The sequence below is a fragment of the Urocitellus parryii genome, chromosome 4, assembly GCF_045843805.1.
Source record: "Urocitellus parryii isolate mUroPar1 chromosome 4, mUroPar1.hap1, whole genome shotgun sequence".
Classification (NCBI taxonomy): domain Eukaryota; kingdom Metazoa; phylum Chordata; class Mammalia; order Rodentia; family Sciuridae; genus Urocitellus; species Urocitellus parryii.
The window spans coordinates 165,264,147-165,408,325 of record NC_135534.1 but is presented as its reverse complement, the minus strand read 5'-3'; the positions used below and the strand labels follow the sequence as shown (position 1 = coordinate 165,408,325).

General features: G+C 38.1%; 1 protein-coding gene across 9 annotated transcripts; it reads left to right on the top strand.

The window, feature by feature from the left end:
- The first annotated feature begins 61,474 nt into the window (after positions 1–61,474).
- On the top strand, positions 61,475–132,834 carry Elavl2 (ELAV like RNA binding protein 2). Of its 9 annotated transcripts, XM_077797882.1 has the most exons (9): positions 61,475–61,483; positions 67,486–67,726; positions 97,015–97,118; positions 121,874–122,027; positions 125,044–125,269; positions 127,252–127,264; positions 128,398–128,412; positions 130,521–130,531; positions 132,504–132,834. In XM_077797882.1, exons 2-9 carry the CDS (start codon positions 67,498–67,500, stop codon positions 132,832–132,834), a joined length of 1,083 nt encoding a protein of 360 aa, XP_077654008.1. In that variant the 5' UTR covers positions 61,475–61,483; positions 67,486–67,497. The 9 variants fall into 9 exon arrangements, with proteins under 9 accessions (XP_077654008.1, XP_077654009.1, XP_026254321.1 ...); XM_077797883.1 differs by lacking the exons at positions 127,252–127,264; positions 128,398–128,412; positions 130,521–130,531 and adding an exon at positions 131,862–131,900 and having other exon boundaries at positions 132,507–132,834; XM_026398514.2 differs by lacking the exons at positions 61,475–61,483; positions 127,252–127,264; positions 128,398–128,412; positions 130,521–130,531 and adding exons at positions 64,645–64,716; positions 131,862–131,900 and having other exon boundaries at positions 132,507–132,834.
- The last annotated feature ends 11,345 nt before the right edge of the window (positions 132,835–144,179 follow it).

The window sequence follows — 144,179 nt, the reverse complement described above, 5'->3', positions numbered from 1 at the left end:
CTTCTTCCAACAAATTTATCTTTAATTTTTTTCCATACCTGAAAGTCATTTAAATAGCTATAAAGCAACAGTTATGTGTATTCTAACATTAATTTAAGTTTTGGGGTTAAACAAAATAAAAATTGATTGATTTTTTAAAAAAAACTATATTAACTGTGTTGCCAGCTGAAGGTACCTTTTTATAAATGTTCCTAAGACCAAATAGAAATGCTGTGTAAAATGTAATGCATCCTCTCATACACATCACAAACAAGCACAAATGAACTTGCAATCAATCCACTTAAATGCAAAGAACAAGGTACAGTACTGGGTCACTAGTAAATCAAGATGACAACATCACTGGCTATCTGCTGGTAATTTTACATATTAAATTTGGGGATTAACATTTATTCAAATATTGCATAAAATATTTCAAACCTCATGTTTATAAAAGCAGTAGAGGATGGTGGATATAAAACATGCTATATGAATCAGGTGGTGTCAGGAAACATACTTGGATTTGAGGGGTTCCTTACTTACCCTATTATAATGACCTGGGTAAAGGGGAGAGAGAGTTGAAATATAACTGTTTTACTATAAGTAGCTAAGTAGACTCTTTTGAAGTTAACCACTTATGCTATTCTAAAAATCACCCTGAACCCCTCCTGAGACCCAGTCACTTCAACAAATAGGCCAGATTAACTTTGGTTTTGAAAATTCCTGTATCCTGTTGATTTGCTTTTCTTAAAATGGAAGGAAAACTTTGGTGTCCCTTTGGGATCCACTTGGACTGCCCCACTCTGATAAAGATAACATTCCCTTTTATGCCACATTGGTTAAAATCGTTTCTTCATCTCTATAATGCCAACCTTCAAACAATTTCAAACTTTATTTTTTGAAATTGTTTATTCATGGTAGTCATGATTAGGAATCCTGGCCATATGCCGTGTCCTTTTCTACTCCTTGTAGCTTTCCCTCCCCAAATAATTTTTAACTCTGTGGGCTCTTTCCTCTCACTGTTTTTACTCCCATATAAACAAACAATAAACAAACAAACAATATCCCCTTCCAGGCGCCCCCTCTCTGCTTGCTGAAAGCATTTTAATGACAGTTTACTTTAGCGGTCTATCAGCAGACTGCTGCCTCTGCCACCTGAATTTCAATTTCTTAATTTACAGCCCAGATAAAACAGAATGGAGCAGGATCTGGGCTGCTCTCTACATTGGGTTGGCCTTATCAAGCGTGAAGTTTGGCGCATTGCAAACCTATTCAAGTGATTATCTGTTGAGGACCTCTCGAGCCATCTCCATCTCTGCAGCAGGCTGATAAGACAGCTGTTTCTCTAGCCGCGGTGTCTCCCCGGGCCTCAGTCTTCTTCTGATACAAACTCCGCCTTTGTCACCGTGCCCCGGTGCTGTCACTTGCTCTGTGGGGCAAGGGTTTGATCTGAACACACGTGGGGGGCAAAGTGTTAGTGTGTGCGAGAACAGAGGAGGGAGGAAAGAGGATGGAGAGGGCAGAATGAGGGAGGGGGTGGGGAGGGGAAGAGTTAGAGACCTGAGGGATGTTGGGGGCAGGGCGGTGTGCCGGGCGCAGTTGATAGCTCTGATTGACTGGTTGCTCAGCCCGGCTTTATTATTTCAAATTAGACGTGCATCGCACACAAGTGGAAACATAAATCTTCAATATAAGAGCGAGCCTCGGAGCATCGGAAGCAGAAAAACCGTTTCTTTCCAGGTCCCGGTAAAGGGACCCGCGAAAAGACTGATTGCTACCAGCTGAGACAGATGATTTCCTTTAACTTTGGAAACTGCTATTTTTAATTACTTGTATTAATTTTGCATGAGATGTATTGGCTTCGAGAGGAAGCTTAGAGAGGGCTCTTAACACTTAACCAAAGAACCGGACACACAGCTTTGATTTGCCCTTTCCCACCTCCAGCTTTTCTTCACCCTCTCTGGGTTGCCTAGATGCCCCTTTGCATGCTAGCAGAGACGTGTGTTTTTCCTCCTAAAAGCTGATACTGAATAAAAGAGGTGAGGAAAATCCGAGGACATTCATAGGAGCTTTTACGTAAATGGTCATCTATCCGAGGCTGCAAATATATTTTCAGAGACGTCTGGGGCACGTGCAACAGATCTTAGTCTGAATATCTGCAGGCAAACCATCTAAAAGAGAAAGAGACTCATGCAAATTTTGCCAATAAAAAAAGTGTGTGTGTGTGTGTGTGTGTGTGTGTGTGTGTGTGTGTGTGTAGGGGAAGGAGTGACAAATTAGACCGGTCTGCAAGGTTTTGTGCCACACTACATTTATTTATTTATTTAACATAAGAGATAATTCACATGTCTTTAAGTGTAAACGGCAACGTCAGAATTTAGGAGGAAATCTCGTTTGAGTGTGCGTCTTTAGTCTTTTCCCTGGAATAGGACTTTAAAGACATAATGTAAAGAGAAAGTAAAGGATGTTTGATCCTGCTTGCTGCCGCCCTGGCACTGTCCCTTATGGAAATGTTTGCAATATAAAGGGTCATTTACAAAATAGTCTTAAACGCTACTCACCTTTGGATGAAAAGGACTTTGCCCCTTTGCCTGGCGGGTGAAAAGAATTCAGAGAATACTGGGGGAGGGGAACAAGTGTGATCCGGCAGGCGGTCTTGCATCCTTTCCCATTGGTAATTTCGAGGATATAAAACTCTGGAGGTTTATCAGACTTTTCGAAGACTACCTGGATTTGCATTTATTTTGTGTGAGCACTTTGATGAAAGCCATGCTCATCCAGGCAAGCGAAATGTATGTAAAAGAGGATGACAGTAGCAGGTGCCCTGTGAATTCCGGGCTCCAACTCTCCCGGCGGTGGTTGGTCATATGGCCCAGTCCTAACAAAGTCTCACAAAGTCCGTGTTTCTACAGAGTAGGAGGGTGTCTTCCTCAAAATGCAGAGAAGCCAAGAAATGCTGTTTTCGTGTCTCACAAGAAGGGACAGAAAACACTGTACCAGGCTTAGTGACCTTTTATGCAGGCAGGGTCTGCTGGTCTCTGTCCATGGTGCTAATTCCTGCCTTATTCTCTTACCGGGTTGCCAATTCACATTGGTGTCAATTTTCTCTACAACTTTTCCTGTTTTTTAAACTGTAGGAGGAAAGTTAACATACTACTTTCAGAAGAATAAATAAAAGTCTAATTATCAGGTTACATAACATGTATATTCCTTAGGCAGGCATTAAACATTACATTCCCAACATTAACAAAACAAAACACCCAATCTGCCCAACAAACTAACGCAAAATATTTTCATTCATCTAAGAAGGTGTACTGTTTAGAAATTTCACTCTGAGCCTAACATTGTAAGCTCATTTATTTAACTTCTTTTTTACTTAAAAAAAAAAACTCACATGTAGTTTATAGAACCCTTTTCTATAAAACATTAAAATCTCTCCCCCACCTTCAGAAGAACTAATGTGAGTGGGTTATTTATTTTAAACAATATTGTTCACAATAGCTTTAAATATCCCTGAGAGGGGCTGTTATTTTGCAAAGAAACTTCAGTAAAATATTCAATTGAATTCATCACTTTTCAGCTTTTGAGAACCCCCCCTTTTTTTTTTTTTTGCAACTTTATCCACATCAAACTTTTCCCTAAGCTTTCAGTGGCTCCCTCAATCTTTCTTCTTTCTGCTGCAATTCAAAATAATGCCTAGGACTTTGAAGATATGTCAGAGTTAACATGTCTTAATCAAAACAGATATCTTTTAAATGCTTTTCTAATGCAAGTTCAGATGCTGTGGATAATTCTTTGAAGGAAGGGTTGATTGCATTTTTGCTTAATCTAGAGTGAAATGTTTGCACATAGCCTTCCTTAGTTGTAAGAAGTACAATACATGTTAATATTTCAGACCATGACAAATGAATTTCAAAGTGAAATCTATATCCAGATATAATTTTTTAAAAAATGGTTGTATTTAACTTTTCTTTTTAAAAGTTAGAAAACTACATGTTGCTTATGGTTATATCTGTCCACTTAAAGATTTTCAAAATTTAAAACATCTGTTTTATTTAGGAAATAAATTAATATTTTAGGATATTTTCAGTTTCTTAAATAATTGAAATTAATTTCACCTGTAGAGAAAAGACATGTGGAAGGTGACAATATTTTGAAAATATTTCTCTGACTAAAATGAAAAAGAATATGTGTATACACACATACTGAATATACAGAATTTATTATTTTGTATTTGAATAAACAAATTTATAATTTTCCTTGTAGTATCTTTACATAACACACATGCTAGATTTTCATTACTTCATACCACTCATAGCTTTTGATCTCCCTATTCTTTTGGAAAACACAGCATTGTAATCTACCAGTCTTTCCAGTGGAGATTTCAACACACACATACACACACATTTACATACACGCATGTACTTACATCAAAAAGTAAAACAAAGCATTAGTTTCCACCTAGTTAGAAGGCATTTATATAATATAATGGTAGAGATTTTCTTTACAGTTCTAAGATTACATGAACACATGCAACTAACGTGGTAACAACTTAAAAGCATGGTAAAAAGGAAAAAAGACAATTCACTTCACAGATAAGTCTGATGAAATAAAATTGTATAAACTTTTACCTAAATTGTATTTATTTCAGAATTATTTCTTCGTACTGAGCTGGGGGTGCAGGGAGAGGTTGAAGGAAGATGACAACAAGCCCAGTCTTCTGTTATTCATACATCTATTATACATAGGTATGATCTGTTTTTTTCTAGACCCTTGACTCCATTTCTTCAAACTGCATTTCCCCTCTCCTTCTTCTTGCCCTGAGTTTTACCCAGGTTTAGAGAATTGTTTTAAATTAAAATTAAGACCCCAGGTGCTGTTGTTATATAAAAAGTGGGGATGGGGGTTAGGGAATCATAATTATAAATGCTAATTACAAAATAACTTATTCAGGCCTTCTTTCCCAACCCCCTGTGATTGTTATGCAAAGTAACAGAACTCAGACATTGTTATACACGTCTATACGGGAGATAAACAGATCCTCTGTTCTTTGCCATTAATCATTTATCAACACTCAAGGACACTCATAAGGAACACTGATTTACTTCTCACTTCCAAATCATTTTGCTCTCTTACCATCTTTCTTTTTCCCCTCCATGACACTCCACCTTCCTGCAATCTTTAATTCTTACCTGTGCTTTCTCTCTCTCCCCGGCATTCTCAAAGCAGTGACTAGTAGTAAATAAACAGGTAAAGGAATTTGTTCAGAAGGCATGTGCCTTTAGAGAAGATTTAGCACATTGTTTGTTTAAGAAATGTAAGTACTGTCTAGGAAGTTGGCACTACCTTTCAAGATTGAAAGTAGAAATTCTGGCTGGAAAGAACATAGGTCAAGTGAATATCCTCTCTACTTATACATCACTACAATCCCAAGAATCTCACTTGCACTTAGAAGAAAAAATAAATGTCATGAATAAAACACTGTATTCAAGTCTCCTGAATGTTAATAAAATATGGGGTTCTAATAAAGCAATCTTCATCTACAAAGCAGAAATATTGACAGCACTTGGTCTTCTGGTTAAACTTTCTAAATTTTCAGAGAAAGAGCCTTGGTAAAGGTTCAACTATCCTTACTGTCAGCAATACACGTGTGGTCCAAGAACTGTACTGCCAGCAAATGCAGAAGAGTGGCTTATTCTAATTTTATATACAACTGTTCTTTTTGAGAGTCATCATACACCCTCAAGTCAAGGATCTTATTTCTACTCAGTACCTGTTCTCCTGAACAGGATGTTTATTCTACCCTTTTCTATTCTGACATGAAGTGAAAGCTAATTCAAACTGTGCAGCTTTATTTGAAAGCATTTTTTTTTACTTCTTTCTTAGCCCTAAAGAATGTGTTTTTAAAAAGAGAGATCTGCAACATGCATATATTAAAATACAGAAATACATACAATTGCCTAATATCTCATACAGAATACTGGAACACAAATTGAAAAAGGCATGCGGGCAAGTAATGGATGTACATTCATCCTTTTCACTCAGATCAAAGAGGGTGAGCTCTCAATGACTCATACATACCGGACAGAGAGTTTAATGTTATAAAGAAATATGCCAAAGATGTAGCAGTGATGGCAAAGGAAATGAATCTTTCGGAAGCAGAAAGATTTAAGAGGAAAGGAGATCGTGCCTTATCGCAAACTCTGATAGTACAGTTCCAACCCTCCCACGTTGCTCTCTCCCCATCTCTTTTTGCTTCTTGCATTTCCCTTCGCCGCCAGTGTTAAGTGTGTACCTCCCCGCACAACTTACCTTGAAACGGGACTCCATTGAGCTCTCCAGAGTGACACAAGCTCGTAGCCAATCGTATCACGCAGCCTCTTCTGGGCGGACTCAATGGGGGCAACTGGACCAATCAGAAACCTGGAGCAATAAGCAAGTTGCGTTGTGGCACGACTCGGCGTATACTTCCGCGCGTGCTGCCCGGGATAGGAGCCTGGCAGAGCAGCTGCACACACGGCAGTGCGGAGGCAGAGAAGGGGTTGGTGATACGGTGCTATAAATCTGTGGTCCAGTCCACCTCCCTTTTAAGACGTCCTCCCCCCTTATTTCTCTTCTCACTTAGAGATGCAGCAGCTTACTCCTGTAGCGACCTACTAAAAAGCAACAAGGAGAAAGACATCGTCTTTTTGAAAAAAAACGTTCTTTCGTCTCTTTTCTTTGTTCCTTGGTTTGTTTTTCTTGCCCCTTTTTGTTTAGTTGAACGGCAATAGGAGGATAGTCTCTCCGTCTTTTTAAACTCTTTTTTAAGTTCCCCCTCCCCTTCATATTTTTTTTCACCATTTCTTTTAGCATTGGACTTTGGGGTCGAAAGCATTTCTTTTTATTTGCTTCTTTTAAGCCGAGCACAGTTTAGGTTTCGTGCTGTCTTAAGAGAACTATCCAGCAGCTTCTTGCTCATCCTTATTGGGAGAACTGCACCGTTACTTTAAAAACACACATACACAAAAACCTTAAGGGAGAAAGGTAAGTTTCGGTTTGGTTTCTTTAATCATTAGTTGCAGCGATGTGCTGGCAAACCCAGAGAACCTGTAAGTGAGCGGAATACAGAATATGAAGTTAATTGCACATGTTTGCCTCATTTCAAAGCGATTGCTCTGCTTTTTAATTCTGGAGAGCTAGACTAAAAGACAGTGGACGCATGCTTAACATACTGAATGTTCCAGGATGTTAATGGCAGAAACTTAAGTGGTAAATGTGGCCAGGGTAGAGTAGGGTACAATGGGAGGCTAGATGTTGAGTGAGCTTCGGGATGGAGGTTGGAAGTTCGTTTCGTGGGAAGAGAGGGATAACTTAGGGGAGATGCATGCCTCTACTTTCTCAAAGGAACCGGAGGACCAAAGAAGCTTTAGTATCATTAAAGGGAATCAGAAGCCCGGACTTACAGATTAGACTAGAGAAAAAAAAAAAAAAAACTGGCTTAATTGCATTAACCAGATAGCATGTGCTGGGGAGATGGGATTGCCAGATGGAATTTAGATGCTGCACAGGCAGCGAGTTGTAGTTGACTGAAAAAAGTACATGCCGCCTGAGGGCTGGTGCTGGGCTGGGGCTGGGGTGGTGAGAAGCTGTCAAAACTCATCTTTGCTAGGTATGCGGGATCTAATTCACAGACGCCAATTACCGTAATTCAAATTTAAAAGAAGATAGTCAATTTGGGGCGGAATCTTTAAGCCTGTACCGGATATGAGATTCCCTTTGTTCAGAAAAGCGTAAATAAGATCCTTGGAGCTGTGTCTGTGAAGTGGCGGCTGCCTGGGAACCTCGCTGTGCTGGTCGCTGGGAAGTGGTTTCCAAGCCCTGTCCTTGGTCCTACGCGGCTGAGTTCGCCTTCGGGGAAAGGGGGAACCCCTTCGCAGCCGCTAGGCTTTGCAGCCACCCCAGGAGCCAACTCGGCTGCGTAGCCCTCACCCCCTCCTTACCGCTCCCCTTCTTCGAATAGCTATTGTTAAACTGACGCTGGGAGAAAGATGGTTGGGAATGAGAAGCTGGGCATACAGGCATACGGTTCATTTTAACTTTTGTGATCTCTCAGGGTTTAGGAGAAACCAGCTGGCTTTCTACTGCGAAAAAGCGAATTCCGGGTAGACATGGGAAAGGTGAAGGATGTTTATGGGGCGGGGAGGGCGGGGGTGGTGGTGGATGGAACGAGGTGCTGGCTTTGCCTAAGAGAAGTTTAAATTATTGGCACGAAGGGGTGTGGGTGAGTGTGTGAGTGAGAGTGCCTTTGAGGCAAAGGATGGGAAAATGTACAAAGCCGGCTGAGGTTAGTTTCTCCTGCTCTCCACCCCACCCACCCTCTAGTTTGGAAAAGCCAACCCACTGCCAGCCTCCCCTAGACTGGACTCTGTCAAAGGATGGTGGGGGCGAGCCATGACAAGGTGGCAGTGCCCACCCTGGGCGCTCCGCGGCAGACAGGACCTCGTGTGGCCATTGTTGCTTAATTTATGCCCAGCACGTTGATACGTACCCACCTATTTCACGTCTGTAAAGAATTAATAGGAAAGCTCTACAACTGGCAAATCGGGGGTTGGATAAGTTCCCCGTTTTCCATTTTCAAGTACCAGTTAGCAAAACTGATGTGGAGACCGGGTATTTTCTCTTGTAATTAAGCTGCAGGTCTGGCTTTACTGTGGTGAGGGTGAGAGAAATAGTCAACCATTTAGTATTTACTCTTGACACTGCCGGACGGGGATGGATGTCTCTGTACTTCCTCCCCGAAATGCATGGCTTCTTTCCCCGCCCCCATCCATGCATGAACATTCAGGTTGTTAAGATTCTACACCTTCAGTGCTTCTCCACACCCCTATTTATTATACCTCTCCCCAGGAAGGTGGGGATGAGAGATGAATATGTTTTATTTCATAGGCCTACAGTATTGACTGCAGCCTATTAAATGTAGGCTTAAAATGAAATGGGGGAGGGAGTAGTACAGAGTAGAAAGTAGTAGCCGAAGAAATTGTTTTCCCAATTGAAAATCAATTCTTAAAGGTCAGAAAAAGGGTGTTTGTGTTTTGGGAAACGGAAGTGTAGGAAATCTGCCTGGGCCCATAAGACTTCTTTGTAAAATGGCTTCTTTAATGGGACATTTGAGAGATCTGTCAGAATTTGAGCAAAAAATTCCGCAAAAAAAGGTCAAGTGTTTTAAAGTCATCTTTTATGGGATCCATTTTTTAAAGAAAAACTATTGCTCTTAGTTTTTTCTGTTGTTCCTTGAGTCTGTCTTAACAGCGGGCCCTTAATGGCTTCTCCTTCCCTCTTCCAACCTAGTGCTTGGGCATCCCGCTTTATAAAGCTAACCTCTTCTGGAGTTCGACACGAAAATCAAGACTAGACAGAAGTGGTTTGGGATACTTGGGAAATTGTTGAGAGAGATGTCTCCCCTAACTTGAAGAAGATAGCTTCGGGAAGTAGGGTGTAGAACATTCTAAGAGTTTTGAGTTTGGACTGGCAAATTAGGTAGGCCCATTTTCGCCTAACGTTTGAAAACTGGCATCTTGTCAATCCTGCCTGCCCAGGAGGGGAATATTATAATTAACTGTTTAGAGGGAGGTCAAAGAAGCGCAGGCGCTTTAAGTAGTTTTCCCAGGAACCTATACAAAGTCAATTAAGGTCACTTAATTGTAGATCTGTTTTGGGGTGACACAGAAATGCTGATATAGAACCGATTAGCTATTTCCGGTGTTCCTAGTCTGGCTTCCCAAAATTGAGGGACGGCCTGTCTCTGTTTCGCCCAGGGTCGAGTCCCTATTTTACTATGCCTGATTTGACTTCGCTTAAGAGGGTAAATTTGCCTTCCCCACTCCCGCCCTGGGTTAGAGAAATCCTCCTCCCTCCCTTCCCGCCCCGCCCGTCGCGTGGGGGCGGGGAGCGCTGGGCGCCCTTAGCGGACCTTGCTGCATCAAACCCGCATCATGCCCTTGAAGCTGTAACCTCGGTCACGTTCTTGCAGCTACTCAGTCGCCCACTGCTCAGTTCCTTTCTCTTACCTCTTGCAATTTCAGGTAGGTATGACAGGTTATATATTAAACGTAGTTTTTTTTTTTTTAACTTAGGGGGAAGGGTTAAAAAAGCCTTTGCTATAAAAAAAAATCCCAGTACGACAGGTGCTCTAATAATTAAGCGGCCGAGCAGGTGTAAAAACGTGCTCTAGCCGCGTGGCTGGGGGGTCGGTTTTGACTCTGTTACAGGTATGGGTTGACAGGCACAGGTTTTTCTGGGGAAAAAAGGATTGTGCTGGGCGAGGGGGCGGGTCTAGGGAAGGCAACGTTGGGACGCCCCCTCGGTGAAGAGTTGGCCGTTTCGGGGCTCTAGTGGGGGGCACTGGAAGGATGTGGCTAAAGACAGACGCACAGTCGAGTGCAGGATTTCCTACTTGGCATTTGAAGCAGAGTATAGCACCCCTCACAGGTACTCGGGGGCTTATTTAAATGTCAGATTCCATCAAGAGAGGTAGGGAGGGGCAGCAGAGACTAGGCCTTAGTTTCCCGTCGAGGGACAAAATCTTTTGGTTAAGTGGGGGGAAAAAGAACCCTTTTAACTCTACTTGCAAAATGTGTGTGTATACGTAGATATGGTACACAGTACACATATATACCAAAGTAACCCTGGCGCGAGCTGCTTTGACTCTGCGTTAGCGCTCAGAGCCTCGGGGTTTGTAAACTTGCACCTGGAATTGGCCGCTTCTGGGCTCGGGACTCTCTCCGCACGGTCTAGTGAAACCTTGTCGAGGAGCCTGGTGGGAATCGGAAGCCCGGAGGGACCGAGCTGAGCGGCTCAGTCCGGCGTCTCCCCGCAGGCACCGACCGGCGGGGTGGCCCGGCGGGGCACGCGCCGGCAGCGGCCGCAGCGCGGCGGACTCGCCGCGGGCCCCGCCTCCTGGCGCTCTTCCAGGCAAGCCCCTCCTCCCCGCTCCGCTACAAACGGCGGGACAGCGGCGCCGGGGCGTCACTGAGGCAGCAGCCTGCCGGGTGAGGAGGGTGGTCGGTGGCTCCGCGCGGGTGGGGCGGGGTTCCGCCAGGTTCCAGTCCGCCTTCCCGCCGCTGCCGCTGCCTCTTCGCGGAACCCGCCCGGAGCGACTCCTCCGCGGCTTGTGCTGTCGCCCGGCCGCACAAGCCCTAGTAGCTGCAGCGCTGAGTCGTAGCAGGCAAGTGCAGGGGGCGTGGGGGCAGGGACGGCGGCTGGGCTTTGCCCTAGGTGCTTTTTGGATGCGGAGGTTAAAGGCTGTGCACGCCACCGCGGCTCCTTACTGGGTACGGCCTCGGCTCGGAAACGCTGGTGGGTGCGGCGGAGGTTGTGTCCACGAAGTTCCTAGAGCTCGGCCTCTTGCAGCGGGAGTGGAGGGCACAGAGCGCCTCGGGAGGTGGCACCGCCCCTACAGTGGGCAACGACTGGTTGGGGGCGGCGGAAGCCAAGCAGGGCCAGTGGCGCCAGAAAACGTGCAGGGCGTGGACGTGCCGGGGTACGGCCGCGTGTAGTGCGAGAAGGAAACTGCGCCGAGACGCAGGTGAGTCTATTGGAGGGAAAGTGGGGGAGGGGGGCTTTCTAGAAAAAGGGCAGGATTCCTGTAGAGGACTGGCGACCCCGCCTCGTGGGAGGATGTGGGCACTGCGTGCTTCTGCCGAACACACCGAGGTGTTTAGCGTCTGGTGTGTGCCCACTTAGTACGGCGCCTCCTCGCGCGCGGACCTTGGAGCTCCGGAGACATCTGGAGACTTGCAGCGGCCACGCGGTGTGCCGAACGTGGCGTGAGGCCGTGGGTGCTCGGGGCAGGAGCATGATTTTTCCCTAGTGCGCCTTAGGAGGAGGTCGGGCGTAGGCACGGGAGGTTGCGTCTCAGGTCTGCGCGGTCCGTGCGCTGCGCGGGAAGCACGGACGCTGTGCCCGGCCAGCAGGCTCAGGGATTCAGCTCATTAGAAGTGGTTGCGTTAGTTGTTCTCCCAGTTCAGCCAGGGGGACTCCACCAGTTGTGGCTCCGGTGCACTACATGTGTTTCTGTGATGGTGAGATTGGAGGAGGCAGGAAGACCAAAAACAAACAAAAAAACACCTCGGTTTACCCGCAGGTGCTTCTCCAGCTGCAGTGACAATGACCATCAAACACTTTCCACGGAAAAGCCTACTTGTTATCCTTGAGGGCCAGAGGTCAACACCATGCCTCTAGGTGAGAGCTCCCCACCTGGAGTTGTAGCCTTCCAAATGATAATTTAAAATAGGGTAAATATTTAAATACCATCTTTATGGTAAAATATTTCATCTGCTGTCTTCTCTCTACGTTTTCTGAAAATGTGGGAAAAGGAGGAATTGCTACCAGTTACCTATCCTCCTTTTTACCTCACCAAAGAAGTGCTTAGCAATGCCAAGATGTAATGCCAAGGACAAAAGAGCTTTTTAACACTTATTTTTTTTTCTGCGATTCTACCCTTAATCATTTTGTCTTCATAAAAATGTAGCTCAGCCTCAAAACTTAGGGTAAATAAAGTCCACTTAAAATCACTTGAATGCTAGTTGGGGGTAATTTTCCTAATCCCCTTAAGTAAAATCTGTTTCAAATACTGTTTAGTTGCCCTTGAAGGCCATTTCCTCAAGAATTGTTTTCCAGAGTCCTTTGAGTTTGGCTCTTATGCAAGGTCGTGCTTCACGTGGAAGCTGACCTGGAGTTTCCATTTTGGTGAACTGGTGGAAAAACTCTTCTGGATCTATTTTTTCTTCTGGCCCTCTGGGTATACAAATGGTGACTATCTTGCTGGATGGACCTAAATGTTACTGCATTAATTTGGGCTGTTCTTTATTAGGAAGGTTTGTAGGTATGTTAATTGAACACTGCTCAGGTTGGGGGGGTATGCTTAGAGAAGTTCTCTTGGAAATGGGGGTGGAGGGAGGAAAAAGGAGGAAGAAGAAAACATCTGGGAAACACAGGCCTGTGATGGGTAGAAAAAAAATTAGATTATGAGGAAACCATTATATCCAATTTTCTGTTTCCTCTCTTCTTTTCCTTCTTGTTTGTGATTAAACAGGGCTTCTTGTTAACCTAGTTGGGTAACTTTGTGCTGCCACCTTTTGGGGAGTAAACATTCTTTTCCTCTTCAAAGACAGAACCTTAGGCATTTAAGACCCTGTTTCCTCTCTGACCTCTAGGTATTTCCTCCACTGTGTGATGTATGCTGTCAGGAATCCTCAAGTCAGCTGTTGGGGCAAGAATATGCACAACTCTAAGGTTCAGAGAATTTTAGTTTGAGGATATGCTGCTTCTGTGGAACAAGAACCCTGTGCTGATCATTATTGTCTGCCAGCCTACCTGTTAGTCACTAAGGAACCATAGTTTCCCTTTCAAGACCCAAGACACCTTGTAGTTTCCTTTTGGTTTTGGTATGTTGGTTGGTCATGTTTAACACCGCTGCTTTCATAGAGAAAGAAGATCCTGTCTCTTTTTCTGTGGTTTTAGTTAAGACCCAGCTCCTAGTAATTTTAGGAAGAATAATACTACCCCATTTCTTGAATAATACTACCCCAGCCAGAAAAGCAGATGTTTCTGGCTGAATCCTTGTAATCACCTTCAGCTATTCTAGCCTTTGGAATTTTACTTGTTAACATGAATATGATTTGTAAACAATGCTTTCTCAGATGCAAGTCTCAAGTTCTCTTCAGTGACATGACAGAACCATCCAGAAAACCCAGACTAATAAGCTAGGATCAATCTTTTTTCTTATCTGGAATAATTTTTTTTAAACCTGTGATGCTTTTCAGGCATTAGCATGGCACAAGAGCATGGCAAATTATTCTTAACTCTTTTCCCCCAAAGAACTGGATACTCTGAAAGGTACCATTCACCTCTTTGATCTCTTGTCTGCATGATAGGTCATTGCTTTTGTTCTCATTTTAAGTACTATTAAATCTACCACATCATCACATTCTTTCTACCACCTTTTTCACTTATAATATTTGCATGAAAGTGAGAGAGGGAAGTGATGTAGCCTAGTTAGCCTGGTCAGGTTATTTTTTTCACAGCATTGTAGGGATTGTGTAGGTGGGATGATACTGGGCCTGGGTGGTGTGCCACCCTGTGGAAAACCTGCCCATAGCAGTCCATCCCAGCTCTTTCTGTTTCAGATATTCTGCTGGAAAGGCTAGATACCATGGTAAGCGACTACATTTCGTCTTTTAAAAAATTTTAGTTAGCATGGGTATTTGGTTAGAGACGGGGCTTCTTTATGGGCTTGTGACCTATGTAGTTGTACATTCCCCCATCTTGCAATACTTTAGAATTTTTGAATAAGAGACCCTTTCTTTTTTTTTTTTTCTTCAGTGATGGAGATTGTACTCAGGAGCACTTTACCAGTGAGCAACATCTCCAGCCCTTATTAATTTTGAGACGGGATCTCTCGCTTCTTTGTCCTGGCTGGCCTTGTATTTTCAATTTTCATATCCTCATTCCTCAACTTCTCAAGTAGCTGGCATTACAGACACATACTATTGTACCTGGCCTGGGACCCTGCATTTTTTTTTGCATTGGGATCCTCAGATTATGTAGTTTATCCTGGCTTGCTGCTTTTCCAGTTGTATTTTGTTTTGGTGATATGTTGTAGAACTGTTAGCAGGCTTTGTGCAGTGGAGATGCCACACCCAGCTTGTATGGAAGACATAAAATGCATGGAATGTTTTGGTGGGTTTCATTTTACTCATGTGTAAGTCTTCACTGGTTCTGGTTACTCCCAGAATCCATATTTTGTAATTTATTGCCAAATCTGCCATTTTATGTGTTTCTAATTTGGGAAGAGCATTTATTGTGGATTTGTTTCGAGATCCTAGCTGGTTTACAGTACTAGTTGCTTATTCTTTTTGGATTTCAGGTAATATAAATTTGCTAAGCAGAAGCAGAGGGCACGAAATTGAAAGACAATATTTGCTCTAAGGCTTTTTCAAATTAAAATGCATGTCTTATTATGGTTTAAATGGTAACTTTTGGACTCTGAACTAAAAGTAGAAACTGATATAGTAAAATCTTAGGTTTTATGAAGTATTGGGGAAAATTTTCACAAAAAATTTAACAGATTTGGCTGATTGGCAACATAACTTTCATTTTAGTAAGGTCGCTAGGTGAATCTTATTTCAAGGGAAATAAGAAATTATCTCAAGTCTTGTATCATGCAAACCAAAAGGTGGCTCTTGCTTGAGTAACACTGTGCTGGATGCTTTCTTATATGTGTCTTCTCCTCAATACCAATGCTAAACTTCTGGAGATAGGTCGTTATAAATATATCTGTTTTTGGAAAGGGTGTTATTTTCTCAGAGCTCTGGCTTAGACTGCATCACTTTCACTGGTGCTCTAAACTGCATGTTTCTCTTTTGAATGTTGCTGAATAGTTCTATGACATGCATAGGTCTTCATTGTAAAATATCCTCATGCAGAGAAGAATAGGGGCTTTGGGAAGGAGAAGAATAGGTAAAACAACCAAGAAAGTGGCACGGGATTAAAACCAAACCAGTTTGTAGATTGCTTTATTAACAGCAAGTCAACCATGGTGTTGTCTTCTTTTGTTTTTTAGTCTTTCCTATTATCCAATTATACTACTGATTTCTATCAATTTCTGACTGAAAATAACAGACAAGATTTGCGGGTAAAACCCTCTTTCGCACTTTTAAAGAGTCTTTATTTCACAAAAAGACTCAATAGACTTGTTTATGAAAAAACAATAAACACTTTTAAAAAACGTTGATGGTTTTGCTTTATCACCAGGTACATTTTAGATTTCTAGGTTGAGGTACTTATGTATTTTTCTTTCATTGAACTTAATACTGCTAGATTAATACTTTAAGGCTTTTTTCTTTGACTTAAGAGTTTGTATCAGAAAAAGGAAATTTGAATTCTAAATGACTAGTTTTCTTTTTCTCCAGGTTTTTGTTTTTTTTTGTGTGTGGGCAGTTCATTATTTCAGCAACTTTAAGGAGGACATTAGTGAAATATCACAGAAGTCTGTATTTTCACAAACATCAAACAGGTAAACTGTTCACGCAGGGTGGGATTCTATTTCATTCACTCATTGTTAGTAGTATCAAATTCACTTAAAGCTTGGGTAGACAATTTGACTGATTTTTACCTCCTAAGGACAATGGGGTGGGGAGTGTTTGGAATCTTTAGTTTTCCTGAATCCCCTTATTGTAGAGTCATTGTAAAATTGAAACTTGTTAATATTGAGGAATCTAAGTGTAGCTCTTCTCTCACTAGAGAGATGCACATGCACAGAAATTTTTATTCAGTTTACAGTTTTGTCCTCTGAAGATTTGTTAAAATGGGGTTCTGTTTGGAAAACAAGGCTTTAGAAATAGGAGTTGTCTTTCACTAACCAGTAGGATGAAGCCATTAGGTTCTTGTTTGCCCTTGAGTTAGTGATGGGGGCCTTTAAGCTTTCTCGTAGGGATGATTCCAAGTTTGCCTTCTTCTCGTAGTTTGTTTTAGAATCTATCCTATTTTTGTAAACAAATATTACATGTGTAAGGTCTTCTTGTGAGCACAGCGCTGCCAGTTTATCTGCTGAGTTGTCTTGCCTCAGTAGGTTTTGTCACATAGGTTGAAATTCTTAATTTAGCAGCACCAGGTAGGAAATACTAGATTGGAAGTCTGAAATAACCTGCATGTGGTTTTGACTCAATTACCTATGCCCTTGGTTTCTTAACCAGTGTGTGTATGTAAGTAAACCCTCCCCCGATCTCAAGAATTGGGTAAATAGTATATTGAAGCACAGCATTTTTGGGCAATATTTACTGTCTGAAATGGTGGTAGTAGGTGGACCCTATAGATTAGTTTCTGGCTTTCAGTGTACTGTGATTATAAGGAACTACTTTTAGTGATTCTTTGTGTTCTGGATGGAACCTAGAGCCTCTTGATCATCTATGAAGCTTGTCTATACCACGGAGCTAAACCCCCCAGCTCAATAATAAACCATCATGTTTTTATTTCTGCCGTGGAGGAAAAGAAAAATGCCAAAGGGCAGGAGGTTTTGAGAGTTATGACTTGGAGATTTCAGTTTGGAAATGGATATATTTTGGATGGAAGTTGGAGAGTTTAAAATGCATTTTCCTTGAAAATATAAATAATGCTGAAAGATGATGTGAGATTATAAGAACACAATCGGCTAACATTCCAGGAATATAGATTTATTAATGTTTTGCATATTTTTCAGTAATTAAAATTTTAAACTTAAGCATTTAGTAAAATTATCAGTCTATATTTTCTTGATTTCAATTGTTTGAATTTTATTTAATCCCTTTCCAAGGATCTATTCCTATATATCACAAAATGGAGTTTACACAAATACATATTTTCCTCTGCTTGTTTCAATTCCTTTTCACCACCCCAGGTGAAAAGTCATTGATGGATGTCTTGCCAAATAAGTTATTGGAAATTTCTCACTTGTTCAGTTCTTAAAGGATGTTTAACACTTTTTTATTCTTTATGCATCATTTGTGTATATCAGAAGTAAAAGAGATATTTCTCAAAGCAAATAAATCACAGCATATTTGAAAATAAATGCAGTGAATTGAGTTTAGTGGGGGAAATATTCCTGGAACTGATCATACTTTTTTTTTTTTGCCTGTGAGCTGCTTTTCAAAATAGAAAAAGGTGATGTTTTTCTGTTTTAGTGATTTATCTTTACTGAAGGTATCTCTGCTGAAATGGGTGGGGGTCACCCATCTTTATTGCAGAATTGTCCAGAACAGGTAAAATATACAATGTTATAGAGTCAACACGTTTTTAATAACCTATTCTCAGGTAAGGCCTATTTTTGAGTTTTCAACCATTTCTCTACTTCCCAAGTGCTCCTGATTGCTGGCTTATTTTGTTTAAACCCTTGGGGTCCTTTCTGGCCTTTGGCTATGAATGACTCATGGACTTTTCCCAAATACCAGGTCAGCAGTGTTTTTGACTTTCATCCTTCCCTACCATTGTCTGTGCAAGAAAGTTGAACTATCCGGAGCTTTCCTCTCTGCTGTATGAGCCCTCTGTACTAGCCTCTGTCCCTCGTTTATGCTTCTGGGTCTTGTCCTAGTTCTAGTCTTGGTAATTTTGGGTCAGGTGCAAGCCTACTCATTTGTCCCTTTAATTTCTTCTGCTTGCACTTTTACATGGTCTCTGATTTGCATTTTACATTGTACTCACTGGAAATATCTTCTGGGTCCAAGTGAATCTCTGCTGTTAGACAAGCGGGTATCAATGGACAAATTGTGCTGCAAGTCCCAAATGGTGATTCACGGGCAGCATATGGCCTATTGCTATTTAAAATTTGGGTTGAGCTGTGTTTTCAGAAATAGTGATTTTTTTTTTTTTAAGGGTTGTGAAATATAAAGATCCAGAGGCACATATCTTGTCTCTGGAAAAGTTGTAGGGACCAAGCAATACTGAATCCACATTCATCAAGTGACCGCTTAAGATGAAGCATGATTTGTTTCACTTCAAAATAAGTCACTAGATGTTTGTTTGTTACTACAGTTCCTGAAGCCATGGAAATTAATACTATACTCGCATACAAAGAAAAAGCAGATAGTTCTGAAGATTTTGTCTTTTGATTTCTTTGGTTTTGCAGATAATGTTTGAGTTATGTTAGATTGATCATTATAATTTTAGATTTTTGTAGTCTCCTTTACTTTAATTAGGGAAATCTTGTCTTGCACTGCTTCTCCCTTAACTTCTGATTGTAAGTCATTTTCTCCTCCTAGTACAAGATGCATTTCCATCTGCCTATCTTACCTTTTTTCTCTTTTCTCTAGATCTGGGATTCTAGATCTGTCCCTATTGGGATTGGGGATTTCTCCTTGTCAGTTCCTGGCTTCTGTTTGTTCAAATGCTTTGGGTCAGCAGCAGATTCTTGTTGTGAAAGCTGATAGGATGTTATGAGCTGTTTATAAGAGGCTTGTGGTCCACCTGCTAACTACTCCTTGATGGTGTCAGCTTAGAAAGGAAATTCTCTCTTCAGATATCTTTAAAAAAAAAAAAAAAAACTAATAGGACAGGCTACTAGGTGTGAGGTTTATGTGAGTTGTTTCTCTTTGCCCCTCATTCTTTTCCTCTTGAGCCTTTTCTCCTGTCTATAGAAACAGTTGGGCAGCTTTAGCAAAGTCTTCTCCCATGTCAGTTGAGCAGGCTGATGCGCCAGCAGAAGTAGAAGGAGGTTCCACATGTCATGTTTGGACCAATGCTGTAATTTTATTTTACAATAAGAAAGGTGGATATTATTAATCTGCTCCTCAGTGTAATAGCATGATTTGAATAGCAGAGAGCAACTTTGGTGTGTGTTAATGTCTGGTGAGATGAATACATATGAATGCTAAGTAGGTGGAAAATGTCAATGTAGAGCCTTCCTTTTGGTGACTTTAAGCACGTATATTTCTAGTTAACTTTTTGTTCAGCCTGGCAAACAGATACAAAGATCTGTTTTATCAACCCAGTATTAATGTGGCTTCTCCGGATGAACAATGCCCATAAAGCTCTGCTCTCCTGGCAGCCACTTGAGCTAGGCCAGCTATAATGATAAATTAGAATGTGTCCCTGTATTGAACATCTTAGCAAAACTCTTCAGAATAATAAGCGCTAAATGCTGACAGTTTTAAAAATTGGTGCTGTCTACAGCCCAGCTTATTTAAACACACACACACACACACACACACACAGTGTGATTAAAAGTATATTCTTACTTTAAAAAACTAATTTTGAATTTTAACTATTTTTTTAAAAAAGGTACATTTTTTTTGAAGGCACTTGAAAATTCTTGACACTAAACACATTCCATGATTACATGATTCTTTTAGAGCAATAAGTTCTTATTTTTAATGCTCTCTTATAGCATATTGTTTAGGGGGTCACCAAGGTTTCTTAGTTATTGGATGTGAATTGAAAATTAGTGAAACAAAAACTATCCGGCATGTTTTATGTCCCTGAAGATTGGGAATCAATCTAATGGAGCTTTTATTGCACATTCAATCAAAATGACTGATAGGGGTAGGTTGGTCGTTAACCTGGAGTCTAGACCTTTTCTAAATTCATGTGTGTGTATGTTTTAGTTTTGTTAAAGAATTAAAAAAAAAACACTTCATGTTTTGTATTGGCATTATGTTTAGAAGCCAGGAAGTTTGTGTTGTACTTACTGTTTCTTCACCTGTGACTAGTACAAGATACTGGGGGAGCTTTAGAGAAGTTTATAGGGCATTCTTGTCTTCATACAGTATTCCTTGGTCTGTCTGCTTAAGGATAGGAGGCAGAAAATACTAGTGTAAAAAAAATCTCCTCCCACACACCTAGGAGTTTTAACAGTAGAAAGTGAGTGCTTGAAAAATTGAGGGAAGGGCCATGTCTTTGTATTCTGGACATCAGGAAACAGGTCGGGTTGTTAACATACTGCTTTGGGGAGTTCTTTTGCTTTTGTGTCCCTTTTCCTCACCTTCTTCCATGTCATTTTTTTGCTTTTGATTCTCTTGTGGTGTGAGTAACTATTTTCTAGTTTGTCAAGAGCCCAGTCATAGGTGGAAATATTTATGCAAAACCTGCCAAGTTTTAAGTTGTAGCTCAAGAGAGACGCTGCTTTGACTGTCTTCATTCTGCTATTGTCCTAGAAGAAGTGATCCATGGCATATATGTGAAACTCAGCCTTATTCTTGGTTTGTGTCTCAGCAACATTATGTGCCAGCAGCCTTCTCTGAGAATAAATATTTATTTTGTAAAACACGTAGGAAACAGACAATAATTATGTTTCTTTGGCTCCTTTGCTCTTAGGAGTGCAGTTCCAGGAGTGAGAGGCAAGTTACAGGTCAGAAGCTGGAATGTGTTCAGAAGATAGATCTGTACCTTCTCCTGAGTTTTCTTCAAGCATTGAGCCGTGTCCTCCAGGAGCAAGTATTTTCAAGGGTGTCAGACTTTAGCTTTTTTATTTCAGTTCTCAGTGTCCTCTGATCTTCTTGTTGCCTTTTTTGCATTAGTAGCATTTACAGGGGTATATTTACTTCTGAAGGTGATTGAATAGCTTTACTTGCTGGAGTGGTTGTTCCCTCCATTGCGTCTGGCTTGTTGGGGAATAACAGGTATTCTTGTTTCTTGGTCCGTCCTCATGTACATTCCCCTGAGTTTGGTTGATCTTTAAACATTGTCTTGTGGACAGTAGAGTGGGTGTTTGACTTTTGTAATGAGTAGCAGTTTAGTCTAGATGGGAAAGGGAAAAGATCAGTTTTAATTTTCCTTTTATACAACTTCTATAGTAACTTACAAATTACAGCCTCTTAAGAATTCAGAGTAAGAAGTAGTATTATGTTGGTCAGTCAACTTGGCATTGTTGGGATGGGATGGCAGCTTCCTGTTTTTAGTTGCCAAACATTTGACTGTTAGGAAAAGAGAAGAATGCATGGAATCAGCAAATGGGGGTGATGAGCTACTACCCAGAATGTTGGAACCAAAAGATGGAGCCTTTCCTCTAGTTCAGTGACAACACGGTGACATGAGCCTTACTATAGCTCCTGGGATAAGCAATTTTAGAAGTGAGAATGAGGCTCAGAGGTCAGGTGGTTTAAGTAGGGAAGTATAACTCAGTTCTGTACCCCCCTTTTTTGGGGGGGGTGTTCTCTTTCTGGCAGTTCTGCTGGCTGTGATTTTAAGATGGCTGAGACCAGAGATGCAAGTGCAGGAGGCAGCTCAGCGTTAATGTTTAGAGAATATCTTGCTTCTGTTGTGGCTGCTTTGTGATAAATAAAATGGGTGAAGCAAGAAGCACCTGTATCTTGTCTTTAGGCTTAATTGTCTGGTTCCTTCAAGATGGGGTTGTTGTATCAGGTTTTCATTTTATTGTTATTTATTAAAGCTTCACTCTGGTCCCAGTAGCAGTTCAGGAGAATTGCCCACGACTTGTTTCCTCAAGGCCAGATTCCTACCCTGGGATTATTTTAGGTCTGTGACTAGGTGACTTCTGGAAGTGATTCCATCACAGGCTTGTGTCTTCCTGATGCCAGCTGGCAGGAATACTTTTTGGAACCATATGAAGTACGGATTGGTTATTTTCTGTAAGTGAGGGAGTGAAGACACTGTCTACAGACTTATTTTAAGATGCTGTTAAAAATCAAGAAAAAAAGATTGAAATACTGTTTATTCTATTCCTGGTGAAAGTGACATTCAGCTAACCCTGGCTCGATGTAGTAGATAATCTGTAAGGGCTATTCTTTTTAAATTGTTTGTTTTGGGATGTGTTCCAAGTCTGGTGGGCTTTTAGAAATACTACTTTTTTTGTTGTTGTTCTGAAGGGACAAAAAAAAAAAATCTCAGATTGGTATTCAATAGAATATATCATGTCCAAACTTGAATCAATAAACTATCTGCCAAGTAGAAACTGATTTTGAATCATCTTTTCTCCCATAAATTTCTAGATTCAACTTTCTGACGGCAAAGTTTTTGCAACTTTACTGTCAGAAAAAATGGTTGGTGCCAGGAACAGTGGCATACCCTTGTAATCCCAGCAATTTGGGAAGCTGAGATAGGAGGATTGCAGGTTTGAGGCCAGTCTCAGTAACTTAGTGAGTCCTATTTAAAAAACAAAAACAAAAACAAAAAAAAAAAACGAGACCCTGTCTCAAAAAATAAAAGGGGTTGGGGCATGTGTCTCAGTGGTAAAGAGCCCTCCCAGGGTTTAATTCCAGTATCAGGGTGCATGCGTGCATGTGAGGTGTGTGAATTGGTTGGTGGTAAATGGGAAAGAATACAGAGTGAAGATAATCTCTTTCTTCTAACCTAGAAAGACACATCTGCCTTGTTCATTACTTCTTACAAGCCTACTACGTAGTACAAATTCAGCCAATATTTAATCCATATGAACTTATTCAAGTTTGGAAAACAGGTGTAGAAAAAAATACTGTACTTGAGAGTTATTTGCCTCTAGGTAAATCATGAGTGATAGGTGATCTTATTAGAATTTTAATCATTACGAGGAAATTTTTAGCAAAAGTAAAAAAAAAAAAAAGCTGCTTTAACTAATACTTTATTTCTTCGTGCCTTCGATGTATAATTGTTATATTATTTTTTCATCTCCTAAATGTTCATGGTGTAGGGAGGCTAGTAGCACACCTTTCAATTTGTGATGTCTTAGCCGAATATTGTCATATTCTTTGTCTTATTTTTTTCTATGTATATTTTACTCCTTCTAGAATCTAAATATTATTCTTTTGTTATACAAATCTCTTGTAAATCAAAGAAAATAAGGCTATTTAATTTGTCTTTACATATTTCAAGTAGGTGCCTCTGCTATACAATTGACCCAAGGGCTATGCACAGAGGCATAATGGAGCATTACAATCAAGAGGGAGCCTGCCAGGGATGCTCCACACTGTTTAGCTGTAATTTAGGACATTACTAGATGAAGCAGGGGTAAAGATTGTTGTTAATTTAAAGGTAAGTTAGTGTTTTACATCATTCCATTTTGTAGAACAAAACTTTCTCTTAAGCTTTGATCTAATGATTATGTACCACTTTCCTTTAATTTTTCAGTGTTTTTAAAATGTTTACCCTATACTAGTCAATGATTTTATTGAACACAAAGTTCTATATAGAAGTTTTCCAGTTCCCTAACAGATTCAGAAACATGAGGGCTAGGGTTGTAGCTTAGTGGTAGAATGCTTGCATGGCACATGTGAGGCGCTGGGTTTGATCCTTAGCACCATATAAAAATAAATAATTAAAGATATTGTGTCCAACTACAACTAAAAAAAAATATTAGAAATGAAATTCAGAAACATGAAGAAATCCAAGGACTTCTTAAGACTTAAGTGTCCTGTTTTACTTGACATTTTCCTTATGGAGTTTACCGTAAGGAAGTTTTCATTATGGCTGATTTATTGGTCAGTTCTCTGTCACCATAACAAAATACCAGAAACAATTATATATAAACAGAAAAAAGTTTATTTTGGAGGATTTGGAAGTTCTAGTCCATGATCCAGTAGCCCCAGTAGCCCCATGTGAGGCAGTACATTATGATGAAAGTGCTTGGTAGAGCAAAGTACTCATCACCATGACCAAAAAACAGAGGAAGAGACCAGGAACCCATAATTCCCCTTCAAGGTTGTACCCTTGTGACTAAGGTCCTCCTAATGGGCCCCAGTTCCTATAGGTTCCAACACCTCCCAATAGTGTCACTCTGGAAATAAGCCTTTAACACATGGACCTTTGGAGGGGACACTCATCAAAATCATAGCAGTTAGCAATTCTTTCTGTTCCCTATTCTTCATGATTATTTCCTGAATGTTATTGTTTCAAAAAAAAATGACGCAAATTTGGTGAATATTTGAAAATATTCAAATTATTTTTGGCAAAATCTAGTATATTTATTGGTAAATATTTAATCGTGAGATGTCTATCTTCTGGAGGGGTTAAAATTTTATGATATTTGTTTCCAACCTCTTGACCTTAATGATATTTTGGGTTCTTTTTGTCATCCACTCACCATTTTGCTTATTGATCTAATTGTTTTTGCCCTGTAGTAGTTTGAAACAATTATTTTGCCAGCTTATGTGTGAAAATTCTTTGTTTCTTTGTGTAAAATTTACTTTGATCAGTAAATATCTGTGTTCACACTACATGCCACAGGTGGTCATCTTGAGGGGTATAGTAGTGAACATAATATAGTTAGTCCCTGCTGACATGGATGTTAGAATTCACTGGGAAACATACATGTTAAGTTTTGCAGGTTATTATTTATAACTGGGATTTATGCTGTGAAGGAGGAGTCTGTGGGGTTCTAACCCAGTGTGGAAGGTGGTTAATTAAGGTCATTTGTTGACGTTGTTGTATATCTTGCAGCTATCTTACCCAAAGATAGACATTTAGTTTTTAATTTTATAGGTATTAGAATATTAGCATAGATAGGAATCCTTAAAATTAAATTCTCCTTGATAAATTTGTGAAGTCTGAGTCCTGGAGCTGATTCTTCCTACCTAGTTTGTGTCTATTGTAGAAGTGGAGGTTTTTTTTTTTTTAAACATTTAAAGAGATTATAATGTTCTTTTAAGGACAAAACACTTAGGTAGTTTTATTCTAAAAGCTGTACAGAGAAAGCCAAGTTCCACTAGAGTGATCTGTGTTGCCTCCATTCTATATTCTCTTCATTCGGGGCTTTGAAAATGGGTTTTTAATTTTAAAATTAAGATTTTTCAGTATTTTTTATATTTTTCCAGTGTCTTGATTGAGATAGTAAGAGCTTTTTTCTTGGTTTAAAGAACTTCATCCATGCATCCAAAGTTGTATTTTGCCATTAGTTGAAATATTGGGTTAGTTTATGAATAATGTTTTATATAATCCCTCTTTTTGCTAGGTCATGGCAACCCACCTCATTTCTTTACTGTGTTCCTTCCAGTTTTCATTTAAATTTAAACCTAGAAGGGCATACCATATTGATTGGGAATTTTTAAAGACATCTGTTGGTGTGGAAGAGGCTTCGGCAGTTTTCTTTGTGGAAACCTTGGAAGACGTTAAGAGCGTTGAAAAATACTTTGTTCTCTTTTTCTTTTTTTTCAGTGCTGAGGATTGAACCCAGGGCCTCGCTCATGCTGAGCACACACTAAGCACATGCTCTACCACAAGCCCTACTTTTTTTCTTAAAATGGCTTGAATGGCTTTTGTACACTCCTTGAATCCTAAGGGTTACATAAGTTTGTAAGAGATTGGTAGAGTCTGGGAATTTGAGCAATCAGAATGACGAGGAAGGAGAAAAAAGGTTAAGGAAATGAGAAGGAAATAAATTCTTCATCTGGCTAGTTTCTTCATCCACACAGATCATCAGAACTAAACTGTACATTGAAGGTATGATATGCTATTTTAAAATGATATCTTTCTAACCTAATTAGATCATTATGCTTACTTGAATATATCATAGTTCCCTTGGAGTGGTTGCAGTCTGTGGCTAAAACAGTTTTGTTTTTAATTTTACATGATCTTTTGGGAAGTAACCTAATGTTTGAATCCCTTTGAGTTTGTTGTCTATAATTATTTAACATGGGTATAACATTTTTTTCTAGTATATAACTTTGAGATACTAGGCCCTTTCTCTTAGGTAGAGAGAAAGCACTGAAAATACACACAGTAACCTCCTCTCTTGATGGGCTTAGGAGAAAACTAAAATATGATTTATTCCAGGATCAGAGATTTTTTTTTTTTTTTGTGTGTGTGTGTGTGTGTGTGTGTTTTGCTGGGCATTGAACCCATGGCCTTGTGCATGTGAGGCAAGCACTTTACCAACTGAGCTATATCCCCAGCCCTAGGATCAGAGAATTCTAATGTTACTTCTGGCATGGATAGAAGCGATGAAGTTAGGGAGCTGGTGAGAGAAGAAAGTGCTAGGGGTCAAGCTTGCCAGTTGCCTTGGTTGTCTGCACTCTCCTTAATGATTTTAAAATTGGTTGTCTTTTTAGGGCACTTCTCATGTGTTGTTTGTAATTACACTGCAAATTCCTTGATGTCAGTGTTTTCTGTCTTATACCCTTGTTTCTCGAACACAGTAGGTCTTTTCTTGACTATAGGACATTCTATTTCTTTAGAGATTAAAATTATAAAATTATGTACATGGGGGTAAATATTGCTCGTACCTTTTAAACTGGCATTTAGCCTTGGTATTCTGGTCATGATGAAGTAGGCATTAAAGCATATTTGAATAATTGTAGTTAATAAAAATTCTTAATATTTAAACTATAATGAGCATTTATATGTTTTAATGGACATCATGTAATAGTAATTAAGTTCTGAATACTAGATTTGTTAATATTGAGATGACTTATCTTAGCATTGTTGTTTCTCTCCATCCATCTCTCGGAATAATTAAGACTTTACTCTATCCATTTATGGTCTTCTAGCTGGTGAGTTTGGGCAATTTACTTGTTCCGCACAGGAAAAGATTTGGTGTGATGCTTGATCAGTTTGACTAGGCTGAAACTATGCCTTTTACATGTATTTATGACCTGTTTATACAGTTTCAAAGCCATGCTATATTTAAAAAAAAAAATCAACTGCTTCAGGGTTGGACTGAAGTGACTGTTTGCCAGGAATAATGCAGCAAGCTCTAGGGATGACCGCTGGGCCAGTCACTTAATAGCCATGTGAAACTTCCTTGGGCTGTGAGAAGAATGGCTGCTTTCTGCTCAGCACCGAGTCTGTCTGGAAGCAGATGGGGCAGTCGGTGTCTCTGGCACATGCTGTCATCCTTTAGAATGGTTCACCTTAAGAAGGGTTACTGGGCCAGGCTGTCTTGTGTATACCTCAGCACACGTGTGTGTGTGCACACATACGTAATCCAGGGTGCAGCAGCATCTCCATCTGGTACGTTGTAGTCCTGCCTTGACATAGAACTGTTTGTTCTGAAGCAACTCATTTTAAAGCAGCAATATGTTAAATGGGCAGCTCATTATTGAGTGCCTCTGGTATGTTGGCAGTTTATCAGCAACAGGGTTGTGATCCTGTCACTTCTTGTTAATGAAGGCTTTTATTTAGCTTAGCAAATCATATTTCCTGTTAACATCCACCCTCTCAAATGGTAAACTTGAAAGGGATGTTTGTGACTTTTTATTAATTAGTAGCCATCAGGGCACTTTGGCCCTTGCTTCTTAGAACCATTTAGCTATATTTCTTCTACCCAGATGTGGTTTCTCTTAAACTAGGAAAATCCCCAAGTGACACTACAATCCTTTTTTGTTAATCATTTTTGAATTTTTTTTTTATCTTCCCTATTAGGTGGTCATTTCCTGCAGTCTCATTTTCAAATCGCTAGCAGGAGTTTTATCAGAGTACTTACTTTCCCAGTGCAGCAATTTGACTTTCACAGCACTTGTTTTTTTTTTTTTTTTTTTTTTATGGCTGGGTAGCCCAAGAGGATAAGCATTCCATATGCAAGTTTAAAGTATACTTTCTTTTGTTTTCTTTTCTTTCTTTGTTATGGGTTCTTATTATTGTTGCCCAGTCTGACCTTTAACTTGATCCTCCTGCCTTAGCCTCCCAACCTGGGATTACTGCCATGTGCCACTGTGCCTGACTGAATTTTTTTATGTGGCAAATTCAAGGACATTAGAGAATGTTAGAACTGAAAGAACCCTTACCCATAGTGTTGACCAAACACTTTAATTTTACACATTCAGAACTGATTCTAAAGGTGTTGTTAGTGCCTAATGTTTTTGGATTTCGTGACGGCATTTGGCCATTCTAGACCTATGGCTGGTTCCTGATATGCCTTTTCCTGCTGTCTTTCCTTTATACTACTGCTTTGTTTGTTTTTCTTTTTTCTTTTTTTCCCCAAATGCAGGTGATGCTTTGGTAGCATTGTAAATTTATAAATTAAAAAGTCTTTTTTTTTTTTTGCAGCAACTAGCATGATTAAGAACACCAAGAATTGACTATGAACCAGCAATTTCTTTTTAAAAAAATTTTAATTTTTTTTTTTTAGTTGTAGACAGACACAGTACCTTTATTTTTATTTATTTTATGTGGTTCCAGGGATCGAACCCAGTGCCTCACACATGCTAGGCAAGTGCTCGACCACTGAGCCATAACCCCGCCCTCCCCACCTGAAATGGCAATTTCTATCTTTAAATTTTAATTTTGCTTTCTTGTGTAAGATCTATTGTAAGCATTTTTGAAATAGCCAAACCCTGAATGTTCATCAGTACAGGATTGGTTGAATTGATACTATATAGATGACTATATTACAATAATATAATAAGAATTCTCTATGTTGACATCAAAATGTAGAAAGCAAGAGACAAAGCATTGAGAAAGATCTCTGTGTTGAAGTGTTTCCTTTTCCTCACCTGTGCTTGTATTTGCATTGGCCTATTAAAATTGTTTATGAAAGTTGAGTGTGGTGGCACACGTCTATAATCACGGTGGCTCTGGAGGTTGAGGCAGGAGGATCCAAAAGTTCCAAGGCAGCCCCAGCAACTTCGGGAGGCTCCAAGCAATTTAGCAAGGCTCTGTCTCAAAATAAAAAGGGCTCAAGATGTGGCTCAGTAGTTAAGTGCCCCCAGGTTTAATCAATCCCTAATACAAAAAAAAAAAAAGTGTTAACCTCTCAAGTATAGGCTTCTAACTTTTATACTGTTCTGCAGCTAGGATCTTTTTGCATCAGACATATAATTTTTAGTTTGTAAAAATACCATTAACAGAATTACTAATTACTTCAAAAGACAATCCTGCTTGTATTTTTAGAGAATTTTAGTAGATTTTTGCTTTCTCCTACCTCTGAACTGTTTGTGTTCCACACCTGTATCAAGCCAAGATTGTTCCAGGGAATTCGGAAGCAATAGATGTGAGTGCTGCTTTTCCATTGTTTAAGTCTACTGGGCATCTGTGGGCAGGACTCAGGATGAGGTGGTGTGGGGTACATCCTTGGTGAGGGCTGCTTCAGCAGTTGGGAAAAGTTGATGAAGCCAGGTGGATGTGAGCAGTACTTCTGGAGGTTTTATGTAAGTTGAGGGAAGATGTTTTTCTAGGGTAAGGGATTAAGCAGGATGTATTCCTACTTTTGACTGTTAGAGCATTAGATGGGTTTCTAGAGGGCCTTGAAACTCTAGCAGGAACATTTCTGTTTCACGTTTGAGAGAACTGCACTTGCAACAGTGGAGAAAAGTTGAAGTAAAGGACAAGAGCTGCTGTGGTGAAGAGCATCCCTGAGGAAGGAAGAGCAGGGCTTCTGGGAGGAGAAGGAAGATGCTCTAGTGCCTGACTGGGGTTCACCAAATGAAAATGAAAACCTACTTGGTAGCCTTTGCATTATTTTGTACTGGGGATTGAACCACACCATGACCCCCCACTCCCACCCCCCTCCTTTTTTTTGGATACCGGGTCTTGCTAAGTTGTTTAGGGCTTTGCTAAGTAGCCGAGGCTGTCCTAGAACTTGAAGTCCTCCTTCCTCAGCCTCCTGAGCCACTGGTATTACAGGCATGCCCCACTGCACCCAGCAGCTTTTGTGTTCTTTAGTAGAGACCCTTAACATACCCAAGCATTTTGTAAACCAAAGTAAATGTACGACATGAAAAAATTTGTGGTGATGCTTTATAAAGTCTTTTCTGAAAGTCAGAATGTAAAATTATATCTACCATGGTTTTAGATGAATTTTAGATCAAAGGAAGTTGAAGTCATTAACATTTTTTTCTTGTAAATCAGGGTAATACTGGGCAAAGAAGTAGTTTACATAGTTCCAGGATTGGAGGAACATTCCTTTGAAGGTAAGGAGAGCAGTAGGAAGCTCTTCTAAGGTTTATCTCTATGTGCTAAAGGAATTCACCACAAAAGAGAACTCATTTAGCAATGAGTTCAGCCAGCAATTTGCAAACCTTTGGTCCTAGAATCCCTTTATACACTTAAAGGGTTTCTAGGGGCCTCAGTAATTTAGGTTATGCTTATTAATACTTACCTTGTTAGAAATTAAGATAACAAAGTCTACAAACATTTATTTAGTTAAAAAATAATAAACCTACCACATATTAATAAAAATATTTTCAAAATGAGGAATATATTTTATTCTAAAAAAGTGTTAAGATTGGCATAGTTTTTTCATTGTTCATCCCTGTAATGTGACTACAAGTCAACTGTAGTCTCTTGTTGTAACAGACTGAATGAAGGAACAGAGATCAAGTGACCTTTAGGAAGCTCTGTTTTGATTGCAGGGATCTGTGAAGAAGGTCTCTGGGGCCCTTGGGCTTCTAGACCACACTTTGAGAGCCCCTGGAGAACAGTGGCTTCTTGAAAGAAAGAAGGCTTGGCCCATCTGAGCCTTGAAACAGTCTGCATTGTTGGGAAGAGGGAGCAGACAGCTTACCAGAGAAACATAAAGTTGAGAATGAATACATGAAATCAAAATGATCGACGGGGAGCTTGTCCTTGGATTTGAGGACCTAAATGCCATGAAGGGCTCTGTCATGAGCAACTTTCACCTTGGTCCAAGTCTTGATCTTGCTTTCGTTACCTAAAATTCATACTGTGGGCTAGCTTTTGGAAGGTCTTGTACCACTAATATTCTATGATTTATTCATGTATATATATATTTTTAATAGTGCTCTCAACACTTTTCTATAATTATGTACATGCCCACACATTCGCATACACATACTTGGAGTGCTTTGGAAGGTCACATGAGCTAAAAATGCACCTTGGAGTAGTTCACCTAAGCATTTTCTTTATCCTATATTGGTTTCATTGTCCTAGTTTGTTTCTTAAATAGAAATTAACTAAATGGTACTGTGGGTGTATATGGAATCTTAACTTCTTTTGTCAGTTGTTGAACGTGCCTGCACTTCTTTTTAAACCTTCCTTTGTGTTCAGTTTCCCTCCCAATTAGTCAAGAGATTAGGTTGGTAAGGAGCTGATAAACCATGATTATCAGACAGGGCTCCACTTCTCCACTCCTGGTTGTTGGGAGAAGAAAATGCCACTGTAGTCACTTTCCCCTTTAAAAGTGCAGAATGGGAGTGTGGTGGTGAGGGGTGCTTGTTAATTGTTAAATGTGAAATCATACACAGAAAAACATTCTGATAGAATCATTTTTTTTCCAAAGTCAAATTTGCTGATTTAGACATTTTTAAGCAGTTTGATGTAAGAAGCTCCCAAACATTGTTGGTAAACTAGATCAAGAAATGTCATAACAGTGGCATCTAGCACTCCTAATAATATTTATTTCCATTTAAAATTAAAATCTTAAGTATGGCTCCTCTAGAGGGTAGCCTGACTGGTGGAGGTAAGGATTGTTGTTTCTGGAATATGTGGTTACAGGAACTTAAATGCTCTGAGAACTGTGTAGCCCTTGAAGGCAAAGACATTCTTAATGTTCTCGTAGTTCCTTTTAGATAGAGCTTAGTATTTATTGAACAAATGGCAGTAAAACTCTTCCTTTCAAATATAAAATTCAAGATAAGAAACTTTAATTACTTTTATTTTGGAAATCCCTTATAGCTGTAAAAATTAAATCTTGAACCTGATAAAATTTCTGCCTTGTTTAAAGAAATAAGGCAGCAGTGAGCTTTTAATTTTTTAAAATACTAAATTTGTAGTGCTGTTTTTGTATTTCTTCTGGGTTTTTGTATTTCATATTTCAGGTGTTCAAAAGCAAAGAGCTGTTTTGAGAAATAAAGTCTGGAAGGCTGTTGTATCTGCTGGGTAGCTCCAAACTGAGATAGCAGCAAAGAGGGAAGGGAGGGAGGGTTGTGCTATGTACTTCACAATGTTTAGGGTGTATTTGAATTCTCTATTGGGTCCATCTCTGTTGGGTTACTGTGATGTGTTCTTCATCTGAAAAGCCCAAAGTGAGGTACTCTTGCTTCATAAGAGGAAGAAGATGCTACCGCCAGTTTCCCCATGGCTGGTGCTTAATAAATGAGAATGGATTCCTATGAGGAGATTTTAACAACATTCATGCTCCTTGAAGGTACCCAGGTTGAATGAAGATAGATTTAAATTAGTCTTTGGGAAAAAAAAATTTCCCTAAACTAAACTTAAAGTTTAGTTTTTAACTTTTTCTGTAACTTATTTTCAATAAGTCGAGTTTTTCATTTTGTAGAATATATTTGCAGAAGAGGAGTCCATATTCTGTGTTCACCGAAACCTATTAATCTGAAAGTTTTCCATTCTCACACTGCTTAAGTCGAAACGAGTTAGTAAAAGGTGGCCATATGACCCATGTCCTTTGAAAGTTTTTTTTTTAACTTTCACTTTATTTATTTATTATTATTATTATTTTAAGAAAGTGAATGGGGTTGTAGTCCACTTTTAAGATATCTTTGAATGAGAGGGAAGGGGGCTGGGGGGAACAAATTCCAAAGGTCTCAGTCTCTTGGCATTGAAGCATGGAGGCATGTGCTTATGCCAGTAGAGTTGCCCTGTAATGTGAAGGGGTAAGCTTAGGCCCTGCTGTGCCTACAGCTTGGTTACAGTGCCTGCCAGTGTTAGAGAAGCTGGGAGGAAGGTATTTTAAAAATTTTTTTTTTAGTTGTAGATGGACACATACCTTTATGTATTTATATGTGGCTGAAGATTGAACCCAGTGCCTCACACTTGCAAGGCAAGTGCTCTACCACTGAGCAACAACCCCAGCTCCACAGGCACACTCTTGATGGTTGGACATCTGGACTAAAGACTTCTGTCCTTACTCCTGTTGCTTAGCCTCTCCAAGCCCAAGGGTCTGACCTACCAGCTGAGATCAGGCTAGCTACCATGAAAGTTGATGGTGACAGTTTAGAGGGGAGCTCTCCAAAGAAGTAGCTACTTTTCCTTATTCCTGAATTGGAATTCTTCAAAGAGTACAGATAATTTGCATAAATGAGAATATTATAGGAGAAACGATTGGATGTTAAGGGCTTTGTTTCTGTAATATTTAGAATTCTTCAAACCTTGCGTAATTCAAGATCAGGTCTGTTGCCTGCACCCATGGAGTCCTTAGACAACTAAGTTTTCAAAGCACTTACTTGGTTTAGGTTTGCTGGAAAATCTCTCACTCTTGGGAGAGGAAAAAAAGAATGGGGAAACGAAAAAGGGCTTAGATTTCTCTCTTCAGTGATAAGTAGAGTCTTTTCAGGATTTTCTACTTAATAGGTTTTTTTTTTTTTTTTTTTTTTTGCCTAACTGTGTCTGTCTTTTGGTGTGTTAGGTCTGTAAAGAATCTTAGTCTAGCAGAAGGGACTTGGGTGTGGTAAGGCAATTAGAGGCTCTCAATAGAAGATACACTAATTAGTGATCTGCATCTCTTTCAAACGGAGGGTGTTGGCTTCTGGGAGTAGCTGGAGTTACTATTAAGGATCAGTGACTAAGAATTAATCTTATTTAGCTGCAAATGGGGATAGATATTGTAATTAGATGTAAGAGACACAGTGATCTGACTTGAAAATGTAGACCATCAAAGTCATTCTGCTTTTCTTACCCTTGTGGTGTGGTGGAGTTTGCCAGCAGACTCTTGTTTTGTGTAGGAGGACACTTGGATTCTACTCCTGTTTGACCCTGAGTGTCTTAGGAGAGCACTTCACTTTTTAGGGTCTCTCTTCTCTCTCTCAAATGTAGGATGGGAAAGGAGAAAACACAGGGTTGCTTTTCTCCTTTAAAGATTTGACTTGCTTATGTTAGAGCCAGGACAAGAGTTGGTGCTGCTACTCATTACTTTATTTTCTTGTTTATAAGTCATGAAGGATTCCTGTCACTGTGGTGGGTAGTTGGAGTTAAAGGTGGAAAGTTTAAAAAAATCCACCGTGAGTTGACATTAGGCTTTGTTAGGCTCTACACTCTCAAGATTATATCTGTCATACTTGGGTAATAATTAGCACTTTAAGAATGCCATTATGATAAGGGATTTAATAGTTCTTCCGTTATTTATATGACCTCCGCCTGGGAGAAAATTTTGTGTACCAATCAAGAGGAAGGTGATCAACTTTGGGATTTAAGAATTGAATTGCAAAACCTTGATTAAATGATACCTATTAGGTTGTAATTATATCTATAAAAATGGATAATAGCAGATTCGATGGCTGGGTTTCCTAAAGCAGTCTTAAGATAATGAATTTTAATTCCATGTGTGTCTGGGAACCATTTTAAACCACTAAGAGGGGGAAGGTGAACAAGGTATATCGAAAGAAAGTGTTCATCTAGGTATTTAGCTTTTAGAGTATGTTTTTGGTAGGATAGGAACAGAAAAATTTTACTGCTTCCTTATCTCCCTTCCCACTCATATGCCCCTTCAGGGGCATATGAATCCTGAATCAACATTGCTTCATTTTATATGAAGTTTCACAGTAAGTTTTCAGATGTCAAAGGATGTGGTACATAGAAGTGGTTATGTCATCATCATTGGAAGGCTTTTTCTTTGTGCCACTGTCCTAAACAGTCTGCATGCATTTACTTACCTGAGTTCTCATAGATCTCTGAGATGTGGGTGGTAAATAGTTCTCCCATTTATAGGTAAGTCAACTGTAGCAAGTTATTACCTCAAAGGCATGGTAAATGACAGCTAGAATAAGAACTCGCCAGTCTGGCTCCAGAGTGCACGATCTTGACGACTATTCTAGAATTCTCTGTGCCTACATATTAAACTTAAATTGTGGATCAATTTGAGTACAATTTTGCTTTTGCAGCCTTTTTAGCATTGACTTTCTGAACTGTCACCTCAGATAAAAATTACCTTGTAAGATTTAAATTCATGTTAGAACCTTGTAAGAAATAAAGGACAGTTCTAGCTCTGACACCCCTGCCCGAAAAATTCAGTGGCTCCCTATTGCCTGTAGTAAAGATTTCAAGCATTCTAGCCACTCACAGTTCCCTGTTATTTTCCAAATGCGCTTTTTACTTCATAAACAACTGCAGTCAATTTTTTTCCTTTTAACATGGCCAGTGAAGTTTTACTCCATACCTTTTGTTCAGAAATTTCCTTGTAGCAACCCCAAATCCTACATGACACTGTTTTCATCTCATGTCAGCCTCTAGCTTTTATTCTATCATTTTTAATCCCCACCCAGCATCCTAAATCTCAGATGTTAATTGCTAATATCTGTTATCAAGGATCATTGTACAGGTTACATGTGATTTACTTTATTACACAAAAGACCATTGGCACAATTTCTCACTTAGTTTGTGTTTATATTTACATGGCTGCTATAATCTGTTAGGGACTTGTGTGTGTTTATTTCAGGGTTGCTTATGTTTTAAGATTCAAGTTAGAGTTTTAGAAAATAGTTCTTTTTCTGTAGTGCTTTCTCTGCTGTAATTTTTGGAAAACACTTGTGGTTTGTTTCTTGAACAGAATGGAGGTTCACTTTTGGACTAAAATACAAAAGTAGATTTTATTCTGGATTTTGGTGTGTGTTTTTTTTTGTCTCAAATCTTAAATTCTTTAAGTTCTATTGTTAGCACCTTAGGACTCAGCTGGGCACATGGTAGCTGTTGATCAGATCAGGACACTGAAACATGACGGTCTGGTTAATTCATTCTATGTTCACTTAGCTAAGTTGACTACCATGGCATGCTTTTGAATCAGTGAGCTTTGTAGTCCACTGTCCCTAGCCTCATTCTTTATGGTTAGCTATCTCAGATACATCAATAATATTGGACCTCAGAAAAATGGGGTTAAAGTGAGTACAAAAGCAAGCCCAAACTGATTCCCTTTCTTGAATTTCATGGTGATATTGAGCCAGTCAGTATAGTAACCTTTATCAAGGGTCATGTTAGGAACAGTTGTTCTCAGAATACCTTTTGTTTATTTGGAATGTTCATCTTTGTTTTGAGCCTTAGTTACAGAACTATTAAATATTTTCTTGTGCAGAGAACCACATCTGTAAGTATATATTCGAGAATGTCAGGGCTTCATTTAAAGATGTTAAACCCTGGATCACTTACGGAAAGTCATCGCCCAGTGAGGCAAATCACACGTCTTTGGGCCGTAATGACTAAGCAGCAGAATTATAATCTGGCAACTTTGTGGCATTACTGTTAGAGTGTAAAGCTGCTTTTGCCTTTTGGCAGTATTTTGTTTTCATCAAGATGATCTCAGCTTTCATTAAGTTTTCATCTAATTGAAAAGATTGATTTTTGAGTAGGTGAGAGTCCTTTTATGTAATGTCTCAAAGGACAGAGTTTGGGTCAGATCACTCTTCAAATGGATGGTAATTGTGAGGAAGAGGCTTTTAAAATGGAGATAGCAGGTTACCCAGAGCTTATTGGAACTAAGAGCTTTCATGCGTAAGAAGCTTCCACGTTTGTAAATAACTGGAGCCATAATCACCCAGTGAAAGCCGGAAGACCTGGGCTTGACCAGCGCTCGCTGTAACATCGATCACCATTCTGAGAGTAGCATTTTATAGTAGGACCTAGAAGGTTAGTTACTTGACTTTTGACTTTTAGTTTAACCCTTCCTTGGATTAATGAAATATTTTACTCTTTGAATTTTTGTGTCTTGTGAAATGAAATGACACACTTGCTTTGTATGATATTCCAAAATATGGTGATGGGAAATATTGAGATCCTGAAAGTCATTCAGAAGCATCCGTTTCTGCATTTCCCCAGTTTATGAGGAGGAGGTGGTGCCACAGAGCAGGCTGTGAAGAGGAATCACAATTAAAAAATGATGTCTTAGCTCAGGCTGGGTGCAGTGGCTCACGCCTATAATCCCAGCAGCTCAGGAGGCTGAGTCAGGAGGATTGCAAGTTGAAAGCCAGCCTCAGCAATTTAGTGAGGCACTAAGCAACATAAAAGATACAAAATAGGGCTGGGTATGTGGCTCAGTGGTTGAGTGCCCCGAAGCAAATAATCTGATCAAATAAATTATCCATTTTATCTTGGTGAGCCTCTGACTTTTATGTATGAAGTAGGGGTTTAATTGGTTTTTCAAAATAGTTGGCTTTGAAACTACTGCTTAGAAATGTTTTCTTTTGACATCTAAAGAGCAATAATTTTATTTTACTTATCCAGTTTATTTTGATAATTATTGATAAGGTGCATATATAGGTGTTTTATTCTGTGTCTAAGACAAAATTAATATGAAAATTCAGTTAGAGATGTTGATTCTTTTAGATTTTTGTTTATTTTTTTCTAGGAGCTGCATATATTTATATAGCTCTGGATCTCTGCATATCATTGAAATGATACAGGGTGAAAAGATTAATACATACCTTGGCATACTTTCTCTGTGTAACATTGGTCAGTAAAATTTCCCAGACTTTAGGGGAGAACAGTTGGTTGGTATTCTGGCTCTGAAAAGATTAGGTTGCATTTAACCACATGCATTTTCATATGATTTCCTTGAACACTATTGTGTTCAAGCTCTGATTATACAAGCTCTGCGTAATTTTAAATAATTATTCTTGTTTGACTGATGTAGTTAATTGTTGTGAAAATGTTTGGTACTTTGTAGTTCTCATTCTAAAATTTTTTTAAAAGGAAGGGTATCTGATTCAACCTTGAATTTAAGATAGAATTATCTATCCAGTATGTATTAGAGTATATCTTTCTTACCGCTTTAATAAATTGTTGTCCTAAGATGCTTTTGAGAGCTCTGGCAGGACAGCTTGCCTTTTCTCCTGCAAGAGGCCTGCTGTGCATGTGCTTAACAGTCAATCTGTCATAGAAGTGGGTGGTTCTTTTCTCTTGATGGGAAGCTGATGGCCTATCCCTCTTGGGCACTTGGTGTTCCAGGAAACAGCCACTGAAGTCCCTTAATGTTGTGCTCTCAGCTTGCGCCTGATTCCCAGCCCTGATTGTAGATCTGCCTAGTATCATCTCTACCTAGCATGCCTAGGTAGAAGGGTAATCTTGTGAAGCAGTATGAGTGCCCCTGGTCTAGTGGGTGACCTTGGAGCGTCTCTGGGTGCTGCTGTGCACTTTGATTTGGATCAGAGCAATGGAAGAGCCAAGGCTCTCTTAGTATAAACCTGAGTTGAGTCTCAAAGAACTGCCACATACAGGTGTAAGCCATTGGGGGATCTTATAGGTGTCTCTGTGTGTATGCTAAATTATCAGGAAAGAGTCCTTAGTGTACTGATTTTAAGGAGCTAAGCAAAGTTTTTTGTAGTGGTGGTTGTGAGTGCAAATTGGAGCTAGTGGGGAGAAGATGCCGAGGGGAGAAAATAGCAGTTATGAAAGTATGGAAATGGAAAGTCCATTGTGTGGGACAGAGGCTATTTGGGGGACATACAAGATCAAGAGCTTTGTATCCAGTTTGTTGGAAATCTTAGCATATTACCATGTTTTGCCACCCATGTGGTGAAAATCAATAAGGATCCAGGGAAGGTTATGAAGCTCATTTATATTTTCATAAAAAGAGGGTTGAAAAGGCTTATTATGCTATTCTGCAAAGGAAAGGGATAGTTGGAAATTGGGAAGATCTGAGAGATTACATAAGTTGGAAGTTTTGATGTTAGGGTTTTGGTGATGGTTTTGGGGAAAAAAAGGGACAGTTGAGAGCAGAACTTGTAACCTTGGAGATCAAATCTGTGGGTATCTCTCAGGGCCTCTAGACCATATCAAGTACTTAGGATAAATACAGGAGATGGTGAGAAACCAAAAACCTGAATTCCATGTGTGTCATGTCTCCCTCGTTTCCTATTTATATGGAATCAAAATTGATCTGCGTGAAAGTTAAACATTCCTGGCTCTAAGATATAAAAAGTAGTTTCTGTTTTCAAGCGTATTTTCAAAGTCCAGCCAAAGCCTCATGGGTGTCCTCTCTATTCTCTACCACAAGTAGAGTTATGGACATGTTATGAAATTTGTAATTTTCTAAGTCTTAGAATATTGCTTATATTATTTCCTTTTGCTCAGATCTTGTAGAAGCAAGCACCTGGCAGGATAATTGATGGGACCAAAAGTCTATTTGAATGAAAATAGTTGTGTGTCAGAGCAACATTTTGGAAAGAATTCCCTCAATTCCCTTGTGATTGGGTGATGCTTTTCATTAATTTTTTTCTCCCAGCCACCATTTAGAAAGAGGAAGTAAGCAGAGGGTACTTTCTAAACTGTTGCAATGAGAATAAAAGCAAGGGAGTAAGAAAATGCAAGAGATATTCACAAGAATGTTATGGGTCATTTTGACCTGTGCATGATTTTTTGCGTGAGAAGGCAGGAGAAAAGCAGTAGGGCAGATAAATTGGAAAATTGTAAAGATCTCTGAATGCAGGCCTTATGCGTACCATTGGTAGTTTTTAAGCAGGAATAACATAAGATGTTCTGGGGAAGTTGAAGCTAGCAAATACATGAAGACCTGAATGAAAAAGGGTGGTAGGGGACTGGGGATATAGCTCAATTGGTAGAGTGCTAGCTTGCCTTGCATGCATAAGGCCCTGGGCTCAATCTCCAGCAACCCCCCCCCCCAAAAAAAAAAAAGGTGGGATGGAAAGCAGTGTATGTGGTGATAAAGGCTTGGCTTGGTGTCATGTGAATTGTAGGTTGAGAACTGGTTGTTAGTAGTTGTGAAGGAAGAATGAACAGTTGTGGATAGGTGACAACAGGGATTCAAAAGTGAAAGGGCTATTGTTCAGTGGGTATATTCTTAAGGTTCACCATCCTGGGAGTCTTCAAAGATTGGGTGGCAGCAGTAGGAAGAAAAAGATGACTGAAATAAAGAATTGGCTTGGGGGTTTTATTAGTCAACCTGAGCTGCCATAATACTATGCCATAGCCTGGTTGGCTTAGACAATAAAAATTGACTTTCTCTCAGCATTTCTGAAGGTTGGAAGTCCAAGAACAAGTTGCTGGCAGCTTTGGTTTCTTGTGAGACCTTTCTTCCTGGCTTGCCAGAAGGCTACCTTCTCTTTGTGTCCTCCTGTGGCCTTTCCTCTGTGTGGTGAAAGAGAAATCACTAGTCTCTTATGTATGGACACCAGTCCAATTGGATGAGGCACCCTTCTTAATGACTTCATTTAATCTTAATTATATCCTTAAATTCCATCTTCAAATAGTCATATTGAGGATTAGGGTTTCAACATTTTGGGATATATAATTCAGTCCTTAACACTAGGACACTTAATTTCTGTAGAGATGAACAGAAATGAGTGTCTATTCCTGAATTTCTGATCAAGAGTTTTTATTTTTCAGTATAGAATGGAAATGCTTTCTGATCTTTACCGTTGGTCAGGGCTTCTAGCTCCCACCCTAGCAGTGAGGTGTTTCCTCTTTGAGGTTTGTTTCCTTTCCTGTTTACAACAGTTCCTGACCAACTCGGCCATGTAGAATGGATGGTTTATATACAATTGATTTCTTTTCTAACCTCTTCAATTTTATAGTCTGACCTCTTGTTACAAACTGCTTTTAAAAGCCCCATGCTTATGCTTTAAAAGCCACTTAAACCAAACTTATATTTAAAAGACACGATGCGTTTGCCACATGTCATGAGGGTCTTGGGAATGTTTCCATGGGATGTCTGCAACTCTGAGACCCTGTTCCCCCCTTTACTCAGGAGCATGAAGAGGTTAGAGGTTCACGATGGGACCTTTGATAATTTGGGTTGGAAATGCTGAGAGATGTGAAGTTTAGGGTGTTTGTTGTCTTCTTTGTATACTTTCTCAGAGCATGTATTTACAAATCCCAGCTTCTTAATGGGGTTGTGGTTTTCAAACTAAAGGGAAAATTAGCAGAGGAACCATTATATGTAAAACATAAAGCCAGAGCTCCAGGACGAATGGCCAAAATTTAGTTGTATTAGCTAGTCAGTTTATAGTTACCGGCCCTGACCTAGTTAGTATTGCTTTCCTGTCTCTTCAGGATAACCATCAGAGATCCAAACCTTGAACTTTCTGCTTATGAGGGACTGCAGTGGGATTTTATGCTTTCTTTGGGCTGAGGTTTGTAGGTGTTTGTGAGATGAGATGAAGGGTGTTATTCCAGTTTCTTAACTCTGGTTTTTAGTGTGACCTCATTTTATTTGAAAGTGAATTCCCATAGCAGCTGATATGCCTGTAATTAATCCTAAGTAGAAATCCATTTCAAAGCCAAAAATGTATTTTTGCTTTACCTGTGCAGGCACCAAATGGGAATAGGGGCGTGTGGGTCTCTGAGAATGTGGATTCAGATGGTGTGGTAGAAATAGCCGCTGTCCTTTCATCCAGGCAGGTGTTTCAGTACATTTTTGTGCCCTCTCTCTCTTTTACCCTTTCAGTCACAAAAGTTTATTTCAAGAATCCCTCTCTGATCTCTCACTGGTATTCATTATACCTGTTAGATCTATTTTGTTTCCAGTACAAGTGAGCAGCAGTAGGACCTATCGTTTCTTTTAGAGTGGTTCTCTAACCAAAGAATGATTTAGAAAATTTCGAGTTTGCTGAAAGGTTTTTAAAAATTCTTCCCAGCAGCTGCCATTTTGTGTGTGTCTTAATGGATTATCCAAGCATTATATCTGTTTCCCTTTGAAAACTTTGGTTTCAGACATTAGAAATTAATGTAATTACTTCACTGTAGGAACATAGTTCCCTGGACCTCTGAGCATTCTAAAGAGTCTATATGCTGAAGAGAGGGCTAAAAGAACATAGAGGACTCTCTTAAAAACAACTTCAAACGTTCAAATATCTTTCTCACTTGTAAGTGATATTTAGTAAAGGCTTGGAAGATAAGAAGTTAACACTATACTCTAGTTCCCTCTTTCCCCCCTTTAAGAATATTTATGTCCTTTTCTTGGGCAGGGGAAGATACAGTAGTTATCCACTCAGGTTTCCATCATAATGACTAGAAATAATAGATTGGAGAATATAACAAATTATTAAGGAAGCAATTTTTTGCCATTTAGATTGTGGATCTCAAAATCAGTTAGCTAAAGAATTACCTACTGAGTGTGTAGAGTCATCTTAAGACATAATAAGGCACATGAGAATGCAAATTAGATAGTTTATTCACTTGCAAAATTTCCTATCATTTGGTAATATGTCCAAGTTTTAAGTTGTATAGGTAATTTTGAGTAATAATTGAAAATTTATCCAAATCATTATCCTAAATTTAAGTGTTTCCTATATAATTCTTGGTTCCAAGGATTATATACAACCATTTAATGTATATTTGTCCATCTTATGTAAATGTAACATCATTTGATATATAAACTGCCTGGTCATACGTGAAATGATGATTTTGGTTTGGGTAGGTACATTGTGCCTGACATTTAGGAGACATTTCCATTGCTCATGGCTCTATCTAGCACCTGGACACTGGCTAGACTGATGAAGAGGGCAACTGAGTGTAGAAACCGGACAGGCAGGCCAAGCTTCTGTTCTTCATTTACTGGGTCTTTCAAGGCCATCTAAAAATCTAATTGTAAGAAGAAAAACTTGGGGAACTCTTTTTGTATACTCTTAAAATACAGAAGCTCTTGGTCTGGTTTCTGTTACTTGGGTTATCTCATTTATTTCTTCCAGTACCTGAGGAAGAAGATTTGATGATTTCCTCCACTTCCTAAACAAGAAAATTGAAGCTTAGAATGGTGAATGCTAGAAAGGGTCACCCCTGAGCTCATGGGTGTGCTTACTGGGCTGCATCTGAGTACTCAGCAAGCCCTCCTTGATTCTTCCCCTTCTTTTATTTTGTGTTCCTATTGGTATTAGATTAGACAAGTGTTACTTTTTCCTTCTCTTCCTAAAATTCACATTCTGTTTGTTACATCAGTTAAAAATGTCATTTCATGCTCTTACCTGTAGTCTGAAATATGGATTTCCTAGCTTGTACTTTGTGCTCTCAGCAAATGATTCTAGCTTACCTTTTCTGCCCTTTTAATTACTGCTCTGAGTAAAGCCACTGGTCAGATTTTCCTTGAACTTGCTCTCACCCTGTTGTGCCTGGGCACTTCCACTGATGTATTTTGAAGTCTCGTTTCGCCTAAAAGCTGGATGCCTTCCCAAGACTGATTGTTTGACTCATTGTTCATCATGACCCAGCAGATAGTCCACTTGTCTTTACAGTGGCTCCCCACTTTGGCTGCACATTATAACCAAGTAAAGTACCAGTGACTGGGCCCTTAGGAGAGATTCTTATTTAATTGTTTCAGGGTGAAGCAGTGCATTGGTTATTTTAACTTCTTTACTGATGAGATGTGAAGAGCTGTGCTTTGGAATCTGATAGACCTGAATTGGCAACTTCGTGGTTCTGGAAAAGTTTATTTTTTATCAGTGCACTTCTTCATTTGAAAACAACCCATTTTGCTAGGTTCTTAGGATCAAATGTGGTTAGTGTATCTTAAAGGAGCTTAGCGCACTACCTGGCACAGCCTTAATTAATTTAATAGTCTTAACGTCAAAGAACCCATATGCCTTCTGACGGTTGCTGTTTGTTTATTGCCCCATGTATGAATTCATGTTTTTCCCATTAAATTTATTTATAGGCCCAAGATCCTCAGTGATGAATTCCATTCTGTGCTTAAGTAAAAGCACACCTTTTAAAACTCTATTAGACATGAAAAGAAGCTTCCAAAGAGAACTAGAGAAACAGCATCAAAACTTCTTAGAATAGAAAAGTAAACTGGGTCATGTGGGTGTCAATTTGAGATTTCAGTTGCTTATATTTTTAAAAGATTTCTCGTTTCTCTGTCCCCCTATCCATAGTAAAGTCTCTATTGCTGAAACCACTGCATGTTTCCTGATAATACACCTTGTGAACACTTAAGGTCTTATATTTTTGTCTTAATAGGCTTCTAGTCCTATCTTTACCTTGCAGTTTAGTTTTTCTCTCCACAGTTCTTATAGCTTCAGGGTGACTTTCTCAGTGATAAATGTTACCTCCAGTGGTGAAGGGTAGATCAACACCACTTAAAAACAATAACTCTTTTCATTTTTAAAAGGTGGATTTTTATTGAACTGATTTATTTTAGAGTTAAAAACACAACTCTGTGTTGTTTCACTTCTTAGCCTTCTGATATATCAGTAGTCACCATTCAGTTGTTGCCATCTCTCTAGCTTAGGGTCCACATATATTTTTAAATCATTCATGCCTTATACATATTATTATGAAATATTCATTTAGCTGAGTGTTTTGCCTGAAATAGTCTAAGCTATCTAGTTTTCTCTATCAATTAGTTCTTCACTGCTTACATCATTTTGAATGAGGTATCAAGATTTAATTTTCTTATAGTTCCCCTTGACTTTGTTATATAGTATAATTTTGTTCTTAAAGGCATTTTCCTTTTCTGTGTTACTTTTTTAAGAATAGCGTACATGACGTGGGCTTTCATGGCAATTCTGAAAGGTGACTTTTCTTCAATAACAGAGATAAATGCTCAGTACAGACACAAATGTTTCTGATGTCCTTGGAAAGTTTTAAAAATCTCAAGTTCAACTAGCTTGAGACAGTGTCCAAAACAGCAAAGATCAGCCAGGCTGTTTTTCCAGTAGATCAGTCAGGATTCTGGAAGACCTCATCTCTTCAAGGGTGACCTTATTTGGTACTGTCAAGGACACAAAAGTCTGAAATTCTTACCTAGGTCACTGACTCTTCATCAGAGAATATAAATGAAGTGAAACGGGTGAGATAAGCTTCCTTGGGGTGGGCCCAGAATCTCCTTTCCTATAAGATGAATTTCATGAACTGCTGGACTATTCCCTTCCACCCTATTGCCCTTTCCAGTTTTGGCCTGGTATTCTGCTTAGGCCAGAGCTAGTCACAAACTTCAAAAATACCTGTGTACAGCTGGACCCAGAACTTGAGCAGCTGCTACTTGGCAGGTCTAGATTTCTGCCTTACAACTCATTAGTACCTGGAGTAGGAGTTTGGGTTAATGGAGCACAAGGCAGTGAGGGTTGAGTCATAGTAACTCTATTCTGAACCCCCCCACCCTGGGCCCTTAAAAAATACAGTGTGAGCCTTGGAAAATAAATGATTAAAACCTAATGTTTCATTTTGACAATATTTGGGATTTAAAGGGAGCTGCAATAACTCAAAGACCATAAGTCCCCCTCCTCTTTTTTTGGTGTCCTAAGACAGAATTTATAGAAATTTTCAGTTTATAATATACTTTGGTCTATTCATGGACCCTCTTGTTTGTGGTTGAGTTCTCTGAATATCTGTGTCTTCCTGTTTATCTTCTTTGATAAGCACCATTTTTGTTTTCTTATATGATGACTATTGCTGCTATGAACTCCCTGTATCTCCCCAACACTTTGTAACAGTTCTTGGTGTTCTTGTTTCCTGAGCAGTACTGTAAGTGTGTGTGGCCAGTGGTGGTGTGGGGGGCTGCTGGCTTGACCAACTCTGTTTTGCCAGGGAAGGGTATTTAAAATAGACACTGTTATCATGATCATTTCCTAGGTGCTTTTTAGACATCCACAAGTAGGATATAGATAATTTCTGAAAAGAAATTGAATTTTACATTTTACTTTATAAAAAAAAATTGCATTTCTCATTTTGCCATGAACTGAACCCCTTCCCCCCAGCTTGGCACTTGGTCTGCGTATTTCACCTGCAGATATTAAGTGTTCCTTGTACATTACCAATTTACTGAGCTCTGACTTTTCAGATTAAATCTCTGATTAACAAGCTTATTGGCCATATGATATAATGGGAGTTAAGGGTGGTCCCCACCTCTGCCTCCACTTAGTTGAGTGATATTCAGCTAGTCTTAGGCTTTATTTCATTCATTCATATGAAAAAAGAAGTGATTGGTCACAAGGTTTTCAAAGTCTTTCTAGCATCTTGAGTCTCTGTAATTGTAACTGTCTGTCTATGGAGGCTTGTACCATGTGTAGCTAAATCCCTAGAAAGAGATTCCTCTGGGCACAGGTTATATCTTCTCCTTGTTGTGTGGCACAGTCCTCTACCCTCCAAAGACCAAATACATCTAAATATGTTTCATTAAGTGTTGGCTTAAATGACATCTTTTTGAGAGGGGTCTTTTCTTCTGATCACTCTTTTGTTCACATAGCACCCTGTTCTTTATGGCATGGAGTGCAATCTAAACATCACTTTTGTCCTTTGCCTTGTTCAAAACCTGTCTTTCCTACTGAATTCGCTGCATGCCTGTCTTGTTGATGCTGTGGACCCTGTTTGAACATGACAATAGATAGCTTAGTGCATATGTCCTTTCTGTTTTGAGCCTTTCTGATTTTTTCCCCCCACTGTCATCCAGATATAATCCCTGCTTCTCACATTACCAGATTGTGTCCTGTGTTGTGGTTCTGCATGTGTTCTGTTCTTTGCTAGACAGTAAGTGGGAACTCCTTATCTGAGTCATCTTGAGTAGCCAGCAGCATGCCCTGCGTATTACAGAATTTGCATATTAGAATGAATGCAGATGTCTTTGTCCTTCTAATGTGTTGGTATTCCAGGTATATCTATTTTTCTGACCTTTTCATTGTGACTAAAGCCTAATTAGAAAGCTCCATCTCCAAGATGCTTGATGCCTTTATTCAGTAACCTCCTTGTTTTCAGGTTGATGCGTGAGCACTTTGTAGTGATCCACAATTGTCCAGGTTTGTCATGCTCTCTGAAGTTATTTGTGTTTCTCAGTTTAACAACTTTGGTTTTGCTTACACTTTCTCCATTTAAGTGGTTCCCAGATAGTGAACAGAGATCTTGCTGTCTTCCATTTTTGGCACTTTGAGCTGTTCCTTTTATGTTTACAAGCTAGTTTCTCTTTGGCTATTTCTGTTTTGGGGACTGAAGTATTAAAATGAGGTAAGGATAATTCTGGCCAATTAATCCTCTGGAAGTGGGACAACTACCATTTCAGAGTAGAGGTTGACTACCTTTTACAGCAATTGAAAAAAATTCTGTATTTCTTGCCCTTTGAAGATGTGAGTTTGTTGGATGCTTAGAAGATGAAGTAGGCTTTCCCTCTCTAGCCAGATATTTACCTATTTAGGATCTTGGTATCGGGGAACTTGGCTGAACTCTCAAATGGGAGAGCTTAAGAGGGCCCAGTGAACTGCAGAGATGCAAAAGTAGGAGGAAGGAAAGGACCTGATAGCACATGCACAGGACTGTCAAAGCAATCGTTCTTCCTTTCTGCTCGTCTCCCTGACCCCCTTGGCCTTCCCCTGCCATGGGATCTCCATCTTCACTTTTGCGTTCTCATTGTGCCCAAGTCTATTTAGCAAACTGTAGTGGTTAGGCAGGCTTTTAATTGAACTTAATCTCTAAATTTAGGTAAAATTGCCTCATCAGAATGTACCAGGAAGTATATGACATAGTGATTTGCTTGTTGCAGAATGGTACATACTAATTATTTACATGATAAGTTATAGTTCATAGTTTGTTTTAAATGCCTTAATCTCATATATATTTTTGACATACCAAACATTTAATATAAATCACAGCTTGCTGTCAGCTTGGTGACCATGCTGAGACCCTGTATTGAATACTCTGCTAGGTTCTGAGCAGATGCCCCCTTGGGCTCTGGCTATGATTTTCATAGGTTATTTATAGTGTATGATTCTTGAATTGGCATCTGGACATCACTGTCAGTTGCTCAGTAATATGTGTTTGACTTGACTCTTGGCTTGAACATTTTCATGTTAAAGAACTTTTCAAATACCCAGTGCTTTGTGGTTTGATGACGTAAATAATTTGGTACTGGAACATAATATGTAAAATATGACAGAATTCCTGTTACTTGCACGTCAATTTAAGGTAAAAAAATATCTTCTGAGTAAATGAAGAAAGTACATTCTGATCTGTATGCAGGTGTGTGTGTGTCTTACTGTTACCTTGATTTTTCTTAAGAAATCAAGGTGATTATGGCACCTTAACCTTACCATAAGCCAGAAATGTGTTAAAAGGGAGAACATGAGAGCAAAGAATAAGTCTCAATAGGTTAGTGTTTTTAAGAACGCTAACCTTCTTACTTTGTATGGTATCTGACAGTTATTATTAAGTTGTTTTTTAGTCTGTTATTTAACTTACTTTAAAATCTATTTAGTAGGCAGAGTTAAAAAATGTACTTTATAATCTATGGGAAAGTATTAAGGTTAAAAGTTTGTCAAGAGGTCACTTGACAAATTATTAAGAAATATATTAGGACTGGTAGCCATTTTCTTTGGACTTCATGTTGCCTTTACTTCTCTCTGGTCTGTTTCTATATTATTGTAGTTGTTAATTTGGGACCTGGAAGGATTCCTCCCTTCAGTGCACTCCCAATTCTGACTTTGGTTAAGGTGAAAACTTAAAATTCCCACATGCTGTGTAGCATTTATTTACTTGAAATTAACCTCTCTGAAGAACTAAAGTTTTTACCATCTTTTGCATGTTTGTTTATTTCTGGTAGTGGAGGTTGAACCCAGGGCCTTGTGAATGCTAAGCATGTGCTCTACCATTGAGCCATACCCCCAGTCTGAAGCCTTCCTTTCAAGATTTACAGATGCAATTAATTCTGATGTTTAAGTATTGGAAATAGTGGTTATATTTGGGAGCTGTTGTGTGTACATCTGATAATTTTGATTTTAGACTTATTCAGTGCATTTATTTCTGTAACCTTGGCACTTCATGAAGAATATAAGGATAACCTTGGTGTGTGGGCCAACATAGTTATGCATGTGAGCTAAGAGTTTATAATTCTAGAGTTGAATTCTTACAAGGTCATGGTCATGACCAAAAATATGAAAGTTTACAAAGACCCATAAGGACTGATACTTTATCAGATTGGAGGTATTTGGTATGTGAAAGCCAAATTCCACATTATTAGCTTGGAAATTTACCTTAAGTTTTGATGACAATCAGGTGTCAAGGGAGAACCATAAACACTTATTAATGTCTTTACAGTAAAACTTGAGAACCTCCAGTCCTGTTTAGTAAGTTCCGTATTGTGGGACTGTTGTTTTGAATCCAGATTCAAATGTAAAATGATCGTTGTGCCAAATGTCCTCTTCTCAGCTCATGTTTAAAGTATGGCCCCGAAAGAAGAGAGAGCAAGTTCATCTCAGTTTTTTTGCAGAATGGGTGATGTGTTCTTGCACATTTAGGAGAGAGACTTTAACTCATAAGAGAGATTGGACTGGAAGTTCAGGTTTTTTTTTTTTTTTGTTATTGTTGTTTTGTTTGTTTGTTTCAAAGGAAAAATACCATGGGTTCTAGGGGGAAATGGTCAGTAGCATTAAGGTAATACTCTGCAACCTTAAAGACTTGCAGTTGATAGAGAATAATTTAATGTGCCCTATAAAAACTTCAATTTTGGAGTTCCCCCAGCTTTTTATTTTTAGCTGTGGCTTTTTAGTTAATGAGAAGAGGTGAAAAGTATAGTTTTCTCCTGGCCTTTGCCTGAAATTACTGAAACTTTCAATGCTGTGAAAGTTCAAGAATTCTTGGAGAACATCAGTATGCATTGCATCCTGCTGTCCCTTCTTTGTTCAAACCTCAATTTCTAGAAAATTTCTTATTTCTAGAGAATAAGAAAGGATGGCGAGTTAATTGTAATTGCTTTGATTTTACCAAATGGACATAGAGACAGTCTTGTAGTAGTTGTACTTTGAAATAGGAAATAAAACAGCTCTGGAGCCAAGGGATGCATTAGATTATGCATTTAAGCAAACCAGGAGCCCTCCCTTGAATATTCACATTCCATTAATCCCCCAAATCATCCATTCACCCTGCTACATAGGAAGCAGCCAATCTTTAGGCAGGGCTTTGCTCTGTGTGTCTCTTTTTATTTTTTTTTGCCACCAGAGGATTTCTGTGCACCCTGGTATTGCCTTCATTCCACCTTTGGCCTGTTTCAGTCTTTAAGTTGTTTTTTGCAGGGATCTATTTGGGTAAACTGAAGGAAGGCAGCAGAAAAAGTGTTAAGTATGGCTTTTTTACAGTTATGTTGGATCTCTGCTTTTCCTCTGCCCTACCTCCAACATGAAATTTATGGCATATCATGAAGTGGATTATGGGTGTTCAACTTGCAAGTCTGTTTAATGTTAGTTTCAGGGCTTCTGGTGTAATACAAGGTTATTTTCACCTTTTGTGTACCTTAACTTCCCCACACCCTATTTTGGGGATTAAACATTTGATGTTTTTCCATAGTCCCCAGAAGAGGATGTATTTGATTTTTTTGTGTACAAGCTGGCTTTCAACTCCAAGTCCAAGGAACCATAAATGTGCCACATGGTTCTTAATTTAGAGTGCTTGGAGTGTATGTGGTAGTCATAGTAGGGTGTTCAGTAATACAGACTTGGTGCTTTGTCACCTCATTTGTTAAGCTCATCACTGGGACATTTTTATAGAAGATGAGGTTGACCATCAAAGATCGTCAGACCAGAATATGTCAGATAGTTAGATAGTTCAATTAATTCACTCCCACCCTGCCCACCTCTGTTGCATCTCAGTGTTGTGCTTTCAGTGAAGTTTCCAAGTATTTTATATGAGGGTTGCCCCTGCCACCTCCAGTTCTCTGACCTCTGCACTTCTCTGCCACCATGGTAGAAAAACTATCATTCTGAGCATGAATAGCCACTAGGCTATGATACTCTTTTACTTGGGACTCAGCCCTAGACCTAGAGGGGACTGGGGTGTTCAAGGCAATTTGAGGAAAACTAGAGAAAATGTTCCCCATTTATAATGAATGGGTAACGGGATGGGCAGTAGCTGTGTGGAAGTGTGGACTCTGTGGCCAATTATTTCACTCCACCCCCTTCCCCTTTTCCACCACCTCTTCTTTATTTTTTTAAAAACAAGCCAGAGTTTTTTTTTTAATAAAAAAAAATGGTAAAATTTAAATGTTGAACATGACTAATTAAAATAAAGACAGTGGATAGACCAAATAGCATACGTGCAGACTGTATCCACCCTCCTGCTTCCTCTCCTAATTCTGGCCTTCAGGTCTTGGAGCATTACAGGACTGCTTGTTTTCACTGCTTCTATCTCTCCCTTGGCCTCCTCCCAGGAGGCATGTTCATGATCATAGGTAGTGTTTTAGTCAGCTTTTTCAGTGCTGTGACTAAAGGACCCAACCAGTATAATCATAAGGGGGGAAAGTTTATTTGGGGACTCAGAGGTCTTAGTCCATAGAAGGTTGGCTGGATTCCTTGGGGCTCAAGGTGAGGCTGAACATCATGGCGGGAGACTGTGGCAGAGGTAAGGCAGCTTACATCAGGAAGCAGAGAGAGACTCTACTGGCTAGATACAAATATATACCCAAAGCCACGCCCCAATTCCTTTCTGCACCAGCACACCCTACCACTTCAGTTAATCCCATTAGGGATTAATTCACTGATTAGGCTAAGGCTATAACTCAGCCATTTCTCCTCTAAACCACACTTGAGCTTTCCAGAGACACCACATCTAAACCATAATAAGTGGTTACTGATGACTATTTTTTGAGTACCTTTCCTTTTTTTTCTCCATTCAGTTATTTTTCTGTAACCTCTTTCCAACTTTGTGCATGAACCATTTAAACAGATTTTATTGTGTTTTATTCATTTTTGGTTTTACTGACTAACCATCAGCTCTGCCATTGATTTAATGCATAATATATTATTTAAAACTTTTAACTCTTCCCCCCTCCCAGACTCTTCTTCCTTCTGGTCAGGGGCATTGTTGATTCTTAGTTATCATGCCATTTGTTACATGGTGCACGTTATATCATGAAGAATGCCAGAAGTGGCCACCTGGCTGTTTTTGGCAATGTTTATGATGATCTATTTAGTGTGCAGCCAGCCTTGATGGGAGGGTTCATGTGTTTGCATTTTGGTCAGTTTTTGATGTAGAAGGTCAAGTATCTTTAGTATTAGCAAGTCAAGATTTGGACCATGTTCAATTAGAGCAATTAGAGAGATGCTGCCACATCTGGCCAGCAGTGCGCAGTGGTTGCTCTTTTTCGATCCTGTGGCGGTAACTTTCGGAGTGTTCAGTGCAGTGGAACATCTTTCCTGTCTAGTTTACTACTCTTTCTTATACCTCACCAATTTCCTTCCTCTTATCCTTACTCTTCTTGAAATGGAAAATGAGAAATGGTGTCCTCATTCCTCAGCTGAATTCCAAGGCCTGCAGTCCCCATGTCTTTGGTGTGAATCTTGGGTGTGAGCTTGACAAAAGATGGCTTTAAAAAAGCATGCGTGGGTAGGGCAGAGGGTATATAAAAATGACATTTCTAAGCCATTCTCCTTCCCTTATAGTGACGCTCAACCGGAGCTTGGCAATCAAAATCAAGTCTCTTTCTTTCTTTTTTTTTTTCCCTGCCTTGGTACTCAAGAGCTCCCTACCACTGAGCTACTTCCCCAATCCTTTTCCTTTTTATGTTGAGATGGGGTCTTGCTAAGTTGTTGAGTCTGGTCTCAAACTTGTGATCCTTTTGCCTTAGCCTCCCAAATTACTGGGGTTACAGGCATGTAATTTTCCACTGTACTTGAATAGTCAAGGACCTATTTAAATTACATCTAAGAATGTACTTGAGTAGATCTCCATGTCCTTTATAGAAAAATAGTGAAAATTTTGGGGTTTGGGGTCATAGGTCCCTTCAGAAGAGTTTTCTTTGTTTTTAAAATATTTTTAAATTATTGATGGACTTTTATTTATTTGTATGTGGTGCTGAGAATCAAATCCAGTGCTCCACGCATGCTAGGCAAGTGCGCTACCACTGAGCCATTACCCCAGCCCCCCCCTTTTTTCCCTTAATAATCATTTTATCCAAATTTTGTGAGATTAAAGTAGTGATGATTGTGAAAATTTTTCTTTTTTAGCTGCTCTGAAAGCAATTGCAGTATAATTGCTCTAGACCAGCAGACTGCCTGGTATGTAGTAGGTACTTTCCTAAAGTCTTGCCAATGAAGGATTTACTGCCAAGCAGTTTACATGTGAAATCTCCTGTACTGAGAATCCTTTTACAGAAACTTGCTCTTTATATGGGATAAAATTGTAGCAGGAAATGGTTACTCAGAAACTCTAAACCAGAAAAACTTGAGCCAGTGTATCTTTGTAATTTCAAACTTTCATGGTGAAGCTGAAGTCTAGTTTGATGTGAAATACATTGTGAATACTGTGCACAATCTCCTGTTAGTCTCTTGCATTTTATTTTATTTTTTCCCCTGGCATTTTGAACATTGGGAAGCAAAATGCTTCATTTATGTTTTGCTCACATATATGTCCAAATTCAGATGCTTAAGTTAGAGGTGGTAGTTTCCATAGCAGCAGTGACTTTGCCCTTTTTATCTTTTTCTTAGATAGTGAAATATTTAGCATAGGTCAGCCTGAGAGATTATTATTCCTGTCTGTGAGTTCTGAAAGGCTTCCTTGTATGCCTTTGACTTCTTGTGGTGCAGGTCTGTTCAGGAGAAGCCCTGTGAAGGGTGGAATGTAAGTGTGTTCACCTTTTTTTTTTTGGTCAGTGTCCAGCACAGTGCCAGGTGTCTTAACTCAGGGAAATTACTTTGTGGTCTTGGAGGCTTCTTCTGTACTCCTTCCTCTTCCTGATGATATTTTACACATCAGAACTTCGCTGGGCCAGAGAGAAGGGTTAACTTCAAATGTGGTCTTGATTTCATATATCCTTGATGAGATTTGCCTATTTTAAACTATGATGTGATGACAGTGGAACACACCTGTCTTCCCCTTTCTCCCTTTGTTACGAAGGCTTGCACTGTTGTAACAAAGGCTTGCTGCTAGGATTTTTGTTGTTAATGCTGATTCAACTTAAAGCATGAGCTTACACTATAAACTTGAGTATTATAATTGTAAATGGGTACGTGTGTGTTAGTAGCAGAGCATGAAGGTCTTCTGCCTTACAAATAACCTGAGATGACTTGGATTCCTCACGTGCATAAGGCTGCAGTAGAAAGTGTCCCCACTTGGCAAGAAATGCAAAAAACCACATGGATTAATAAGTGTGAAAGTTTTTATTTGCCACCTTGAATTACACTTCACAGCCATTCATCCTCTTTCTCTTTCTAACTCTTAGCATTTATTGTGACAGAGGTTATAGGCTTACATGGTAGATATGGGCTCACAGGAGCATAGAGGAATTATCTGGTCCAGCTCAGCAGTTCACAGCAGGCACTGTGTTCCCTCTTCCTATGCTGAGGCTGTTTCTATTAGTCAGGAGAAGAAAGGTGGTGAAGCTATTGTAGATAGAGAAAAGAGGTTGAGCAACAGTGGGAAGCAGCCTGGTAGTGGAAGGAACTACTAGGACTGTGTTTGAGCTTATTGTGTGTCCAGGAGCCGTGAGCATGCTGATGGAGAGGTGAGTGGGAACCAGGTCAAGTTGGATGCCTCACTAGGGAGCTGAGATATTGCTTTTAGACAACTTGAGTCAGTCCTACAATGAGAGATGGTTGTAGGATGCTCACCATTTTGGGGTGGATCTGTACCATGGAATAGAAGATAGATGGGAGGTGGGGGAAGCCTGGAAACGGAGCCTTTTGATAGTCTCAGCCCTGTTTTCAAATCGCAGTTTCTCTGCTCAATACCTGTGTATTGAAATCCTCATTTGTAAATTGAGGATAATATGTATAGCTCATAGTGCACAAGAGGATTAAATGAGATTTTGTTTGTAAAATATCTAGTTCAGGCCTGGCACCGAACAAGGAATCGATAAATGCTAGTTTCTTTTCCTTCTCCACTTTTTCCTGTACTCTTTCAATTGTAGGATTCATTGAATTCTGCTATAAAAGGCAGTCACATCACCTGACCTCTTTTCTGTGGCAAAAGATACCCAAGTCCTATGGACAGTTCAGGAGTATGTCTTGTTTTTCTTTTTAAATTAAACTTCTTTAAAATCACAGAGCAGACATTAACAAGTAATGTTGAAATTTAGGTTGCTTATAAAATCAGGAGAAAGATGGTAGGGGGCTGTTGTATGGTTGTATGAATATATTTGAATCATTTCCCTGAGTTGTGAATTGTATACACTTTGGTACCATGTGATGGATCTCATAATGTGCACACTGTCAATCTAGAGTCTGCAGTACAGTCATAGATGAGACTTCTATAGTGCCTTTCTCTTTGACTTATATTCAGATTTCTCATTTACAAGGCAAAGATTGCTTGAATCATCCTTGGAGTCTTATTGGCAAAAAGAGCAGGGAGGGCAGTGATTTGCAGTCTTAAATATTAAAATTCCAAGAGGTTGAGCATGAGAAATTGGGGAGGATGGAAGGTGTGTGCACTTTTTGGAGGAAGGACTTGTACTTTTAAAATAACATAAAATGGGCTGAGGATGTAGCTTGATTGGTAAGCGCCCCTGGACTCACCCCCCCCCCCAAAAAAAATTAAGGTAAAAATAAGGTAAATTAAAACAGAAAGGCTATAACTCAGATGTGAAACACTCAAAATATTGGCACCCAATATATTTAAATATAGTCTTTGGAGGTCGGGGGTTAAAAATTGCAGCAATTTACGCAAAAATTTTTATCTTTCTTAGCCACCATTTGAGACTATGAGCTAAATGTAGTTTAACATAGCATCTGCTTTGGAGGCCCAGGACAGGATCTGACAATCACAGTAGGGAAAGCCTGCAAACCATACTTTCTGTCCGCACTGTTCCCTTTTCATGTTAAGACTTTCCCAGCAGAACTGTGCAGCTTGGTTGCCTATTTCAGGGAGACCAGGCCTTACTTGAAAGACAGATGAGATTTTCTCCGGTAGCATTTAAAAGTGGCATCTTCCTTGATCCAGCAATAATGATAATAGCCCCTAATATTCATTTAGATCTTCAGAGTTTGTAAAGTGCTTTGACATTGTGTCTGTCAAAATATGTGTACATAATAAAAGCTTTTAAAGAGAACATACCTGTTTACCCCCTCCTCCCCTTTCCAGAGTGGGAATAATTCAAAGGCTAAGTGCTTTTGTAGTTTGTTTCTTAATTTTCTGATGTTAAAATGTAGCCTGTGATTTCATCTGTATCCTTCTCCTTCAGCCTATGGGAAATGGCTACCACATCTCAACAACTGTCGGAAATACATATGTACACACTCTGGTTATATTACACATATATTATGCTCAAAGAATTGCCGCATTATTCATCTCTAAGGTGGAGAAACTTGCCCCTGCAAACTAGGAGAGATCCTTAAGCATTCATTTTAAATGTGCTTTACTTTAAAAGGGCTTTTGAGATAGCGTGAAGCTGGAAGTCTGATGAAAGTAGGAGTGGAGGCACTTAGCTGGGTGAGCTGGTCAGGAGTCGTCTAGAGCAGCAACATCTTGTCTCCTTCCTTGTTAGATAACTGAGATCTAGGATTGGCAGTGTCGACCTGTGTGGGATGTAAGTGGATAGGATCTGAGGCTGAGAAGGGCCTTACCTTTTGTATAGTGTATAGCATTGACTTTTGTTCCTTTTTTTTTTAAAAAGCATCAAATCTTCTGTTCATTCTTAGGCAACAGATTAACTACAAATTTCCTTGTGATACTGTCAGCAGTCTTAACTTTTTGGAGTCACTAGGAGTAAAAATAACACTAATTGAACACAATTGTTGTCTTTTTTTTTTTTTTTGAAATGTAGTAAATAACCAGGAGCTTAATTACCATAGAAAGTCAGATGCACCAAGAGTTTTTTCCTAGCTGATATGTAGTCTTTAAGGAAAGTTGTCTTTTGAAGAACAGCTGGACCAAAGGAAGTAAATAACATTCTTGGTAAGAATTTTTAAGATGCCCTAAATTTCCTTACCAAGTAATTTATAGTCGGTCTAAATCAGAAGTGTACATCTCTTGGGAGTCTCATCACTGAACATATCAACTGAACAGAATGTTTTATAGGCAAATACCAGTAAGTGAGGTGATCTACATTTCAGAGAGGGAAATGCTGCCAGTGAGTACTGGTCAAGAATCCTAATGGACAGGGGAAGAGTACATTTCTCTGCTTTCTATAGTGACTCAATTATTCGAAGGTCTTATATGCCCTGGGATACCACATCTTAATTCTCAGTTTCCCCAAAGTCCTACAGAAATAAATTTTAGTCTTCCAGCATTACTTAGGAAATATGTATACCTTGTTTTGTTGATACTTGAGATGCCATTATTTTGGTATAATCTTCTTGAACACTTAACTGGAGCATTTGGCTTCCTTTGTAAGTCCTGCTAAATGACAGCGAAGAGTAAAATGTTAGTCTCAGTGGACAGATGGAGGATTGTGGCTCTTTATAACCGTTGAGAGTTAAAAAATGTTATTGTGTCCATTAGCCTTCCTTGACTTTCATATTTCCTTTAGAGTAGGCATTCTTCCTGTGCTGGAGCTCAAATATGACAGTATTTTACTGTCTCTGTCCTACAGAAGAGCTATGTTTTAACCTCCCTAATGAAAATACTCAACTACTGGGATTAATTTGAGGATTTCCAATCAGCCTTTCACAACTGGTACTATCCTGAGGGTGTTCCCCAAAGCTGTGACTTTCCTAGAAGAATGTGAAGTTAATCCAATTTCTATGTTGATTACTATGTTAAATGTCTTAATTTAGCAGTTGAAATCTATCTGCCTGTACTAAACAAAAACTCTGCTACAAAAGCTGTGGGTGTAGTTGATTTTATTCTTATTGTACTCATATCCTTTTTAGGTTCTATAGCCAAATAATGGTATGGAAATTAATTAGGCCCACCGAGGTTGGAATGAAAGAATGAGGTTGTAATGATTCATCACCAGAAGGTAACAGTTTAGCTTGTTCCAGCCTATAACCAAGATGGAGTTAACCTGTGATTTAACCATTATAAATGACCTGATGGAAAAATACAGATTTAAAAGTTTATTTCCATTTAAAAAATTGTAATTTATTCTCATTAGTTTTTGTCTACTTTGTTTTTAAACTTTGGGAGCAGGGAGGAAGCTTTGAAATATTTTTTGATTTTTAATTTCAAATGTTTAAAGGGGTTCTTTTGAATTTGAGAGTTGTTCAGTAGTTGCGTCTTTGAAGTTACTGATTTTTTTGATTTTATATTTGCTATTAAATGAATCGGTTGCTGAATTCTTATAAATAATTATATATATATATATGGCTGGGATTGTGGCTTAGCTGTAAAGCGCTCGCCTAGCATGTGCAGGACCCAGGTTCGATTCTCAGCACCACATAAAAATAAAGGCATTGTGTTGTGTTCATGTACAAAAAAGATATTCTCTCTCTCAAAAAAAATTATATATACAGTGAATAACTCATATTTATAAACTCATATTTTTATTGTTGGGTTTTTTAAAGGACATTCCCCCCCATTTCAGATATCTATAGAAGTTCTTTGTTTATTCATGTGCTCTTATCTCTAGCACACAATAAAACATTTGGTGGTTTATTTGAATATGTGAGCACTTGGAGTCTAAACTAATTTCTTGATGATGGATTTTAACAGTTTACTGCTATCCAAAATCTTCTGAGCATATCTAGAATCTGACAACTTCTCTTCTGACATCACCATGGCCAGTGTCACTGTCATCCTACCCCTGGATTAGTTCAGTTGTTCCTCAGCTAGTCTGCTTCCAAACTTGCTGAGTGCTCCTGCACACCCACACACAGTTTATTTTCATAGAAGCCACATGCTACTCTTTTGCTTAAAACCTTCCATGGTTTCCTTTCTTATAGTGGCCTTCTAGGCCTTATGTGATCTGGCCTCATTACCTCTTTGATGCATCTCCTTCTACTCTCCCTTGCTATTCTTCTACACTGAACAGCTTTGCCATTGTTGGTCTCCTACCTAGAATTATCCTCTTCTAATAGTCCCATGGGGGCTGTTTTTGTTTCCTATTATAACTGTAACAAAGTAGTGTAAACTTAACAGTACACAACTTTTTTATGTTCTAATCCTGAAGGTCATGAATCCACTGAAGTGGGTCCTTGGGGGCTAAGATGAATGTACTGGTATATCTGAGCTCTTTCTGGAGGCTTTGGAGGAAAATGCTTCCTTGCCTTTTCCCGCTGGTAGAAGTTGCCCATATTCTTTGACTGGTGACCCCTTTCAAAGCCAATGAAGGCCTGTTAAATTCTTCCCATGTTGCATCACTCTGATGCTGACTTTCCTGCTTCCTCCTTTAACTTATGAGGACCCTTGTAATCACATCAGACCCACCTGAATAATCCAGGATAATCTCTCTTTTCAAGATCAGTTTATTTAGCAGCCAAAATTTCATCTGCAACCATGATTTCCCCCACTATGTATGATAACATATTCAAAGACATTGGGGAGTAGGAAGTGGACATGGAGGGCAGGAAGGGGGACAGTATTCTACCTACCACAGCAGCCAGCTCACATGTTTTTCAAACCTTGACTGCAACCTTTCCTTCAACCTGAAGCTACCCAAGCCCTGTCTAAACATTCTCAGGTCCTCTCACTCCATATTTTCATTGCAGATAAAGATACCAGGGTGTTACTTCATTGCTGTAACTCAAGCACCTCGTACTGAATTTAGCCCATGGTAGTTGTATATGTATATTTGTCAAATGGATGAACAGGGTTTGAAGCTTAAGCAGATCTTTACTTCCCATTGCCCATCATAGGTGCCTGTTAATGGACTTAGAGTAGTAGGGAAGTGCTTGGGACCCTAAACTGAAGTTTCAGAAAGACTGGTGTTGGAGTCATTGTACTTTGTTTATAGGAACAATAAAGGGCCAAGAGATGATGTTGGCTGCCAAAGAACATTCTTGTGACTCCTCCTGGTAGCTCTTGAACCGATGTTAGCCTTAAGGACAAAAATCTGAGTTTGAGATTGTTGGAATCCATAGAGCTGGTGAGTGTGGAGCAGGCCTGTAATTACAGTGTGCCTGTAATCATAAGATTGAGAGCCATGACTTGAATCCGATGTGTTTCTAAATGCCTTTGTGCCTGTAATCCCAGAGGCTTGCCAGGCTGAGGCAGAAGGATCACAAGTTTAGAGTTGGCCTCAGCAACTTAGCGAGGCCCTAAGTAACTTAGTGAGACCTCTCAAAATAAAAAAGGGCTGGAGATGTGGCTCAGTGGTTAAGTGCTCCTGGGTTTAATCTTTGGTACTTGAAAAAAAAAAAATGGTGTGGATGGGGTGGAGAGTTGACAAGGATTCTAGGATTGAGGAACTACCTTGAAGCTTAAAGTCACAAATTATTTTAGGAACATAAAGCAAAAAGATTTAAAGAAAACAAACTTAATGGGTCTGTCTTGTAACTGACATGTTAGCCCTGTGACTTCAATGCTTGGTTAACTGTTCTCTTAATTCAGTAAAGCCAGCAATGTATCTTGAACATGCCGTTTTAGTGACTTGAATGGGAAAGATAAAGTGTTTGTTCACAATGGTGTCCCCCAGATTAAGGACCCAAAGGGCTACTTATCCAGTGCTCACCTGTGAGCTTCTGTGATAATTTCTCTGCTTGCTTTGTGTGCATTACTTTCTTGCCTCAGGTTCCCTAAAGGAAGATGCTTCTTGGCCAAGGCTGTGGGTTTTCTTGCTTTTGCTTTTTGCTGGGCTTAGTTCTTAAATCTGAGAGACAAATGTCTTCAGCTCACCTTGTAACTTGGCCTTTAGAGAGAGAGACTTGATGTGATCAGAGGGAAGGCACTGGAATGCCCTGACCTGGTGCTGTGCTACCTTAGGTATGGAGAACCTTCTGGCTGCAAGTTAGTGTGGAGACCAAGGTCACTAGCCACACAGTACCTTTCAACTCTGGGAGATGCTTGTCCTTGCCTCTAGCCATGATTCTTTACAGAGATTGTTTTCATTTGTGTTTGCCTAAGCTTTTCTAGTCAACATAAGATTGAGAGCCATGACTTGAACCCTGTGTTCTAAATGTATTTGTGTCAAAAACCCTTCCTTTTTTTTTCTCCTCTGAATTTACCTTTTCTTCTTTCCTGTTCCTAAAATCGTATCAAAATCTCACATAACACATCTCTGTAACTGTGTCAGTCAGAAGCTTGGAACATCTTTATGTCATGATTTTGGATTTGTCCTGGCTTCCATGTTTTTGAGTTGGCAAGTTGGTGAGACAGGTTCTTGAAATAAAACCATACAACTGATTGCTTGAAAAATCAATGGTTTCCTTTGTTGTACTATGTAATAGAAATCTGGACTTAAATGGCTGAGGTTGGCTGGTGGGATGCGCCAAAAATTGAAAGTATGCTTTCATAATTATCTCTGGTATGAAATATTTGAAGTAGGGTAGAAAACCAAGTTACCAGATTTGCATGCAATTAAGGATATGGTTTGTCCTTAAGTTTTTTTGAAGAAACTATTTTTATCCTTTGCCTGCACAGACCCTTGACATGGGGATAGGATGGATTGGGGTGCGGATCTTGCAGGCAAGCAGAACAGCATGAGCAAAGGCAGAGAGTGAAGCACTGGACTTTTGGAGGGAGAAGGAAGAGCTCATGATTTTTAGGTTCCTGAATAAGCAGGCTGGAAGATTAGTTGTAGAGGCTCATTGGTGTTTATACCACTTCCATTGAGTAACTTACAGGTAAATGATAGGTAATAGGGAGCCATTGATAGTTTAAGAAAATCCTCCTAGGAACAGGCTGATTTTTGCATTGGGGTGAGGAAGGACCTTTCTAGAGGTTCTAATCTGGTGGTCCAGAGGAGGGTGAGAACCTGATTAGAAAGGTAACCATAGCAATGGAGTGGGGATCAACTGCATAGATTTAGCAGATGCTATGTAGTGGCCATCTCTCCAGTCTTGCTGAGCCTTTAATTACAGAACTCTGGTTACTATATCAAGTGGTTGTGGAAACTTGTTCTTCTCAGAAACTATACCAAGTGAATTTAATGAGAATTCTGAGAATATATTTAAGATGTTTTTGGTTAGCAGTCTTGTCTTTCTTGGTGGTTGTCTGTTGAAGGTTTGAAAATAGTGAAGAAGCTGATTGTCTTAGCTTTCAGATTTTTTTTCCCTAAAACTAGGAATGACTGGGAGATAGAGACTTCTCAAGAACATCTTTTATGTGATCAGGAACTATTGGATCACTTCAACTTCTCTAATTCTTAGTATTGCCAGATAGGAGAACTAAAGTAATAGCATTAGTCCCACAATTCCACTTTTGCAAGAAACTGTAGATATTGAGGTACACAGTGGACCATTTAAATAAATAAATAAATAAAGAAACAAAGACAGAAAGAAAGAAAGAAAGAAAAAGAAAAGAAAAGAAAGAAAAATCAACATAAAAAGCCTCTATGGCCTTTTGGAAGTAAACTTGGTGACTGTGGATAAAAAATAGACTGCCTTCCTCTCTCCCTGCAAATTAAAATCCATGCTCTCACCAAACTAATACCTCATTATTATCTCTTGGAGCCCACGAAGATGTAGAATATTCTAAATTGAGCTGTGCTAAAGTGTCTTTTCATAAATTACTATATGGAGAATGACAGGAGGAAAACCAGTATGAATTGGCACAATTGATCTCTAAATTAAGAGGCAAATATATATTGAAACATTATTTTTTAAGTCTTAAAACTAATGGCTCTGTTTCAGTAGAATATGGCCTTTTTTCCTTCCAAAGAGTTTCAGAGCCAATGGAATCTATAAATAGTGCACAGCCCAGTTGTCTGTGGTAGATTGAGTAGAGCAGAATCGCCTGTCCTTAAGTGAAGGGGAAGTAGCTTTACATTTTTAGTAACTGAATTGTTGGCCAGCATAAAGGTAAGGGCCATGTGAGCAACTTATTTATAACTCCCATAAAGGTATGTGTCTGCCTCAAGCGGAGATACTGTCTGGGGTGTTTGAAATGTAAAAGTGCAGTAGAATAATTTTCCATACACAGCCTTCCTAGCTAGTGGGTTCAGTAAAGTGATTGTTCGCATCCTTGGGGCTTTCAGAAGGAGGGGTGTCAATAGATGAGCTCGTTATTGTCCACCTCCTATGGAACACAAGGGACTGAGGCCATTATATTTGAATCTGGTTTTATGTAGTGAGGGATGTTTAGATATTCATTCCCAAGGATATTCTGGACATAAGTCTAGGCTTGGTTTAACCTTCTGGGTGTGGTCCTTTTGCCCTCGTCCTGTGGTCTAACCACACTTGGGTTCTTGTTGTAGTATTTCATGGATATAAAGCACTTTTTTTTTTCACTTTTTCACAGGTTCAGTTTGACTATAGGTAGTTTTTATGGAAAATGAAGAACAGAGTCAGGCCGAATTTTCTGGCTGCAGTGGGAGAAGGGAAGAAGAGTAAAACATTTTCATGGCATCCTGTAAAAGTATGTTAAACCCTCTTGGTAGATGCCAGAAAATGGAATCCATCATTGCCCATTATTACTGTACTTCCTAGCATCATGAGTGAATCACTTAATAGCCATGAAAATATCTAATGAAAATTTTAAGTTATAATAACATAAGGGACATTTTTGGCCCTCCTTTGGTATTCATTGTTTATTTTCAAAGAATCAAAAAAAAATTTTTTTTATTATTATATTGACCATTTAAAGCATCTGCATATATGGCTGAAAAGTAAACTTTGGCTTTTGTGCCAATATCATGGCTCTGTTTAGTATTTAGGCAAGTTGTAATAAGTGGTAAATGGCCCATTAACTATATGGGAGGCCTCATGGCAGCACTAATTTCAAATCATGCTGGGTTTACAATTTACATATTAAAAAATGTTCATTTGATTTTGTTCAGGGACAACACTGACATCCTATACAAACATTACTCCAAACAATCCTATTTATTGGTCCAATTATTTCAATTGAAAGATGCTGGTTTACTGCCTCTTAGTATATGTGAACAACTCTCAGTGAAACTGTTAGAGAATAGTTTGACTATAGTGGCAGAAAAACCTCACAGGGTTTCCATTCACTTTTAATTTTAAGTCCCAGGATTAAGGATCATTTGTAGTATAATGTAACAGTGGGGCAGATATAGCTTCTCTTAATGCCCTTTTGATATTTTGGGGAAAGCATACTTTTATGTAAAGCAGTCACTTATGAATTGCATGATCGCTTTTTCTCACTACAAAATTTCATTCACATTTCCTTCCTTCTCCCACGCCCTTAAGAGAAAGGACAGCATGCAGTATTTTGCTTTTTTTATTTTTTAATTTTCGAGGGATGGTTTAAGGTAGTTTTTAGGATAGATGCCAAGATAACTAGCTAATATTGTTTTAAAATCAGGCTCTTAATTAAAAATGCTTACATTTGTGCAAGAAAACTACATGTTAAAATGAACTTAGAAAGATTAGATTGGAATTGCCTCAAATTCAATTAAGCCACACTGCATGGACGTGCTGGGAATATCAATACAATCACTGTAAATTTTGTACAAACTGATTTGTTGCATTATCTTGCTCATCTAACATACGGTACTTTTTGTGTCCATATTGCAGACGGCAACTCCAAACTAACATGGCAGTCAGACTGTGTGATGTGGCTTCTCTGCTTAGAAGTGGTTCGTGGGCAGCAGAGCCTTGGACTGGGGTCTGTGGGATTTTTCTTAAATTCTGTAGGCTACTTTTTTTTTTAGCATGTTGCAGGAGTGCTGAGGCCATACCAAACACTTGAACCTTTCATTTGGCATACTAATTGTTCTTATATTTAACTATATGGTATGGCCATCATTAGGACTTAAAGCACATTGCAATTTTAACTAGTGGTATATGTAGATCAGAACCATACTCTTGTATGTAACTTTTTATAATCTAAATTAGGATTTAGCACAGACTCAAAAGAGTGACAACATGCTTTTTTTAAAAAAAAAGAAACAAACAAAAAGTTTTGGTATGGTCTGAATACTAAGTTACCGTAATTCTTTACATTCTGTTTACTATGTATTTTTTTGGTTACTACATTTTGAACTTATTTAAAATTCCTGATGCTCAAAAAAAAAAAGTTGAAATTGTAAATCTGGCTGGAAATTATTTGCCCAGTAACTGTTGAAAGACTTTGCATTCTGTGAACAGTTGTGTTGAGCCTATCAATGGAATATGCATTATTTGTAAAATATAGCACATTAGTATCATTTTATTCTGAGCAGATGGTCCTATAGCTGAGAGATGCTGTAATTTTCAGTGCACACAGCCTACTGCAGCTGTTCACTTGAATGTTGGCTTAGGAGCTCATTCTTGCCACCTGAACATGGAAATAAATGTGCAATTAAGTGAGGAGTGTTTGTTGTCCTTGCTAAATCCTGCTAATTTCAGTCAGTGAACACTTTATTTCAAATGCCATCCCAATGAGCTTTAGTCCGAATCTCACATTTACAGCTTTCATAGCTTCTGCACATACCCTAACTTTTGAATAGTGGTTTGTTTTAATTGGCTTTGGGCACTTTCATCTTGTAGTTGGTTCATTGTTTTCATAACTGCTCAGTATAGGTTAACCCCCTGAAGGGCAGTCCACACCTAACATTCAACAAACTCAAACAGTTATACTTTATTAGGAAATCTGAAACCTACCTTCTAATTTTCAAATAGATTTGTTAAGTATAATAAAACCCATATCTTGAATTACTTGATTTTTTTTCTTAAGGATTTCCAAAGGTTTCTCTATTTTCCTTGACCTCCTTAAATTATTCTCTGAAAATATTCACCTGAAAAAGGTAGCTTGCAGCTTGGAAAACAAATACCCATTTCTTTGAAAGTGAAATGAAGTCATGGAAAGGTTACAAGTTGTAACTAATGATACTGCCTAGCCATTTTGGATTTGGTCTTTTTGTTTGTTTGTTTTTGCTTTTGTTTTGTATTTTAACTCGACAGCACCGATTTCTTGTCCATTCTGACCAGACTCAATCTGGTTAGTTAACCAGTCTCGATCTGTCTTTGTTGCCTTCTTTTATAAACATCTCTTGACAGTAGAGATTTCTTAGCCACTAATGTGCCCCGTTTATTTTTCTTAGGCAATTTGCTTTAAAAACAACAATTTTTTTCTTTAGTCATAATGGTAGCCCTCTTTCCCTCTCCTTTGCTTTTTTTTCTTTACCTCAGATTCTTTGCCTTTTCTATTTTAAAAATTCCCTAAAATTAGCATCCCATCAATTTAGAGTTGTCACATTGAGCTGTTGTTCTTTGTGGAAATGAGTGGTGCTTTGAATGAAATGCAAAGGATAATCCTTTCAGTGATGCTTTGATTTTTGGGTTCCCCCACAGTCTTGGCTGTCCAAAGTTAGGTAACTATTGGAAAATGCTTTTGGAAAACTTGGGGCTATGGTTTGTGATTCTTGTTCAAAGAATAATAGGATTGGTTTTTAGGGGACTAGATCCACATTTGCTTAAAAAGTGATTTTTGTAGAGTAGCTTGAATATTTTTGAGGCCATTTCCCCCAATTCTGTCACTTACCTGGTATTTGGAGTTTATAGATACCTTAAAATGAAAATTCCTTGGGCTGGTCTGTTTGCAAAAGTTGATTTATTTACATTGTTGTTTTGGTGGACTGGATATTTTTTTTCCTCAGTCAAGGAAAAATATCATACTGAATTGTTTGGGGATTTTTATTTCAATACTATAGTTCAGTTCCCTTGTTGGTGATCTTTAACTGCCAAGATTGACAAGAATAGCCTATTACATTCTACAAGGTAGACAAAATACAGCTTCACTTTTAAGTTACCCTATAAATCCTTTTCATTCCCTAACATATAACATTTTTCTTATTTCCTATCAATGGTGAGGTATAAGATATTATCAATCAAATATGAAAAACATTTTCAATATGTAACCAAAACAGTACATGTTGACAAATTTATATTTTTTACAGTACTCTTGCTCCTTGATTTTTAAGTTAATGGATGTCTGTCAGTTTTAGAATATTGAACTTCTTAGGCTAACTAAAAATCCTCTTCAGGTTTAGTAGGTCATTTTTTTGGTTTGTTTTGGTAGCATGTTAAGCACTTTAATTTTCTAGTATGATTTTTAGCCAGGGCTCAATTCTTTGCCCTCTGGTACTCTGGACACTGCAGGTGAGTGAGGCTATGTGAGTAGAGCCAGAATGTGATGCTAGAAAATTCACAAGATTTAAGTTGTGCTCATGTGCATGTATGGAATATGTATGTGAAAATGTAATTGCAATATTTAATTGAATAACTTAATATGAAGTAAAAATTAGCGTAGGTGTTGCCCTTTTTGTTGAAGTTTTGTTGTAATTTCAGCAGAATAACTTGTGTTTAGTGACAAGTGTTTAAACTCTTGGATGGAATCTCTAATAGGTTGTGAAATATGAATTCTGACATTTCTTGTTTTCTCTGTTTTTAGCAGGTAATTGCTGCCATGGAAACACAACTGTCTAATGGGCCAACTTGCAATAACACAGCCAATGGTCCATCCACCATAAACAACAACTGCTCGTCACCAGTTGACTCTGGGAACACAGAGGACAGCAAGACCAACCTAATAGTCAACTACCTTCCTCAGAACATGACACAGGAGGAGCTAAAGAGTCTTTTTGGGAGCATTGGTGAAATAGAGTCCTGTAAGCTTGTAAGAGACAAAATAACAGGTATGCAGTTTTATATAGATAATTCATGTTGAAAGCGTTATGTTTCAGGATATGAGAGTATAACAAGTATGCTATTTGGAAATCATTCAGCACTGCTGTTATTCACATCTAGACTTTGTTACTTATTGTTAGAATAGTGAAACTTTAGAGTTTTAAGTTTCCTTTCAAAGCATGAGAATTTTGAAGTGCAGTATCCACATATACATCCACACACACACACACACACATCCCTAGTTGATTGCAAACATTAAGATTGTATGAAGCATACATAGGCCTCTTGCATATTTTATGTTGTTAAATTTGAGTGCTAATATATATTCAGTTGCATTGCATACCTTATAAGCCCAAAATACCAAACTAAATATTTGAAGTCAGTAAAGGATACTGAGTGTAGTGTTAAGAATGAGACCAGTCGTATGAACTTCTAATTAGTCGTGAGACCTTGGACAAATCAGCTCTTAGCCTCAGGGTTCTCTTGGTAAAGTGAGGTAGAATGCAGAAAAGGGGTCACACTAGGTTATTTCTCAGGTCAGTTTGGATTTCTTCTGAGAGAATACTTTTGGCTGTTCTGTCATCAAGACCTCGGGGATCATTCTCTCCATGGGAGTTCCTAGATTTAGCACCAGGACTTGATTGGCCTCACAATCTTGTTTCCTTGAGCCAAAGATTAAAGTTCACAGAGGGAATTTATTTATAGAGTCAAACAAAAGCTGATATTTATCATTCCATACCAAATCATTATATTTTTAACCAATTATATTGCTTTAAAGTTTGCATTCATATTATCAGGAAAGTTCTTTTATATTATTGACTACTGATAATCAGATGGATGAGATTTTTCAGTTTCTTTTCCAAAATGAGACTGAGCAGCATATGAAATTTATAAAGAAACAGTTTTTGAAAAGTTGGAAAAGGTGAACAAAAGGCTCTCCTTCATATCTCTGTGAATTTCTTTTTAATTTTGTTCTTAGCAAACAATATTATTTTCATGTGCATTTGCTAACCTCTTTGACATAAATGATAAAATGTGATAAATGGCATGAAGACTGTGATATAAATTATGTGGTTTGTTTTAATAGCCACATATACCTTTAAAAATGCTTAAATGGGGCCTGGGGTTGTGGTTCAGTGGTAGAGCGCTCACCTAGTACGTGCGAGGCCCTGGGTTTGATCCATAGCACCACATAAAAATGGCAAATAAATGAAATACAGGTATTGTGTCCAACTACAACTAAAAAATAAATATTTTTAAAAAATGCTTAAATGCATAAAATCACATTTCTTTGTTATGAGACAAGGAATGGTAAATGAAAATATTAAGTATTACATCTTTGTATTAAGCAATTGCTATGGGAAACATTTTATAGATTTTCAAATCTTATCTCTGATCAGACTTGAATTATCCTATTCTTCCACAAACCTTTTACTAGTTATATGACATAATAGAGTAAATTTGACTTCTGCATCTTTACACCCTTGCCTCTCCAGCTTCAGTGTAGTGAACAGTGGTAATAGAAATGCATGAAAGCCAGGTCCGGTGGTGCACTCCTGTAGTTCCAGTTCAAGGCCAGCCTCAGTGACTTGGTAAGACTGTCTCAAAAAAAAAATTTAAAAAGGGCTAAATATGTATAGCTCACATTAAGCACCCCTTGGTTTAAACCCAAATACCAATCAATCAATCAATCAATCAATAGTAAAAATAAAAATATCTGATATCCCAGCTGGATATTGGAAAAACTCTGTTATTATTTGTTGTCCATTTGCTGCACCCCTTGTCCTCTCCTCTTTACCTTTTCAGTGAGACGGAGGTAATGGATTTCCCCACTGTGATACAGTTTCTTAAAATACCTGATAACCTAGTTGCAGGATGTTTTTTAAGCTTCAGGAGATAATCATAATTATTCCTCAAAATAAGTATCCCACTGAAAAATCTGAGAAATGCAATAGTTCTCTGTCCATGCTGCAGATAATTAGCATATTAAGAACTATAAAGACACTATAAAGTGCAGTAAATAAAACCCATTCAATTTAGTTACTCAGCCTTATTTTATTACAGAATTTATTTGACAGGGGTGGGTGGTGTCCCCCAACACTAAATTTCCACTGAACATGTTGGCTATAAAAGCTTTTGAAGTTATTGTAGTTATCAGACAGTTTAATCTGAAATTCTTCCCTAACCTGATCACATCAATAAATGCTAGCATATTCATAAAATGAATGAAGTGATAATGAAGTATAAGTTTGAAAACTGAGAAGCTACAGCTGAGTACTGCATACCTCTACTTCTGTAATCCTGTTTTTATTTAGTTTACTGACATCTTATTTGTAGTATGAGTGAAAATGGCTTTCAAAAGGGTCTGACTCATTTAGGTTTAAGCAAAAATTGCCTTAGAATTGTTTTTTTTTAAATTCTGAACTTTTAAATAAATGTTTGTATTGGACAAAATAGTCTGTTAGATGGTACATATAAAAAACTGAGTTCTGAGTGGTTTTATGTTGCAAAGTAGGCATATGTTTCTAAGACTTACTATTAACACCTTTAGGAAGATTTCGAGGGAATTTGTGGGAATGTGAACCCTGCCCTATTGAGTTTGGAATTGGCCATATTGTGTAGTTTCTCAGTACATATTTTAGAGACAGGTCAGGATTCTTGGTTTCCTCTCTAATTATTCAACTCCTAGGGAGCAGCTGGGTCAGACTTCTGTATTTTGATATTATAGCAGCTTGAACGGTAGGTAATTATCTGGGTTATATGAAAACTTGAATCACTCATTAGGAAGGTGATTTGAAATTCTTCCTTTCACTTTTCTTAAACCTAATTTAATGATGAATTAGAAAACTATATCCCAGATACAAAAATACCTAGTTAGGAATGTGTGTGCCTGCCTCTTTCCTAAGTTCAAGAAGAGAGCTAATAATTGTCAGTGTTAGCAAATTGTCACTATTTTGATAGAATGAGGATTGGGGTGGTAGATTAGGAAATCTCTTCAGAAGCAAATACAATAACCTTCTCTCTAGCCTATATTCTATTTATTGTGCTGTTTGTCAGGCCCTCTCTTTGGGCTGGTGCCCAGCTTTATGCCTCAGCCTGTTTCCTCTCTATAGGCATTCATCACAAGAAGCCACTGTTGCTTGCACAGCTTAGCTGGTGTTGGTCCATACTTAAGAGTTCTTAAATCACTTTCAAGTTGTTGACACCTGCTGATGCTGCATTCTAGAGGAGTGAAATGAACTTTCTGTTGTAAGGAATGAGTAGAGCCAAAAAGCCCTGTAGGTGACCTTAGCCAACCCTTTTACCTCTTAACAGCAAACAAGTGATGAGAGACCCAGGTTTGTGAAATGACTGGTTCAAGGCTACACAGCTATTACATAGCATAGAGAAGTGTTCAGAATATTGTCTTAAGATTCTCTATTCACATTTTCTTCTTAGCCTATTGTTGGAGGCATGAACTGATTTTAAAGTTAAGCATAACCATGAAGATACAGTGACACATCCAACAAGAGGAGGGGATTTTGTGGGCCTATTTTTTTTGAAAGGAAGAAGATTCATGAGGGAAAGGATTGAAGGATACATAGAATGAACAAGAACATCCATGCTTTTGTTAGAAACATTATCTGTGGTTTTGAATTAAGATGTTTTAGCGCACTGTCTCCTGAATCCATCAGCACAATCTTTACCTAAGGGAATTAAAAAAAAAAAAAATTGGGATGCCTTTGGACCTTGCTCTCAGAGTTCCCAGGTGATTTCAAAGCCCATCCATTTTGGGCATTGCTGGTGTCTCTGGAAGTCCCCTTGGGGCAAGTGGGAGAGGTGCTGTCTCTGCAGTGCCTAATTCTGTGACAGGCATTCAGGTGCTGGTCTCTCCTCAGCATTGGTCTCTGATGAGTTCATTCTTGGGGATCGGGACTAGAGATGTTGAATGTGAAAGTTCTGAGGCTGTGTCTTTACTGACTACCTGCCTTTCCCTGAGTGTGTACGTCTGTGTAGTTAGTGTTTTGGAACTCCGGGATGGATCATTCTCTAATGGTTACTTTTCTTCTGAAAGAAGAGCTAGACAATTATAGAGGCTTTAGATAATGAGCATTGCTTGTTTTATCCTGGTGTGATGCTTCACTTTTACAACATGAATTGTTTGAGGTGGGACTTGTGCCGACCCCATTAGCTTCCATCTAGAAGCTTTCACACAAGAAGGAAAAATAAAATGCAAAGTAGACAAACAATGTAAACTATAGGGACCCAAGGAGACTCTGTAGATGTCAACTACCTCTAAACCGGTGGTGCCTTGTAGGTAACCCAGGCCTCTTTTTCTACTATTAAGCGTTGGTATAGTGAAATATTTTTTATATAAGGGTTATTAGTTTTCTGAGAAATTTTTTTTATACCTTGATTTTATTTATTTTTATGTGGTGCTGAGGATCGAACCCAGGGCCTCGAATGTGCTAGGTGAGCGTTCTACAGCTGAGTCACAACCCCAGCCCTTCGGAGAACTTTAAAGCTAGTTTTGATCTTGTTTATTCTGTGGAATACTGATTTTGAAATGTTATTTTAGTGGCATAGGATCCCCCCTTTTTTTAAAAAAAATAAAGACAGTCTTAGCTCCTTGGGGTTTAAACAGATAAGTGGTATTCTTATTAGTCTAATGGATACCTTCAAATTTAATAGCATTTATTTGCTGTGATGAAGTCAGTCAATCACAGTGAACACAGGCTGTTTTGATGACCATTAATTTGAAAATATGGTTCTGTATGTCAGTTACAATCTTAAGCGATTCTGTTAGGATAGGTCCAGAGGAGATCAAGATACCTGAGTCTCACAGACAAGTAGTTGAAAACAGCAGGGTGGTTGGGCGAGTGGGTGGGTGGTAACTTAATAAACACCTTATTCTGCAGTGTTTGCTATTTAATCAGAAAGATGATGGAAAGGCTTGTGTTCCTGGGTTTGTAGGAAACAGGTAACTTGGGTGGCCAAGGGTAAATGCTTTGGAGACTCCAGATGTGTTAACTGGAATACAGTATGTTTGAATTCATTTTCAGATTTTATTGGCTAAATTTGTATAAAAAGAAATGTGTACTGAGTTTGTGGAATCCCTGAGGGAAGTTTGAAACATCTCTAACAGATAAAAGGTACCAGAAAAGCTTTTTGTTTATCAATATATCTTTAGGTCTAATTATCTCCCATTTTATCTTTTTCTTTTCCAAAGGTCATAGTCAGTCATTTAAAAATTCTATGTTACCACTATAGGAGTTGTTTTACGAAGTTTTGGAAAAATACCTTTTGAATTTATTCTTCAAGGTTGTTTTTCAGCTGAACTTGGTTATTTTTATGTAACAATATTCAGTGTTATTTATTATTTTGATCAATTATAGGATAATGAAACTAGAATTTATAAAATTTAAGAAATCAAATACAGTTCGTTCTTGTCAGAGGAAGACTTCTACTGTTGGATTAATTTGTAGGTCCTCAGATACTAAACGTAACAAAAGACGGATTAATTAGAGAAAAGACACATGACATTTATTAGTATTTCACAGGCTCCAGAGTTTATAGAAATAAGTGAAATATAAATAGGCAGTTAGACTTAGGGGCTTCTATAACATTTTAACAAAGGAAAGGTTTGGGTTTTAAAGGATGATAGATTGTGGGTGAGTGACTAGAAAATACATGGAGACAATTACCAAAGGAAGAATTATTTTTACCATGGATTGTTTATGCAGACTTATCTGGGTCTACTCTGTCTCTAATGATAAGAGGAGAAATGACTCTTATCAGTATGAATAAGGGGACACCTTCATGTGGGTATTTGTTCTTTAGGGCAAAAGGGGGAAAGGCAGAGAATTCTTGCTTCTGTTGATTCTCATTTGCCATCAGCTTAAAATAATACTTAAAGCCAAAGTGGAATTTCTTAGGATGGCATATTCTGGGTTTCACCATGAAGTAAGTTAACTCCCAGCTAGCAGACTTATACAGAAAAGCTACTTCCTTGGGTATCCTATGGTGGTAAGACATTTAATGGCTAGTTGCTGGGAAGAGAAAATGTTTATTGAAAGGATACAGAAAAGTTTAAAATAGTGCTATTCCCATTAATGGGTAAATAGTCTGAAGTTTTATTTCCCTTATATAGCCCAGGTGTTCATCTTTGTGTTTATAGTTCCTCTGAACAAAAATTCAATATTATATTTACAACTCACAACTATGCAGTTATCCAATAGCTTTTAAAGAGTATTTATTGGAATATAAGCTTGAACTTATGAAGTAAATGAATTTTAGGAGTTGTAATTTTATGCATTCTTGGTGCTTGTCCCTGGGACTTGTAGAAAGACTGTCTTACCGGGAGTTTAGGCACATAATCTTTTTAGTTTAGTTTAACTTTATTCCTTTGGAAGTTTGTTATAAAACACAAATTTTGTTCATGTATTTCAATTTATACAAAATGAAATTACAGTTCTCTTGCAAGGATTCGCACTCATAAGTTAGTAAGGTGTGAGTGCACGTTTGCTTATTCCAGACCTTTGTTTTGAGGGTTGTCTTGTTTACCTCTGCATTAGAAGAATTTATATCCCTTCAAAACAAATTGCATATGCTATTAGTAACTATTCTGATTTTATCACATAAAATGTTCCAGTAGGACTGTGTGCTTGAAGAATAGTGGTACAGAATAAACAGCATTCTCTATTTATGTAGTGGCTGTCATAGTAATGGTTGTAAGTGTGGAAGAGAGACAAACCAAAATGAGAGAAGATTAAAAAAAAATTCTGATACACCACTTCTGAATTCTTTTATAATCTAGAGAATGCTAAAATCCTGTTTTTTTCTCAGGTATGAAATTGCCTTTCCCCCCAATTTCATAATGTCGTACCAAATCAACCCATTTTTCTTTTGATGGTTTTAGTTATTTTTATACTATCCTATTTCTTCCATTTATCTTAGCACTACCCTTTGTTCTTTCTGTCTAAATCCTGAACAGAGCGGAACATTTGTATTTAGTACGTATTGGAAAATTTCCTTTGAATATTCCTGAACAGAATAGTTGATCATTGAAGCTAAAGCTGTGCTTCAGAATTTGCCAACTTCTTTGGAGCTTGTTTTTAAGTTAATTGACTTTCAGCTAAGTACACTGCTGCTACTGAATTTTGAAAACTGTGGAAACCCTCAGCGTACCTTTCCAACTAAAAAGGTCAACTTTAACAAATATTTCCTGACATTTTACTTGTGTCATTTGATTTGTCAGGTCTATACAGTGGCTTAATGAGCATGTTTTACTCCTGATCTTTTTTCTCCCTTCTTTTTTGGCACCATTGGAGGCCCCTTTTATTGGTGACAGCATCTATAATCAAATATTTTTTGCAGGCAGTAAGCAGCAAACTAGCATTGTAAGCTCTTCCAAGTATTGTGAAAAACACAGTTCTTCAGTTAAAAGTACCTTTTGGGAATCTAACTCCTGAGTAATATCCTATGACATACATCATCTTTATCTTTAGCTAATTGAGGGGTGATCATTCTGTATTCTAAATTAGAATAAAGGTTTCTGCTTTATACTTTATGCCTCCTTCAATGAAAGAAAATTGCAAGATGGTGGTATGTTAAGTGTATTGAGTTCCTTACTATCCTGTGAGGTGGGCGTGATGCAGTGGTAATAAGGTTTGCCTGAATCCTCCCCGTGCTAGGTAGGGTTAAAATAGAAAGTTCATCGCTTCCTCTGCAGCTGGAGAGCTGGTCTCTGGAGCACTGGTTTTAGAGACTTTAGCATGAAAAAAGAACATTGTTATGCTTGCATTTAAGTTCAACCTGGCCATACTTGTGTTGTGGGCTTAATGTGAGCTGTTAGACTCCAAGCTTCAGTTTGTTCCATAGAATAGGGAACACAGAAGGTACTTACTTGATCTTGTTCTATTCTTACCAGTTAATTTTTATAAAGTCACATGACAGTTACAGATTTTTTTTTTTTTTCCTTGAGTAAAGCAGTTTTTGGAAAGACATCTTCAGCTAGATCTATCATCCTAGAATTCTTAGTTCTTCATGAAGTGGGAAGAATGCAGAGTTAATTTTCTGTCCTCAGCTTTCTAGGTGATTTAGCCTCTATACTTGGTTTTCTAGGGTGGGACAAAACAGGAATAGGAGTAAAAGACAAGACGTGGGAACCCAGAAAAATGACAGATGATTCACCACCAGCCTTTCTGAACAAGAGTACAAAAGTGTGGAGCTATTGCTCTGTGTGGTATTGTGTGCATGTTACTCAGAATGAATTTGCTTGACTTAAAACATGAAGGTACTATCAGCCAACCTTCCCCAATGGGCTGTTAACTGGCCTGGAAGTTGAACAGGTTGTTAAATTTAGCCATAAAATATTGGTTAGACAAACTGGCTAAGTTTTACTTTTATTGACATTTTCTTCCTTAAGATGTATATCCCTTTAAAATAAGTTGCATATGCTATTAGTAAATATTCTGATTTCATCACATAAAATGTTCTAATAGGACTGTGTGCTTGAGTACCCAGTTCAGAAGCCCAGTATTCCTGCAGTGTTAGCAGATTAGAGGACATAGCAATAGCATTTTTTTTTTCCTATCTTTGTTTTCTTCTTCGTTGAAATATTCATCAAAAACATGGAAAGCATTGCTTCATTCAGTCATCACAGATTTTACAGATTTCATTTTGTGTGGGGTGGAGGGGCGATTTTCATGAGGGCATGGTTAACTTAGCAGATGCAATTTTACATCTTGTTTTCCCTTTTTGTTAAACCCTTATGCATATTGTGAATTAGAGTTTATTTTTAGCTGTTAATGAGTTCTTTTCTCATCATTGTACTTTTTGTTGGAACTGTTTTCTACATAATGCTTGGATTTTGAAGGGAGATTGTATATAGCTTACAAGTCCTATATCCACCCCCTTCCTCCAGCTCATCTGAAATCTGCATTTCTTGGTGTGGGAAGAGGGACTTGATTGTTTATTACCTTGTAGAGGAGATGAGGTGATGCCCTCTATTCTTTATAATCTATTTGACCTTGAACTTTTATCTTGAGAAAGATTCACCTTAAAGTTTCAGGGAGGGAACCAATGCATGTGAATAGGTAAGCTACAATTGTTGCATTTTTTTCGAGATCACAGGAATAGCTGCTGTATTTTTTCACAGTATGGTGATTTCAATCTAGTCTTGATGGCTTTCTAGGTAGTGTATTCTGACTCCTCCTTCCTGGTCCTAGAATCAGTCTGCCAGAACGTTTTTTATACCATCAAAATGAATTGTAGTTTGCTCTTAGTTTACTTTAAAAGGTGCCTAAAGGGCTGATTATGATGTGTGAAGCCAGTTGACTTCTCTTGTGCATAAAATAAAGTAGGTATCCTAAATGATATCTCAAGTCTTACTTTGAAGTTATGTGACTCTTGTTTTGTGAACCTGAGTATTGAGTTAGATCTCCTTACACACAGTGCCAAGTGATTCTGCCATGGAGGGTAGAGCCAGCAATTATCTTCTCAAGCAAAATGATTTGGGATTTAACATCTTAATCTCAAGACAATAAACTAGGTTTGTTCTTAAATCTTTACAGTCTTAGTATTTCTAGGCCATTATTTCAGGAGCAATTCCATTCATGTTACAATAAGATTAAAATACAGAATTGGCAATATTGATTTATTATTACAGTTTATATCAACAGATTTTGTTTAAGTGCTGAAAGTTGGACACCTTGGCAAAACATGAAAATGCTCAATGTATTATACCCTCATTTCCACATTGGAGATTCTTCTAAGATGAACCTGTTATATTATTTAAAATCAGATGTGGAATTTTCTGGGCTTAGCTTTTGTGTAGTTGAGACTCTAGTTCACTGAGTGCTACAGAAAATAGTGTATTTGTATATATCCATCAACACTGGGAGGGTGTCTAAGAATCTACAGCTTTCGTCTCTCCCCTCTTAGTGAGGGCTGAGATACTGCAGTGGACTTAAGTTAGCTCAAGGTGTATAGCTTCTAAGTGGTTTTGGGTAGGTAATGATAAGCACCAATGAGAAAGGAGCGGGCTTAGCTTCTCTTCAGGCTATGATAAAAGCAGGTCTCAAGCCAAGTTCTTCCACAGATACTGATATTAACAGGTAGCCCCAAAGTGATTCATCAGCTATTCTGTGAGCTTGATAAAGTCCCAGTTGCTGTCTTTGTGTGTCTCATATTCATATTCTCATTCTCTCTCTCTCTCTCTCTCTCTCTCTGTCTCTCTCTCTCTGTCTCTCTCTCTCTCTCGTGCATTGGAGAACCTTAAATGAAATTTACACTTGAGTTTGATAATATCCCAAAGATGAAATCCTGTATTCTAAGTTTGCATTATGCAAATAAGAAATCCCTTTAAACAAAGTCCAGAACCTGGTTCCTTTTAATACTTACAGATTCTATCCACAAGATGGACCATCTTGGATTAAGTCATTTTTGGGTTCTTGTGCCCCATTTACAGACGGGTGGGTGGTGTATCTAATTTAGCCCCTCTACGTATCTTGAGTACTTTTAATTTTACCAGTAAGAGCCCAGTTCTAACACTAATTGCACTAATTAGCAAAAACTGGATTATAGAACAAAACTCATTTTGACACTCATTATTCAGATTAGTAGAGGATTGGTTGTTGATTTAAATGTGGAGAGTATTTAGGTTTATACTTTTGGATATTAAATAGGTTTACACTTGTTTTATGCTAGTTAAACTACTTCTGGACTATGTTAATAACAGAACTTTACATGGACACCCCTAGAATTAAGGTTTACACAACTTGTGCCTACATAACATCACACTGATCTATAACACATTTTAAACTTTATTGTAATAAAATATACATTCCATAAATGTGTTATTTTAACCATTTTAAACATACAGTTCAGTGGAATGAAGAACATTTATGGTGTTTTGCAACCATCACCATTATCTGTTTCCAGAAACTGCATCATTCCAAACGGACATCTCTGTACCCACTAAATAATAACATCCCACCTCTCTACCTTGTCCACCTTTTTGCTTTCTAGTTCTATAAATTTGCCTATTTTAGGTACCTCACATAAGTGAATTCTTATGCTATTGGTCATGCTAGAGTATTTACAGGTAAATTATAGTGATTGTTTTAGGTAGATGATAATTTTTTGCCTGGGGCTATAGAATCTTCTGTGTATTTTATTTCCCTTTCTATTTGGCTTAAGGAACCAACTCCTACCCCTGAAATAAATAGCTTCTTTGTATTCAAACTTACATCTTGCAACTTTTCCAATAGAAGAAACACCTAATTAAAATTCTGAATTTGTACAGTATATGATCAGTTTGTTGATTACTTGCAGGGTCTCCTTCTTCCCCTTTTGCAGTTCTTCAGCTGGGCTTAGACTTGTCTTAATCAAGTGGAATTTGCCTCTAATCTCTCACTCACCATCTATGGAAGGCCACCTGGAGGAAGAGACGGTGACGTGCACATGGCAATTCAGAAAGAAGAACTTAAGTGTTGCTCCGCATCAGTCTCTACATGTTTTCTGCTTCATATTTTCCCCAGAGAGTTAGAGCATTTCAGGAATGAACCTTGTGTGGGATTTGGGGACACAGGACACAGTAGCCACATCCCCACACTCCCTTCTCTTTACTCTCATGATCCTTTTTTTGCTGAAAACCTGATGAAAATCTTGGCAGAAGGCCATTCCTCAGTTGGAGGAGACAAAGGAAAGTAGGGACTCCCTTCTGTGGTTTAGTTTTTCTAATTTCTGTCCTTTCCCTCATACTCATTCCACTCATTCTTCAAGCAATAAACCAAAAAAACCTCCCACCAAAATATCAACCAACCAAACACTCGGGGTGGAGCCGTTCTTTTTTTTCCGATGACAAGAGCAATTTGTAATTTAAGAGTTAAGGGTCTTCTGAAGCATGTTTGGGAGGCGATGTTAAAGTACATTTAATTTAGAGGTAGGTGGTCTGTGGCCTGTTTCTGCCTTTGCATCATTTCCGTTTGTGTTACTGAGCTTAGTAGCCTTTTTAATCATAGGTCTCTTGTACTGGCCTTCTGCCTTCTCTGTTAGCATCAGCCAAATGCTTGCTGCCTGCAGGAGCATCATTCCACTCTTAGTGACTGTATTTATTTTCAAATGTTGATGATTGACGACTGAAAAGCAGTTGCACGTGTTGGGACTTAACAGAAAGACTTCCTTTTTGTGGGAATTTAATAAAAAAGGATAATGCTCCTCATGGTTAAGATTTCTTAATTATTTTTGTTTGTGCTGAGATTGAACCCAGGACCTTTCTTGGAAAGTATGTACTCTACAATTGAGCTATGACCCTAGCCCCATGGTTTAGTCCTTAATTCAATTTCATGTAAACTTCTCTTCCACTGCCTGCTTAGTACCTGTATTCATACAGTTTCTACCTGTATTCATTCCTGGGGTCTACTACCTCTGAAACTGTAAGATGTTGGGAAGATGGGTGAAGATGACTTCAGCTTGATTGTTTGGCAGCCTGGGTCTAAGGCTTTTAGGTGTCTGGAGATCATCAGCCAGTGTTGTGTTCCTGATTCAAATGGTAGCCATTGAAGAGAGCCTGAGTCATGAAATGTTCTGGTAACGTCACTTTTTGTGATGGTTCCTGCTGGTTAGGGTGAGCCAGAAATGGACCGAGTTGGACATTTGTGGAGCAGGAGTGCAGAATGTTCTAAACTGATATTTGCCCTGTGTTGGAGCTATGGTATAGAAGCAGTATAGACTGGCTTATGAGTTGGTCATTAATATTCAGTATAATCCTTTATTCAAACAAAATGGGAGGTGTTTTTCTTAGTGGTTTGTATGGAAAGATTTGAAGGTCTTCCATGTATTCAAGAGAAAATTGTCTCATCCTTTCATTTTATTAGGCCCTTTCCATATATGAATTGTCTCTTCTAGTATACAGCTGGTGAGAAGATAATGCCAGAAGCCAATGGGCAGTTCCTTCCATCCCTGCTGTAGTATAGTCAAGGAGCCAGCAGAGGACTGAAAAAGTCAATTGGGCATTTCCTGGGCACTTAAGGAAGTGACTGAAGGGTAAGGGGTGACGGAGACCTAATCTGTCTTTGGAAGTAGTGGTTTTACTTCCTGCCTCTTAATTCTGAGGAGCCTGGCTTAAAGCCCGTCCTTCTGAAAATCTTCTGCGTCTCTTGAAACAAATTCTTTTTTGCTAGTTTCCTAGAGTCGATTTGCATTACTTATAATTTAGACTCCAGTGAAATAATTTTTGTGTGATTTTATATTTCTTTCTGTGTCAGCTTACTGAACACACCCAAAAGGACAGCTTCTTATTTGTTGTTGTTGATCCTACTTTCATGTGTAAGAAAGTAACTTTTGCAATTGCTTAAAAGTCCCTGTTTTGCACTCACCATTGCTATGGTGAAGGAGTTTGTCTCAATAGTTGTGTATGTATGTGTATTTTATAAAGTTACTTGTTGGTGACTTTATATAGTTGGCTCAGATCTGCTTAGCATTGTCAGTGTTGGAGGAAACCAAAATTCTGATATAACTATGCAAAACTAGAAGACAATGACAATACTGATAGCCCCTCTCAAGAAACCTCTGCATCTTCTCTTCCATTTGATTGCTTCTTGTTCCTCGGTTTCAGAACAACCTGAGGGAGGGTTGAGAGGACCAGCAACGGTGGCTTTTCTCAGACATACCAGATCTTTCTGGGTGATTCACTTTTAGCTTTTAGTTTTCAGAGGAAATATTTGGTGGAGTCCATTGCTTACTGCAGCTGATATGAGCCACGTGTCTGGAAAAACAATCTTGCCTATGAATGACCTTCATTATTTATTTCTTCTGCCGACTTAGTCATCATTTAATTAAAGCTCTTTGGTGCTCAACCTCGTGGGGATGTTTATGTTTAGAGACATTACATTTTTTGGTGTCCCTTGGGTTTAGGGATCTACGTTACGTCATTGTGCATTTTTTTTTTAACAGTCCTCACTTCTCATTCAAGAGATTTTAAGTCTGATTTTACTTCTATTTTTGCATGTTTATTTCTAACAAGTAGTTGATGCAGAATCATAAGTGAAATTGTTTAAAAATCGGTGAGTTTTCTGTTCTTGCAGCCTTAAAGATATTTGTATATGCTTCAAGGAGTAGAATGGGATGTCTCTTGAGAGGCTATAAGTGAAAACATGGTGGAGGTTGGGACAGGGGAAAGACCTGGCCAAGATGTCATCAGGCCTCAGAAGATGATACAGAAAGTCTTTGCAGGAAAACCTTCATTAGGCAATAGACTGTGCATTCAAACAAACTTCCCTTGGGAATTGTAAAAATGTATCTTAGTTCCTGGTCATTTAATTTGTAGTTTTCGATAAATTTGCTTTACTTTATTTTACTCTCTTTTCCTTGAGACAGAATGCAAACATAGGGATAAGTTAAAGAATAGTAAGATCAAGGGTGTTGGAATAGCATTCAAGACTGAAAAGTGATTATGTCTTAGTTGTAAAATTTAAAATCTGACTAGAGACAGTCATTTGATAACGATCAAATTTTATAACTATAATCTTTAGATATTTGTTTCTGAATATTCAGTCTAAAGTCTCAATTGTTAACTAAATTTCTTCTTTCTTAATTTCTATCTTGGCAGTGGAAGAAGTAACATTAAGATAGTTAAGTAGCATGGACTAATTAATCGAATCTAATATGTGGAGTATTTTTTCGGTGGGGGGTAACTTGTGATTGAACTATGGGGCACTGGACTCCTGAGCCACATCCCCAGCCCTATTTTGTATTTTATTTAGGTTCTCATCAAATTGCCTAGCGCCTCATTGTTCCTGAGGCTGGCTTTGAACTTGCCATCCTCCTGCCTCAGCCTCCCGAGCTTCGGGGATTACAGGCCTGCACCACTGTGCCTGGCCTGAATCTAATATGTGTTTAAAATTTTTAATATTCTAGAGACTTAAAAAAAATTTATACCTCTACCTTCTTCAAAAGAATATTGAGAGGCAGGCAGTATTTATCTGATTCTGAAGTAATTTCAGGGGTGTTTGAAGATTTTTATATCACCACTGTAGGTGTAAGAGACAGCCTTTTAAACATGGTCAAAGTTCTACTCCCCTGAACATTAGTATTGGGTATAATTTGGGGAGCAGGAAGGTAGGATAAAGAACCCCAATAAGGTACATGGGATTTCTGTATTAAGATCAATTTTGAAGTATATATATTTTTTCTTGCTAAACAAAATCTTGCTTGAGAAAAATAAGTTTAGTAATCTGAATATAAAGGAACACCTTAAAGTTAGGGTTGGTTAGGGAAACCTAGAAGAACTTCACAGGTTGTATTGTATTTGGGAATATAGCTTGACTAGTTAAGTGGTCAGGCAGCATATATAAGATATTTCAAGTTTTTCCTCAAATAAAAGAGATGAATTTACAATATATAATAGTTATTTGGGTCTCAGTTCCTTTATAAATAGTAGGGAAGAAGTTGTAAGCAACAAAATAGGAAAACTCCTTGACACTAAAGGCTATTGAGAATAGGAATGAGCTGAAAGATCAGTCTTTAGTGAAAACTTCATTTCTTTGAGTGTGTTCTAATTGAATAGCTCACATTATGTATAGCATTCTACAATGTAGAAAGCTCTTTAACAAAACTAACACATGGGTCTGAATTTATTGTGAAGCTTACTTGATAAGGTGACATCATCCATCTTACCCTTTAGCCTTGATTTTTTTTTTTTTCCACAAATGAGTTGCCATTTAACAGATGTAGGTCTTGAGGTCATAAAGCTATTTAGCAGGAAGCCTTTAAATGCCTCCCTTTTTTTTAGGGGGTATTTTGTGATGACAAGATAGGTTGTTCTAATCCACCTGTCTTTGCCATGATCCTAAAATAATATCATTATAACATGACCCATTAAATGCTGAAAAATTACATATAGAGGGTACGTCCTACATCACATGGTCCTTAATATTGTTTAATCTGGTGCCATCAAAATATAGCACTTCCCCCAGAGAAGAAATAAATCAAGTATGTTCAGTAGCAGTAGATGAAAGAAAGCATTTTATTTCACATTTTTAGATGAGTTAAATTAAGGTGTTCATAAGTAAGACTTTTTTTTTTTTTAACACCTCTGATCTTTTTTCTCTACCTTTTTGTAGATTTGTAGGTGTCCTTGAGAGGATAAAATGGTAGTAAACTATAAAGTTATTCTGTTTTGTGGGAAAGGTGTATCCTAAATTGGCCTAATAGTTCCATAGACCAAGTTGCTGGGTATGAGGTTTAAGTATTTCATTGTTAATATGCTTTTTAATCATGGTTAAAAAAAAAAAAACCCAAAACAAGCTTCTGTGCTTCTCGGGTTCAGTATGATGGTGTATTTACTATGATACTGATGTAGCTGCTATCACGTCATTTCTGTTATTTCTGTCATTTCTGCTTATTGTCTAGGCAAAACTTTTTCTGAGCATTTGTTTCTTCATCCAAGGGCCAATGTGAATTTAAATTTGGGGGATTACAATAGGTAATCTTTCCAACTTTTAAAGGAGGTGATTTGGGAAGAACTGCCTAAGTGTGATACAAATGTGACAGTCGTAGGAGCTGCACCATTTTGTTTTTCTCTTTAGAAGCCATCTGTTAATTGGTGGGCAAATTGCCCTGTGGTTTCAGAGTGGTTTGCTGTAACGTAAGCTGTCCCTTAGCAAAAGCAAAATGCGTATTTATTTCCCTCAAAGTACCTCATTGACTTAATTTGTGGCTGTGGTTCCTGTCTGACCCACAGCCTTGACAACTTCTGCCAAGTACTACTCCCCTTCCTCTATCATGTTCCATTGGGGTTCTTTCCCCTCTACTGCTTCAGGGCAGCTTTCCTGTGGTCCTTGAAGCTATGTGTGCAGTATCTAAATAGGTTTCCGTTATGCTCAGCAGTTATATCCCAACCTACCCAAACACAATTGGGCCGTTTGGGTATTTCTCCTAGGCATAAAAAAATCATGCTTTTGTGAGACTATTTTAAATTTATGGGGAGGGGAAAAAAATGTTCCTCCTGCCCTCTTGAAAATGTAACTGCCTTTCTTCATTAAATATAAACTAAGCAAAATGTTCTACACAAAGAGAAAGAAAATCACATGTTATTTATACCTAAATCTTTGTGTCGAATGGGGACAGTGGACGTCCTTTGGAAATTTACTTCCTTTATCTTTCTAAAAATATCACTAATTTAATTCTGCTCTTTCTTTGACATGAAAGGAACTAAAGTGGACACTTGTCCCCAGGTGGAAGCCTTGTATATATCACTTTGTAGCAGTCACTTTAAGGTGAAATGTTTTCACTTTATTGAAACCTTCCTGATATTGTGATGCTCTCCACTGTTCCCTTCCTAGTGACCCAACCACCTTCCCTCCCTCACTCTTTTTTAACTTGATGTCACCATATGATATACATGATGGGGTCATTTAGTAGTTATGTGTAATATTATAACTCACACACAAAATGTCAAATAAGGTTTATTGCTTATGGTAGTTTTTGCCTATTTATGATATTATTAGCACTTTCTCTCCACTTATAATAGCAGTTTAACTGGAGGAAGAAAGCATTCAAGTCCACACATTTTTGCAGATATACAAAGGAGGCCTCAGAAAGTCATAAGCCTTCACTTTCGGCAGTTACCTTAGGCTTTGATTTTTGAAAGTTGGAGTCATTCTTAACTGTTAAACATGTAATGAATGAATACATGTAAGTATATGGGGTTGTTGCACTGTATTAATCTTTGGGTATTAACCTGTAGTTTAAAAGGGTCCTTGCTCTCATTACTTTTAAACAGGTAAAAAGCTGTCATGCCAAGGAAATGCAGACCCTCCAGGGTCTGCCTGCCTTACCTTTCCTTTCTGGCCCTTTCTGTGGAAGGTCAATTGAAGGTAAAACATATGTGGTCCAGAAGTTCAGTCTGAGGAAATGTGGACTTGTATCTTTTGAGCCTTTTATGTTCCTTATGAGCCAAGAGTACATTTGACAGAGACTTGAAGAAATGCAGCAAGAGGTGTGCCTTGGAATGGGAAGATCTGGGTTGGGTTATCTGGATAGAAGTTAGCCATTGAGGATTGGGGTAGTTTTCAGGAACTTGATGTAGGCTTTTCATCCTCTGACTTCTGTTGTTTTAGTTCCCATTGGTCCTAGATCAGCACTTGGGATTTTCTTGGTCTCTCCCTAGTTCTGCCTGGGGCCTGTCTCTCTGTTCAGTTTGCCTTACTGCTTGGTGCAACCTGTAGTTTGGCCACTATACAGAGTCATGTTGTGCAGCTCGGCTCTTAGGGTGGAGTCAGTTCAAATATCTCTACACAGACAACGAGCTGTGCAGGGTGCCTTGGGCCTGAGTGTTGCCAAGCTTCTCCACAAATGCCACCTTCTTTATATTCCTATTCCTTTAGTTTCTCTGTCAGGAAAAGCCTGAATTCCATCTCTGTCTTGACACATTTCAGAGTTGATTTTTCAAGTTCATCCTTGGTTATGCCTGAAACCCCCGTGGTTAACCTGACTTGTTCCTAGTTCATTAGATGCCTGCACACCCCTTGTTTACATTTCTGAGCATCTTAGAGGGCAGGGACCATGTGGTATTGATCCCACCTTCTTTTCTACAGCTAGGAAACCATACTATGCGTATGAAAGCATTTTACTGCAATCTGCTGAGGAGAGAAGTGTCTTGTGTGGGAGACAGTTTTGGCAGTAATGGAACATGTTTGGCTTTAGCCATAAAAATTACTTTCTGAGTTTCTGGAAAAGGAGTATGTAAATCAAGACCCATTTTATTTTTTTTTTTTTTTTTTTTTTTTTTTTTTTTTTTTTTTTTTTTAAAGAGAGAGTGAGAGAGGAGAGAGAGACAGAGAGAATTTTTTTAATATTTATTTTTTAGTTCTCGGCGCACACAACATCTTTGTTGGTACGTGGTGCTGAGGATCGAACCCGGGCCGCACGCATGCCAGGCATGGCGCGCTACCGCTTGAGCCACATCCCCAGCCCTCAAGACCCATTTTAAATGAATCTTGTTATAATGCAGTTATTTCCCATGTATCTGTTTTGTAATGATGAATATGTTTTGAGGGCTTAAATGGTCTGCTCTCCTACAGGAAAATATTCCTTTCAAAAGGTATTTTTCTTTCATATGTGGTCTCTTTGTGGATTAAGAAGGAACTGTGAAGTTTCAGTTAATTGATTATATGACAGTGAATAAGAAATAAAATGCAGGTTTATTTGAAGATTATAAGTATTCTGATTGGAAAATTGTGATCTTTAGATGCACAGGACTGTGCCTCAAACTAATTCCCCTGCTTGCTCAAAGGCAATGCAATGTACACTGGGAAGACCAAGTTTGGAAAGTTCAGATCTGGCTTTGAAACCTCTCTGCCATTTACTAGCTAGCTTTGTGTCTTTGAGCAAGTTAATTAGTGTCTCTGAACTTCTAGATTTATATCTGTAAAGTAGGTACATATATATTTACTCAGCTCTGTTAGAATGAAATATGAGTATATGTATTATAAGGATCACGATTTGCTTGATAGAAGTGTTAAGTAGCAGTATTTTGTTTTCAGGCAGCTAGAGAAGTGCGTATGGGACATTGGACATACACTTTTCCTCACAAACTTACTGACCTTTTCCTTACTGGAAAATTTGGGCTGTTGAACCTTTAACTTTTGGATGAGAAATATTTGGGGTAAAAGTAACAACAACAACATATATTTAAGAAGAAAATTGATCTCTAACAAAAATTCTTTATCATGTGGACCTGGTGGGTTTTATGTAATCTAATGTTTCCCATTCTTCTGGACAAGAGAGGGACCTCTGTATAGGGGTTTGTGAGACTCTGGTATAATTTTAAAAAAGGGCACCAAACTAATTATAGTGCTTAGGATCTTTAAATTTTTTTTCTTGGAATATCTTCATTAAAAAAAACAAAAACAGAAACGATGTCTTACAGAGAGAGAGAAACACACGGAGCCTGTGCTGCTGCTTAATGGACTGCTCGCTGGTCCCTTTGAATGTGTGCACATGCCCATATGAAGATTGACACCAGCTGGTAGTGCAAGCAACAGCAGATGCCCTTTTTACTACCACATTTGTTAACTGGTTTCCCTCTTTACACAGTACTATTTTGAGGAATATAGATCCTTTGCCCTCATCCCAAATGATATTTACTTGAACAACTCCATTGCCTTTCAAGTAAGCACAGGATAAAGCAGATAACTTAAGTTGTGGTGGTGGTGGGGTCTGGATCAACATTATGATCAACAAACAAGTGAGAACGTTGTAGTGGGCCCAGACTGTTAACTGAAAGTAGGTTGTGCATCAGCCTGGAATTGTTGGTGTCCTAACTTTTTGAACTGTAGGGTTTTTCTGGCTACCTGCCAGCTTTTTGGCTTTGCTCACACCATGGTGGCAGCAGGGTCTGAAGGTAGAACTGCTGATTTTTCTTTTTGAACAACCACTTAATAAGTAAAAAGACCTGGCTTTGGTTTTCGTGCTGGGATGCTCCGCCACTTCACGCCCTTTCAAGCTAGAGAATCTGCTCCAAGTCAAGAGTCTGATCCCAAGACATATGTACCAAAAGGAGTTGGTTTATTTTCTCACTTCCTGCAAAGATAATTTTTCGTAATCTTCCTGCTTGGATGTAAGACATCTTAGTACCCAGTGCAATACTTGATGAGAATTTAGAGACTTTAATATGCTGTTTGTGTTCTCGATAGCCTAAGACTGAATTTTTTGTGTGGGAGTTCTTAATGTTGTCTGGAAACGTGATATATTAAGAACCCACAGTTTTGCCAACTTAAGCAAGGTCACACTGCATTGCCAGCAAATTCATAATTACTGGGACTGGAACTATAGGAAATAGAACTTTACCAGTTGCATAATCAGGGGACAGATATGGCCATTAAAATGAACTTGAGGAGAAAGTGCCGTGGTGCTGAGGACATAACTGCTCCCTCTAGAACTAGGGTGCTTAGGTAATTTACCAAATGACCACTATTTACGACTCTTATTTCAGCAGAAAAGTTAAAATTTAAACTCTTCCATGTATCTGACATTCTGAATACCATTTGAAAATATTAGGTCCTGCAGTCTGAGGCCAGCTTTGTTAGCATAGGGGTAGAAGATGAGTCTTTGAGTGAGCCATCTGTTTTCTGTATTATGTGAGTCTCTAGGTTGAATTCTGTATCCTTGTGATAATCCCCACTAATGTCCTTTGGGAAGCTGGTAAAAATGCTCCCAGCATTCAGAGAGGCTGGTGTGCACTGTAGTAATAGGAGCTTGCCAGTCTTCTACCTCACCATTTGATCTTACTTATTAGAGGGCAGCAAGGAGGAAGTGTTTAATGTGACCTGAGCTGGTTGAGTGTTTAAATGGAAGGACCCAGGGCATTTGGCATACTGCACTGGAGGAGACTCCAGCTAAGTCAGGAATTAAAATTTGGAGAGAAACGTGACTACAGAGGATTGCATCCCTCTGTTCTTGTAAAGATTCTCTCAAACCTTTCCCCTATTGTGTGGTATGCACATGTTTTGCTGTATATCAGATCCGAACTATTAAGAAAGCTCCTTGGTAAAGTCTGGAGCACACTGCTCTGATGCCAGAGTAACAGTGCACAGCCTGTCTGAACAGACATACATAATGGGTGCCCAGGAACAGAAAGTCCATCTGAAAAATGACAGCATATTTGTAACTTTATTGTGTGTTTGGGGGAGGAGGAAAGAAGGATGTTACAATGAGAGAATTAGATCTTTGTTAAAAACAAACATTTTTTCTTCAGAAATCAGAATTCACCCGAAGCAAGTTATTTGCCCCTTTTTTGTTGTTAAGGTGTGCAGCTTTATATGGGGGTTGTGTTTGGAGACAGCAGATCTTTTCATTTTTTTTCCCCCAAGTATTATTGGATCTCAGGTTGCAAGAGTCTTACTTGACACACAGGACCATAGGTGACCTGTTTCTGATAACTGTGGAATTTAAAAAAAAGATTCATGCTGCTTTTATTCTTTTATTTCATAAAACATTACTACTGCTCTAAATGAAATAATAGATACACATCAATCAGTGTAGTCACCTTTTATTGTTGATTCAACTACCAGGTTTTTACAGAATTCACTCTGCATTTTATTTGACTTGTGCATGAATAGTCTCGGCAGACTTAATTATATTAGTGAAAAAGCACTTTCAACAAAATTATATGCTGACATCCCATAATTCATACTTACAGATTTGTGAAACAGATTTATGTAAATCTATCAAATTACTCTAGATGACATTATTTTTCAAAATTGAGATTTCATTTTAACAGTATTTATAGAAAAATTTTATATGAAAAATTTTACATGAACTATTTCAAAAAATATATCACTCTCTTAAGAAGACAGAATACTGTAACATTTTACAATCTTGTCTCTCTCCACCTGTACTCTAATCCACCTATGTAGGGACACAGGGAACATATTTATAGGGGCAACTCTCTCCTAAACCATAAGCTCCTGGAAGGCAGGTGCTGCTGTTTCTTCCATTTGTTCCTCCTCCTTTCATTTATTCAGTCACTGAACATTGACTTAATAAAATACATGCTAGGGCTGCCTTTGTCAGGAACTGGGCTCAGCTTGCCCTTGTTCAGCAGTCCAGTGGGATGAGCGACATCCAGATGAAGTCACTACACATACATAGTAAAAGTTGCAATCAGGGGCTGTGAGAGGACTAGGGAGGAGTATTAAAGAGTGTACCTTTGAATAGGACAGGTTATGGCAGGAAAGGGTCTCAGAAAAAGTCTCACAGGACATGTGACAGTTGGCCAGCTCTGGATATCTGTTCTAGGCACTGGGAACTGAATGTGTACTTCAGGGTGCAGGTTTAGTGGAAGCTGAGCTAAGATTGGAAGTAAGCAAGAAGCCTGCAATGACTGGAGGCCAGAGCAAGGTCAGAGTTGTGTTTTAGGAAGGTCACCCAGAAATTATATAGTGGAGGATGGCTGGTTTTAGAGTTACTAGGAGCTTAGGGAAGGGGTGATTGATTGCTTGGGATAGTGAACAGAAATCCAGTCAGAATAATAGATGAGAAGGGATGTTAATGGCAGAGGAGAAGCACCTTCTGCTGGTTGAACTGGTGGAACGTTGATAGCTGCATGGTAGAACTTTGAAGGATGTCTGCTTGCACACCTTGGTAGTTAGTCTGTGGGCTGCTTCCTTCAAATCTCTGATCATGGTATTTTAATAGCAGCCCTGCCCCTCTTTCTACTCCCCACTTGCATCTCTCGTTTCTTATTTCCCCTTATTCTTTAACTTTCACTGTTGCTCTGTAGAATTTGTTCATTTGCCTCCTTGTCTCACATTGCAAACTTTTATGAAGAGGAGCTTCTTGAGTCCTCAGGGTCTAGCAAAGAGTAGGCCTCCCATAATCCTTGAATAGATGGATGCTTAATGCAGGTGAGAAATATGTAGGGTAACTTTTTCCCACAATTTCATGTTCAGAAGCACCTTATTTAATATTGGTTGAATAAAGTTAATGTGCCAGGTTTATAATCAAGAATTATGACAATCTATTGCCTTTAGCTTTAGACCAGAGGGGGTAATTTGATATTCTGAACATTGGTAGTAATTTTAAATAGAAAAGACTAAATAAAGTGACCTTTCAATGAAACAGGTCCAGAAGATTGTGTGTTTTTAATTAACATATGCAATTAAATTTTTAATTAAAGTGTGCTATTAAAAGCAATGTAGGTGGCAAGGGAATGGCCGAATCTTTGAATTACGCACAGTTTGGGATAAATTGGCATTTGCTGTGTTTCCCACAGTAGCACTGTGTCACTAAACAGATTCCCTTCTTGTTTTGCTTTCGTGCTCTGACCCTGTGTAGCTCATGATGGTCCTCAGTCCCTTTCAGAGGCCTGAGGGTTGTTGAGGGACTGTGTTCACTTGACTGTGATTCTAAGCAACGTGTTCATTATAACAGTTCTCCGTTCCAGGGGCATTTTAAAAAAATTGTTTTCCCCTATCTTTTGTGAAAAAGGGATTCTTTTCCTGTGACATGCATTTGAGAGCCTGTCAAAAGTCAGAGGTCGTATTACTCTTCAAGTAGCTTCCTCCATGGCAGAGTTCTAGAAGTGTAAAGGTCTAGGCCTTGGGTTAGTGGCTGCAGAATCCTTGAGATCAAGCGAGCACAGGTGGTTTGTGAGGCTAGCCTGGGACAAGTGGTGTTGACCCTGTTCTTGATGTTCAGTTGCTAGGGAGATTTTGTTTTTCTTCTAAAGATAAGATTTATTTGTCTTAAAGCTCTTTTTTGGAAGAGCCATAGCTTTGTCATTTTAGTCAGAATTTTCTTTTAAGTCATGTTGGTTTCCATGATGGTTATATTTGGAATTTAAATGTAGAGTTTTATAAAGAAGTGTTTCTTGGTTTTAGGATTATCAATATGCACATTCTAAATTCAGAGTGAGTTGAAAAATAGATTTGGATGATACGGATCAATGGCACTTGGTTTCCAAGCTTTCCCTGGTGGCTCACGATGATGGGTAACTGATGAACAGGAGAGTGGGAAAGAGGATTCTGGTTAAGTGTTTTTTCCTTGGTGTTTCATTTTGATACTACTATTAGTTTTTTAAAGATCTGCATTCATTTATAACCAGAAATATTTTACAAATAAGATATAATTTATTGCTTGGTGTGATGTTGCATGCCTATAATCCCAGCTGCTTGGGAGGTTGAGGTAGGAGGATTGAGAGTTCAAAGCCAGCGTCAGCAACTTAGTGAGGCCCTAAGCAACTCAGTGAGAATCATGTCTCTAAATAAAACACACACACACACACACACAAAAGGGCTAGGGATGTGACTTAGTGGTTAAGTGCCTCTGAATTCAGTCCCTGGTACCCTGCATGACACCCAACCCCGCAATATATTTTTGTGGTGTGTGTGTTTGTGTGTGTCAAAAGAATGAAAAGTGGGCTTGGAAATCCATATATAGTGAAACTGGTATTTGCACAAAAATACACAGAAACTTGAGATTCTGGGCAACCAGTACTTTTTTTTTTTTTTTTTGTAAGAAGATGCTTGGTGGCATTACAGGCATGTTGAAAGTACTTTAGATTCAGGGGAGAACACAGCATTTGATAGTCCTGGGTTACAAGGCCTGACATCACAACTTTATGCTTTTCCTTTTTGAATCATAGAAACAAATTGACCTTGCCAAGCTTGAAGTATAATTTTTACCTTTTTCTGAATATCAAACATGATTAATGTGAGACTACAACTAAATAGCAAATTATATGTAGCTGAAAGTTGAGAATGGGGAGAGTACTGTCTGTGATGATTTTGTATATTTTAGGCATCTAATAAATATTTGCTGACTTGGCTGACTTAAAACGAAAATCTATAAAGTTCAAAACTTCTTTGCATTTATATGCCAACATTTTAATTTAATATGCCAACAGTGGACTTAGAGTGCAGCCTTTTAGCAGTAGATAGCCTCTTTCATGTTATTTTGCGTAGGATAATAGTAAAATTTTGCTTCCTTTGAATACATTCTAATTGATGGCACTTTTACTAATAATGCCATTAGTCATAGAAAATTCTTACCAGAAGGAGAGGTTATTTGATGACAAATATTTGTTCGGTATAGTCAGATTATAGGTTGTAGACATTTGATTTGTTTCCTAGCCATAATTGTGTGAGTCAAGTCAAAGACACATTCATGGATGGACTCTCTGACAGTGGGTTTTAAAAGTAATACATTTGGTTAAATAAATAGTATCATTAAACTTCTCATTGAGTCATTTAACAAATCTTTGATACCTGTTGCTTTGCTAAATGGAAAGACTCTGAGGCCAGCCTGGAAGGTAGCAAAGTGAGTACAAAACAGGTTTTTCACTTTATGCAGTGATCCAGCCCCACCAGGCACTGCTGTGCCCCATACTGACCTTAGGAGGCCAGTGAACAGTTTCCTAAGTAATTCATAACATGAAGGGTTTAGGAAAAAAGCATTCATATAGATCTTAAAAACGCAACTGGTAGCTGGATGCAGTGGTACACGCATGTAATTCTAGTAAGTCCTGTGACTGAGAAGGGAGAATTACAAGATTGAGGCCAGCTTCAGCAACTTAGCGAGGCCCTAAGCAACTTAGCAAGATCCTGTCTCAAAATAAAGTACTGGGAATGTAGATCAGTGGTAAAGTGCCCCTGTGATCAATCTTTAGTCCCCACCTCCCCCCTTAATAAAAGGGGGGGCAGCTGGTGAAAGGTGGCCTTCTCTGTACAGTCACTTCACATGCCCAGACCATCTTCAGTATTGGGTCCCTCTCAGGATTTCCAGAAGCCCCCTATAGCTGCCAGTTCTCAACATTGTTGTACAGTAGAATCACCAAGATTTTAATTTAAAAAGTTGGTTCCCGTACTTCATAATAGAATACTAAAATGAGAATCTCTGACTGTGGGATTCAGGCATCATTTTGCTTTTCAGGGTGTTCTGGATGATTCCAGTGTGCAGCTGAGGTTGAGAATGCACTGTGATTAGAAGGAGCTACAACGTGGGTGGAAGGGTAGTGTCAGTAAGGTAGAAGAATTGGACTCTTTATGTGGTACAATGGATAATTTGGTTTATTTTGTCATAGAAGAGCAGTGAGACAAAACTACGCAATTGTGATGTTTGTCTTGCCTCTTCCTTTTCCCATTATATTTATAGCACCTTCCCAATTAAACTTTGTTAGTACACTTAAAACTCTTTAACATGTAGTAGATAAATTTTCTTCATACTAATTTTTGATAGGGTGATTGACATTAATATTGAGTATCATCCTCACCACCTAAGTAACTAATTTGGTAGGAATTATTATCCTCATTTTAGATATTAGGAAGCTGTGGTTCAGAGAGGTTAAGTAGTTTTTTCAAAGTCACACAACTGGTAAATGGGTGAGTTGAGATCAGAACTCGGGTGCATCTCTCTCCAAAGCCCATATTCATTCCATCGTTAGTTGGTTCCTTGAGAGTTTGTTGTGTTCTGCCAATTTGAATCTTGTTCACCGACAGTGGAACTGCAACACGTTTCATAAGAGGGATCCCTGCATGCAGTAGACAAATGAACTGTCAAATTGGCAAAAGAACTGCATGCTTGAAAATACAATAGTTTAACTTGAGTCTTTTTTTTTTTTTAAGAACTGTGAGTGAAATAAAACCTCTGAATTTTATTGCAAAGGAAACAAAATGAGCTGAGTTTTTAACTTTCTCTCTCCTCATTTTTTTTTTTTTTTGATACTGGGAAGAACTCTGAGGGTTTTTTTTTTTTTAATAATTTCTTTTTTTAGTTGTAGATGGACACAATACCTTTATTTTTTTTTTCTTACGTGGTGCTGAGGATTGAACCCAGTGCCTCATGCGTGCTAGCCAAGCTCTCTGCCACTGAGCCACAACTCCAGTCCTCTTTATTCTTTTTGAAAAACAAGAAGAAAATACATTTTGATAAAAAAGCTGTCCTAAATATCCATATTCATAGCTACTTGGACTACAAGTGCCCCAATAAGGAGAAAACCTGTGCTTTACTATTCAACTGATGCAAAAATAGTAATTAATAAAAGTGTTTGTACTTCCTAGGAATTGTTAATTGTCTAACCTTTCCTTACTCCCATGTTTGTCACCTGTATACTGCTTCACACCTTTTTAAACTGAGAAACTTTGCCTAAGGTGAATATTGAGACTTTGGGAGTGATGTGGCTTACCCATGTTTGATGCCTCCCATTTTTTGCAAGTTGGGGCATCATTGAGCCAGAGGCGAGAGGACCCAAATGATGGGGTGAAGAACGACGACTTGCTTTGAAGTAGTTCTTACTGTCAATGTCTTGTTTCTGTTTATGCTTTATTCTCCTTTCCACCTGTTCTTGTCGGTTAGGATGTCCTCAGTGAAACCTCTGTGTCCGTGTTTTCTTGTATTCCTTACTAAATCATAAAAAAACCCTGTAGAAGATTTGAGTTTATTTGAATAAACCTTCCTCTACAATAAATGGGCATATGTGTATATGTATTCTTGTGTTGCTTAATGATGGAGACACGGGGCTGGGGATATGGCTCAAGTGGTAGTTCACTCGCCTAGAATGATGGAGACACATTTTCAGAGATACATTATTAGATCTGCCATCCTATGAATCCCATAGTGTATACGTATACAAACCTAGAAGGTATAGGTTAATCACATGATGTGGCCTCTTTATGCCATCAAAATGTGGAAAACCCAAGTTGCAAGAGGCTGCTGCTTGCGTAACATGGCATACTGTTGTGTAGGAAACTGTTTATTTTAATAAATAGCCGTATGCTCTAAAATAACGATTAAACACATAGGAAATGCTGAAATCGGTAACATAGTTTATTATCGTTGTCAAGTATTATGCACTGTACATCATTGTACTTTTGTGAATGGTAGTGCAGTAAGTTGGTTTACACCAGCATCAGCACAAACATGAGTAATGCATTATGCTATGCTGTTATCATAGCTATAACACTATGTCACTAGGTGATAGAGATTTTCAACTCTTAGAAACTTTTTGTTGTTGTTTCCAGGATTGAACCTAGAGGAGCTCAACTACTGAGCCACATCTCTAGCCCTTTTATATATTTTATTTGGAGACTGGGTCTCACTGAGTTGCTTAGGGCCTCACTAAGTTGTTGAGGCTGGCTTTGAACTTGCCATCCTCCTGCCTCAGCCTCCCCAGCTAATGAGATTACAGGCATGTGCCACCATGTCTGGCCTCTGTTAGAATCTTATGGGACCACCATCACATATGTTAGTCCATCCTTGACTGAAATGTGGCATGTGATGCCACATACACACAGTCTTTACTGTTCTAGACTCTGAAATAATTATACTTGTTAAATGTGCCCAGGTGCAGTTTACTACAGCATGCTGGCAGATTCTTGGTTGATGTTTGTTTGCCGTCTTCACATTTTATGGATAAGGACACAGAAGCTGAAGAGGTCTTGCTGGTTACACCCTCTCAGTAGCTCCACAACGATTTGCACCTGTTTGCTGAAGCTGAATGTTGCCTCCCTGCTAGGGCGCTCAGGCTTAGGCAGGCCCTGTGTACGGATGGAACTCCCCCCTAGGATGTGTGCAGGTTTTATTTTTTTGTTTGTTTGTTTTAAATGGCACTGCTTGAAGAGTTCTGATATTTCAACTGCAAACACAGTAGACAGGAGATGAAGAAAGACTACACGTATAATTCTGTAAGAATGATGGAGAGTTCCTTTGAGAAAACATGCTGGTGTTAATGATAAGACCCTATGGCAGAGTGAAAGTTCTGTGTCAGTGGTGTAGAACTAATGTGTGCCTTTTTCCCCTTCCCTTCCATCAGGGCAGAGCTTGGGATATGGCTTTGTGAACTACATTGACCCCAAGGATGCAGAGAAAGCTATCAACACCCTGAATGGATTGAGACTTCAAACCAAAACAATAAAAGTATGTTTAAAGTTCTTTTAAATCTGCTTGTAGAACAGAAGTTTAAAAAAATTAAGGTTTACTCGTAGTCCTTTCCTGTATTTATTTTGGGCTCATACAAACACTTTTCTGGGAGACAGTAGAACATTTTTGTTTGTAGCACAATGGGGAAACTTTATTAATGAATACTATATGTGATTGTAGTCACATATCAGTAAAGGCCCGAGTGGCTAAATAAGTACTTTATGAAGCCTACTGAATTAAATCTCCTTGCCTAAAGAGAATTACTTGCCAGATGACTTGAAGAATCCTTAGACTTGTCCTGAGTGCAGGGATTGGTAGTTGTGTTCTATAAAGGATTTGCATGCAAGTGTAGCTTCTGTCACAATTTCTTGTCCTAGAATTTTCACAATCTCTGCCCTGGAATCATGAAAGTATCTATAGACACTACATAAATGAATGTATGTGGCTGTATCTAAGAAAACGTTATGTATGGATACTGAAACTTGAATTTATTTTTGTGTTTCACAAAGTTTTTCCCCCCAAGTTAAAAAATGTAAAGAACATTCTTAGGTCACTGTTCATGCAAAGACAGGTAGCATTCTGGATTTGGTGGTTGGGCTGTGATCTAACACTGTTCTAGTAGATTCAGCTTGCTTTGAGGAAGGTGATTAGAAAGCTTACCTGATAGATGGGCTATTTTTTCCTCTTATATTTTTATTTTCAAGACATATAGTAAATAATTTTGTGGATACTTCTCTGCTTTAGTGTGTTTTTGAAATTCTTATGTGGATTCTCTCTGGATAAGAAGTTGATCTAGTTTATAGTATAGATTTCTTTTCCCTTAGAAAATACAAGTGATGTTGCTTCTAGCAAATTGTTAGAACCCATACCGTCAATTTACTCTCCTGCCCAGCGTAGACATTGCCAATCAATCATGACACTCTTTCTCATTGAGTCTAGATGTGGCTCCCAAATATTTTTCAAAATAGTGTTCCAGACAACCTCTATCAGTTGACTCAAGTTGGAACCTGTTTTCTACCAGTGATTTAAGAAATCAGCTCACACTATAGCCTGAAGTGGTGAGGGGAAGTTAGTCAAGGCTGACTGTGGCATTCATCTTGCTTAGAGACTTGTCTAGAAGATTTGTGCTTTTTTTTTTTTCAGGTATCTGGAAATGCAGTGTCATCTTTGTGCTTAAAAGTTACTTCTTTTAGAATTGTCAGTTAAGGTAATTTGTTAACCCTGGGTAGTTTTGACATCTTTTACTTTATATTTATTGGCCCATAAAAAAAGAAAAAGTCCCGTCAGCTGTGTTTTCGCTAAAGAAAACTTCATGGTGGCTCCCAAATACACTAAAATGTAAGGTGTCCAAGAATTCTGTGTGTTCCTTGGACTTTTTTTAATGAAGAAAAAGATTTTACCCTTAAGGCAGAAAATGAACTAGAAAATTAGATTTTTAATACAAAGATAATAAAAACTTAAGTTTCCTTTGAATTTCGTTAAAATCTAAATTGCTTTTTATGAATTGTTCACACCTTTTGTATTTTTTGTGCCAAGATATTAATCTTTTAATAATACTAATAAGTAATAATCAAGTATTATATATGATATATATATACATATGTGTGTATATATGTGTATATATATGAAGGACATCTAGCATCTAGTTGTCTATAGACTGTTTTGTGTATTTCCTGCATATCTGTGCAGGTATCCCCTTCCCCAGCTTAAATTAGCAGGAGTCCTGGATCTCGGTATGTCTTAGGCTGAGGACCTGAGATGTGGTTAAGACAAGCCTGGGGTGTATGGTTGAAATGGCTGTGCCCAGGAAACACCCTTTTCTGCACTCCAGACAAGTCATCCTCATTTCATTTTTAGTTCTTTTGCATATATCCCAACTGCTGTAATGATTCAGAATAAGGTAGAAATGCAGAGGAAACTGATCCCCCTAAGAGAAATGTCCAAGGTTTTCAAGAGACCATTGATGACAGCTGCTTACTTACTGTCCATGATCCAGACTTCTTTCTTCAGAGCCCAACTGCTTGGGCTGAAAATGTGGAAGAAAGGACAGTAATGCCTTGTGGCTTTTATACTGTGACATCTGCTATTCCTCTTCTGATTTTTCTGAAATGCGGGTGGGGTGATGGGTGAGCAGCAGGCTACTACTTTCCCCACCCTCATTTGGTTCCTGTAAAAATATCAGATAACAGCTGGTATCCTCAGTTTGGCCCAGATTTCACTGAGAGGCAAAGCAGACCACTTTCCAAAAGTCTATATCACCAATTTTGCCTGTTTTTTTTTTTTTTTTTTTTTCATTTTTCCCCTTAGTTTGAATTAGACAGGTCCTGTGTATTACTGCAAAGGTCTTGAGACAGATTTTTTTAGTGTTCACAGCTATAAGTACCTTTTGCAAGCTGTATTTCTTTCGAGTCCTGGGGATGCTGTTTCATAAGTTAGTCTCTTTTTCTCTTCTCTCGTCCATCCTGATGATGGCTGTTGGGCTAATCTTAAAAAATACCACTTTCCTCTAGTTACTCCTCAGAAGGAATTCTCTCATGTTCTTGTTTCACCACATCATTTGGCTCAGTTTTGGAGACTTGTCGCCAGTGCCGTTGCTGTTCTCCAATGTAGTAACACCAACTCTTCCCTTGCAAGTGGCTGTCTTCCCAGTCTCTGTGTGTATGCTCTTGGGGCTCCCACTTCCTGGTGCACCCTTTCCCGTTCATTTTTGGTTGAGTTGCAGCTGTCCATCTTTTGGAGCCCATCAGAAGTCCCACCTGCAGCTGCTGCCTTGCTGAGTTGTTCCAACTCATGCTGGGTCCCTTCTTGGTATTATTTTTTCCATGAGGAGCCACAGAAGTTTTGGAATCATGTTGTGATTTAGGTATAAACATTATTTTCTGTCCCCAATAAGAGTAAAGACCATGGTATTCTTAAAACACCAGGCACAAAACTGACTCAAATATTTGTCTTCTGATACCTACATCAAAACTCTCACCCATAGCACCATGCATTATTTCAGAAAGTAGTAGCTTATTTTTATTTATCAGTATACAAGTGTTTGTGTACCCCTTGAGTTTAGAATTAGACACAAGAAATACCACTTAACAGTTAGTATGACTTTGGTAAAATTCCTGGTTATTGGAATATTGAAATAGTGAATCAAGTGCTGTGAACGGTGGTTTATTTAGCAGTTTTTCCTGGGGCTTTCTAACAGCATCAGCACAGTAGGGCTTCGGGTAATAGATGGGATGTTGAATAAATGACATGTACTTGCTGTTTCTTCAGTGAGTTGAGCAAAGTCCCTCAGGTACTATGTGATCCTAAAGCAGTTGTTCCCAGACTTGGTTACATGATAATCACTGGGGCAGTGAGAGAAATACAGGTTGCAGGACCCACTTCAGCTCTATTAGGTCATCTCCAGATGAGATTTAGGAAAGGATTGGTTGGTGGGTTTGTGCTGGGGATTAAACCCCCACGGGATTCTACCACTGAGCTACATCCTCAGGTCTTTCTGTTTTGAAACAGGATTTTTCTAAGTCATCCAGGCTGGATTCCACTTGCCTTCTTCTCCCCTCAGCTTCTTAAGTTGCTAGGATTATAGGTGTGTGTGTCATAGCACAATGGCAGATAATTTGTGACAGCAAATCTGAGGCCTACCACTTAGAAACTGCCAAAACATACCTTTTTATTGGTGGGTTTTCTGTTTGATATTTGATGTGCAAAGTTCCATTTGTCTTCTAGTTTTTGCCTTGATAACCCTTTTGTTGTTAATTCTTTTAACCATACTACTACTTCCATTTTTTTTTCTTGAGTCTGCTAGATGCTAGATTAGAATTTGGAGCTTAATATGATTCAAATAGTCTTTGCTTTTAGAAAGCGTGGATTAGAAATTAGAAAACTTAATATGCCCTTGTTGGAATTATTTCAAGAGTGTCACTATTAGGTTAAAAATCTCAATATAGTTATTCTCTTTTCCTACGGAACACTTTTTTCCTAAATGGGGAGAAGTCCTAGCATCTTCTCCATAGGGATATCAGAGCATCCTTCAGCCAAATGATAGGTAGCTCTTGTGGTTTGAACCTTGCCCACGTGGTCCCTGATATTGAAATGGTAAAAAAAGGTGGGATTGTTACAAGGTGTTAGCTTCAAATATTAGAGAAAAGGTGTAATATATGTACAATTCAGCTACCCGGGAGGCAAAAAAAATCTCTTTGCAGCATCAGAAATGGTATTGTGGTGGCAGGAGCTTCTCATCAGCAGCTCTCTGGTCCCCATGGGAACCTTTCCACTGGTGGACTCTTCAGGGGTCCAGTGGTTGATACTCGTCTCAGTCCTCATGTTCTTTTTCTGCTCATTTTGATTTTAGGGTACCTTAAGTGTTGATAAAATGTAAGTATAATAGGAAATATTTCTGGATTAAAGCAGTGCAGACTTCAATTCATGATCAGAAGTAAAATCATTACTTTTGCAAAATAAAATCATTTCCAAACATGTATGTGCATGTGTCCCCATCATGTGCTCTGGATAGATGATTATGATGAGTACAGTGAAGTGGCCGGGTGACTGCTGCCTGCTCTCCCAGCTGTTGCCTTTTCTACAGGTAGCTTAGGAAACTCTAGTTTTCCAGAATTCTTGAGGTGGTTTTTTTAAATTGGAAAATAGGAGCCATTATATCAAGGAATAGAACTTTTATTCTTTTTTTGTTTTCATGGGACTAGGGATTGAACCCAGGGCCTCGCATATGCCAGGCGAGCATGCTACCACTGAGCTAGATCCCAAGCCTATTTTATTTTATTTTTTCCACTTTTTAAAATCCGTGCATTATAGTTATATACAGTGGTGGGATTTGTTGTTACATATTCATATACACACACAATATAGCAATATAATTTGTCCAATATCATTCTGCAGCAATTCCCACTTCAGTTCCTCCTCCCACACCCTGGTCTCTTTACTTATCTCCCTTTGATTTTCATGAGACCCCTACCTCACCCTTTCTTTTCCTTTTTCTCCTCTAGCTGTCACATGTGAGAAAGAAACATACGACCCTTAGCCTTCTGAGTTTGGCTTATTTCACTTATCATAATGATCTCTAGTTTCATCCCTTTTTATTTTGAGGGAGGATCTCATTATGTTGCCTAGGCTGGTCTCACACGCATTGCCTCCTGCCTCAGTCTCCCTAGGAACTGGCATTATAGTCATGCATCACTGTGCACGCCTGGAATTTTTTATTTTTATAGGCACTGCCCTTAGAAACCAGTCTCTACCCACAAAAGAAAACCCCTTCTAGAAATACTACCAGCATAGAAAAACTGCCTGAATTTGGTCTTGATGAAATAGATCTTTTTCTTAATCATTCAGGCATAGAACACACTACACTTACCTTTGCCTAAAGATAATTAATTTCTATTTAAGCCCATATGGAAAATTTCTATTATAAATAATTGAAATGTTAAATAGTAATAGTAATACCCATCCTTAAAGTTTGACAGCAAAATTAAGCAAAGCTAATAAACCTTAATTCTAAACTATTGTATTGCTTTTAACTTTTTGTTAAATTTATTTCTGTTTCTAACTAGCCTATCTTTTTCTCAATTAGTAAATGTCATATTTGCAGTTAAAATCTGTTTAGCATGAACTGGATTCTGAATATAAGAAGAATGTAGAACAGTATTTCTGAAGTCTTATTTTCCCTAAGTCACCTTGCTGTGCAATCTTGGACAAATGTTTTAACCATTTAAGTTTCTATTTATAGCTGTATAATGTGTTATGGGTATAAATTGGAAAATCTGAAATGCTCTGAAATCTGGAAATTTTGAATGTCATTGTGACACCACACATGGAAAATTCCACACCATGAAGCTTTATTTCATGCACAAAATTATTAGAACTATTATGTAAAATTACCTTAAAGGGTATGTGTATAAGGTGTACATGAAACAAATGAATTTTGTGCTTAGACTTGGATTCTATCCCCAGGTTATCTCATTATGTATGTGCAAGTATTCCTAAGTCTGAAAACATTTGACATCTAAAACAAATTCTGGTTCCAAACATTTTGGGTACGGGATACTCAACCAATAATTGACTTAGAATAATTAATTTTTACTCATAACTTATATTCATAATATTATTTATATCTTTGGGGGGGAGAAATTTTTCATGGTCTCTGAAAAATTACATGTTAATTGTTTTTTAACGAGATGATATTTATCCTGTGGAATGAAGTGGTTAGGGGTGACAGGCAGCATCCTATTCTGTTGACAGTTTTAACTTCTTCCTTTTACCATTGTTGAAGGGTTAGCAAGAATAGTAAAATCTGTGTTGAGCAACACCGTTCTATCTCTACCATCTTTTACTAGGATTATTGAGATGAACCTGTTTTTTTTTTCTTTTTAAGTTCTGTAAAATTTAGTTCTAACTATTGAGAAATAGCATATAGGTGCTGTGTAAAATGGATCCTAGTGTAGGGAAGGAAAGGGCATGGAAGATGGAATGTAAATTTGCCAAGGGCTTGCTCACCTGGAAGGTGCTCTAATAAAATGCCTGCAGCACAGTTCTGAGAGATTTGAGACAAATGTCACCATTTTGAGAGTGACACAGTGCAGGGCATGGAAGTTTGAAAGCTGGCATTAGAGGAGGCACTTGGAATTTGTTAAAGCAAGATGGGAGGCCCATGTGGAAGTGAGCCTGAGAGCGAGGAGGGATAATAAAAGCTGAGTGTGCTGCAAAGGGGACTTGCTTTAATTCTCAGGTGAGAGAGATTGGCTGAGTTTTCAGCAGAACAGTGATACAGTTGGGCTTGAGTATTCATTAAGAGAGGCAAGTTGGCTTTGTACTTCAACTCCCCATATCTCAGCATCACACCTCACTGCTTCTGTGGGTTTATTTTTTTTGTGTGTTTACTTTTTCTTAATTTTTTTCTTCTGAGGGTTTATTGTTGGTGATGGTACAAAGTGTAGAAATTTGTAAATCATCTCTTATGCTCCTCATTTTTAGACTTGTCTAAGGACCATTATTTACCTTTACCTTGAACAGATTTGGAAAATTAGGATATAATAGTTTCAAGGATAGGCCTCAAATCTCCTGAAAACTTATATGAGATGCTAGCCTAATAAATGTCTGGGCAGATCTGTTTGTGGAGTACAGAAACGTTCGTGGAACAATATATGCCAAAATTGAGGCAAGAATGGAAACATTGAGTAAATGATTTTGTCTTTTTAAAAATACAGACAGACCTGGTGCATAATTCCTTTCATATATTGTGTGTGGTGCTGGAGAATCGGCACATGCTAGGCAAGCATTCTACACTGAGCTACTTCCCCACCCCAACTTTCTTTTTAATCTGTGGTTTGGAAGAATATTCTAGAGCCATATGTCAGGCTTTAACAGTATATTGCTACTTCTGCTTAACAAAAACTCTTCAGTATGTTTAAATAAAATTCTTATACCTCTAGAGTCCAGTAGTACATGGTCATTATTTGAGGTGAGAAATAGGGATGACTTTTTGATTAATGTGTTATTTATGTAATGCCCTTTATGTGTTTCTTAGAATGTTCCATTATGAGCTTGGGTCTTTTGACACACAAATCCCAGAGGTTTCTTCCTTACCTAATGGGGTCTTGGTTTGGATTGGTGGTGGCCTATAGGTTCCTGACTTATTTGTCTTCCCTTTGGGACTATTATGATGTTCCTGCTCCTTCCAGCTACTGCCAGAGTGAGAATTGGATGACATTTGGGAATTCCCAGAAGGCAATAACTTGTCCTTCTTCAAGCAAATTTTCTTCAGATATCTTCCCCCAGTTATTTACAATGGAGATAGCCAGCAGAGAGGGAGGGGTGAGGACCTGGGTGCCTGGTGGCAGGTTCCCCAGTTGGATTTCTGCCCTTGTGGACCACAGTGGAGGGTGATGGTGGGAGCCTCAGTAATTGACTGAACCCATCTTCCTTAGGAGGAAGTTGATGGATCATTTTGTTACCCAAGCATGCTGCTCCACAGGAGTGTCATGGCCCAGGTGGATGCCTAAACAGTGAGGTCCATACCACAGTATCCTTGCTGTTTCTTTTCTGTAACCAGTGTGGAGAATTTTAGTTTTTATAAATTCTTCTTTTGGAAAAGCTGCCTCTGTGATCCTGTGCTTGTTGAAAGGTGGGGGAAAGGGCACAGAAGTCATTCTTGTGTGGCTTTACGAAATTGCTCCTTTTTTTGTTTGTTTGTTTGTTTGGAGGGGGGGGGAGATGCTGTTTTTGAAATTTAATCACTTAGAGTCCGTGGGAACTTTGAGGTATTTGTAGGCCCTAGAAGGTAAGTATAAAATTGGTTGTCTCATAATAATGAGGCTGAGAAAGGGGCTCAAGTGCTCCACCATAAAGTACAGCCATGTAATCAGATCCTTTTGGGTTCTACCCTAGCAAGGAGATGGGATTAACTGATACTGATCTGAATGACCAGGACTCCTTACACCTGAACAGCACTCTTCTCCTTGGCTCTTCCTACTCTTCTATAAATGTGCATCTCCAGAAGCATTTCAGTGAAGCACTTTTAGAACTTCACTTTTTTTTTGTTTTTGTTCTAATTAGTTGTACATGACAATAAAACACATTCTGATACATTATACATAAATGGAATACAACTTCTCACTCTTCTAGTTTTACAAGATATAGACTCACACCAGGTCATGTAATAATATCTAATTAATAATAGGGTAATGATATCTAATTCATTCTACTATGCTTCTTACCCCCAAATCTCCTCCCCTTTCTTCATTCCCCTCTGTCTAACCCAAAGTATCTCTATTCTTGCCTAGCCCCCCATTTCCTTACTGTGAATTAGCATCCACATATCAGAAAAAAATTTGGCCTTTGGTTTTTGGAAGTCTTTGTTTGGCTAACCATGATATTCTCCAGCTCCATCCATTTACCTGCAAATGCCATCAGTCCATTCTTCTTTAAGGCTGAGTAATATTGCATTGTGTATATATAGCACATTTTCTTTATCCATTCATCTGTCAAAAGGGCATCTGGGTTATTTCTATAGTTGGACTATTGTAATTGAGTCGCTATAAACGTTGAAGTGGCTGTCACTGTAGTATGCTGATTTTAAGCCCTTTGGGTGTAAAACGAGGAGTGGGATAGCTGGGTCAAACAGGGTTTCCATTCTGAGTTTTCTGTAGCACTTTGCTTTTCAATGGTTGTTTAAGAGGAAGGTAGGGTTGGGCTTCAGTTCATTTATAGTCCAGGAAAGGTGATGCAAGGCCAGTTTGGCTACAGTCTTTTCTGTCCTAGCTAGCTTGAGAATTAAGGTGAATGTGCTGCTGGCTTCCCAAGATGGAGCCCTTCATTCTTGCTGTCTGTTTTTCATAGTAACGTCAGAGGACTTCTTTTTATATGGATTCATGCAGAAACAGCAGTGGTCTCTGATAGGCATATACTTAATCTCTTCCATGAAATGAAGCTTAGTGTAAGGGACTTACTCTTTTTAACAGGTGCTAATAGCGCTACTGGCTTCATTAAGGCTGATAGGATAGCTTTTGTTTTCTCCTACCTCATGTTGTTTATTGATGATTTACTTAGAACAGGTTGTAGGTTCCAGGTACTATAAATAAGCCCGATACTCTTGGGGGCCTTTCAATGACTGAACAGAATTGTTAGGGTTGAGGGGGTGGAAGAGCTATATTGTCTTTGAGGTTGAGCTCTTGAGACAGTCCAGAACTTCAGTCTGGGATGAAAACTGGTGTATGGAAGTCATATTTAGAAGATAGGTGAGTGAATGTTGATCAGGTTTTTTTTTCCCAATTATAATTGAACAACAAAGGAATTACTGTAACAATTATAATTGTTTTTTCCCAATTATAATTGAACAACAAAGGAATTACTGTAACAACTTCCTGGATCTATTTTATAGGAGACTATCCCTTCTTCAAGGATGCTTTTCTAGTAGGTTCTGAGAATCTTCGATGTTAGTTTTAAAATGACCAAAAAGTACACTAGTGTTGATCTCTTTAAATTTGTGTAAGCTCTTTAGAAAAGCATGAATGGTCCATTTCTTTTCACCCACTTTTGCCAGAATTTCCCAACTTGTCTTTAGCATCACTTTTTAGCTACAGTGCTACATCAGACTTGTTTATGGAAGTTTTGTTTCCAGAAGTATTTTGACATGTTGCTTATGGGCAAGTGGAGAGGACTAAATTTTGAAAGTACACAATACATAAAGTCTGATCCTTCCCTGCCCTTTCTCCCCGATTTCTTTGCAGGGCTCATTGGAATGTGGCAGGATTTGGAGTCTGGATTTGTTTTCATTTTTCTCTTTCTTGGTCTAGTTTTCTTGTTCATAAATCTAGTACCATGTTGGAAATGGTACCAGTGTATAGGGTCACTGTGAATACCACTTATCAGGGCAGAACATACTTGTGTTGACTTGTTAATTACAGAAGGCAGTGATCAGGAATATTCCATTGTTTCTTGGTCTTCTGTTTCTATGTCAAAACTTTATTTTAGAAATCTAGCTGGGGAGGAATTATGAAAAAGCTACCCTTACTCTGAAGGAAATAATTGCAGTGCTTAGCTTAGTTCTTTCTTTCTTTCTTTCTTTCTTTCTTTCTTTCTTTCTTTCTTTCTTTCTTTCTTTCTTTCTTTCTTTCTTTCTTTCTTTCTTTTTTTTTTTTAGCTATTTTAGCATTTATTGTAATTTATGTTATGGAAAAGTGGGTTTAGGGAGAAAAAGCAATAAATCTTCTGGTGTGCTTTGTTTTCCTTCTTTTCTTTTTAGTTTTTTTTGTTTGGTTTTTTTTTTTTTTCATTTGGTCATTAGTGCAAAGTTTCTTCCTCCCACAGGAATGAGAAATTTAATCCTTCCTGCTCAGGTTCTTAGGTTACTAATGAGTCCAGAAATGGCCATCAGGTGAACCACAGGAAGGGCAAGGACAAACAGCACTCACATGGTCCTGAAAACTGATAGTTCAGGAAAAGCATTAGTTTGCATGAGTTTTGTTAAATGTCTGTATTAACAGTTTTACTGTCCCTGCTTGCTCTAGCTAAATGACTCTATTCCCATTCCTAGAAAGATTTGAGAGTGGTTTCCACCTCATAGAACCAAGCATAGTGGTCTTTTCACAGAGGGCAGGCCAGACTGATGGGCGCCCTAACCCAGCAGTCACATCCAAGCAGTCCGAGTTTTAGAAATTATTTTTGGATGTGTTTTATGGGCTTTGTTTTGCTTCTACATTTTTGCATATGTTGATTTGTATTTTCTATAAATGCTTTCAAGTGACGTGGGAATTTGTCTCATTCAGAAACTAACATCAGTGGATGGTAAGGAGGAAGGTTTGGTATCTGATTTTTATGAACTCTCCAGGAAATACTAATGAGCCCCAGAGTTTGAAAATCACCTATTATACATCTATTATGCAAGGGGCTGCCCAGACTTTCATGTCCATCAGTATTGCTAGGAAGGAGTGGTTGATAAAATTCAGATTTCTGGGCCCCAGCTGAATCTGATCATCTACTAAATGAAGAGGCCAAGGAAATTGTATTTTATGGGCCACCACAGGTGATTCTTAAAACAGGTGCTGGCCTGCCCTGAGAGCCACTTTTTAGTGTACCTTAACAATTTGCATTGGAGTACTCTGTGGTGCTTGTTTGAAAACAAATCTGCTTGTAAATAACAAGATTCTCATTTGTGGTTTATGTTAAACTACCTTGAGTGATTGAAACTAATTAATGTGCTTTTAATGGATATAATGCTGGATTTACCCAAGAAATAATATTCTTTTTTGTTTGCTCGTTTTCAGCATTTGAAGGTCATTAAATACTTTACCAATACATTAACATAATTTATTGCATATTTGATTCTGAGAGTATTTGGGGAATTGCCATATGGTTGTTCAGGTCTCATCCATTTAAAATGGGTGTTTCTCGTCTTGAGTTCAGAGATAACTAATATGGACCAAGATGACTGTGATTCTGTAGATAATGAAAATTGTTTTTTCAATTAAATAAAAATTTGTCCTTTTTATAGCCACTCCCCACATCTATACCCCTCTCCCACCCTTCTTAATATCTGGATATTTGCACATTCAAGCTAGGGCCTGAATAAATGGGAATTTGAGTTCTCATCATAAGACCTCCCACCCATAGCATGCTATAAACTTTTTAGGACAACACTGATTATATACAACCTTAATTTAGAAACTCGTTGACCCTGTGAACTGAATTTTGTCCCACAACTATATAATAGGAGGGCATACTCTTGCCAAAGGTTCAGAATGTTTCATCCTGCTCAGATTTGCCCCCCCCCCCCAAAAAAAAAAAGATTAATAAGAATTTTTCATGTTGGGGCTGTAGCTCAGTAGTAGAGTGCTTGCTTAGTATGGGCGAGGCCCTGGGTTCAATCCTCAGCACCACATAAAAATAATTGTATCCAACTACAACTAAAAATAAATAAATAAATAAATATTTAAAAAAAATAAGAACTTTTTACTACCAAGTATTTTCTTTGGTGTTCTTTGTTAAGCAGTGTCTTGGGGGAATTGTGAAATATGCATTGCCTGCACACTATCCTGGCCCACAGCGTCAGATGGACTGTGAAGGAAGATCTAGAAATACCCTCACCTTTGTACTTCTTACCTTGGTGTTAAAGGGCATTGATCTACCAAGTAGTAAAGGGGATGCTATTTGGAGATTTAATTACAGCCAGCAACAGTTACTGATACTATCAATCAGTGAGACTTGGGGAAAAAGGGCCCAGTGCCAGATCATTAAGGGTAATTAAATACCTGGGGACAAGATTCTCAAGGTAAAGTCAGGGTCTTCCACAGATCTGAAACAGGAGAAGAGCACTTTGCCTTGGAGCAAAGATAAAGGTGGTTGTCCCCTCCTCTCTGCCCTCTTTTTACATTTCTGAGCGAGTTCTATAAATGGCAGTGATACAGCCTCTTTATTGTGTACTGTGTAGGTTGTCATGTTTTCCTTTAAAACCCTCTTGTAGGATCTTCACCACTGACACTCAAAGGGCTTTAGGAATAGAGTAATTATTTTTTATTAAAGCTGTTTAGGGAAATACAGCTCAGGTGTCTAATAGTTATTTGGAGAATGAAGGATCATCTTTGAGACTATTAGTCTTGCAAATCAGTTCATTAAAAAAAAATGCTTTCCCTGTGATTATTCTCCAATGTCTAATCACGTTAAGAGAGAAATATCTTGGTAGATTTAAAGTCATAAAACACTCAGTAATGTTTTAGGGGTTATCCCCTTATGTATTGAATAAATTCTTCATAGTTGTATAACTTAACATCAGGTCTGCAAAATACATGTAGGTAAGACTTCTTAGGCTCTGTGAGAAGGGCTTATAATATTTCTGTTACCCCTTTTTTTCTCGTTTATGATATGTACGTATCTCACACTGTCTGTTTTGCTTTGATTGAGAGCTAAAGGCATAGACAGTCCAAGATAACTTTGAAAGAAAAGGAGTTGGTTTCCTAACATTTCATGTGTGGATATATGTGTGCATGTACACACACATTAGATCCTTGGCAACTGAGTCAGGTCAGGCCTAAAATAGCCTTGGATATTGTATGGTTTACTTATTAATATAGACATGGACTACAGATATTAAATTTAAAACAGGTATTTGAAAGGGGACTGGACTGCTGGGGGGAAAAATCTTGATCTTTGTTCAAAAGAGGAGGAAGATTATTAGGAATTTTTTTGGATGTTCAAGGGTTAACATCTTTAAAGATGAATTAAAGGTTGAGTAAAAATGATCATTTCATGTTTAAGAGTTCTTTCCCCTTAGGGCCCTATTATATGGAACCAAAACAAGACTAATAGTCTCTAAATTTTTAGGGAAGGTTGCAAATTTTAAAAGTTATTCATGTCCAATATAATGTTTTCCCCCCTTCCTTTTTACTACACGAAGTCCAAGCACAAACAAATGTGAAACTTTCTTTTCTTTTTTTTTTTTTTTGATTGAACTACATCCCCAGTCCCTTTTTTTAAAAAATTTATTTTTGGTGTGTGTTTTTTAAAAATATTTTAGTTGTAGGTGGACACAATACCTTTGTTTCATTTATGTGGTGCTGAGAATCGAACCCAGGGCCCCACACATGCGAGGCGAGAGCTCTACCACTGAGCCCCAACCCCAGCCCCCAGCCCCCATCCTTTAAATTTTTCGTTTAGAGATGGAGTCTCACTGTTTTGCTGAGGATGATCTTGGCCTTATGATCCTCCTACCTCAGCCTCCCAATCACTAGGATTATAGGTATGTGCTACCTCACCTGACTCAAATGTAAAATTTTTTTAAAAGGTATTTAATTACAAGTTTTTGTTGTTGTTGTTGTTAGACAACATAGCCATGGTTATGTACTTGGACAGGTAATATCTGTAGGCAGTTCAATAAATTCTTAATTATACAAGCATTTTGAGTGCTTAGTGTGCACCAGTCAGCTTATTAGCTCAATGTTGGAAGAAGACAAGGGGTGGTCTTGTCCTTGATGCTGTGCAGTGGGGAAGGTGGCGTACAATGGAAATGGCCTTGTTGCTGGCTGTCTGGAGGTCTCTGCAATAATTTTAAGGGTGATAGGGTTTTACAAAACATATTTTACTAGGTGAAGAAAAGGAAAGTATTATGGAGAAATGGCTCATCCAAAGACACAGAGCCTTTATCTGATGTACCTTTTAGAAGGAACTCATATCTGAAAACTACTCAGTGCATATGTTCTGTCACGTAATAGCATTTTACATAAGTGATTGGTAAGGATATTTGACTGAACCTAGCTCCATATTTTGCATTTATTCCCCTCTCATGAAGACTTAATTTACTGAGGAACTGTGGGAATGAATTTTGAATAGATTAATTCATTTTATCACAGAAATGTACTTGCCTTGTTCTGCAAAGATCTACAGTGACCTGGGACTCATTTAAACTACTTGCAAATGATACCAAGGTGAAGTTTGCCTGAGCAGTATTTACTGTACAGAGATAGGATCATTATGTTTTCATTAATGTATATATAAGTAGGTCAGAGAAGACTTGGGTAGCTTGACTAACGTTGTGGTGAAGCAGTTTCTTTCCCCAGGTTACATAACAAAGGGGAAACTTAGTGTATATGGTATTTAATGTGCTTTTTGACTGCCACACTGATTTCAACTGTTCCCTCCTAGGTTATGATGGGAAAACTCATGTATTCTTCTTTCGTATGTTTCTGTCAGCTGATTCTTCCCCATGTTTAAACTGTTATTCCTCTGCTCATAGAAGTTTCACCCTGATATCTATGGGCTCTGAATCTGCAGAATTAACTTTGTTGACAGAAATCTTTTTTTGGATACTGGGGATTTAACCCATTGTGGCTTACCACTGAGCGGCATCCTGAGTCCTTTTTATTTTCTTTTTTATTTTAAAACTGAGTTTCATTTAATTATTTAGGGCTTTGCTAAATTTCTGAGGTTGGCTTGGAACATGGGATCCTCTCACCTCAGCATGTGCCACTGTACCCAGCTCACAGAAATCTTGATTCTGGCTCATCTGGGGTTTTCATCCTTAATATGCAAGTCTAATTCCTCTCTTTATGCCTTGCATTAATTTCTAATTGCCATCTGCCCTGCATCCTGTCATTTATCAACTTTTCTTTGACCATAAAAGCACTTATTTTTCACTACACGTTTCCTTTATTTCTCTTTAGTGGTCTGCTCTCTGAGGGAAAAGGGATCCCTGTTTTCAGAGTACCTTAAAGAATTCTTATGTTTTTATTTATAATTTCTACATCAGGAAGTTTCTAAATATTGTTCACAAGAAGCAGTGGAGACCTGCCCAATGTACTCAAAGTTGGAAAGAAAACAATTTAAGTACAGTTAAAAGTGAAACATTCTGTGGAGTTCTTCGTTGTTGTTGTTGTTTGATCATCTTTAACTTTGGGTGGGTGGCTAAAAACTGGAAATTCCTGGTAAGCATAAGTATGTGATGAAGATATGGTTAGACAAAGAAGGTGTAATGTACTTGCTGCAGCTGTTCTGCAAAAGATGGGGATTTAGTTAAGGCTGTCCCTTTATGAGGATTTTCTGTCTTTGTAACATCCACTAGCCCATACTTTTGTCTGTCATTAGTGTCTTTTTCATATATTTTTTTTTCCTCTTAGGCCTTAGATAAGGAACCTGTGCAAGCCCTTATGTGTTTGATCCACCAGAATTGACTTGAGGAGAATGGTTCTTTTTCTCCATGCCTTACCAACTAGTTAACTTTTATTCTTAAATGTCTTCAGTTTACGAATGTCATCCAACCCATAGTCTTTCTTTGATTTTCTAATAGTATTTTAATTTGTTGATAATGCTTTAGGCATATTTGATATTCAAATATATACAAATTATATTTTAAACATATTTTTAGAGGTAAAATTCTAATAATTTTCTTGATAACAACATAGCTTGTGTTGGAGATGTCCTGTGATCAGGTTTTATAATCTTGAAAGAATCCTTAAGAAGCCATTACTGGAAAATGGCTCTTTAAGAAATAGATGAGTACTGTTTATTTTTCAGTAAGCCCATTTTATCTTGTATTGTTTTCATGAAAGCATAAAAAGCCAAGTTGTTTGGGGTAAGTATCACAATTTATAATCATCTTGACTGAGCAAAACTTTAGAAATAGCTCCTGCCTAGGCCATGCAGGATACCTACTTGCCAGCTGCTGGAGTACCTCCTCAGTGGGTATGACTCTATAATAGGCATACACTTAAAATTTTAACCTCTAGGAGCTTAAAACCTACGACGAAAACCGCCTTATATTTCAGTGTTGTTGTCTTGGAAGGAAGCGCCAGAGGTAGTCTGGCCTTTTGGCAGAATTAAAGAATCCTTACCTCTGAGTACAGACTACTAAGTACTGAGATTTCCCTTGTTAAGTCTCTCAAACTTTTTTTTTTTTTTTTTTTTTTTTTGGTACTGGAGTATTGAACCCAGAGAACTCTACCACTGAGCTACATCCCTGGTCATTTTTATTTTTTATTTGGAGACAGGGTCTCACAAAGTTGCCAAGACTGGCCCTGAACTTGTGATCCTATTGGTTCAGCCTCCTAAATTGCTGGGATTAGCGGCATGTGCCACTGTACCCAGCTAATAGTATATATTTAATGAAAGTGTCTGAAGTGAAAAATTGTTATGTTACTACCTGCTAGAGTAACCAGCCCAGCGTTTTTTTTATTTTTTCTCTCTGGAAATCACACTGACACATTAGGTAAATAAGTTGTCTCCTACAGGCAGAAACACACATAACCCCGATTTGGAGCTGGGCGTTATTCTGTGAGGTCCATTGTAACTTCTTCTATTATTTTCCCAACATATCCTCTGCTTCTCATTTTGCATCTTCCTCACCTGGGGTTAGGTTCTAATAGATGATAGAGAATGGGGGAGTTGGGGAGAATTTAGTATATGATTAATATATATTTAATATTATGTTTATTTAATATGTATGATTGGATAAATAAAGTGGGGATTTTCAGTCAGCCCATTTAAAGATGCTGAATGGTGACTCTACTGCCATAACACAGCCTCAGACCTCAATCAGGGTTCAGGCTGTCCTGTACACTCATCTGTCATCCTCTTACAAATGCCTGTATTCTTCAAGAATTGATTTTTAATAATTGCTGTGGATTTGGAAGATACCTCATTATGTAAACTTTGAACAGCACTTCTGTTAAATTATGTACATCATCCCTTGCTAAAGCTTCCTCTGTCCTATTTGACCCCAGAGATCTGTTTTTTTCTTTCATAAATTGGTGATGATGGTTATGCCCAATTTTATTTTTATATACTTATTTTAAACATGCAGAGATAGTTAGGAATTAAGAAGACAGTTGAAAGTCACAGTTTAAGAATATATTTACCAAGTACTCTCTGTTTGCATTTACCAACATGAGACACCCATGTTGAGCCAACCGTCTGCTACAAAACCAAGGATGAACAATAAAGGACAAAATTATCTACCAGCTATTACACCTAAATAAAAAATAAAGATGTCTCTCAGGACAGCCTTCTTAGGTTCTCATTTAATTGGTACACATGGATGAAACAGTTTAGGTAGGACTTAATAAACCCTGCTCAAGGTAGCTTTTTCACAGGCTGAATTTAAGACTTGCAGACGGAAATATAACTTGTCGAGTCTGCAGTTTGATTAGTTGCCTAAAACAAATGTTACAGCCAGTGTCCTTTTGCTATTCAGTGGTTTTAGCATTATCTTAAACAATGTCATATGTTCAGTTCTTAAAACACCACTTAGTTTCATCTTGAAGTTGAAGCTAAGATCAATCACTTTGGCATTAATTGATGATATTGCACAAAAACTTGAAAAGGATGTGAGGCTGATACATCTACCTAGTATAAACAACCAGTTGCTGCCTTTCTTTTCTTTTGAATGCTATGTAATTTTTTTTAAAGACAGAAATTCTTTAATAGCAAAAAGATTCCAACTATTTTGGCTACATTTTAGTTGGTGTAAGGCACTGGTCTTCAGTTCATATTTTTTTCTCCTCTTTGCCCACCTCCAAATATTAGATTTTTCTCAGAACTCTTCTAAGTAAATCTCAGGCATTATTAGAAGTATTATAACTGCTAAGTGAAGCACTCAACGTTGATGAATTCATGTTTCTGTATATGTATAAGAAAATGTGTTATTTAGAAAAGCAAGATTTTCTTTACAATCTCTCTTCTGGTATCCCCTTGGAAATGTCTGATCATCGTTTGAGTAACTGTCTTTTAGCTAAGTGACTTGTGATTTCAAAGGCTTTGTTTCAGTGAATGGTATAATGAAAAATGCACTTAACATGCACTTAATACTTACGATGGAAAATGCACATGAGAGTCAAGACCTCTGAATCCTACATTCAACTCTTTTTCCTTTGTCTCTGGATAAGTCCCTTTGTCTTTCTGTGCTTTAGTCTCCTTATATGAGTAGAAAGAATTTGACCTGAATGATCTCTGCATTTTGTTTTTGTTCCAAAAATTAGTAAGACCCTCCCAAACAAAGAAAAAACCAACTTTTTATTCTGTTGAAGACGCTGTTTCCTATAGGGATTTGTATCGCCAATTTGAGAGATGAAATTCCATTTTTAAAATGTTTGATAGAGTTTTTAGTCTGTTTTGTATTCAAAGCATCATCACCTATGACAACAGATTGTGGCTGCTATGACAGGTAGGATGATGGCAAGGTTTCTTATTTCAAGGAGGTAAGCCAGTCATAAGGCAGGGTAGCTAGTATTTAAGAGAAAAAAATATAGAGAGAGCAGGGTACATACAGTTAAGAAAATGATGCTATTGCAAGACTTCAGTGAGCAGGATTGATGAGTATTGACTTCAGGGACTAGGTGATAAACTTCAAAGAGAGGAACAAATTCGATTAACACGGGAAGTGCAAGAGTTGGAGGTCTTGGGAAAACTTGGAGGTTGTGTGCTTTTTTAAAAAATGGTAGGCAATGACCTGAGAATAAAGACTAAGAAATTTAAAATTAATCTTCAAAGCATTAGGGAGTCCTTGAGGGATTTTAAGCAGAGAATAATACCATCACATGTTGTTCCATGGTTATCTCTGAACTCCTCACTTTAGTTAAGGTCTTAAAACAATTTCAGTTTACGTAAAATTGAGGTTCCGTATGTATTTTCTACTGAAGTAGTTTTCTAAATCCTGTATCTTGGAATATCAAAGGTAACTGCCCTAATCTGAAATACCCTTCATAAGCCTTCCTGTTAGCTGTGATTATCTCTTTTGGCTCTAACACCTTTGTTGGAGCTAATCTAATTTCTTACTGCTCGGGCTTACATTTGTGACCCGTTGTGAAGCATGCCCTTCCTTATTGAAAACTCAGTCTTGGACTGTGATATGCATATGCCTTGATGTGTATTTGAAACCCTGTTCCTGGTAGGGTTTTGCATTTGGAAGCAGATCAAAGCACACACACTCCTTTTGGGTGAATTGTGAGGTCTGTGGCCTGAATTGTGAGTCGAAATCACCCCTTCTGTGTAAGGTACTTTGGGGCTCTTCAGGAGGAGCCAGTGTAGTCAGCTGTCGGTGTAGCCACGATGCCATTGCAAGACCTTTGCTGCTGCTTGCCAGAGCTAACTTTTATTTAGTAATAGTGTCATTTTTTTAGATAGTCCCATCAAAACTCCATTTTTTTATATGAACAGCAATTAACTTGCAGTTTAAATAGGAATAGCTATGACCTTGTCTATTTCTTAGCTGGGGAGATTGAATGGATCTTTTTAAAAAGTCTAAAGTGGCAAGAATCTAATTTTCAGGTTTAATGTTTGTAGTCCTGGGTCAGTAATAGACAAGTGATAAAAGTTGTTCAATGGTGATCTTGTCAGTGGGTGGTTTTTCAAAGCTTCTTGGTTTAAAAAAGAAGGTATTGCTTTCTTCGTTTTTGGACCTCATCACTTTAATCTGTTAGTATTAATGTCCACTGTCACTAATCTTTCTACCTGATGAATCAGATAAATGAAAATAGTTGTGTTTTGAATAAAGGTGTTTAAGATGGACTTCTGTTGAAAGAATTGTACTAGGATATTAAACTTTAAAAAAGTACCAGTTTTATCCATAAGATGTTTTCATTCCTTAAAGTCTGTGTATTTTGATTAACTTGTGTTTTGATAGCCCACTCTTAGTATATGTCATTTATCTTTGCATGTTTAATGTATAATTAGTTTTAGGTGCTGATGAAGAAATGAGTTTTCAATTACAATATAGTATATTTCAAACTATTTTTTTCATTTGAGACCTCTAATTACTTTGATAAATCTATTTTTATCTCTATTTTGTCCAGTCTAATCTCATTTGTGAAGTCCAATTTAAGAAGCCATGGGTGAGAATATTTATTTGCCTTTTATTTCTAATTACTTCCAATCCTCTATCCTCAAGTCATCTCAGTATTGCTTGTCTCAGTTTATTATATCACTTGTAGGGTTGTGAGAACTTGCAGAATAAACCTCAGTTTTAAATTGCTATCTTTGGAGTAGATTTGGTGTTCAGTTTTGTTCTCCCTTTATCATTTTTAAGTATTTAAATTGTAGACTCTCTGGCTGCCTCTTAAATTAGATCCTTCACTTAGTAGTTTTGACATTTCATAACCTTGCTCCTCAGGCATTATATATTCACCTGTTTAAATGGCAGTGAAAGTTTAAAATCCAAACCCATATATTAATCCAGTGAATGCAGATTGGAGAACAGCTTGCACTTGGTGAAAGAAGCTGTTTAGACCCCAGTAGGGTGTAGGCTGGAAGTTCATTGTATTGAAGTCTTTCTAGTGCAGAATTTGCCACTTAAAGCAAACCTTCTCTTGGGTTTTCTCCAAGGGAATTGAGTCTCGAAGACCCACAGGCATGCTTCACACTTTGAAGCTGAAGATAGCCCCTCTGGTTCTCTGGATGAGCAATTTAACACAAGGTGGCTGTACAAGTTCCAAATCCACAGAAAAGCCAGAGTGGAGAAGGTTGCTGATAATTACTAGATATAAAATTTGGTCTGGTAACTGATTTAAATCCCCAAAGTATAAATCCTTATCCCACTGCAAGCAGCCCTCTCACTTTGGTGTAAGTACATTTTCTACTAAAAATCCTTTGAGATGGAAGAAGTGGTTTGCTTTTTCTGGAAGGGAGGATGACGACAGACCAGAGGTAGAAGGAGCTGCATTCATCCCAAGTAACAGCAAACATGTCGTGTTGGGATGAAAAGCTAGGTTCCCTTTCTTCTACTTCTGGAAGTGCTTTGGGGTGGCATTGCTAATTTTTAAGAACTAAAACATAATAAAACTAGGTTATCATGTGCAGTTTTCCAGTTAAAATCAACTAGTAACCACTATGAGAAAGTTATTTTAAGAAAATAAATGAAAAATGAAATAAAATAACTTTGAACTAATCTAATATATATATATATATATATATATATATATATATATATATATATATATATATATATATAATAGAACTTTTCCAAATTCTTGAACAAGGGAATGTATAAGGTAGTTTTCATAGTATGATGATGCTATGGAGAGAGAACTGGGTGAGGAGACAAGGATTGGGAGTCAAGAACATCAGAGTGGGAATCAAGAATTGAGCACCAGCTCTATATAACCTTAGGCATACCTTATAACCTTATCTTTGCCTGTTTCCCTAACCAGAAATTACTTCATGTATAATCTCAACCCTGTTTACCTGACAGTGTTGTTGCCAGGCACATTCAGAATACTGTATTTGATAATGCTTTCTAAATGACAGACCCTTATAAGCGTAACTGTAAGTCCATTATTACATGATGCAATTTAGTCATCTCTGTCCTGCCTATGGTAATGCAAACAGCTCTTAGACAAGGTTACTGAAAAATGCCATCTTGAGAAGGTTTGTCTTAGAGTCCTTTTAATGTGCTTAGGAATCAAGCAGTGTGAACTACAGACTGGATATTGAAGGGAAAAGAAAAAATAAATAAAAAGGAAAACATAACTGACCTGAGTATGTTTTCAAAGCTTTTATATAAGCACTAAATATAAACCTTTTTTTTTCTAAATATATTTTAGGACACTTTTAAAACACTCCACCCACACTCATCTGAAATGCACAAAGCAGTGAATGTCCCTGCATGAGTAAATGATTCTGGAACACTGTAATGGACTCAGGTTACTCTAAACTTTAATGGTCTGGGTCTTTTCCTAAATATCGGATGCACATAGTGGTAAAATAATACTCATAACACAGTCACTTAGGTTTTTAGACATTTAGACATTTTAGCTTTTCATGTGTATTAGAAATTATTTCACTTAATTATTCCTAACAACCAGACAAAGAAAGTGCAATTATTTGGTATAATAAGCTGAAAGAATTTGTCCCAGAGTAACAGAATCCATGAAAAGCAAACCTAGCCAGGCACACTGATTAGAGCTGTCGTCTTTAACCATGGTTACACTGCCTTACACTGTGCTCAGCGTCTATGTAAAGGCTGCCTGCCTGCCCGCTCTCTGCTGCCTGCTTTCAAGGCCTCAGGAGTCCACCTCCTTTGGGAATGTATAATGCTTGCTCTGGAGCCCACAGAAGTGGCCCTTCACAAGGGGAATACTTGAGTCACATGTTCCATCTGGAGCACTGATGTGCAGAAGCTCCCTGCCTCAGAAATAAAGCCATGGAGTCCTAGATATGGACGTGGGCCTCAAGTGGTGGGGTTTTCAGCTTCCTTTGAAAATTGGGAATTATCGTCTAGATAAGAACTTGGATATTCATTTAGTCACATCATTGAATACATATATAATTAAGCAGCTGCTGATTTAGCAGTTGCAGCAATCCCAAGACTAGATTCCATTTAAATCACCAAAACTAGATTCCATTTAAATCACATGAAATTGTCCTCTATTTCTTATTTTGCACTTATGTTTAAGTTCCCAGTCTTTGTTATTCTAGGCATAGAGAAAAAAGTTATATCTGAATAGTGTTTTATTCGCTCTACACCACTATTTCAAATTCCTTCTTTTTGTAGGATAGGATAGGAGTATTAAATGTAAACACTCTTGGGGAATGGGTGAAAGATAGCAAGAACTTAAAAGTAATGTAGAAATCTGGTCTGTTTTTCTTGTTTCTGGGGAGGGGAAAAAAAGTAATAGCTGTTGGCATAATTTAAACCGAGGAGAAAATATTGAGTGTGTCATGCTAATAGTTCTTTTTAAGGGTAACAAACGAGGTTAAAGATGGGCACTAATGTAATCATATTATGACACCCTGGCAAATCGGTCCCAGAGTTAAATGCACTAGTCATTTTTATGAATAATGTTGGATATAAATTATATTATGGAAATTTCTTTGCCCTTAGCTCATCCAGAAGAGCTTACAGTTAAAACAAAGGGAATGTGGTCAGGAATAACTCAAGAAACTCATAGCTGTCTAAATATTGGCGGGAAGAGATTATGGGAAAATGATTATGATTTAGGCAAAATATCTAGATGACTTGATGAACTGCCCCTTTAAATACTCTGGTCCAGGACACAGTTGTGGACCCTCAGGATCAAGGAGGTATTGGATAGGCTTACTGGTCAAATTTAGTATCTAGCACGTGTTGGGCATTAACTAGACATTGAGGATATAGTGATGAGCGAGACATCAACAGTGGAGATTACAAACAAACTATTTTGTCTTCCATCCTTGAGATTTAAAATACTATAGTTCAAATATAGGAAGCATCTTGAGAATACATAACAAGGCAAGCAAAGTCAATACAAGGACTTAGAACCTGAAAATCCAGGTTATAAAGACTTGCAGACAAGAAGATAATGGAGAATAGAGGGTGTAGCTCATTTAAGTAAGTTAGTTCTTTTGGCCTAAATCAAAGGGCACACTTACTGACAAAGGGTCAATATTTAAAAATGTAGTACCACCATGCCATCTGTATCCTATCTTTCTAGGATAGGCTGGAAAAAAGGTTATAAAAATGTGTCTGATGAATTTAGAAGCCTGAATGATGGCCCCAAATCTCTATTTTGGGGGGTTGGCCCCACTGAGGACAGCCTGTTACCATGAGTGGTCCTGGTCTGTTTTGAGAACTTAAAAACCCTCTTGGGGCAAATGCTCTTTCCTCTCTACCCAGAGGAATGGCCCTTACCATTTGTCTAGAATTTCCCCAGAAGTGAGCAAATCAGGTAAACATTAGTATCAATGTTTGTTATATGCTGTTTATGGAAAAGTTACTAAAGGCAGTTTTTGAGTTTCTGAAAGGAAGTGATTGAGTTGCATATATACTGAATTTTATTCCCCTTTTCCAGGTTTCTTATGCTCGCCCAAGTTCAGCTTCTATCAGAGATGCAAACTTATATGTCAGCGGGCTTCCGAAAACAATGACCCAGAAGGAGTTGGAACAGCTGTTTTCACAATATGGACGCATTATTACTTCTCGTATTCTTGTCGACCAGGTCACTGGTGAGTAGGCAGTGGTTCTGGACAGTCTTTTGCTCTTTCTAGCTGGCAGATTGTGAAATATTCTGTCTTCCCATGCCGCAGTCTTGCCTCTAGAACACATCAAAGGTATATGTGGGCCAGAAAATGCAATTTTCTGCTGGAATTGTTCATAAATATGCATGGACAAAAATAGATTGTGGAGTGTAGTGCGTGAGCTTGAGTCATTTCCACCCTGAAGGTGCAGGTTTGAAGCCTGTTTCATGGCTTGTAATAAATTTATAGATGCCATAATCTTCATTTCCAAGCCACTGCGTGAAAAAAGCCCCCATTCTCCTTATAAAATACTAATAAACAATCTTATTTTTGTAAAGAGCAAAGTTTAATGCAGCAGTATGCAGCTAGTCCTCCTCCAAGGGAGGATCACACTGCAACCATGCTGCTCAGGCTGTTCTCCAAGTCCATGCTGTGCTGTACAGGCATATGCAGTAAGAGCACAGAATTTTGAATGTTAAAAATTTATGTTATGCCTAATGCAGCTTTTAACTGAACAGAACTGAGAAGAATAAGATGTTTATTGAAGAAACTTTTGTATATAAAGTAACACTTCTGTTAGCGCTTCTTAGTTAAAGGAAAGCTGACAGTTGATTATGGATTTTTAGAGAAAAAATTCAGGCATATTTTTACAACAGCAGTACTCATTTTTTATGAACATTTAAAAAATAGAGAATCATGATAACATGGGGGAAAATGAACACCCATAGTACTATGTTCCCAAGCAGCCACATTAAGAGCTTACATATTATAATGTGTGAATATTTTTTAATAAAGAAAGCAGCAGATTAGCCTTAGAATAAAAATTAGGCTAAGTTTGTAATCTTCATTTGCAGATCAGTGTAGTTGATTTGAATTTGATCAAGAGAGCCTGTTCTGCCCTTATGTGCTGGTAATTGGCTTCATAGGAAGCACCACCCTTTCAATTGTGGTTAGAGATTTCTGCCACTGTATACATGCCTGGAAGAATGGCCTGTAGGTTTTGCTGTCATGAGAAAATTCAGTCAAGTAAGAGCATATGCAATATGGTTTTAGCTGCATTAGTTATTTCATAATCCTTCTTACACATTTTATCATACTGTTGTATCACATAGATTATTAGGGGGGTCAAATAGAAATCCAGACACAGTAATCCTGATAAAATTTGTTCAAAGCAACAAAAATGCCTTTTTTATTTTGTTCATATCATTTATGCTTTTTATTTAATTTATTTTAAAGAGAAGTTGATAGATTGAGAGTAGACTTCATTTATGTTACAGAAAACCCATCTCACCTCTTAACTAGTTGATAGTTCATTCTGAGCATGTGGGATCACAGGTGGACCTAGCTCACCACTTTGTGTTTTAGTCAGTGATTCTCAAGTCTGGGTCGGTATGATACCTACATCATTAGCATCCTTCTAGAACCTTACTAGAATTGTAAATTCTTGGACCCCCCCCCCAAAGAAAATCTACCCAATAAAACTCAGAGGATGGGCATTTTGCTCTTAGATTATTCTGATGCATGCTCAGGTTTTAGGACCACCAGTTTAGGTGACTCATCTTGTGTAAAGGCCATTTCATTACCAATCTAAAGCTTTCCTAATGGAACAGCTGAATCCTCGTGGTCATTAGTTCTTAATAGGAGGTAGTAGATAAGTGAAGGGATATATTTGCTGTAATTTCATCTTCATACTTATGGCTTTCAAGGAAAACTTACTCACTTTACCTGAAATGAAAAAATGAAAACCTGCAATTTTGTTATTTAGCCATCAGGTGGTAATAATGTGCAATGAATATAGCTTACATACAAAAGGTAAAGTGATAAGGGCTTGCTGAGATTAAGTGCATCCAGAAAAAAAAAATGCCTTATCTACTTCAGAAAATTCTGAGCCATTGACCTTATACACAATTAACTGTAAAGCAAGTAGACCTTCATTTCTTTATAAAGTTCCTCTAAATGATGATGGTCTAGTGCATTTTCTTAGTAACTCCCCTTTTCTTCATCAATACAGTTTCTGAATCATCGGTACTTTTCTACCTGCTGGTCCCAGATTGGTGCCATTAGTGCCTACTTGCCTGCCAGGAAAGCATTATCGTGCTGCTGCTCACCTCATGGTGACCAGCCATGGCCACCCCACTAGCCTGTTCACAGTAATTATGTGGAGTAAGCTGGGTTTCCTCTGCCATCTCTCATAAGCTTAAAAGGTTCTTGGCCATCCTTTGCTTTATCATTCTTGTCTCTCAAAGTGGGGAGAATATGAACAGGAATGGTCTTCCATAGTTAAGAGTAATGCAGTAGAGGCCAGAATGCTTTGAATCTCTACTTATTTACTTATTTTTAAGAGCTGGGTCCTCCTTTTCCTCTTTTCCTCCATGTAACATTACATTTCTAATATAAGTTAGCTCATTAGGAGTACAGGGGAGTTTAGGAGAACCAGAAGACCATCTTGGGACAATTTTTTTTCCAGGACCTACATCCTACATAATATTATTAAGCTGAATATATTATTTAACGTTTGAGCTAAAGTGTATCATTCTACTACAGTGCATGTATTTTTTAGTAAATGCCTGGTGCTGCTCTTATTATAAGAAAGGGAGCTGTTGGGCCCCTTACTTCTGAACTATTTATCCCATAGTACATTTGAAAAATGGAACTGATGCTTGCTGCTGACATTATTAAGGAGAGTGCATGGGAGAGAGAAAGGGAGTGTGTGAGGGAAAACATGGACAGACACACTTGTGCTTTCTCGTTGTCTTGGCTTATTGGAAGGCATGTGATAACTCAGATTGTTTAGGTGACTTCATGCATTTTAAAAAAATGCGGAATTGTGATTCTGCATCCAATTGCTAAGGAAAAACATTCCTTCTGATGTGATTTTGTGGCAAATGCTTTATGTGAGTGAAAAGATGTTCTTGAGAAGGAAAAATTAATTTATCCTTTCTTCTCTCCTTCCCCTTCTCCTTCCACTCCCTCTTCCCCATATCTTTACTCACATCTACCATAGGCATATCAAGGGGTGTAGGGTTTATTCGATTTGACAAGCGGATTGAGGCAGAAGAAGCTATCAAAGGCCTAAATGGCCAGAAACCTCCTGGTGCCACAGAGCCAATCACTGTAAAGTTTGCTAATAATCCAAGCCAAAAAACCAATCAGGCCATCCTTTCCCAGCTGTACCAGTCTCCAAACAGAAGGTATCCAGGACCGCTAGCTCAGCAGGCTCAGCGTTTTAGGTAAGTCTGGTCTAGTTCTCATGCCCAGCTACTGAGCTAAAAGAGAATGCTCAGGTTTACTGTCCAGTGCTTTTATTAACAGGATATTTGGTTTGTTTTGTTGTTGATGTTGTTTTTTTCTTTTCTTTTTATTTAAATGGGAAAAAATCTACTTGGGGGAATAGTTTTCTTTTGCTATTTAGAAGTGGAGACAAAAGGACAATTATCTACAACAGTGGACAGTGGTTCTCCACCAGGGGCGATTTTGCCACTAGAGGACTTTTGGCAGTGCCTGGAGATATTCGTATTGGCATAATTTGGGAGCTGTATGTTTTTGACCTCCTAGAATCTAGTGGGTAGAGGCCAGGGATTCTACTAAATAGCTCACATTGTACAGATAGCCAACAACAACTTATCTGGCCTAAAACATCAATTGAGAAATCCTAACCTGCAGATGGTCTAATGAACTGCCTGCAGAGCTTCTGATTTATTTCCCCTTTGTAAAAAGTTTTTCTTTTGATGAAGTTGAAACACAAAAAGACTTTTAAGTCAAGCTCTTTGAGTTATTGTTTTGTAGCATATCCATCATCCAAAAATCATAACCTATGCTAATACACCTAAGTTCCTAAAAATGGATTCTCCCCCTCTTTTTTTTTTTTTTTTTTGTTGTTGTTGTTGGTTAGAGGTTAGCAAACTTTGCCTGTAAAGGGCCAGATAGTAAATATTTTAGCTTTATGAGTTACAGTATTTGAATTTTTTTTAAAGTAAACAAGTCTTTAAAAATGTAAAAGCTGTTCTTATCTCTTGGACCATGTAGCATTTGGTGGCAGTGTGGATTTGGCCTGAGGGTGGTAATTTTTTACCTCTTTATAGTCCATAGAATGACCAGGACATTAACCCAAGGAAGAACTGTCTCATTGACAGGTATAAATATTTCAGCTTTTCAAGTTTTAGTCTAATCCTGGGATAACAGCCAACCTAGGAAATCATTCAAAACCATCCCTAATCTGCATGTGAGAATAAAGACTTTAAGAAATTCAACAGAGCACAGTTTCTGGTTTCATAAACAAGTTACTCAGTTTTTATTTTCCAGAATTTTTTTAATGTCCTTTTTGGCCATATGGTGTACTATAGCCATAATGCCATCTAACCCCCACACATTTTTTTTATTACAAGTACATATTAATTTTATTTCTTTCCCAAGACAGAATAATTAGCAAAAATATAACCAAACTTGACCTAATGAGATGGAAGTTATGTTTTCTGACTTAAATCACATGCATTTTTTTCATTGAGGTTTTAGAGTACTCGAGAGGGATAAATCATTCATAATATCTTCTTTTAAAAAATATTCAAGCATGTTACCTGAAATGTGAGAAAGAAATTTGCCATAAACACCACATTGAATTCCTACTTAAATTGGCTCTTGCCATGGGCAGAAGAGATGGTACTGTCAAAGGCTACGTTTGAACTGGGTGACTGGGTTCCTATGTGATTGAGCTCTGTTGCTGTAACTTTGTGAGGAAAAAAGCAGTGTGTGTCACCTTTGACTTTGGTGGATGGTAGTGCCAGTTGGACTAGAAGAGAGATGCATCAGGCTGCTTGATACTTGCCCTGATGGAGAAAGAAATAACATAATACTCATTTTGAGCTTTTCTTATCTTCCTGTAGATTTCCACTACGGCATCTTCCTCCATGAGTTTCTGTGTGGTGTAGTGTGTATGTATGTATGTATGCATGCATTCTGAGAATTGAGGACAGATAAGCCCAAAGGAGTTTTACAGGTGATTCCTTGGCAACCTGTTGGTTAACTTCAGCACACTGTTAATAGAAAACTCTGTTGGTTTTAGTTATTTTTGATTTGTTTTTCTGATTTAAGCTTCTTTTTTTCTTTTGTTCTGTAGTAATCATTAAGTAAAACAGTGTTAGAACCAAGACTGAGTTCTGAGCAAGGCTGGGCCAAAGGACTGAAGAGATGGCAAATGGAATCAGTCCTCCTTGAGACTCCTAACTGTTGTCTCTCTCCTCACCTCCATTCCTCCAGTTTCTGTCCAGAGTCTCAAATGTGAACTTCTCCAGTGTGCTCAGTGAAGGTGTTTGGTCTAGAATGGGTATTAGAGAATCTGTTTCTAGAATTCAGGTTTAACCTGATGTGATTTGTGCTTTTATTCATTGTCTTTAACTTGGCTGTCATTACCTGGATTTTTTTTTCCCCGTGTCATTCTGTTGAATAAAGGTTGACCCTTCTGTCAATTTACAAAGTCCTTTGAATGAAGGTCTTGAGTGTTTTGTTGGTGTTTTGCGTAGTTCACGTCTAGTACCCTGTACAAAGGCTTTGTCTGTGTTCTGATGCCCTCAGCTTTTGAGTTTGTCACCTTCCAGCAGACATTTTAGAAAATGTCTCACTTTATGTTATAGTATGTTGGGAGTGGAGGAGATTGGAGAAAACAGTTGTAAGTATTATAATAGTCAAGGAGCTTTTAATATCCAAAAGTGTACCACATATGATAAGATAAAAAATTAAATCCATGTAAATGAGGATCAGGTTTAAAAGTGCCCTAGTGAGGTTTATGACTCAGTCAACTCCCATTAATAGTAAATTTTCTTATTATGAGCATTGTTGATCTAATATGCTCAGTCAATCAACTATAGTTTTCAAAATAAGACAAGCCTTATTTATTTGGGAGGATAGTTCAATTTCAGCCCCTTAAGTATATTATTGGACATTATATATGAATAAATGTTAAGCCAAATGTCTCCATGTTCTTTTCTGATGGAGCAGCTCAGGCTTCGTCAGAGGTGATCTAGACGAATGCCAGCTTCTGTGAGCTTATATAATATATATTGTTGAAAGTCTTTCAGTCAGTACTTGAACTGCATTTAGGGCATATTGCTGGTTGCATTGTCACAATTTCCTTTTGGAAGAAACTGGTATCGAGCCTCTGGGATAACTTTCCTCGTTCATAGGAGACAGATGATCCCATCTGATTGGGTGAGGGGGTACATTATCCATCTTGCTTTGGTCAGTCCTTTGGAGAAGTTTTGATGACAGTTACTTGTAGAATTTTATTTTTTTATTCATTAGTAGTCTGTCTTCATACTTTTTATTTCTGACTTTGATTCCTCACCACTTCTTTACTTGAATATAGCCTCTCCCACAGTCTGTCAGATGCTTCTTGAAAATTAGGCAGGTACCTTATTTTTATTTATTTATAAACACCTGGATTTCAAATGGGAAAGCTTTATCTAACATATGGTGTATTCAGAATATTTCCAGTAATAAGTAATTACAGTTGAATTCCTATTGATAAAATCATGTTTGTGTGTGCTCTTTCGTAAATTATATGTGCATGTGGACTTGGGCTATGATATACATTAAATTATAAACTCTGATCAGAGAATAAAGAAAGAATAAAGATGAACTGTACAGTATATCAAATGTGTTATTGATTTTCTTGTTGGCTGGCTTTATATTTTATTCCCCTAATGTATTAGTAAATAATATACCTTTAAATCAAGATCCATAAAAAACTATCAATAACAATATTTTATGGATCTTGATTTATTGATAGTTTCTAATTTCTTAAGTTCATGTGATACATGGTAGATTATTTTATGTCTAACCTCAGAAAGTGGCTTATACTAGAATTGATAATTGGCTCTCCCTTTTCTTAGTTTTTCTTACTATTATCATTCTCAACTAGATTGCCCCTCCCCTTCCACAACATGGGAATCCTTTTTAAGCTACCTTTTAAGTCAAGATAATTTTAATTAAAGCTAGGTTATCCAATCTAATCCTCCAAATCCACTTAAAGTTATTTATAAGGGGATATGTACAGGGTAAAGACAGATGATGGTGCCATTGGTCACCTCTGCCCTCTGAGGACTGCTTAGTCTTCTGCAAGGAAGCATGCATGGTGCATGGGGACTGAATGCAGATCTTGGGTGCAGTGCATCTGTTACATATAAGTAAAGAATGTTATTTTTAAGTAATAAAAGTATGTATTTGATGGAATCTTAACATTTACTTCCCATAGTATAGTATCTCAGCATGCAAACCTGAGTCATTCTGATGGCTTAGTCTCCACTTAAAAATTGATGGTCATTTTTAAATGACTGTGTATGGAAGATATCCTTGAGCTATGGACAGACCCAGCATATATATATAACTGTAGGGAGTAATAGTAGTTCTTTGGTCCAAGCAATCAACTATTTTATCTTGTCGCTGCCTAGTATATAGTTTCCCAACTGCCACTAGGCTTCTGCTGTGAGATGCTCATGTGATGGAACCTCTGCTTGCTCTAAGCTGCTTGAGAAACATGGATGCATAACACTGAGAGAACAAGGAAAACTGGGCCATGTATAGATAGAGGGTTTCATTGGTGTCTTGGCCCAGTTTCCTGAATCCATGTCCCCCCCTACACTTCCTGATAGTGGGGCAGGAGAAGGGTAGATAACTTGCTTTTAAATTCTGAGAAACTTGAGTTTTTCCTAAAGTGGGAGCTAAGTAAAGAATTCAGTGAATATCATGGTGTCTCATAGGACTTCACATGTAGGGCATATGTGAGACCCATCAGAGGGTCCTCAGAGATGCTTGTGTAAAAGTCCTAGACATCCTGCCTGGAGATTTCAGGGATGGGGGGATTGAGATGTCTTTCTCTCAGTTCTGGGACAGGTTTAGTTTCCACTCTGTCTTTACTTTAAAGTACTGAAAACTTTTTAGCAAATTCTGTCTCTGGACTTGAGATTGATGTCCTATGTGGGTGGTGGGAAATCATGGCAGTCCCAGCCTGAGGACACAATTAGATGTAGATGGCATATCTCTATTTGGAGTGAAGTAACAAGATGCCTCTGAATTCTGGACTTTCAGCACTTTGGACAGAGGCCTTGTGGTGCTGTTCTGTTCTTCAGGTTATCATATCCAAATGGATCCTTTACTCATTCCTGCAGCTTGATGCAGTCCTTCTGTATCAGATAACTTTCAAATTGGTAATGCCAATTTGGACTCATCTTTGTTACAGTGTTTGTGACCTTTATTCTTCGGTATAGAGGCCTGGCATCTTTGAGTATAGTCATCATCTTTATGGAACACAAAGACCTTACATATAGGTTCTCTTCCTACGTGTGCTCTACCACTTGCATGTGCCAACAGGTCTACTGAACCAGTCTTCTGGTAGTTTGCATCCTGGATTAAGTAGTTTATCATAATATTGGTAACCTTGTTGCTTTTATTTAGTCACCAGGTATATATAATAAACCAGCAGTGACCCAGGCCTGTCCACTGTGCTTAGTGGTACATTGAGAGGGTAGTGGGACAAGACACACACCAGAAGAGGATCCTGTGTCATGGTGATTTGTTCCATTTTCTTAGTTTGTGTTACATTGACCTAGTCTTTCTCATTTTTGCAAAGCACATAAATTCCCAGTGGAAATTGGGGGCAGGGATGGGTATAGAAAACATTCATCCATTTCTAGAAGACCAGAAGAGAGATTGGGCTTTTATAGGACTAAAGTAGTTGCTTATTCATATGTGCTTCAACCTGTACCTCGGGCTCTATAGAAAGGTTGATACTTTTCTCAAACTTTATCTTTCAGAGGTGTTAAAAGAAGAAAATATTTGTGCCCCCTGACCTGGGGTGGCATCTGGGGAGTGTTAAGCATTGTGGCAGCTTATGGTGGTCATATAGCTATACATTAGTCTTTTTGAAACTAACAAAACAAGGAAGGATCAGAGACTCGAAGACTAATTTATGCATTGGGAAAAGTGTGTAATTATCCCAATCACTTTCTTTTAAAAAATTTTTAAGTGCTGAGTATGTGACTCAATGGCATATACCAGGCCCTGGGTTCAATTTCTAGCACTGAAGAAAAAAAAAATATTTTAAGATAAGTTCAAGTTGGTTGTCTCTTGCCTAGCTTCTTAAAACTAAATGGTCATATACCTTTCATGGCACAGTTAAACACTGCATCAGGTTCAGAGTCTTAAGCTCCTGACTTTTTGCTCATTAAAGCTAAGGTCCTTCTCTAGACCTTAGCAGAGTATATTTGAGAAATGGGAGGATTAAGCAAGATGGTCCATAAGGTTTTTCTATCTGTAATTATACCCCTTTGAGTCTAAAAGATGAAAATCCTTCAAAGCTGAGAGATAAAGGGAAATTTAAAGAATTCAGTAAACTGCAGAGTTTGAATATTAATTCCTTCATTTTGCTAGCCCTATGTTCTTGGACAGGCCACCCAGTCTGTGTGTGTGTATTGATATCTTCAAGAATTAGTAAAGCAATTTTACAATACTAAAGTACTTGTGGGCACCCAGCATTTGCTCAGTGAGCACACATGTTAACTCTTCCAGAGCTTCCATATTTCCTCCAAATAGTTTCCTCAAATGACCACCACTGTTTCCCCTGCACTGACCCTTGTAGAGATTGGCTTTATTCATTGGACAAGCTGCAGTGGTACCCCTTTTCTTAGGAATATGAAAAGACCCAGTGTTCTGAGGCTTCACATAGAAGTAATGTACAGATGTCCCCTTGGGACGTGGCAGTAACAAGCCCAGTTTTCTTCAACATCAAGGGGAAACATTAAAACTGAAGTTTGCTAAATGTGTGTTTTGCAGGTTGGACAATCTGCTCAATATGGCTTATGGAGTAAAGAGGTAATGATATAGGTTCATGATATTCATAATCCCTTCCCACAGTTAGTTTCTTTGATTTGGGGAGTGATATTTTTACCCTCATAAGTTTGTGTTGGATTTTATTTTGCATGTTAATCTAATGAAAAGCTGCTTTCTGAAGCATGGTTGACTCATGGAATATTTCTATACCACTGGATGCCACCTGGTCATATAAAAACCCATTATTTTAGTGTTGCATTGTAACATTATAGCATGTTTCTATTTGTGTTGGTTTTTTGCTCCCCAGTCCTGCTTACCTCATGAAGCCAGTTCTAAGTACATTTCTTTGCCATTGTAGATGGTATTATTCAGTGCGGCAAGTAATGACCATTTTGTAGTTTAGTAATACCTTGATAGTGCAGCATGTCACTGCAAGCCACACATAGCTTGATTGAAAAATTGAATAGCTATACATGTATCTGTTGGGGAGGAGAATTGCTAAAATTTAGGGGGATTAAAAAAATGGAAAAAAAAGTCCATTGCTGTAACCAATCTTTCTTTCTCTCTCTCTCTCTCTCTTTTTTTTTTTTTTTTTTTTTTTTTTGGTGTGTGTGTGCATGCACGTATGTCCCCTATTTTGTTTAGTAGGTTTTCTCCAATGACCATTGATGGAATGACCAGTTTGGCTGGAATTAATATCCCTGGGCACCCTGGAACAGGGTGGTGTATTTTTGTGTACAACCTGGCTCCCGATGCAGATGAGAGTATCCTGTGGCAAATGTTTGGGCCTTTTGGAGCTGTCACCAACGTGAAGGTCATCCGTGACTTTAACACCAATAAATGCAAAGGTTTTGGATTTGTGACTATGACAAACTATGATGAGGCCGCCATGGCGATAGCTAGCCTCAATGGATACCGTCTGGGAGACAGAGTACTGCAGGTCTCCTTTAAGACAAACAAAACGCACAAAGCCTAATGAGCTCTTGTCCTCAGTCCATTTATATATGAAAACTATACAACAAAGGCAAGTTAAGAGAAACTTTATACATTAGTAAATGTCTTTGTAAGTCAGTGTTGAGATGGGGATAAAACGACTACTTAGCATCCTAAGAAATATGTGAGATTTTTTATTGCTAGTATTTGAATTAAAACTTCTTAAATATCTTTTATGTTTGAATATGGACAAGAGGTACAGGGTTTTTACCTGTCACATTGCATTCTATTGCCTTCTTTGAAGAAGGTGGACCTTTTAAAGTGTTTCAGCTAAGGGAAGACATTTCTTTTCTTTTTACATAACTGCCTTGAACCTGTGAGTAAATATTGAGGCTTTGTGTTGTAATTCTTCAGTTGGTTGTGTCTTATTTTTCCCCCCTTTTTTTTCCTTTTCTGATTAGCTTTGTGTTTGGTTTACATTTAAAGCATTGCTGTTATGTCTAAGAAAAGTATTTTGAAGTTTACATTTTTATTTATGAAGTTAAAAACAGTATTTATTTTGTAATTATGATTTGGGTTGGGGAAGGGGGGGGCTACATTATAAACGCTTATTGTAAGAATACTGGAGAACTTTTCGTAAAGCAGTACCTTGCCAAAGAGATAAGAGCCTCTTTGATGTGGGTTTAAAAAAAGCATCTATTTTTATAAAAAAGAAAATTTGGAGAAACTTTTTACTGGTCCTGGAACAAATATTTTGACTTGAATACTTTGAGAAATCTCTTCATATGACACCTAGTGAGCTTTTAAAATTTACCAGGAAATTTGCAGTGGTTGGAAAATTTAGAAAGATTTATGATGTAGAAAATACTTTTGAGATCTTTGTATGAAAGGAATAGAATCAATGAAGGAAACACTGCTGGTTTCATTTTTGTAATCACCAGTGGAGCGTCTGATCATCCTGGTTATTATGTGATAGGTGGCTCACATTGATTTGTGATTTTGAAACAAATAAAAAAAATTTACAAAAGAATATATAAGAGCAGGCAAGAAATTTAAATTACCAAGAGACGGGGGAAAAAATCTGTTCTTCCTAAAGAAATCCCTTCAGATAGAGCTCATGGTGTTTAGTGATGTACTTGCAGTATTGTTTGAAGAATTGTTTTGTCTTAAGGAAAAAAGATGTTGCACATGATTTGTACTGCAGCAAATCGGCAAAAGTGATCTGAGTTGGATATATTTGAAGGTATTTTGAAAGTTACGTTTAAGGCTAACACCTGAGCTTTGTGTAATGTAAATAAGACCTTGTGTTTATGAACCTTTCAGCTAATTTGATTTTTTTTTCCCTTACATGCCAAGTGATGTTCAGGTTTTGAATGTTTTTGTATCAGTTTTTTCCTTTGTAAATGGCATTAACATTGTTACTTGAGGTCTTGCTTAATCACTTTCGTTGTCCTGAGGACTTGAATTTACAGTGCATCAGATTCGTTGCTAATTTTGTCTGTAGATAGTCTAGCTTCAGCTGTTTATGGTGATGCTACATTTTCGTTTATAAATATGTTTGTGGTAAAAAAGAAAAATGAGTATAACCATAGGTTTTGAACAAATTTCCTTACATTTTTCATACAAAAATCATAAATATCTGTATGCTATTGAAATTTAACTTTGTATGATGCTTAAACCACTATTTGGGGAAATAATAAAATAAGTCTTTACCATGTATGAAAGAAATTTTAAAAAATACAAAATATTTTCTGATTAGCATCTAGCTTATAATAAATTTTCAAAAAAGCTGAAGGCAGAATTTGCCTTCATCAGGATGCACTGAGAACTATATAGTTACGTCCTGCTTTTTGTATAAACTGAGATGCTCACATGCTTCCCCTAGAACAGGCAATGTGCTATGCATAACATAGTTGTACATTATCTTTGCGGTTGCTTTGAGTTTTATTTTTTATTATTTAAAATTGTAGTTATAAAAATTTTCAGTATAGTACAGTACATATACTGTGAGGCGCGTGCTAAAGTGAATAAGCGAGTTTTCATGCTGACCCACTCAATGCTGTTCAGAGATCAATTGGCTTAGCACTTTCTCATATCCTTAGGTGCATTTAGATTGTCAGAGTTAACCTTCTGCGTTTAAAAAAAAATAAATAAAATACATGTATATACTTAAAAAAAAAATAAGGTTTCCCTCAGGGGAAAACAGCAGCTACATGCTTCTTTCCTATACTACTGTAGCAAACCGAGGCATTGATGAGAGGGCATGCAAATTGTGCTTCACTTTACAGTGTTTATCAGAGCACTTAATAAAATGTAAGGCTGGTATTTATTTGAAGTTGTACAGTATGACTTACTTCACATCTGTTGGAATAGAAAATATATTCTGTTGAGTATTTAAGAGGCTGTACATGTTTTCTTTTGTGTTTGGATTCTTTGTACTTTTTCATGTTCAGTACATCAATAAACAAAGTTGAAGGGAAAGAACAGTGTGGTGAGTAGGTCTTTATACACATTTTGGGGGGCTACTGTGCTCTGTCTAATAAAATTTACTGTCTTGAGTTAAAGAGAGGTTCCTTCAGAGCTTAAGTTGAAAGCAGTGTTAAAGAATTCCAAAAGGCAAGTTAATTGAAGTAAAACTGGGTGGAGGGGGTCCTTGCTTGAATGATACTTTCTGATTGGTCAGCTCTCTAATAAACTAATTATTATAGGAGCATGCACGTCCATCTGTTAGTTGTAAAGTTTGGAAAATCAGATACTGATATTATTCTGTAGCAATGATTTTTACCTCAGTCTTTTGCCAAATGGTAATTACTCTCACTTATTTGAGCTAAAGAAAAAACAAACCCAGTAGAATGATGGTAACTTACACCATTTCCACTGGCATGGTGTTATTTATCCATGGGAGTAAATGTTGGTATGCGATATTTATTTCAGTTGCACAATTGGTATATTATTAAGAGACTCTTTTCTCAAGTCAGTTTCTGTTAGGTTACGGTGGGTGTGTATAACACACATGTTCACGTGCTTACAAATCAGGAACTCTGTCAACCCAGTGTTTCACACATATGTTCAATTCTTGAAACACACACTCTAACAGATCTATGAATGGAAAAAAGATTCCTCAGTGTTCTGTGCAAGAATTATACTTCTTTAGAATTTAAGAAATTTAATATAATAATGGAGTACTTTTTTAAAAATTCTATACCAAATGGCTTATTTTAATTTGATTGTCGAGTTTTTTGGTAAAAACCATTCTAAAGTAATTGTCCTAAATTTGCAACCTAGTAGTCAAGAGCTCAGTTGAGTGACAAGATGCTTCCTTTTCTTTCAACATGCAATTAATCTCCAATCTCCATACTCCCTTTTTTTGTTATATGAATTTAACACTCCTAATTTGGAGACGTTGGAATATCCTCCCCTCACCTCTCTCCTCTGGCATGCTTTATCAGTATTTTGACTGGTTTTCATGTCAGTATTTCTTTTATATTTGAGCAGATAGTGGAAAAATTCTTAGTAAAGGAGGTTTGTGAAACTGCTGGTATTGTGAGGAGAAATTACTTTCCCTCACTTTGGAATCCTTCCTCACATGTGCTTGCAAATCATCTGAATGGTATTGCAGTTCACTGTTAGAGTGGCTGACATAAATTCTTAATCTTAACATCATTTTACATTAGTTTAATCTGATCTGAGGAAAAGTGTGAGCAATTTAATCATTTCTTGAAAAATAGATTGCAAGATTTATGACACTTATAAGAGGATCAAAAATAAATTATACTGGAAACTGAAAGTACTTCCTCCCAGGGTTACCTAGTGAAACGAAAACACATATTTTAACAATAAGTGTGTTAAAATTTCAACATTTGGATTTCTTAATGTACTTCCAGAGCAATATGCTTTTGGCTTTTATTGGGTAGAATAAGAAAAAAAGGCAGGGGTTTTACTCCTTTTTGCTTTTGTTACCAAACTGGAACCTCAAGCAGCAGCGGAAAATGGAAATATTGATGAAATCATAATTTATTTGCACGATGAGCATATGTGGACTGTCATTGCAATGAATAGTCCATTATCATTCTGCCTATAATGTGCTTTACATTCTTCCTCTGAAAATTCCCAGACAAGTTTTTTTTTTTTTTTTCCTTCAATTGGAAGGCTTAAACCTCTACACCATGAATATGGGCAGCCTGTTGGTGTTGATGTAGGATCTTACTGAAGTTAATATTTCCAGAAGCTGGTTCTTAGCATTGTTTTTTAGTGGGTCCATGTGGGATTTTGGTTATCTGCCTACTGTGCTGTGCCCTGGTTCTGTAAACACAAACAAATGCCCCTCTGACCTTCCTGAAGAGTACATAGAAAGGAGGACAGCCAGCCACCAGTGCATGGCTGGCAATGATATCAGATCCATGAGCGCCGATAAACAGTCGAGATAATTTGCTGTACCCTTTATAAACCCATTTTACAGCTCATAGATGTGAACCAACCTGCTCTTCTTACAGAGTCGTCTTTGCCTTTCTTTAATTTTTAGCTCACCTCTATAATTTTCAGTACCCTGTTATTGTTTAGTTGAGCAAGTCTTCAGATGCACTCATACTGGTTAAGTTGTCCAAATCCTTTCTGAGGCAAAATTACAAGTTCATAATACGCAATAAGACTCTACATACCTGAATGGTTGGATCAACTGAGGAATTTGGTTGGATCTTCTTACTCTCTAAATGTGTCTCACATGGAGCAACAATTTGGTAAGCACTAATATGCCCCAAATACCTGAATATCAGAATGTGCTTGACTGTATCCACTCAACTTTATAAGACACACTATAACCTTAGGGTCTCGAACTTGGTATTAATCTTACTTTTAGTTTAAAGAACTAACGATGTAGGTCAGGACTAAATTGATGCTAACCTTCAGAAACATGGATGTTACTTTTTCAAGTAAATATCTATTAGCAACCTGTTAGATGTAAATGTGAGAAAATTTTTGTGCATGCATGAATGCATGGAAAAGAAGCCTCCACCCTCACGGACCCTGTCCTTGAGACTGCTTACTCCACTTCTACAGATAACTAAACAGGGAAAGGAAAGAGTGCTGTCACTGAGGACATTGTTTTAAAAAAGAGGACAACTTGGGCTCTTCAGGTGTGTGCTGGGGATTAGCAGAGAGAATGCCAACCCATACAGCAGTGGTAACAATTGAGCTAGCCATTAAGAGTAGGTGGATGGAAAAGTTGAGGGAGGGAATTGAAGAAAACCCTGTGATCAAAAGGCAAGGCTAAGCCTCTGTCCACTTGTAATATTTTGGGGAAAGTTAATATTATTAAGTCATATTCGGTGTAGACTGAGTTCCTTAAACATTTTTGTGAACATGACTAATCTGAGATCAGTCATTAGATAAGTAAACTGCAGCTCATATTGGTCATTAGAAATTTGAGTTCATGATGAAATAGTACCCACTGCTCATTGAAACTTCATCCTTTTTCTCTTGCCCATTCCTACTGCAACTTTGAAACTATTTGGCAAGATAGATTATATGTGAATTGGGAAGTTGTATAGAACTTGCTAGCGAAGATATTGCCTTCTTTTAGAAGAGGAATTTATTTGGAGCACGGTGAGCAGTATGACATGTCCAAAGACCAAACAAAATTAAAATCTGCCCAAAATAGCATGCTGGACTGATTATTTTTCAGAGTATATGCTTTTCAAACTGAATGACTCAATAGAGTGATCCTCTTAGCATTTATACTCTGCAGTGCCATAGTACCTGGTTTGCTTGGTTGGACGTGTATTTCACATTATTCTTACCCATATCACTCAAGCATCACCTGCATCAAAGTCGAGAAGAGAATTATAAAATCCAAACGTTTCTCAGATGTTTCCAAGAGAGGTTTTCATTTGACAGCTTTTTAGCTTTTTGTTGTTTGGAAGCTTAAGAGCAGTCCCTTCTCCTTTGATAAAGAGCCACATAAAACAAATATCATTTAAGTCAGTGAAAGGAGCTGGTGGGTTTGTTCATTTGGAAGGGAAGGCCCTTGCCTGGACATACAGGTTGTTGATACCATGGGCTATCTCTAACTGATTTTCATGACCTGCTGCTTTCTGACAGTCTTTCCTGTGTAGCTGAATGTGTGTTTCCAGCCGACTTGTGGACTTGCAGACATGCGGAGACCAGAAGCTACCTTAAGGGTGACCAGCCTTTGGAATGAAGCTCAGACAGCAAGGTAGCTTTATTACCTGGGGATTAGGCTTTTCATTGTATAGAGGTAAAGGCACAGAAGTTGTCTAGGAGAATGGGGGTGGAAGGTCATGAATCATAAATACAGGTGCTCAGACATCCAGTGGATGCAGAACTTTTATTTTCTTAGGCCCTAAATTAAAACTGTCATATCAAGAAATACTGTGGAGTACTGTGTGGGAAGTTAACCCCCACACATTTATATATATGTTATAAATCATCTTCTTTCCCCCAAAATAGGTTTTTCAAAGTTGCAAAACTAAGTAATAATTACAAGAAATAATTCAGAGGTTCACACCAAAAATTCCCATTTACCATCAGAAAGACTGAATAACTATTGCCATAAAGATGAAACAAATTGCAAGTGTTGTAGTAAATGTTCTTTAGCAAGATTTTATCTCAAGAATGATTACTGTGGTGTGTTCTCTGTATGTACTCAACTATACATAAAATTATTCCATTTTTTTAGAAGTTATTCTTAGAGAACTGCCTGTTTTACATCCATATATTGCATAAGAAAACCTCTTTGTTTCTATAAGTAAATTGCAACTCATATTTTTTGGATTAAGTTTAGACAGCCTGAGTACCAAATGATAAGGGCTGTTGTCCTGAGAGAACTCTGTCTTAACAGTTCTTATGCCCACACCCAAGCTCAGCAGAACACCAGGTACACAGGGTGGAAATCTCTGTTTAAAATACATGTGTATTTATTTTTAATTCCCATTATTTCACTAAATGTATGTCAAGTGCCCACTTTGTACCAGTGACTATGCTGCTTCTAGGCTGAAGATAGAATTTTTGTCTATTTTTCACTCTTGATCTGGAAGACACTTCAGGAGTCTTGGTCAGCACCTCATTTTGCAGATGTCTGAGTCAATTCCAGAGAATTTCAGGCTCTCCAGAATTCTTTTGCTAGCCTGAAACCTGGCACTTTTAACCCAGCTCTCCCCTAACTCTTGGAACTGTGCCCTTCATTATCATTGAAGTACTAAAACATAAACATAATTGACTTTCATAAACTGTGTCCTTTTGTGGAGCCAAATTTCTGAAATACTACAGGAGATGTGTGTGGCATTTAGAAGTTGAACATAAGCAAATGCATGTCGTTTATTGGATTCACTTCACATCATTTGTATCCTTGTGAATGATTTCAATCAAAGATAATAGTCACTGTAGAAAATATAGTAAGTACATAAAATACAAGTCAATATTTACTTCATCCTCTCCTGAAGAAGGGATTTTTTATTCCCTATTTATCACTTTTCTTGTAATTATATATATCATCTTTTCCATACACTTTAAACATTCAAATTTGCTTTTTTTCCCTTCAGTAAGGTTGTTTTCCCTTTGATTTTGTTCTTCAGTGTTTGGAAAAAATTTTAACAGATATGAAATAATGCATTCTGATTTGGGTTTAAGGCATGTCAAATGAAAGCTGTTGTCTGGTTTTTATTGTATTGATCATTGTTGACATTATGTCAGGAAGAAATAAAAATCTGGAATTCTGCAAGGTTTCCCATTACAATTCCATTTCTCCATGCCGTATAAGGCTTAAGACAAAAGGAAGTCCAGAAACCAGGACAGTCTCTGCAAACCTCAGTTTTGGGGATGGTGATGCCTAAAATAACTGCTTGCCACCACCGTGCCGTAGGTGGGCAGTTTGAGTCAAGCTTGCTCTGCAGCAGGGTCCTCCTGGATGGGGAAAGAAGTATGCAGATACTTTTTCTCTTTCTGGACAAAGGTAAGTGGATGTCCTAGAGGACCAATAAGTCAACTACTTCTTTCTTTTCATAGCAAGAGAAAATGCTTCTTTCCTTAGGGGGGACAAGTAGGAGAGGATGAGGACGCTGAACCCAATTGTGGGTGAGTAATTTTTCCTCCTTCTTCCTTGGGTCTCTGATTGCAGTGATCTTCTCTCTTGCAAGAGTCTGGGTAAATACTGGCTCCTTATTGCATGTGCTCAGAGAAGTAGCTGATGGCACTTTTAAAAGGATTGACAAGACTGAAAGACGCTCGTTAGAGTGCACCTGGATCCTGCCATGACATCACAAGCGGACCATAAGCGGCTCTCCAGAAAGCACGGCAGCCTTTTTTCACCCCTTTCTTAACAATGAGACGTAGATTGGGCTTGTTCTCTATTCAAGCATCCTTATGAGTAAATGTCTATTTTTATGATAGAGCTGCACTTTAAAAATAGTTCCAATCAGTGCGACTCTTTTCCCCCATATGTTAAAAGTTATACATGAGTTAAAATATCTCAGATTGCTTAAATTCTTCCAGACACAAGGCACATTCCTTTTTTTTTTTTTTTCCTTTTTGGGGGGCTGGGAGTGGGTGGAGGGGTAGATCAGATACAAAATAAGGACTTAACTTTTGGGCCTCCTCAACCCTGTGCTTGTTCTTTAAGACTTTTACCACTAGCAAGGCTTTTCAACCAAGATTTGAAATTTCTAACTGTTAAAAAATTCATTAATATTTGGCGGGTACTGTCTTCTTCCTGGAGCGATTGTTTATTTTTGTTGCTGAGAGCAATTAGCTAGAACAGTCACAGTTGCAGCTGTTAGATACCATAAGCTCCAGCAGAGATCACAAAAGGCCTTATGCACATTTAGAGTCTGTGTTTGGATTGTTTTTAATGGGTGATGTTTCTGGTGTCTACTGTGTGAGCAAATTTGGTTGGGCGAGCCTGAGCCAAATCAAGTGTACAGTGGGCTCATCAGCCTGCTGTGTTGATCAGAGCCACTTAAACACCTTGCTGCTTTGTGGAGACCAGGATGACTGTGGCTGCTTGTGCAGAGAGAACGTGTATTGCTCCTTTCTCTCTGAATTCTCCCTGTGCAAACCTGGATGTGACTCATCCCAAGATGGTATGCTGTCTTCTCAGGAAGTTTGACTTTTGTGTTTACTTCTTGTTTGCTGCTCTTGACTTGTTGGGGCTTTTGTGGGATAATCTGCATGTGTGAGTATGAGAAGGAGATTCACAGATACAATCTGGTGCCCACTGATTTATGTCTTTTTCTAGAGTAGCTTCTTAGAGAATCTTGGCTCCAGTTTAATGCCTGACACTTTAGAAACAGCATTGCAAATGAAGGGATTGTTTCCCTATTTTTATAGTGCCTGTACTTTTGCCTTTGAGTATCGTTTTGAGAGGGCACTGAATATGCTGTGCCTGCTTAATAACTCTGCTGCTTTAGGACTCAAGAGTGTGCCTTTACATACTTTCTCATCTGACTGTGACCTGTGAGGCAGAGAATTGCGAATACTCTCCATTTCACTGCAGAGTAGGTGGGCTCAGGCTTGGTGAGTAGCCAGCCACCTGCTTACCTTTCTGTACTGGACCCATTCACTCTGCAAATAAGAAAACGCTTATTTATTTATTTATTTATTTATTTATTTTTTGTATTTTACTGGTAGCTGAAGTAGCTTAATAGTCTCAACTCTATTTTAAAAGCTGGTAGAAATTATACTCATGCACAAGACTGGTTTACATGGTTTGTTGGTAGAGAAGAATAGAATCAGCAGGGTATGTTGCCTTGTCTGTTTAGGGAAGAGTAATTGAGGAATCTTGGAGGATTTTGACAATTATATTTTAAATAGGCATCTAAAGTGTACACTGAAAGTTTGGTCTTTGGTAGCTAACTAGCATAAATTAATGAGAAGTTATTACATTTTGATGAAATTTTAGACACTTATACAAAGATATTTTTAGAGCAGTCTTTCAAATGGCAGTTGATTGACCAGATGGCAATCTGTTTGATCAGCCAGCTTGGAACTATTACTAAGTCAAGTGGTGTGGCTCTTCTTTAATCACACCCCACTCCAATAATAATTTTCATATAATTGGGGAGGTGTGGACACTGGTGAATAAAAACCTCATATAGTAATTTTAATGGACTTTTTCTGTGAATATTTTCTCTCCTCTTAGATAACTTTTTAAAAATGATACTACAGTCTCCATGTTTTGAGTTGACCACACAAAGTTTCTGCAAAATGCAATGCACTCTTCCCTCATCCCTTCCGAAGAAGATTAGTTGTGGTAATACAAATTGTTGATAGATTTGTTTTTGTTTCTTCAAACTCTTTGAGAAAATTTCTCATGTTCTAAGAAACCGACTGAATATAAGAAACTGTTGGAATTGAAATGTTGAAAATTGAAACATTGAAGACGTTGCAGTTGAAGTATGTCTTAGAATTGAAGTATGCCTGTAAGACAAGTTTTTTGTGTTTTTTTTTTTTTGGTTCTAGGAATCCACCTCAGGGCCTCAGACATACTAAGCACATGCTCTAATACTGAGCTATACATCCATAGCCTTTTAGACAAAAAATTTTTTTTAGTACTCAGACTTGATTATGAATGTATTAGAAAGCAGTATGACAACAACATCATCTTGGATAAATTACGTAAGACCCAACAGAGGTGTAGATAAGTGAGATGAGAAGGACAAGGAACCATGAAGAGGGATAGATGGGTAAGCCAGATGCCCAGTGAGGGCTGAGGACACCCCTCTGTCATGCTCCCCTTTCCACATACTGGGCAGGAGCCCTCAGGCAAGGGCTACTGCTGACTCGGGAGGAACTCCAGTAAAAAGACTTCTGAATGGACTTTGGGTCAGTGGCCCTTTCTTTACATCCGTTTATATGTGGATACTTCATAAAATTCTGAAACCACAGATGATAGCAAACTTTGTGTATACAGGTGTTCCTTGACTTATGATGGGATTATTTCCTGGTAAACCTATGGTGAGTTGAATATAGAGTAAGTAAAAAATGCTTTTTTGAATACACCTCACCTACCTAGCATCATATCTTGGCAACACTGTATATCAGACTACTGGTTGTTTCCCAGTGATTTTGTGGCTAAATGAGAGCTGCAGCTAACTGCCACTCCCCAGCATCTTGAGTATTGTACTGCATGTCACTAGCCTGGGAAAAAGGTAAAACTTTGAAGTGCAGTTTCTCCTGAACCTGTATTGTTTCATGCCATCGTAAAGTCATAAAATTATAAGCTGGAGACTGCTATTTTTCTTGGTGGGGGGGGGATACATACTTAACTACAATACAATTTAATTTATAAGTCAGGCACAGTAAGATTAGCAATAATAATAAAATAAGAAAAATTGAAACCACATACTGTAATAGAAGTTATATGTATGGGGTCTCTTT

Coding starts and splice junctions, on each gene's coding strand:
- Elavl2 (XM_026398505.2), top strand. CDS start 64,645: ATGGCAGTCAGACTGTGTGATGTGGCTTCTCTGCTTAGAAGTGGTTCG. Junction 122,028..125,043: donor TCTTGTCGACCAGGTCACTG/GTGAGTAGGCAG, acceptor CATCTACCATAG/GCATATCAAGGGGTGTAGGG. Junction 131,901..132,503: donor ATGGCTTATGGAGTAAAGAG/GTAATGATATAG, acceptor TATTTTGTTTAG/TAGGTTTTCTCCAATGACCA.